This window comes from Schistocerca gregaria, chromosome 4 (genome assembly GCF_023897955.1).
Source record: "Schistocerca gregaria isolate iqSchGreg1 chromosome 4, iqSchGreg1.2, whole genome shotgun sequence".
Lineage (NCBI taxonomy): Eukaryota > Metazoa > Arthropoda > Insecta > Orthoptera > Acrididae > Schistocerca > Schistocerca gregaria.
In genome coordinates this window covers 677,304,108-677,448,286 of record NC_064923.1, presented here as the reverse complement: position 1 = coordinate 677,448,286, position 144,179 = coordinate 677,304,108, and the positions used below count along the sequence as shown (strand labels likewise).

General features: G+C 41.7%; 1 protein-coding gene and 2 non-coding genes across 3 annotated transcripts; 2 read left to right on the top strand and 1 right to left on the bottom strand.

Annotated features, from left to right (window-relative positions):
• Positions 1 to 42,077: 42,077 nt before the first annotated feature.
• On the top strand, positions 42,078 to 121,200 carry LOC126267867 (odorant receptor 2a-like). Its single transcript, XM_049973176.1, has 9 exons — positions 42,078 to 42,104; positions 50,293 to 50,371; positions 66,243 to 66,547; positions 76,521 to 76,754; positions 93,306 to 93,571; positions 100,368 to 100,470; positions 106,913 to 107,014; positions 111,463 to 111,618; positions 121,102 to 121,200. The coding sequence occupies exons 1-9, from the start codon at positions 42,078 to 42,080 to the stop codon at positions 121,156 to 121,158; spliced, it is 1,329 nt and encodes a 442-aa protein (XP_049829133.1). The 3' UTR covers positions 121,159 to 121,200.
• On the bottom strand, positions 115,214 to 115,288 carry Trnas-cga (transfer RNA serine (anticodon CGA)). Its single transcript has one exon. It is a non-coding gene; the product is annotated as a tRNA-Ser (tRNA).
• Trnas-cga (transfer RNA serine (anticodon CGA)) lies at positions 115,807 to 115,881 on the top strand. The gene has a single exon. It is a non-coding gene; the product is annotated as a tRNA-Ser (tRNA).
• Positions 121,201 to 144,179: the final 22,979 nt, after the last annotated feature.

The following is a 144,179-nucleotide window of genomic DNA, read 5'->3' as shown; positions in this document are numbered from 1 at the left end:
TGACATATCTTCGTATAAAACTATCGAGGTTACCTGCACAGGTTGCACAGAAAAACAGTATCACTAGCAAATCGTCACCCCTTAAACAACTCTAAACATTGTATTCTAGTTCAGCATTACTGAAAATACGTTCTGCTGTTGACGTGTGATTTTTTATGTCCTTCGAACATTTTCATAAGCTTATAAAATGTGATACCTCAGCTGCCCTTTGTATTCAAACACTGATCAGCCTACGAAATAGAAATATCGTTATACATATAACTGCTACTCAACACATAGAATAAATCACGAAATTAGAAATGTGCACTAATATGGAACTTAATTAATTACCAACTGAGTACTTGATGTTGAACTGCGTCATACAGTATAGCTGCACATCAAATAGTGTGTTATTACTCATGTGACAATCAAATTGAAAAAAAACAAACAAGAATTGATACATGTACAGCAAACAACGTATACTCAAGTTTAGGCATATAAACTATCATGATACGAAAAATTAGATAACACTTAATTTTTGTGTGGGCAATATGGGATTGGCAAAGAATCTGGTACTTCAAGTTAAAAAGAAATTAATGCAAAGAAATACAAATTTCTGGTCAGTCAGCTGAAAAGCAACACTTGAAAACACGTACATAATTCATACACTGACTCTCTACACAACATTCATAGCAATACAGAGACTCACTGACAGGAGGACATACTAGCTGATTTGGACTTTTCGGCTAGTCTTGAGAACGCCAGGCGAACGCGGCAGGCATACACGGAAGCACGGCAGATGGCGGCACAAGATGGAGATTACTGCAGGCACAGGGTGCCGGCCACCGACGGCGCGATGTAAGGGCAGGCTAGGGAAAGAAGAGGGAACAAATGCGCGGCTCCAACACACCGTCGATTCTCGGTGGTGGCAGCGAAGGGTGGGGTGCGCTGGACACCGACCCCAGGCACTTCTCCACGGCCGGTCACACACCGGCCGTGTAAACAAATAGCATGGCTGAGTAACTGTACGCCAAGCAAGAAATCGAAGCACTGCACTGCATGTAACACTTCTCCTCCTGTAGTCATCTACTAGTAAGTGATGCAACTGGAAAAAAAATACTAAGGAGAAAGAAATTCCATTGTTCACAATAATGGCAATCTACATTGCTGCTGCATAACCTCTAATAAACAGTGCAAACCACACGAAATTACTATATAGATCACTGTTCCTATGTATTTGACATCTTTTATTTGAAAATGCCTTTTAGGCTTCTCGTGGCAGTACAGAATGCACATTGCATCACTTTACTCACTGGTCCCTCTACATTCTTCACCTCTTGCTCTGCCTAATATTTTCGCCTCTGTAAGAATTCAACTGACATTGTAATTCTGTCAGAGACCGCAAAGTACTTCGAAGAGCTGTTGAACGGAATGGATAGTGTCTTGAAAGGAGGATATAAGATGAACATAAACAAAAGCAAAACGAGAATAATGGAATGTAGTCGAATTAAGTGGGGTGATGTTGAGGGTATTAGATTAGGAAATGAGACACTTAAAGTAGTTAAGGAGTTTTGCTATTTGGGGAGCAAAATAACTGATGATGGTCGAAGTAGAGAGGATATAAAATATAGACTGGCAATGGCACGGAAAGTGTTTCTGAAGAAGAGAAATTTGTTAACATCGAGTATAGATTTAAGTGTCAGGAAGACATTTCTGAAAGTATTTATATGGAGTGTAGCCATGTATGGAAGTGAAACATGGACGATAAATAGTTTGGACAAGAAGAGAATAGAAGCTTTCGAAATGTGGTGCTACAGAAGAATGCTGAAGATTAGATGGGTAGATCACATAACTAATGAGGAAGTATTGAATAGGATTGGGGAGAACAGAAGTTTGTGGCACAACTTGACCAGAAGAAGGGATCGGTTGGTAGGACACGTTCTGAGGCATCAAGGGATCACCAATTTAGTATTGGAGGGCAGCGTGGAGGGTAAAAATCGTAGAGGGAGACCAAGAGATGGATACACTACGCAGATTCAGAAGGATGTAGGTTGCAGTGGGTATTGGGAGATGAAGAGGCTTGCACAGGATAGAGTAGCATGGAGAGCTGCATCAAACCAGTCTCAGGACTGAAGACCACAACAGCAACAACAACAATGAATTCAACCGAGGATCCCTCTTTTCGGCTCTGCTTGTCCTGCTTATGCCACTCTGTGTATTCCTTTATCATTCCACCTTTTCCTTTATTTCTGTCCATGCATTGGCAAGCCGTAATCACCTCGCACATTTTCAGGGTGGTAATTAAGGTGAGCTGGAATGCTCTATCTCGATAATGTTAAATTTTGTGACTTGGCTTCCCTGTATTTCAGGAACTACTTCCCTCTAGTTCTTCCTGCTTTTATGTCAATGGCGTTGAGTTTTTACTTGCACTTAATTCCACTGTTAGTTCCAAGCTGGCAGATTATTTCTTAGTCTCGTCCTCAAAACCGAACTCTTTGAGTCCTGCAATATCGCATTCTCCCTCTGTGTCCAGCTGGTTTCGTATATATATATATATATATATATATATATATATATATATATATATATATATATATATATATATATATATATTGGCTGGTATATGATAGTCATATATGAGATTCACAGTGTAGGGTAGTGTTGGCGATTTGTTTGTGCGTTAGTGTGCGAGCTTGTCGGTTTCCTTGCTGTAGCTGGCATATTCAGTCAATGTTTCTGATTTGCAGGGGCTTGCCGATATTGTCGTTTTTGAGTGTATATTAATTCGGCATAGGTGGTTATGCCCTAAGTATTAGTGCCTTTGACCGCTTATGCTTCCACCTATGTTTATAGCAGTTGACCCTATCAGCCTTCTAGTTTAATTTCTCCATTCCTGCCGACCACACCGAGTAAAGTGGCACAATGGTTATCATTGATTTAGATTTTCCGTGATTTCACTAAATCGCTTCAGGCAAATGCCAGGATGGTTCCTTTGAAAGGACACGGCCGACGTCCTTTCCCGTCCTTCCCTAATTTGATGGGACCCATGACTTCGCTGTTTGGTTCCCTCCCCCAAATCGACCAACCAACCAATTAACCTACCTACCAATCATTCGGGTGTCTGACAAAGACTACCAGGAGTGAGTGCTGTAACTAAATTTCCTATGTTTTAATTCTTAACAAGGCCTGCAGCTTCACTGATCTAGATCTGAATCTAATCACTCCCAAGATACAACATTCATTCAAAGGGAATGTTATTACCTTTGTATGCTCACAAATTCCTTTAGAGAAACACGCCAACATTGCACTTAATTGAGGATGGTCATCTAGGATTACAATTAGAGGTAATCTGGTACCCACTGCAAGTACAGCAGACTGTACTTCAGATTCAGATTTATTTGTACAGTTGTTGTCATTGGCATACAATGCTTCAGACATATCTGAACAGTGATCATAACGTTATAAATTGACTATTGAATCAATTATACCCTCAGTCCGGAACCGCGAGACTGCTACGGTCGCAGGTTCGAATCCTGCCACGGGCATGGATGTGTGTGATGTCTTTAGGTTAGTTAGGTTTTAAATAGTTCTAGGGGACTGATGACCACAGATGTTAAGTTCCATAGTGCTCAGAGCCATTTGAACAATTTTTTGTTATTTAATTTTGTGTGAAGGACGTTAGTTTACAACCCTATATGAATGGCCTGGCAGTGCTAGATCCAGTCACATATAGTTTTCCGATCTGACTGTAGATTCAGGACACAATTCTATTGTTGTTGTACCCTGATTCCAGTCATTTGATCATTGTAGATTCTTATTTCGGTTGCTATTTAAATGACCTTGATAACTGGACAATCAATGACCGTTACGTTTATTTCACTATGGGCGATTGTCTGAACTAGGAGGACAGTTATTTCTTGCCGGTTTGAAACAGTGTTGACGGATTGCAGCACATGGCGTGGGCTACTACAGCATGAGCGTGACTGCATGTTGGAAGAACGCTGTTCACAAAAGTGGCGATTGTCAGATCTATTATGGCATTATGGGTTAGTGTTGTGCAATATGACACTATAACTAGAATTATTATCGTGTTGTGGGTGTGTAATCGCTGTGCTATGAGCATCCTCATGAATTATGTTTCAGTGATAGTTAAAAAGCTATCTGCGTTATCTATGGGAACATTAAGAAGTTTTTCTCTGACATGTATGGGAAGTAAAGCATTGGATATTTTTCTTACATCTCTGTCAGATGTTGCCTCATCACAGTTTTTCGCTTTATTTAAATGTTTTTCGAAATACTTCCTAAGACCACCAGTTTTCTCGCTCTATGTCTCAGGATTGAGAACTTCTTTACATAGCGTTTCTGGGACGTCTCACGACCAGAGTTTGGCCAGAAAAGATCATTTGATTTCATAGAAAGTATGGTATTGTTCCACAACATCTGTGCCCAATGCTGCTGCTCCTCCTATATATATCTGCTGACAAAACGGATGCACTCTCGTTCATCCCAGGGTGATGGCAGTATGCCACAAAAAATCCTCCTGAAAACAAGCGATTTGATTTTTTATCAGATCTAAGTAAGCAAATTTGCCTACCATGCAAAATGTTCTCCTCCAATAACGAATTTACTCGTACAGGTTGCTTACCGAGTCTGTACATTACATTATAGGTGGATAGGTGGCGACAGAAACGTTTTGTCTGTTTGCTCGATCAAACTTGTGGTACTACTGCCCAGTTCAGGCCACTGTTCACACTGCACGCAACAGTCGATAATGAATCAAGTGGCTGTAATTCGTCATTGATTTTATGCACATACTGCTTAAGTGAAGTAATTTCTTGCATTACCGACATGTGCCAGTTTTTTTATTTATTTCTTTATAGATTTTTGGACATCTGAGAACTTATGCTCTACATACCCAGTTAAATGTTCCTGTTCTTGCTTTAAATAGTGGATTTTGTTGTTCGACATTTCACCAATACACCTGTCGGTGTCTTCTTGCAAGAACTGCACATTTCTGTTAAATGCACTGTATGCTTCTGTTTGTTGAGCGATGAACTGTTGCTGTTCATCTGCTGATTTTTTAAATTCTTTTAGGCAGATCCTTGTGGGACGCTATCTGTGCATTTAACATTTCCTCTGAAACAATTTTTGTTTCAGACGGAACTGCTTTAATATGCAGAAGTGTGGAATACAGTTTGGTATGACTGGTGGAAACGTTCTCTTGAGCAGAATGCACTTTTGTCTGACTGTTAGAAATTATTTCTTGATTTTTAGCAATGACAGCATTCGACTCAGCAACTTGTTGAACCATTGTGTTAGTTTCATTTCGAGATTTTTTGAATTCCATGACAAAGTCCATCATAATGAGCGTTATATTCTGCAGTGTTTGTGAACTCAAACGACTTAGCAACTGTAGCAATCTGAGAAGAATCTGAAGCAGTCTTCTCTTTGTATTATAATAATAATTATTAAAAATGATATAGAATTAAAATGGAAAAAATTAAAGGATAGTTCAAGTTCATCATTAGCAAATGTGTTGTAAATAATAGATTTCAGCTATCGGTCTTCCTTTTTAAATTTTATTGGCAGATCTGTGAACTGTGGATGAAGCCCGACCAACAGGCAATACATGCATTGATCAAAAATGATAGTGCATTGAGAATATCTAGTTTCTAGCTGAAATCTAGATCTGCCCATTAAAATTTAAAAAAGTTTAAAAAGAACGACTGACAGCTGAAATCTATTATCTACAAGTCAATATAACAGTCGCTGCGTGTAACAGCCTTCTGAATGGAAGGGAACGTGATTAGCAAATGTTCTGCGGGTACTAAATTGTGCTATTCTTCATCCAGTTCACCTTGTGTCGCTTCCTTTGTGTGTGTGTGTGTCCATCACTATACATATTTTAATTATATTTATTTTCTTCTGAAATCTCTTCTACTTTTGTTAATCTTACAAAATAGGACTCCAAGGACACCAGTACCTCTCAAGATGAAGCAAATCTTCCCAACTTGGCTTGATTTCACTTTAGTAAAAATACTTAATACTGTTGTTATGTCTTCTCTTATTCAGGATCACATATATCACAAAACACTTGTAGCACGTCATACTTCGTGTAATACATTTTAACCATACTTCTACATACGAGAGAGTGGAACAAAATTATGTACAAAGAAAAGTGAATGCTGTTTTTTGTTCATTTGTCTGCGCCTTACCGCTCGTTCACAATTAATGTCTTGGACGACACTTACGGCCTGTCTTTGCTTCCGTCATTATCGCTTCCTCATTTTTTTAAAATAAATTTTAACTTTACCATATCCGGGGGAGAGGGTCTTTCGCCATATACCTACACATCTTCCAGTATTTTGTACTGCTCAGTTTCACTATAAGAATGTTGATCACTATGAGGACTGTTTGCACTTTCATCAGCCAGCTGATTATTTTCAACTTCAGCAAGCTGTATGTCTGCTTCTCCAGCATGTCTCTCTGCATGAGGTAGTGTGTTAAAATACATTTTTGAAGCAATAATACTTTAACCCACACACTCAATGAGGTCTCACATAACAATTGAAGAACTTTTTGTAACAGAATGTTCATGGGTTTGAAGTAAATAACAGTCTATAACAGTGAGAGCAGAGGTTATGCAAGATAGAATCGATCAATTAATGCTACCCGCTACGTCAGTAAAGAAAGCAATAATGATGCTAGTAATAATTTAAAGATTGTCTTCTGTAAGCCCAAAGATAGGATACTGAATAAAATAGCATTTTTATTCTTTACTGCAAAGCACACTGAAACCGATGCAAGCATCTGCGTAAGTCGGCAGTCGTGTTTTATTTTCGTAAAACTGTTTAATCTCTGTGTGACTTCCGATTTCCCTGTGGTCTTTATCATCTACAACCCAGTTTTTTTAGGGTACCACTTATTATCCATGACACGAATAAAAGACAATAAATACGATAAAACAATATCTGGAAATATATAAGAATGATGTCTTACAACAAGAAAATCATCATCTATGTCCCGGTAGCCACTGCAGTTTCTGAATTCACTACATACTGAATTTATAGATACTTTTATGTAGTTTAATATTTAGCTGTGTGCAGGAATCGGCATGGACCTCGTATCATGAATGCAAGTCAAGTGTAGCCTTTTTAAATTGAAGGAACATAGAAAATAAACGATATAAGACTGTTTAGTTAAGCATGTTCAGCAAAGGCTGTAAAAAAAGATTCAGGTGCTGAACTTTACCTTTTCAATTTCATCGAAAAATTTGCTCTCCCTTAAAGAACATATCAATCTACATGCAGCAGCCGGTAATCATGACCGATTCTACAATGCAATATAATAAAAATATTATTTTACACATGATATGTTGAAGGAAGACCGCACAAGCGCAGCAAGGCTATATCACAGCTAAAATAGGAGAGAGAGATTAGATGAACTCATAGTGTTCTGAAGAAGAGGAAAAAGATACAGTACGTATCTCTTTACCTGCAGCTTATCAATTATTGCCTTTGGCCATTACTAGATATTAACTTTTACATCAATGGTCGAGGCGAAGGGGTTACTACAGTACCTCATCATTTTGCACAATGACACTGAGGGAAGGTTTCTAGGTTATGCTGAGAACATAGCCACAGTCACGGCTCATCAGTTGCTCCTTGAATCACATTTATGTGGCTTGTTTGCGATACAATTCCAATATTCGGATGTTTATGCCAAAATCCCGGTGAGGTCGCATTTCAAGCATGCATGTCGACTTGTCTGGCTGTAGTAACTGATTGTGCCACTTGGTGTTCATGACAGCAATCTTCGGATGTATGGACTGTTTTATTTGTGACTGTATCTTAATGGTCCTTAACATTGATATAGATTTAGTCGAATTTCGAAGATTGTCCAAACCTGATGTTTGCTAAGAATCCGTCCAGTTTCCCCCAATGAAGCGCCAATGATGGCACGCAGGCTTTAGCCACTTCATTTTCAAAAATGGTTGAAATGGCTCTGAGCACTATGCGACTCAACTGCTGTGGTCATCAGTCCCCTAGAACTTAGAACTACTAACCTAAAGACATCACACACACCCATGCCCGAGGCAGGATTCGAACCTGCTACCGTAGCAGTCGCACGGTTCCGGACTGCGCGCCTAGAACCGCGAGACCACCGTGGCCGGCCACTTCATTTTCACCATTTTCTCTACCTCTCTTTGGTTATAGGGTTTGTCGGCTCTGCCGTTTCTGGAAAAAATTAATTTCGAAGCCCCGTTTCCACATGGTCTTTCTCGTGTCAAATGTTCTGCGTCTGTGTACATTTCATGCGTGTCAGTGTCTTTAGCAATGTGTACAAGTCATGCGTATCAGTGTCTTTAGCAACGTGCAGGTGTGTATCTTCTTACAATAAACTGTGTTACTTCATGTGCCATCTGCTTTCCTCTGCGCTAGGTAGTGAGAGCTACCCATGTGCAGATGTGCGTCTTCTTACGATAAACTGTATTGCCTAACGTGCCATCTGCTCTTCTCTTCATCAGAGTTTCTATAAAATGTGATCGCTGTGTTAGCCTCTGCCTCTATCAAAGAATTGCTGTTAGGACGTCTGGAGTATGTATGTATGTTTCTGTGTGTTGAGTGTCGTATGTTGTGTGTGTGTGTGTGTGTGTGTGTGTGTGTGTGTGTGGTGGGGGGGGGGGGGGGAACGCTCTTTACATTGTACACGTACCGTCAACCAATACACCAGGAGGAACTAAGAATCACATCAGTATATTTGGTAAAGTTTTACTCAATAAAGCTAACTATAACTATCGTCTACCACAGATTATATACAGGATGTCGCAGTAGTAATGCTCTATATTCAGGGATATTACAGAAACGATTATTCGAGCAAAAAAAAGTCTAGTAAACATGGTCTCCAACATGCATACCTTAAGAGCTATGAGCAATTCTTCATTTCGACACCGAAAAACAAATTTATTCTACTGCAGTCTCTTTGCTTTCCATAAATACGACTGACAGTTCATGACATGTCCCTGAATATTGACCATTACTCCGAGGTCACCCCGTAAATGAACAGTTAGGTGAAAGATTTAAGCCAAAATCATAAACTATAGATTCACAGAAAACTCTACAACCAGAAAGAGTGAAAAAAATAAAAAAGAACACTCCACATCTGAGTTCAAGGAAAATAATTGAGGCGTTATGTGAAACATGAACATGATGAAAACTGACTCTCAATAACAGCTGAACAAGTAAGATCGGTACTGAAAATGAAAGAGTGCTGGAAACTTCTAATTTCATCAGGTGAATGTTTCTTATAGTGACTTACCTTGATTAGAATTACAATAATAAATGTTTACAACTGATGAGGATATAGTTTAAACATTCTTCTATGAAAGGCAGCTGAGTATTACTACGAACAACAGGTGTAAGGGGTGTCTAAGGTAATGGGAGAGCACAGATACATATCGGTGGCATTCAATCTAATGCAGATTATTGCAGCGCGTTGTTTTGCTGAGTGCTTTAGAGTCAAACCTCAAAAGGTGTTATGGTTTGAGTGCCTTGTGTCATGTGCCTCACCGAAAGAGGATCTGGACTAGCCACTGAGTTTCTTAAGTGTTGTCACAGTTCATCCCACTTGTTTACTACATCATTATGCCAATGCTACACAGTCTGGAGATCGATCACTACGTCGCTTTGTCTGACTTCGCAACGATGGGAAGATGCAAAACACACGTAACATTCAAACATGTGTACATCATACTGTCGAAAATTGTTGAAGAAGCTCACAGGAATCTGTATTAAAAGCAAGCAGATGCTGTGGAAAAAATTGTCCTCATGATAAAAAACATCAAAATTTCCTTTATGTAACAATAAATACATTGTTATGATTCTAACAGATGTTGGGCCCCAAACCTGACGACGGCGCCTATTGAGCTGTGTCCCTGGGGAAAATGTACTTCCAAACGTGCATTTTTAATTTTATTAACTTGTGTATTAATTCATTAAGCTGGGTACAAGACCACTGTCTCCTTTCCTACTAAAACATGCTACAGTGCGCATACAGTCCTAAATGAGATGTTAGGATTTTAATATCAGATATTAAGAAATGAAGTATCAGTGCTTACAAGTACAAGTACTGAACTTTTGCAGATAAGAGTAATCTACATGACAAGACGTTTCTGATGAGTTACTGAGGAAAATAGACATCGACCAGCTGTTTATAGATCAGAATTCTTCCACGACGTTTTGCTGGGTAACATTAAATTCGTGTTATTTTGATTAAATTATTCTTTTTACAGCGGGGCAAATATAAAGAAAAATAAAGAATTATTTCTGGTAAATTGCTGCCGTAGGTAACGGCGAGGCTCAGGGAAGCAGTCTTGGATCAACAGTGGTTGCTGAAAATGTAGTATGATCTAAATACAACGGCCATTGATGCCAGCAGAAACAGGCGAAATGAAATGTGTGTATAACCAGTGGCGGCCGGTTATCATGTGCTAATGTGGTACTACAGCATAGTGTAAATATTGCACTAAAATTACTACCTTTTCTCTAGGAATTTGAGTCAGAAATTTCTCTAAAATAACGTCATTTCTCTTAAAATGCAAGCCGGAAATCGCACTAAAATTACATTTGTGTTCGAATTTATAATGATTTATAAATGAAATGGACGAAAGCGTATTTTGTAGCACTCCATGATGACTAGAAACCCGTGTCGAGTGTTGAAATGATGGTCAGTCGCAGTACATTCTGCTCAAAGAAAAGACGCAGGTATCTCTTTTCGACTGCACGTGCTCTGATGTGACATCATTCCTTCTGGCACCGTGAGTACTACGTTGTTCACAGCACCAGGTCAGTATTTTTCATTGAAATTGTGTGTACATTTTGTTCCTGCAGAAAGTTTGAGGGATTTTAGAGGAACAGTTGTTGCAATGGCGCATTGGCTGCATGGTAATGCTCTTCTTTGGCTTGTGTCCAGTTCCTACTGCTACCAACATTTTTATACATTAATTTTATGACTCACTAATATTTAAATATGTTTAAACAGTCAATTTATACACATCATTGATATATTAAATTTAGTTATGATTATATTCTTTTGATTCAAAAGGCTATAGGACTCCACATTGTAGTACTCTGGAAAAATTTTGCACAACGAAGCAATGTATACAGCATCGTTGGCTAGGAGACCCCTCCTGGGTTGTTCGGCCACCTGGTGCAAGCCTTTTAATTTCATGCCGCTGCGATGACTTACACAGTGATGATGATGAAATAATGATCAGGAGAACAGACACACAGAGCCCAAGCAGAGAAATCCAAGATAATGATCAGAACAAGAGACACACCCAGCCCAAGCATAGAAATCCGAGACCCAGCTGGGAATCGAACCTGGGGCCCTGTGATCGAGAATGAGCACTGCTAACCACATGCTGCTGATGCGAGAGATAGGTGATTGGTTACAGGCAAACAGCGGATGTTGTAGTCTTGATGTAATGTAGTGTTGATAACATTCGCTGAACATAGTATATAATGGCAAGTGACTGCTTACTGCAAAATTTAACTTTGCAAGTAACATCCTGTCAGAAGAATTAATGGTACTAGAAACTTCTACACATGCTTATGTGTACTGATATTCTAGCTGGTGTCAAAAACATTCGCACTATTTGTATATCGATAAACAACTGAGAGATATGTTCTTCTTCTAAACCTTCTTCACTTGAAAGCATCCTGTCTTTAGAAAAGTAGAGTTAGAAGTGAAACTGCGTGTTGTCGTTTAAGTTAATAAACAAATATGTAAATTATATATTTTTAAATACAATAAATGAAGAGTGCAGCCAGACCGATTCAGTTGCAATGAAGATACAAGGTAAATTGCCCTAAATGTCAAGCCTTTCCATATGTTGTAAGCCCTACACACTGATGGAAAGTGTAAAGTTCAGGTAAGTGTTTGTGGGCAACTGTCATACAGTTTAGAGATGTGTTGTCGTTAGCTGACTATAAGAAACGTATGTATTACGGAGATCCATGATCCCCTGTGACCTTTCACAAGAACGTAAAGTAAATCCAACAGAATTACATGACATACTTGTTGATTATTAAGATATGTAAAATTATATTATTTCAAGTTTCAAAAAACATATTACAGACAGTCTGAAGGCTTTGCTATGCGTTTCCTCTTAGTCATATTATCTGAAATTAAAATATGGATCATGTGAGCAGTGTTTATGGTTTGGTACCATACGAAAAATAAATAAAATACTACTATGTTTGAACTTGTAAGATAATAAAACTCTGTTAAGAATGTAGCTGGGAGACTCTGGTATAAATTTCTTGGATGTTAATCTAGGCACCAACAAAAAAGAACGCCGTTTAGCATTTCAAAGAAAAGCATTAGCTGCTGATAACTGTAATCCCTGGTAGCTCCCAGCAGCCATAAGCTCTTCATTTCATGGTGCGTCATCACATGCTTCCTAATCCGAGTCTTCCTATCAAAGCAAATTACAAACTGTCAAAGTTAACACTTTCCATTATGGCTGTAGATCTTAGCCAATTGATAATATTATACAAAAAAGAAAATGTGTAAAATTACCACTAGTTATAAAACCTGATGGACTATCTATATGTTGACGAAATCTCTGACAGCCTTGCAAAAAGGTAAGTCTTTGCAAACGTAGACCAGCATTTTACAAATAGGAGAGCATAGCTGAACTATTATTCAGTAGTAAAGAAAAACTGAAACTTCTGGCGCAGAAGTTCGTGTATAAAATCACATTTTCATACTGTGGAAAAGTATGTATTGGTCAGTCAGCAGAGCTGCAGGAACTATGTTATCAGAACGTGAGAGGCTTGAGAGTAGGGAAGATAAAACCGAAACCGCCGATTGAACGTGTGACAGGTTCGTAATAGCAATTAAGAGTGTACGAACCACGGAGAATCGTACTGTTTATCGTAAAGCAGTTGGGAAGAAAATGCTTTCTAACTACATATTCTTCTAGCTATAACCTTAATACAACGGAGTTCGTTTAAATAAATGAATTTACAGTGGCCAAAAACGCCAGTTTTCTTCTGAGAGGCGCAAGTTACGGCTGACGTAGTGCCTATAAAAGCGAAATTTGCTACCGTGGAGGGTGAGACGGCTAGCCTATGACCGTAGCTGCGGGAGTTACCTTCCGGGCCTCGTTACTGTTCGCTTCTCAAGCGCAGAATACTGTCACTAACTTACTCGAATATGGATTTTACATTGTCCATTACTCTTAATGTTATTACTGAAATTAAACCACAGTAAATAACAAACTTTTGACCGGTGTGATCTAACGAATTTTCGTGTGCAAGACTATCTCTTATTTTGGGCTTCCGTCCAAACCGCAATGTGGATGAAGGGACCCGATTTTCAGTTATTGATGGGACACACAAATTTCACGCTCAGTATGGCCTATCTGGCATCAGTTCTATCCACACCGCCTAAGCACACAACATTAGACATGAAACCGTACCTTGGATTAGACCCACTAAAAGAAAGACTATTTCTAAAAACTTGTATTTGTTAGTCAGCTCTGAAGGAACGATCTTGAATCTTTCTTTCAGTTAATATGATGTTTGACTGTACCTTAAATGCCTTTAATTACTTTTAACTGAAGGGAATTTACTCTGAAACAGTATTGTAGCAAACTGAGAACTTCTTTGTCCAACTATTGGCAGCCTTCTTTACATAGTAAAATATACGAAAAGTACACACTTTTTAAGTAAAGCAAATTTAGGTTTGAAATAGCAAAACTTCATCAAATTTGACTTTAAGTGACTTTAACAATGTGGCCATAGATTGTTAGTAACACTATTGTTTTTTACACTTTTATACAAGAATGACAAGAAAACATGTAAATGGTGATGACTCTCAGAAATGATATTAACGAGAACTTATTGTGTTTCAGACCAAAACTCTGACTGTAACACCGCACAAACCCTCTGAGATGGAAATGTTAATTAAATGTGTCTTGCCTTGAGCAGCTTTTCGGTGATTGAACAGCTCTTCGTGCAGAATAATTTCGATTGGCTCTTCACGTCTCCAGTGACCGAATTAATATATGAAAGCCACGCAATATGAGGTAGCCATCTTTACTTGATGGCGCGCATGCTGGATTCTATCATATGAAACAGTCGGATACTCTTGCTTGCCGAACTTAAAATTCTGGAGATGACTTTAGGACATAAATGCCGCTGCCGCACGAATATTAGTTGCACTCTTTGCACATTATTAGCACTGTTCGAGTCGTACATCGGCTGACATGACGCAGCATGACGTACACACTGGGAAGACTCCACCTTAACTAAACTGTTTCCGTATCTTTTCTGCCTCGTCGCAGCTCTCGCCAAGGTCATCCAAACAACAGGGCATGTAAAACCCAAAGTGGATTGCCTATTTGTTTACTTTATGTTTGTTTAAGTGAATTACAATTTAAATAAACCTGAGGTTGTTACAGTCAGTAGATCTATAACATCATATTACCATAAAAGTTTTAGTCCATTAACTATTAACTCTTTCATAATTTCTATGTCTATGTTCAAAGAACGAATTAAAAATACATATTATTCACATTCCACTTACACTGAATCTTTAGTACAATATATCGACACTTCCATATTCTAATACAAATATAGCACAGTTAAAAAAAGAACATTAAAATATTTATTTAACTGTAGCATCACATATGCTTTTTTTACAGAGCATATTTTAAAACGCATAATTACCTTCATAAAGTAGATTTTGACGTTTTACAAACAGTTAATAAAATCAGAAAGATGACACTACAGGAAATATTTGAAAATCAATAAACGTGCCTGTAACCTGGAAGTCAAGGAAGGCAGGATTCAGTTACGATTGTGGGCAGGGGCGTAATGAGTTTCTATTGGTTCCCTTTTGTAAATTGCACACAATTATTTTAAAACGGTAATTCCAGACTCAGCAATAAATATCACATGTTATTAATGAAGGAATAAACAACTATGTAGTTAATACTGCTTTCAGTGTGTTACAATTTATCAAATGAGCATAAAATACAGACACAGCAAATAATGTTTTAAAAACAAGCCAATATAATACCAGTTAGAATTTTAAGGCAAGTAACCACAGTCAAGAACGGAATTTATAAAACATTTTATCAAACCAACTGTAAAATAGCAATGCAATATCAAAGGTTGATCTAAAAAGACAAGCAAATCATCACCAAACGGATGAGACAAAATGATGATAAACTTGGTAGCACAACTTGCTGTAACGCCAAGAATGGCAATTACATAAAAAAATTAAAAAGCCTATAGTAAAACAGCAAACAAAACAGCAAAGGTTAATTTAAAAGGACAAGCAAATGATCACCAAACAGGCGAGACAAAATGATGGTAAAGTTGGTATCACAGTCATTTAAACCTACTGTAATGCCAAGAATGGCAATTATATCAAAATATTTAGAAACATACAATAAAACAGCAAATACAATAATAAAACAGAAGGGCCACTCACAGTTGGTGCACCAGGTCCTCTGAGTAGGTACAGCAAATAACACTTTCACGAGCGATGAGATAGGCAGCCAAGAGTTGCATTCACTTCACAAGATGGTAGCTCAGACTATTGGCAGTCTAATGAATGACTAATGATAATCTTGCTGAGGCTACCTGACCAAATGCAAAGGTGTAAAAATACGCCAAAGCCATAACTGGCGGTCTGTTCCCCACCTGCACAATACTGTGCTTAGAGCGCCTGGGACGAGAAAGGAATCACTACCATCAGAGTAGAAGAATCGCCAACCAACCTCCTACAATGAAGAAAGCTGTCAAAACTACACGCCTCACCGGACAGCAGCGGCAAGGCAAGGAAACATACAATTCTACAATCAGTAACCCCCAGGGCAGGTAACTGGGGCATTGGCGGCTACGAGGCAGGAAAAATACCGCTGGTTGCATTTAACAAATAGTAACAAACTGAAAGCAATAAATATTAATTAGAAGTACAAGAAAACTAATCAGATCCGCCTTCCCCAAGCGCTCTACTTGCTGCTCTTCGCCTCGGCAGCACTACGAGCAGCAACACAAACCCAAATCACTGGGGAATCGCAAGATCTTACAATGGTAGAGGTTTCTCTACTTGAATCCAAAAGCACTCAACTTAAAACTTCTAGGATCCGGTTTACGACGAGGTCTTGCATCCTCGTGACAACAGGCCTTCAATCCTGCAGTCCATGCGCGCCACCAGTGGTCCTGGCGTGTCCCCGCACTTAATGGACCTCACACCTCCTGTGTACCCAACCGAACTCCACACTGACACGACCCAGAAGAACAACGACGTCGCCCCAAAGACAGGGCACCGTTGCTACATATCGGTAACCGCCACGGCTGTCACTAGGGGACAGGCAACGCTTGTGAAACCAAGTGGCGCCATTCAACACAAGAAGAAGACAAACGACTGCAGCCATGTCAACTAAACGAAATGGTCTGGCGTCTAACAGAGGACGGAAACCTACAACCTTCACCAGTGGGAGCTGTAGCATGGCTCAGTGCCTCCCATTCATCATTACTAATGTCACTTTCACTATCAACATCGTCACACATGCTGTCAGCTCCAATACTAGGCACTTCTACAACATCTTTACAATGATCATCAGAATTGTTGACAAGTACACCAGTACAAGTATCATCACTTAATGCTTAACAGTGATAGATTCTTCTTCCATTAATTTATCTAGTCCAAACTCATCAGAATTATTATCAGAACTAACGTTTTCTTCGCAAACTTCTTTGCCTCACTGATTATATAGACTTGAAATAGTATCTTACTCTAATGGAACTTCTTCAACATTCTTACAGACATTACTTATATATTTAACACTTTCATTCATACATTTCCAGAATTTACTGTCAAACTGTAATTTGCTAATCTGATATGCTCTTCTTACATTAGTTCTTTCATTGCAACTCCAATATCTTCGATAATTCTGTCTTCTGTAATTATTTTAGATATCTCTAGGCCGGTGGTGTTAAGCCAAATTTAGGTACTTATTTCTCACCCCAAACTGACAGGCTCCCAACGAGGTACCTGTCAGTTTAAACTGTCTAATCCTGATGGTGATTATCCAATTGTCTGTTATTATTCTCCCTAGGTCTCTCCCTGTTGTCATATCTCCTGTTTCCATTCCCATTTCTATGGTTTATCCATCTATTATTACTTCTATTGTAACCACTATTATTATTCTGGTTTCCATTGTCACTCTTGCTTTGATTAATGCTATGATTCCACTCCTTAGATAGTTGATTGCCAAATCTGCCATTACGTAACCTCTAATTGTTCTCAAAGGCTGTATCCAACTTAGCTACATACCTCAAGAACTGATCTACGGAGTCGTCTGGTCCATAAAACAACTCCCACTGCACTCTTTTCGGCAATCTCCTTTTTAAGGCATCTATTTGTATTAGTTTGTCAAAAGGTTTGTCTAAGTCTACTAATTTCCTCTAGTGGTTTCCACAAAAACACTTCAAGCTAGCATGACCTTCCCTATACATTCGACCATTCAAAAACTCACTCTTAATCTTAGCTTGCTCAGATTCTGACCAAAACTTATTTAAGAACTAGCTTTCAAATTCGTCATACGACATGGTACAATTAACATTTTGATTGGCCCATGAGATTGCTTCTCCATTCAAAAATCTCTTAACAGATTTAATTTTAAGTTCGCCGCTTTACCTCCGAGGATGTCTCCCGCAGTCGGAGACGAAACGTCAGGAGAGAGTTTTATACTTCGACCACGCCCTATCAGCCCGGAAGTTTTAAGTGAAGAAGAATTTTAACACTGTCTGTCATGTCATTACTAAAATTACCTGGAACGTGGTGTAAAAAATCAACAGGCTGTAGTTTACCATCTCCTGGCAAGCATTTTAAAGGTATGACACCCCATACACAACTAAATTGCTAACAAAAGTTAACCCTCTTGTAGTTACACAAATTTCCTACTTAAATCTGCAACATTATTTTTACACAAATCTATTCCTTCATTACACTTCAGTTCTATACTACTTATTTGATTAGTAATGTCTGTAAGTTTTGACTCAGAGTTCCTTTTCTAAGATTCTACTTTTTCTTCTAAGATTCTCCTAGTCTGGACACTCTCTACTTTAAGTTTAGAATTTTCTGCTTCTACATGTTCATCTAATTTTTCGAATTTCCCCTCATTTTTGGATAACTCTTGTGTGAAGTTCGTTTCTAATATCTCTAACCTTCCTTCTACTGCTCCTACACGAGTACTGAGTTCAACCTGCCCTGTCTCAAGAGTAATTTTTAGTACTGCCAAACGCTCCTGAATTTCCGTTACCTGATTAGTATATTCACTTCATTGCCAGTTCAAGTGTTGGCTATGTTGACCAATATCCTGCCTAATCCGTTCCACACCGGTCCATCGCTTCTTTTATATGTTGCATTAATAACATTAAGAAATCGTCTCTGCCTACTCTTCCCTGTGCAATTGGAGTTCTTGTGCTGACTTTTCACTGGAATCCTCCCCACTAAACCTTCGATCTACACTTTGATTGGGCGATAGTTCACTGATACTTGTTCCTAGGTCTGAAGTGCTTTCCATTTTTATCTTGTCGTTATTGGCCATTATAAGTTACAAAATACAAAAACTTCCCACTAAATGTTTGTCACTGTCACAAACTATTTAATTAAAAAGATAAACTATTACTCAACTGAAGGTTGACGGTGCTATCTGAGAATTTGGTCCTTTTTATCCATACCAACTCTTTCCATGCTGAAACATCCATTCGTTCTGTGCGTCCATAACACAAAAGTTTTGGAGACAATTTAAGCTTGGCATCCGTCTTACGTTCACCTGAAATAGTCACTTATTATACATATTTCTACATTTCAAACATCGATCCCAGCTCAACCCCACCAAATGCAACGATTCATGTTGAATGTTACTTAAGTTTCTTCTGCCTAGTTCATTGATGAATGAATGGGAAATTATCAAGCTTCACAAAATTTATTCACATTAATTTACATCCGAACTGCACACTAGTCATGTTAACAAAACACGGACATACTTTACTGATCTCTTTGACTTCCAAAAGTAACTTTAAAATTGACTGACAAAACAACAGCTCAACAACCAACTCACAGCCTCGCTGAATTGTTTTATATAGCATTTTAACAATAACTTTCAAAATAAAACATTATTAATTTTTTACAATTGAAATTCACAAATGATAAAGAAACTGATATTACAGCCGAATAAGGTATAAAATACAATATTCAATGACAATCTATTATAGTAATATCTTTAATTTTCCATAAGAAAATCATTCTGAACTTTAATTACAATAATGTCTCTAATATTATTTTAGTTATGTAATTAATTAAAGTTTGTAAAGTTTGGATTCGGCTACTAACATGTAATGGTAGTACAGAGCTCGTGCTTTAGCCAATTACATACATAGAATGTACAACTAAGACCACAAATTCTGGAAGTTGGAAAACTGTGAGTGTAAACAATTGGAGAGTTAATTATAAATGTAATTAGAAAGAATATTAATTACACAGGAAGACGTAAAAATAAATAACAAATGAAAATACATCGCTTGGTAATAACGTTTAAGCTGTTTCTCAAGATAGCGGGTTCTTTTTTTACTGGATTTTTCTTAGATTACTATTTTGTTAGTTAGAAGCATTGATTTAGCACATTAACATCTCCGCAGTCTCTACTTATTTATTTCTAATGACTCATTACTTTAATTTCTTGATTAGTTACTTAATATAGTGTATGTACATAATTTTATCAATGACAACAATCCACCTATAATTACAACACACTTACACCTAGGCCATTTCACATATCTTCGCAGTGAATATCAAGTTTTTTTATCAAATAGGACAGAATATAGACACACATACGAGGCCTTAGGAAGCACTGAATTATCTGATAACTATTCGGATGCATATAAAAAAGGTCCTGGTAGAGACTGTACCGTTATATCCTCCGTCACGTTATCGTACTTCCAGTACCATTTCATTACGGCCTTGCATTGCTCAAACGACAATGTAACTTCACTCATTGCTGCACTGTCATCTGCTGGCAAACGCTCGCCAATATCTGTTGAGAAAAGAATCCACTACGCTACAACGCAAAATTGTAACGATATGTCACTTTGTTCCAGATATTAACTGTCAGAGTGTCTATATTTTCTTCGCACCTCTGTACATAGAAAATGTGTTTTTTCGTGTCTCATTAAACAATGAGGTCTCTTCACCTGTAGATAATTTTTTTGTATGAAAACTCCTAAAGCTCTTCAAATAAAACAGACATGATCATTCTACATATTTATTCTCCAAATCTACATATACACTCCTGGAAATTGAAATAAGAACACCGTGAATTCATTGTCCCAGGAAGGGGAAACTTTATTGACACATTCCTGGGGTCAGATACATCACACGATCACACTGACAGAACCACAGGCACATAGACACAGGCAACAGAGCATGCACAATGTCAGCACTAGTACAGTTTATATCTACCTTTCGCAGCAATGCAGGCTGTTATTCTCCCATGGAGACAATCGTAGAGATGCTGGATGTAGTCCTGTGGAACGACTTGCCATGCCATTTCCACCTGGCGCCCCAGTTGGACCAGCGTTCATGCTGGACGTGCAGACCACGTGAGACGACGCTTCATCCAGTCCCAAAAAAGCTCAATGGGGGACAGATGCGGAGATCTTGCTGGTCAGGGTAGTTGACTTACACCTTCTAGAGCACGTTGGGTGTCACAGGATACATGCGGACGTGCATTGTCCTGTTGGAACAGCAAGTTCCCTTGCCGGTCTAGGAATGGTAGAACGATGGGTTCAATGACGGTTTGGATGTACCGTGCACTATTCAGTGTCCCCTCGACGATCACCAGAGGTGTACGGCCAGTGTAGGAGATCGCTCCCCACACCATGATGCCGGGTGTTGGCCCTGTGTGCCTCAGTCGTATGCAGTCCTGATTGTGGCACTCACGTGCACGGCGGCAAACACGCATACGACCATCATTGGCATCAAGGCAGAAGCGACTCTCATCGCTGAAGACGACACATCTCCATCCGTCCCTCCATTCATGCCTGTCGTGACACCACTGGAGGCGGGCTGCACGATGTTGGGGCGTGAGCGGAAGACGGCCTAACGGTGTGCGGGACCGTAGCTCATCTTCATGGAGACGGTTGCGAATGGTCCTCGCCGATACCCCAGGAGCAACAGTGTCCCTAATTTGCTGGGAAGTGGCGGTGCGGTCCCCTACGGCACTGCGTAGGATCCTATGGTCTTGGCGTGCATCCGTGCGTCGCTGTGGTCCGGTCCCAGGTCGACGGGCACGTGCACCTTCCGCCGACCACTGGCAACAACATCGATGTACTGTGGAGACCTCACGCCCCATGTGTTGAGCAATTCGGCGGTACGCCCACCCGGCCTCCCGCATGCCCACTATACGCCCTCGCTCAAAGTCCGTCAACTGCACATACAGTTCACGTCCACGCTGTCGTGGCATGCTACCAGTGTTAAAGACTGCGATGGAGCTCCGTATGCCACGGCAAACTGGCTGACACTGACAGCGGCGGTGCACAAATGCTGCGCAGCTAGCGCCATTCGACGGCCAACACCATGGTTCCTGGTGTGTCCGCTGTGCCGTGCGTGTGATCATTGCTTGTACAGCCCTCTCGCAGTGTCCGGAGCAAGTATGGTGGGTCTGACACACCGGTGTCAATGTGTTCTTTTTTCCATTTCCAGGAGTGTATATTTATTTACTTCTCAAAATAGTCACCCTGGCAACGAACACATTTATCCTGAGAAAACAGTTTATTGATGCCATCCATGTAAAATTTTAGACTTTGTAGTCGGAGCCACTGCTTACGTCGCTTCATCACTTTCAAATGAAACCCTGGCTGTTCTTTTCATTTTGGAAACAAATGAAAATCAGATATTGTCAATTCGTACTTGTATAAAGGATGAACGATGACAGTGGGCCAATGGCATCAGACTGTTGCAGTTGTCGCAGCGCTCGCGTGAGGTATGGCATTGTTATGCTAAAGGAAAGGTTGCTGCGGATGTGCATGAACTCTTCGAATTCAAAACTCGATTATAGCAACCTGTTTCTCGCGACACAGTTACATTACATACCGCCACACAGCAATGTTAAGCCCTCTAGCGACAGAGGTTTGTAAATATGTAGACATATGAATAATAATGCAGAATATTAACAACGTCTGTTTTATTTAAAAAGCGTAAAGAATTTTCACATAAAAAATTGAAGCATATCTCGTTTATCGCTCTGTATGTGAAACTTGTTTCAGGCGATAAGTTAAGGGATTCTTTTACATCAAGCAGTGTTTGTTGGTATTGTTAAATATTCTAAATGGAATTCAGGTTATAAATATTTGTTGACAGCTCTCGATACTTATAATGAATACACATGGGGTGATGCAAAAGTGCTTTAATATGTAGGCATAAGTACAGAGTAAGTCAGCTAATACAAAATATATCTAGAATGACAAAATATATAGGGGTACTGTTTTCGCTAAGTTGCAATAGACGATGTGACGTATTTTCTGACGAATGCAAGGAACCTTTAAATGTTTATAGCTGCCGAATTATGACACCAACTTGCTTTTTTATTCTGTTGCTGAAACTATATACTATCTTTTGTCACAATGGAAAGAGTCTTCGTACAGCACATCAACGAAGTAACACGTATGGAACATTATGAAACGTTTAAAGATAACCTTGATGCAAATCAGTGTCGCACTGTCAAGAACAGAGCTCTCAGAACCGTCTGCCCTACTGTACCAAATGCCAGCAAACAGGTGTCTCAGGTTTGTGTCATGTGTTTTTTATTCTGACTGCCATATAAGTTTCCCAAAATACTGACGTGTCATTAAAGCGATTCCGGACAGGTGATAACGGAGGTTGAGTTCCATCTGCAGTGTTCATAGGTCAGGCCCGTGTTATAGAGGTATGTCTTCGGAAGTCGTCGGTGTTTCCTTGTAGACTTGTTGCTTTAATTTTCCCACCAGATAAACTCAAGGATGGTAAGTCTGGTGCGTATGCAAGCCATTTGTGTTCGGCTAACGACCGCTCCAAATTTTCTATTTCGGTGGTCTGTTATTATGTGTAGCAGGAAGGACAAAACATTCATACTGATTGTACCTCATGAGTTGAGTTATGTTCCTGTGAATGTCTACCTATAAAGGTAGCAGCAAACCGACAAAGAACTATAGATACTAGATATAGAATCCATTCAAGAAAAAAGAGAACGAAGACGCAGTTTTTGAAAAGTCTGCAGCTCACAGTCCAATGTCGTTATTCTGTTCTCTTAGCTAGAATGGATTTTCAGCTGACATTAGGACATATCGCGAATGTTAATTTACCTGTGGTTTAAAAATGACTTTTTCACGAAAAACAAAATCTTCCACAGAGACTCTGCATCACTTTGCAGGTTTCGTAGACACCACTCGGAGAACTGTAGACAATTTTGAAAGACATTCTTATGAAGCAGTCAATGGAGCAAAATGTGGTAAGGACGAAATGTGTTGAATATCACTATACGCAGAACACTGCTTTGGCTGAGTCCACTAGCATATTCAAGATACCTTGTAGTGACAAATTGCGTGTTACTGCGATCTAAACGTTAGATGAATTTCTTTCATCAGTTGTTGTTTCCCTATGAAATTAGTGATTGTAATAAAAAAGTATTACTTGTTTTGACAACAGGCTAAGTGAAACAGGGGAACCTTAAGGTGTCTCTATAATGATAGTTGGCGGTTTTATTTGTAATATATGCCATAGAAAGCCTATTTCCTATGTACGTGGGTAGCGTAGTGTCGTTGGATTCCAAAACCTATATTGTTGTCGAGTAGACAGTATGCACTGGAGGGCACTTTTTTGTCGAGTGTTGCACCGATTAAATTTCTTAACTTTCACCGGGCTAGTGTGGTGGCTTCATTTCGGAAGCAGTTCTTGCAGCCTGGAACGTGTCGAGTACGGTAAATATCTGACTATGCGTCACGTGTACTGGCATTGCAAGAAGCGGATCTTTGGAAAACATTTTCAGTTTTAGATTTTCCAGGTATGTACCTTGTGTCTTTCCTTTCAGAACATTGTCGATTTAACCAGTTCATAATATACACTACAGGCCATTAAAATTGCTACACCAAGAAGAAATGCAGATGATTGACGGGTATTTATTGGACAAAATATTATACTAGAACTGGCATGTGATTACATTTTCACGCAATTGGGTGCGTAGATCCTGAGAAATCAATACCCAGAACAACCATCTCTGGCCGTAATAACGGCCTTGATACGCCTGGGCATTGAGTCAAACAGAGCTTGGATGGCGTGTACAGGTACAGCTGCCCATGCAACTTCAACACGATACCACAATTCATCAAGAGTAGTGACTGGCGTATTGTGACGAGCCAGTTGCTCGGCCACCATTGACCAGACGTTTTCAATTGGTGAGAGATCTGGAGAATATGCTGGCCAGGGCAGCAGTCGAACATTTTCTGTATCTAAAAAGGCTCGTACAGGACCTGCAACATGCTGTAGTGCATTATCCTGCTGAAATGTAGGGTTTCGCAGTGATCGAATGAAGGGTAGAGCCACGGATTGTAACACATCTGAAATGTAACGTCCACTGTTAAAAGTGTCGTCAATGCGAACAAGACGTGACCGAGACGTGTAACCAATGGCACTCCATATCATCAAGCCGGGTGATACGCCAGTATGGAGATGAAGAATACGCGCTTCCAATGTGCGCTCACTGTGATGTCGCTAAATGCGAATGCGCCCATCATGATGATGTAAACAGAACCTGGATTCATCCGAAAAAATGACGTCTTGCCATTCGCGCACCCAGGATCGTCGATGAGTACACCATGCAGGCGTTCCTGTCTGTGATGGAGCGTCAAGGGTAACCGCAGCCATGGTCTCCGAGCTGATACTCCTTGCTGCTGCAAACGTCGTCGAACTGTTCGTGCAGATGGTTGTTGTCTTGCAAACGTCCCCATCTGTTGACTCAGGGTTCGAGGCTCGGCCGTTGGGATCCAGCACTGCGTTCCGTATTACCCTCGTGAACCATCGATTCCACATTCTGCTATCAGTCATTGGATCTCGACAACGCGAGCAGCAATGTCGCGATACGATAAACCGCAATCGCAATAGGCTACAATGCGACCTTTATCAAAGTCGGAAACGTGAATGTACGCATTTATCCTTCTTACACGAGGTATCACAACAACGTTTGTGTATGAGAAATCGGTTGGAAACTTTCCTCATGTCAGCTCGTTGTAGGTGTCGCCACCGGCACCAAGCTTGAGTGAGTGCTCTGAAAAGCTAATCATTTGCATATCACAGCGTCTTCTTCCTGTCGGTTAAATGTCGCGTCTGCAGCAGGTCAACTTCGTGGTGTAGTAATTTTAATGCCCAGTAGTGTAGATGAACACTGGAAAGGAACACGTCGTTCTTTAAAGTCCACACAGGATTCGGTGGCTGATGCGCAGTGAGCCATCCAAATCGCTGGACGAGTTCATTCGTTCGTGCAGAAGAGGAGATCGACATTGTTCACCAGCTTTCGGCACGTCGGCGACGTCATATCGAGGCACATGCCCTGTAGTCTTTCTCAAACAATTTTACGGAAACTATTCTGTAAAAAAAATCATTTTTGCGTTACTTACAGCTTTGAATGTCAGCTTCACGACCTGCCCATCGCTTCGTTAGTGGTCATCGTTATTGTGATATTTTCATTTAAGTAAGACACTGGCTGAAATTAGAGAAAGTTTGCTATGAAAGGTAGGGTTCACTATGCTTTGCGTTTGATGCATATTACATAATATATTGCTGCATACGAAGTATGTCTAACATATTGAATTTTGCATAGACTTGTGTTGAGGCTTTGCCAGGAGGCATTTCCACCAATCTCAGGGGAAATTGTTCTGATGTGATCACGTGCCAACGATAAATCCAGAATGAAATATCCATAACATTCATCATATTTCATAAACTATTTAAGATATTGAAATGAGATTGTAGCAGCTTCATTATGTACCGTGTTATTCCACTAACGACAGACATTTTCTGTGAAAGAGAATAATTTTTAAGGGCCATCGACTGCTGGTGAAACGAGAAATACTGGGGATCTGGGGCAACGTAAGTGAAGCCATTAAGTGTTTGTTTTTGATCCGAAGAAGTGCTTTTTCACAAGTTATTGACTTAACCTTTACTCAGTTCCTCATTTAATAAACCATGGATTGATAATTCTCTAGCTATCACGCCTGAACAACATGTTAGTGAGGTGAAATTGTGTAAACTGTACTGTGTTTTAGCAACAGAAGCAAATTTTAATATGGCAACAAGAAAAATGTGTTTCACTGAACATTCGCCACTCAATATGTTTTTCCGAAAGTTTTTACGAGTAATTGGTTAACAAGCGAAGTGAAAATAAATCGCTGCTTTTGTTACATTTTTATCGGAATTCTTTTTAGATACAGCGAAAGCAGAGAAGGCACTAGATCTTTTCGAATGGTCACCTTGTATGTGTTAGTGTGGAGCGACTCCACTCTTATTTGCAAAAAATGTGACCAAAGGTTCAACTTACAGTGGCACTCCCCTCCAGTGCTCATCATTTCCACTACAGCGGCTGTCTGCAACCCCCACCACTACTCCTCTCACCATTTGTACTGTCGAATGCACATTTGCTAGCCATATTATTCTGCACGCATTCTACCCCCCCCCCTCCCCCTTCTTTTTTTTTTTAATTACTGAACCTAAGAGGAAGTTTTTCTACAGTGTTCCAAAATTATAATAGTTCTTAAGAACAATAATGAGCAATGTGTACATGTTCAAATTCTCTAAGTCTGGTAATTAATACATCACTAAACCATAACAGTTTTAAAGTTATTCATTACCGAGCCTTCATATCTCACTTGCCTACACAAGACGTTTTAAAACAAGATTATCTGGGCATACATTACATCTCACATGGTCCGATTACTAATCTGTGATTTACTGGTGCTTGGCTTGCTGCAACTGCACTCAGCCACATTTATGTACACTCCTGGAAATGGAAAAAAGAACACATTGACACCGGTGTGTCAGACCCACCATACTTGCTCCGGACACTGCGAGAGGGCTGTACAACCAATGATCACACGCACGGCACAGCGGACACACCAGGAACCGCGGTGTTGGCCGTCGAATGGCGCTAGCTGCGCAGCATTTGTGCACCGCCGCCGTCAGTGACAGCCAGTTTGCCGTGGCATACGGAGCTCCATCGCAGTCTTTAACACTGGTAGCATGCCGCGACAGCATGGACGTGAACCGTATGTGCAGTTGACGGACTTTGAGCGAGGGCGTATAGTGGGCATGCGGGAGGCCGGGTGGACGTACCGCCGAATTGCTCAACACGTGGGGCGTGAGGTCTCCACAGTACATCGATGTTGTCGCCAGTGGTCGGCGGAAGGTGCACGTGCCCGTCGACCTGAGACCGGACCGCAGCAACGCACAGATGCACGCCAAGACCGTAGGATCCTACGCAGTGCCGTAGGGGACCGCACCGCCACTTCCCAGCAAATTAGGGACATTGTTGCTCCTGGGGTATCGGCGAGGACCATTCGCAACCGTCTCCATGAAGCTGGGCTACGGTCCCGCTACCGTCATCGAACCCATCGTTCTACCATTCCTAGACTGGCAAGGGAACTTGCTGTTCCAACAGGACAATGCACGTCCGCATGTATCCCGTGCCACCCAACGTGCTCTAGAAGGTGTAAGTCAACTACCCTGGCCAGCAAGATCTCCGGATCTGTCCCCCATTGAGCATGTTTGGGACTGGATGAAGCGTCATCTCACGCGGTCTGCACGTCCAGCACGAACGCTGGTCCAACTGAGGCGCCAGGTGGAAACAACTTCAATAAAGTGCTACATCGCTACAAAACTCACTTGCAAAACCAATTCATGGTCTACTACAACTATCGTTTATGTCGCTGGTACAGTCAGCACTTTATTGAAACTGTCTGTTATACACTAAAGACCCTAAGAAACAGGTACATCTGCCTAATATTGTGAAGGGTTCCCGCGAGCACGCAGAAGTGTCGCAACACGACGTGGCATGAACTCGACTAATGTCTGGAGTAGTGCAGGAGGGAACTGACACCATTAATCCTGCAGGGCTGTCCATAAATCTGTAAGAGTACGAGGAGGTGGAGATCCCTAATTTACAGCACGTTTCAAGGCATCCCAGATATGTCTCAATTGAGACAAAATTCATCAACCGACCACGGCATAACAGCCCGGATAATTACACTCCTGGAAACTGAAATAAGAACACCGTGAATTCATTGCCCCAGGAAGGGGAAACTTTATTGACACACATCTAGATCTACATCCATAATCCGCAAGCCACCTGACGGTGTGTGGCGGAGGGTACCCAGAGTACCTCTATCGCTTCTCCCTTCTATTCCAGTCTCGTATTGTACGTGGAAAGAAGGATTGTCGGTATGCTTCTGTGTGGGCTCTAATCTCTCTGATTTTATCCTCATGGTCTCTTCGCGAGATATACGTAGGAGGGAGCAATATACTGCTTGACTCCTCGGTGAAGGTATGTTCTCGAAACTTTAACAAAAGCCCGTACCGAGCTACTGAGCGTCTCTCCTGCAGAGTCTTCCACTGGAGTTTATCTATCATCTCCGTAACGCTTTCGCAATTACTAAATGATCCTGTAACGAAGCGCGCTGCTCTCCGTTGGATCTTCTCTATCTCTTCTATCAACCCTACCTGGGGCGGATCCCACACTGCTGAGCAGTATTCAAGCATTGGGCGAACAAGCGTACTGTAACCTACTTCCTTTGTTGTCGGATTGCATTTCCTTAGGATTCTTCCAATGAATCTCAGTCTGGCATCTGCTTTACCGACGATCAGCTTTATATGATCATTCCATTTTAAATCACTCCTAATGAGTACTCCCAGATAATTTATGGAATTAACTGCTTCCTGTTGCTGACCTGCTATTTTGTAGCTAAATGATAAGGGACCTATCTTTCTATGTATTCGCATCACATTACACTTGTCTACATTGAGATTCAATTGCCATTCCGTTCACCATGCGTCAATTCGCTGCAGATCCTCCTGCATTTCAGTACAATTTTCCATTGTTGCAACCTCTCGATACACCACAGCACCATCTGTCCTATGACACTCCCCTGCGGCACACCTGAAATCACTCTTACTTCGGAAGACTTCTCTCCATTGAGAATGATATGCTGCGTTCTGTTATCTAGGAACTCCTCAATCCAATCACACAATTGATCTGATAGTCCGTATGCTCTTACTTTGTTCATTAAACGACTGTGGGGAACTGTGTCAAACGCCTTGCGGAAGTCAAGAAACACGGCATCTACCTGTGAACCCGTGTCTAATGCTCTCTGAGTCTCGTGGACGAATAGCGCGAGCTGGGTTTCACACGACCGTCTTTTTCGAAACCCATGCTGATTCCTACACAGTAGATTTCTAGTCTCCAGAAAAGACATTATACTCGAACATGATACGTGTTCCAAAATTCTACAACTGATCGACGTTAGAGATCTAGGTCTATAGTTCTGCACATCTGTTCGACGTCCCTTCTTGAAAACGGGGATGACCTGTGCCCTTTTCCAATCCTTTGGAACACTTCGTTCTTCTAGAGACCTACGGTACACCGCTACAAGAAGGGGGGCAAGTTCGCTCGCGTACTCTGTGTAAAATCGAACTAGTATTCCATCAGGACCAGCGGCCTTTCCTCTTTTGAGCGATTTTAATTGTTTCTCTATCCCTCTGTCGTTTATTTCGATATCTACCATTTTGTCAACTGTGCGACAATCTAGAGAAGGAAGCACAGTGCAGTCTTCCTCTGTGAAACAGCTTTGGAAGAAGACATTTAGTAATTCGGCCTTTAGTCTGTCATCCTCTGTTTCAGTACCATTTTGGTCACAGAGTGTCTGCACATTTTGTTTTGATCCACCTACCGCTTTGACATAGGACCAAAATTTCTTAGGATTTTCTGCCAAGTCAGTACATAGAACTTTACTTTCGAATTCATTGAAAGCCTCTCGCATAGCCCTCCTCACACTACATTTCGCTTCGCGTAATTTTTGGCTATGTTTATGTTTGCTGTGAAGTTCCCTTTGCTTCCGCAGCAGTTTTCTAACTCGGTTGTTGTACCACGGTGGCTCTTTCCCATCTCTTACGATCTTGCTTGGCACATACTCATCTAACGCATATTGTACCATGGTTTTGAACTTTGTCCACTGATCCTCAACACTGTCTGTACTTGAGACAAAACTTTTGTGTTGAGCCACCAAGTACTCTGAAATCTGCTTTTTGTCACTTTTGATAAACAAAAAAATCTTCCTACCTTTTTTAATATTTCTATTTACGGCTGAAATCATCGATGCAGTAACCACTTTATGATCGCTGATTCCCTGTTCTGCATTAACTGATTCAAATAGTTCGGGTCTGTTTGTCACCAGAAGGTCTAATATGTTATCGCCACGAGTCGGTTTTCTGTTTAACTGCTCAAGGTAGTTTTCAGATAAAGCACTTAAAAATATTTAACTGGATTCTTTGTCCCTGCCACCCGTTATGAACGTTTGAGTCTCCCAGTCTATTTGCGGCAAATTAAAATCTCCATCCAGAACTATAACATGGTGGGGAAATCTACTCGAAATATTTTCCAAATTATTCTTCAGGTGCTGAGCCACAACAGCTGCTGAGCCCGGGGGCCTATAGAGACATCCAATTACCATGTCTGAGCCTGCTTTAACCGTGACCTTCTCCCAAATCATTTCACAATTCGAATCTCCGTCAATTTCCTTCGATACTATTGCACTTCTTATCGCTATAAACACGCCTTCCCCTTCACTGTCCAGCCTATCTCTGCGGTATACATTCCAATCCGAGTTTAGGATTTCAGATACATCACATGATCACACTGACAGAACCACAGGCACATAGACACAGGCAACAGAGCATGCACAATGTCGGCACTAGTACAGTGTCTATCCACCTTTCGCAGCAATGCAGGCTGCTATTCTCCCATGGAGACGATCGTAGAGATGCTGGATGTAGTCCTGTGGAACGGCTTGCCATGCCATTTCCTCCTGGCGCCTCATTTGGACCAGCGTTCGTGCTGGACGTGCAGACCGCGTGAGACGACGCTTCATCCAGTCCAAAACATGCTCAATGGGGGACAGATCCGGAGATCTTGCTGGCCAGGGTAGTTGACTTACACCTTCTAGAGCACGTTGGGTGGCACGGGATACATGCGGACGTGCATTGTCCTGTTGGAACAGCAAGTTCCCTTGCCGGTCTAGGAATGGTAGAACGATGGGTTCGATGACGGTTTGGATGTACCGTGCACTATTCAGTGTCCCCTCGACGATCACCAGAGGTGTACGGCCAGTGTAGGAGATCGCTCCCCACACCATGATGCCGGGTGTTGTCCCTGTGTACCTCGGTCGTATGCAGTCCTGATTGTGGCGTTCACCTGCACGGCGCCAAACACTCATACGACCATCATTGGCACCAAGGCAGAAGCGACTCTCATCGCTGAAGACGACATGTCGCCATTCGTCCCTCCATTCACGCCTGTCGCGACACCACTGGAGGCGGGCTGCACGATGTTGGGGCGTGAGCGGAAGACGGCCTAATGGTGTGCGGGACCGTAGCCCAGCTTCATGGAGACGGTTGCGAATGGTCCTCGCCGATACTTCAGGAGCAACAGTGTCCCTACTTTGCTGGGAAGTGGTGGTGCGGTCCCCTACGGCACTGCGTAGGATCCTACGGTCTTGGCGTGCATCTGTGCGTCGCTGCGGTCCGGTCCCAGGTCGACGGGAACGTGCACCTTCCGCCGACCACTGGCGACAACATCGATGTACTGTGGAGACTTCACGCCCCACGTGTTGTGCAATTCGGCGGTACGTCCACCAGTCCTACCGCATGCCCACTATACGCCCTCGCTCAAAGTCCGTCAACTGCACATACGGTTCACGTCCACGCTGTCGCGGCATGCTACCAGTGTTAAAGACTGCGATGGAGCTCCGTATGCCACGGCAAACTGGCTGACACTGACGGCGGCGGTACACAAATGCTGCGCATCTAACGCCATTCGACGGCCAACAGCGTGGTTCCTGGTGTGTCCGCTGTGTCGTGCGTGTGATCATTGCTTGTACAGCCCTCTCGCAGTGTCCGGAGCAAGTATGGTGGGTCTGACACACCGGTGTCAATGTGTTCTTTTTTCATTTCCAGGAGTGTATATTTTCAGTTCTTGAACATATCGACCAGCCAGTTGTTTTTCTGTCTACAGTCGTGTCCATGCAGCCATGTGTCACAAGCATTCCACGGCGAGCAGCTGTATGCGGTCACACTCAGGCTGCTGCTCCATTACTGTTAGCGCAGTGTCAAGATACACAAACGCCTCCTCACCTGGCGACTGTCTCGCATCTAGCTCAGTGGGAACGTTATACTCCCGCTCATCAGTTTCATCTATCACATTCTGAATGATAACGTGGCCACTGAGAATTTGAGATCTTGTCTCCGAAAAATCACAAACAAGCCACTTTCCTGTATTCTTCTCCACTGCAGCTGGAATGCCGAGGAATTTTCAGAAGGCTATTTCTTACGTCCTCAAGTAATATTCTGTCCTCCACCGCTTCTCTTTCTTCCTCTTCCCAATCAAGCTTCACCTCTTCATCTTCTGCACATGATCCTTGGTTGAATTCCGTTTCATTTGATTGCCAGGTCTTTTCAATAACGTAATCTTCACTAAATTCCATGTTCCCGCCACCATGTGAGTGTGGTCTTTTAAATTAAATTTTTGCCACAACGCCTTCGTCATTTCAGTCTTTATCAAAATCTTCCTCAACAGTAGTGTTCTGTAATGCAGCTTTACAGTTCCGATAACGGATCAATCCATTGACTGCAGCAACTCGTTAGGTATAGTGGCAGGAAGAGTGTTTCGAAACGTCCCTCTTCTCCATCAAGAACGATTTCTCTTGCATGGTGGATTGCATTGTCAAAATTTAACTTCACCTTACCGCCTTCTCTCCTTATGGCCTGTTGGTACTTTTCTACTGTACGTGGGAAAATTGAACTGCACCGTTCGCAAGACAAAATATCTTCCAGGGCATTGGTTAATTCTTGTAAACGATGTTATGTTTTTAACATTTTTGAAAGCCTGCGAATCTGCGGTTTACCTGTCAACAGAAATGGTAAGCTGTGTCTTCCCGTAGAGTTAGCAGAGTTCAGAGGGGTAACACGATCTTTACTAACCGTATGGCCGGGACGACTACTTTCCATCTTAGAAGCTAAACGTATTTAAGGAAAAGCCTTCCAAATCACGAGTCTCTCATCTGCGTTGTATAAAAATTCAGATTCGTAAGATTCTGCTTCAAATTTGTATTTTTCAATGAATTTCTCGACTGCTAGTTTTTCACCACTGAAGTACAGCTCATGAATTCTGTGCCTCGCCGTGAAATTCCGTAGCCAGTCAATGTTTGCTTTAAAATGAAGACAAACTGTCGGTTTGCTTTTTAGTTAACAAGCGACTGCTAGAGGGTTTCCCAATGCTTGCTACTTTCCTCGCCGAACTCCCATCTTCATTCTCAAGGACAGACACGAAGTTTAAAATGGAGGACTTGTTGTTTTTATATCTGAAATTTTTGATGTTCCTACCCTTAACGTCTCAGCTAACTGCTTAAAAGCTCACGGCTTTGTCTAATTGTTTAAGGGCTTTTTATTCTGCCTGCCAACACAGTACATGAATTACATGAGGTAACCCGACTACCACAAATCATTATGACTAACAGGAGCAAAACAATTCGAACTTCAAACCCATGTCAGGGGGTAGAGGATGCAAATAGTTTAGCCAAATGAGGAACTGCATTCTGCTTACAGTATTATGAAACATAAAAATCATATGGTATTAGAAAGTATCCAGTGACCTTACAGTATTACATAGTAACAACAAACGAAACATCTGGTGAGAAATATAACACAAGGAAACATAAAACCGAAACAACAGACAAAACAATTCCAGCATCAAGTCTATATCAGAAGTTTGAGGATATACATAGCATAACCAATTGAGACACCAAGACTAAATCATTTCCTCTGCTATCGTACAAAAACTGTAATTATTCATTTTATTACAGCATTTTTTACCCTACTATCGATCACTAACCAATTTTATTTAACTAATTTATCAGTAATCTGAACCTGACACGTGCCGAAAGCACCTTGTATTATCCGACAGCATCAATATGAAAAATTTAACAGTGGATTTAACTTTCAGAAAATATGTACATATGTGTGATCATAAAAAGTATAGTGTACGTATGAGGAGAGGTGATAGGACGGAAACAGCATGGACAGCTAAGTCCTATGCTAATGACTCAGCAGAAATTTGTCATGGGCTTGTATGAGATTTCCTGAAGGCAAGAGCCCACAGATGTTACCGGTGTTACACAATAGAACCCTAGCCAGTGGAATGGGAAGCGGTGGGGAAGCATGAGCAGATAACGGAAAGGTAGATAATGCTGGTTATCAAGGTTGGGGAAGGTATATTAATGTCAGCAGAAGAGCATCAATGTCAGAGAGAGCAGGTTATAATATGCCCTACCTCAGTGATCCAGCCCAACTTGGGAGCCTACAGCTGCAACCCTATTTTCAAAGGACCAGAGTGCATAATGTATATTTTCTTGTGTGACTCAAGGCGATTATTGTACATTGCTGTGAACAAGAGATCCTAGGGGCACAGAACAAACAGAGCTACACCGAGGTGGATTGTTGATTAGTGGTACAACCTGTGTCATTATGGGTTCAACTTTTCAACTCTCATATACAGTTACTGAAGTCAGCACTATAAGTTGCTCTAGCCAGACAGACCATTGGAAGTACTTCCAGCCCAGATCCTGAGCTAGCTCGACAGTGCCCTGTGACCTGATCGTATCCACTACCTGTACAAATAGATGTATAAGAGGGATGAATTTCTGCAGAATAGTCATTCCAACACTTGCAAGAGCACTGAGACAACCAGAACCATAAAGTCATAACCACGAGTGTCACAATATCCGACTCCTTGGTTGCTCTGACTCTGATTTGTGCAGGCTTCAGCCACATTAGACAGAAAATTGTCAACCTATGTGAACCTTCATTACATGAACTGTTAGTTCATTGGATTGCCCATAACAAATAATGTGTAGTTAAGTGGAAGTTTGGTATTCATGCTGTTTGATAACTGTGAGGAATTTCTTGAGTTAATATTGTAAGTACCTTGTTTGTACGTTGGGAGCGCTATAGACTGTGTTAATATCGCTGACAGCACTCTGCACCCTTGGAAAGAGATTCTGTGGTTGGACAGGCTAGCAGTTAACGGGTGGCTAGGGAAGTGTATGGACGTAATATTCTTAGTGGAGGCCCGATGTTGGTAGGACATGCATTGTAAAGTGAGTTGAAATGATGTGTTTATAAGAAAATATGTAAGGAAATGTATGAGGATAGGTGTTTGGGTAGTAGAATTATTGCCAAATATATAGTATTTGGAACTGTATGTCACACGAATAAGGTGAAATTTTCGAAATACATTGTTTGCTCTTCAACAAAATCTTTGTTTTTGCTAACCATATGCCTCCTAGTAGTTAGGCTCTATAATAGTTCGGATCTTTTTATTTAGCTGCCTGTTGTTGCTACTTGCTGTAATCGCTGTAGTTCGTGTTATGAAGATTTTCTGTGAAGTAAGTGACTTATTACAAATAATAGGGTTTCCACTATAGGGATTCGTGAGTTTAGGCAATTAACAGAGTTGGAGGTATCCTCGGAGTCTTTCGTGATGGCATACATGAATAAAACGTTCTCGGTTTTCAAGCCGCATAAATTCGAATAAAATCCTCGAGCTTTAGATGATCATCTCCGCCATTGTCGTCAGGAGTTCACTGACTGTCAGGGCTGCTAAGGTTTCTCACTTATACAGGCATGATGACATCATCAGCGTTGGACATCGAAAGAAAGAAAAGACAAATGTGCGACGCGGTAGCGGCAGTTTCACACGTGGCGCCTGCCCCTGGCGCCACCTGACGTCACCGGTGCCGCCACGGGGAATAGCTCCGCTAACTGCCCGGGTCGACTTAGGCGCGTGCGCGCGCCACAGTGGATCTATCTGATTGGCTGCTGATGATGGCATCACGCCTAGATAAGCGAGAAACCGTAGCAGCCCCGACATTCAGTGAACTCCTGACGACGATGGCGAAGATCGTCATCGGAAGCTCGAGGATTTTATTCGAATTTTTGCGGCTTGAAAACCGAGAACGTTTTATTCAGAGTTGGAGGTAGTTCCATATTTCTTTACTTTAATTTGTTTTGGATTTGAATTATTGTTAGGATTTCTCACAATTTAGGGATATTCTTTTCTGTTAAATATTGGAATTCATGTTGTCAATGTATATCAGTCAGATTGCGTTGGGCTTGTATATTGTGGGTAATAAATGAATAGGTTAAGTTTGAGTAGTCTTTGACAGGGAAAATTCTGTAGGCCATCGTTTAAAAAAAAATTGAAGAGGTAGTTTCAATATATATATAGTTACGTAGTCATTAGAGAATGAGTTAAGAGTACGGAATCCGGAAATATCACATTGCTCGTTAATAAGTTGTAATTCGATAGTGTATTGTAAAATGGACAGAAAAAAGTGGCACAATCACGTAAAAATGCCATTTGCATTAAGGATACAGCTAATGAAGTTCGTAGATTAAGTTGTGTACTGTAAAGGAAAAACTAAATGTACTACATATAACTGTGAGTTTGTAGGATGTATGTCGAACCTTTGTGGAACTAGCATGAGCTGAGATATGAAGGCTGCCTCTACCAAAGACGGGAAGTGTGTAGTGCTGCCACTGGTTTTTAGCCTGAATAAATAAAATAAAGACGTTGCCACAGCTAATGCAAAGGGCCAGGGAAGCAATTCAGACCAGAGCCAACCAAATGCAGTTACATCAGGGGTTACATGCTGATATGACAAGTACTGTCTCCGAGGTGTCAAGATGTTTAGCGCTTGCTGCAGCCAAACAGAGGCACCAGAAGTGTAATAGCATTAACGCAGCAGAGAGGAAAAGCATTGTTTCACACCTGAGTCTTGGTTATATTATGGCTTATGAGATAGAAACCAATGCTTTAGCGAAACAAAAACCGAACAAAATCTTATAAATAGAGGTCACTTCTCGTCAGACAGACCTGTCAGCCACAAGCACCAAGGGTGGCCATATGGCAGGCTATGAATCTATATGGATCAACAACTCACCATATACGGATTCCGCTGCTGCTATTATCGGCTCTGTTGTACACTTGAGACAAATGCTGTGGACCTAGGGTACTCCTACTGGTGGGCCACCTGTGGACCTACTTCCACTGTTGGTGGCCTCCTATCATTGTGGTCTCCATTATGGGCCTGGGCTGTGTAGCCACTCAGCTGCCATCATCTGTGCATGCAAACTCCTTTGTGCCTGCTTCTGCTCATGAACGCAGAAACTGCTACCGCTATGAGTCATCTCAACTCTGGATGTGTGATGTAATTCTGCACGGCTCTGCATGCCATTAGCCTATATTGTGGGTTGGCGCTCTCTGCTGTGGTTAGCGCCCTTGCGATGTCGCTGCCGTCATTACTCCACTGCCAGATCTAGACAGCATTGTTATAACACCAGACATTGTGTATGTGCACAGTGTAAAGGTTTTAGGTTCCCTGATTCACTGTGTCAATCCAGTTCTCTGTAATAAGCTGTAATTCGCTAGTAAGATTATGATGCTACAGTCGTGATGTATTCTAACACTAATTCACTAATAAGGTTATGAAGCTACACTATTCTGGCTGTCATACAATCTCTTTACGGCAGATAGTGGCTTCGCATCTTAATACAGTCGTTCAAGCCTTGCAATAAATATGCAATCACGTGTTTTACTAAGGATACAAAAAAATAAAACAATAGCCAAGCTAGCATAGGCAAAACTAAGGAAAATAAAGAAATTTACAAAGCAGCATGCCAAGCAAACTTTCAGTAAGCAATCTCCAGTTTCTGATCGAAACAAACTACATAAATGAGGAATGTTGAAAGGTACACAACTTTAGTATGAGGATATACAGAGAAACTACAGGTGTTTTATTTAGTGAATATAAAGAAAAGTAATATTAATACAGTTTTGGGTGTATTAATAAATAATTAAAATCAACTGAAGGAATACACTGCTAAAATTCTCGAGGTTCCTTTAAAGCAGTAGTCGTCAAACCAAGGCCCTCGGGATGCATGCGGCCAAATACGAGTATTCGCTCAACCAACCTTTCTCGGCCGTATTTTATAACAATATGCTTCTAGTAACTAACATACGAATCCAAAACTGTCAAAGAATGTTAAGATCTTCTTAAGAGAGTGTAGTTCTCCCGCTCAGTAACAAGAAAAATACTTACCGTGAGAATATTATTTTGAGGTGAGCTTAGTTTAAATGAAGTTGGTGAATTCAGCCGTGAGCTAAGTAAAGTTGGCCGCCATTCTCACGGCAGAGGGGTAAGAAGCACGGCACTGCGGCGTTGGAGGGCATGTTTTGCACCTGCTCTGACATAAACTTCGACATCGGACTAATATGGATTCGTGAATGCACACTACAGAGACGGTCAGCTTAAAATGTGCTGCGTACTTTTGACAAGGAACATGAAATTTAGGCTGCAGTAGCGCAACGCAGTGAGCGGACGGAATATGAATTTCAAAACATTTAGTAAACATTTTCGAACTTCTCTCAAGTACAATAACTGTTGTTAATTAGCCTATCATCTCCTTACGGAAACAACACAACACTTAATCGTGTGATTACCATGGGGTCGCAAAGGGTGGCAACAGTCTGAAGCGGGGAACAGTCGACACGAAGTGTTCCAAGTGGTGCTGACTTTTAACGTTTAGTACTTGGAAACTACAGGCCAACTTATCACACACTTACTATAGCTTTTTTATTCGGTACTCATTACATACCAATTTATGCAGGTTACCAATTCATAATAACATCTGTACATGAAAACTACTGGCAAATTAGAACTGTGCTCCGGACCGAGACTCCAACTCGGGGCATCTGCCTTTCGTGAGAAAATTCTCTACCGACTGAGCTATCCTAAGCACGGCTCGCGAACTCCTCTCAGTCCTTTACTTCCACCAGTACCTCAGATCCTGCCTTTCAATCTTCCACGAACTCTCATATCAGTGCATACTCTGCTGCAGAATGAAAACTTCATTCTGGAAACAACGTAAGAGATGAAGTACTCGTGGAAGTAAAGCTGAGAAGGCGGGTCGTGATTGGTGTTTTGGATACTTCAGTCACTAGAGAACTTTTCCGTGGAAGGCAAAGATCCCGAGTTCAAGTCTCAGTCCAGCAGAGAGATTTAATCTGTCAGAACGTTCCACACCAGGGCTCACTCCCCTGCAGAGTGAAAAATTAATTGTGACACCATCGGCACATATACGACCCCTGGTGCCGCTTCACAAGATCAATTTTAGAATACTGCTGCGCGGTGTGGGATCATTACCAGGTAGCGCTGACGGAGTACATCGAAAGAGTTCAAAGAAAGGCAGCACGTTTTGTATTATCGCGAAATATGGGAGAGAATGCCACAGAAATGATACAGAATTTGGGCTGGAAGTCATTAAAAGAAAGGCGTTCTTAGTTGCGACGGAATCTTCTCACGAAATTCCAATCACCAACTTTCTCCTCCGAATGCGAAAATATTTTGTTGACACCGACCTACATAGGGCGGAAGGATCACCACGATAAAATAAGGGAAATCAGAGCTCGTACGGAACTGCTTGAACAAGTTGATAAATTTACTTATCTGGGCAGTAATATTACCAGGGATGGAAGGAGCAAGGCAGAAGAGAGAAGAAGAATTGCTCAAGTAAAGGCTGCTTTTAACAAGAAGAAAAACATCTTAACATCTAAGAGCATCAGCCTTGAAAACAGGAAAAGATTTTTGAAATCATATGTCTGGAGTGTGGCATACTATTGGTGTGGAACATGGCCTCTCGGGACAGAGGAAGACCAGAAGCTAAATTCTTTTGAAATGTGGTGCTATAGACGCCTGCTCAAAATAAAAGTGTATCGACAGGGTTACAAACGATGTGGTTCTGGAAAGAGCAAGTGAGAAGAGAAGCTTTTGGAGTTTCATTGTTAAAAGAAGAGTGCAATTTACAGGCAATCTATTAAGACATAAAGGACTCCTGAACACAAAGATAGAGGGATATGTCGAGGGAAAAAGACCAAGAGGAAGGCCATGGCTGAGGTACATGGACCAAATCGTGAAAGATGTGGGATGTAACACCTATAAAGAAGTAAAGAGAAAAGCTGAAAGACGCGCAGAATGGAGACAAGCTGTCATTGTATCCAGGTAGATGTTGATGTAGATGAATACTGTCTCTTCAGCAAAAGCGTTTGATGTCTACTGGATTATACGCTTTCATATTCAATTTGGTGATAGTCTTGTTTGGTCCTGAAAGAAATATTATTATTTACAGTTCTATTGAAAACACCCCACATTTAGATATGCAATAGTCTCAGTAATGCTTATTACTTATACCAACGAGTGTCATAATTTGACTACAGGTTATTATTTTTTCCCTAAACAACGGAACACTTTTTATATAACGTAGGTTCTTCCAGGCAAGTAAAATCCTTATGGAAATGGGGTATCGTATCGTTGTTCTTTAGCCACTATTCTGTTTTTTCTGGAATTACCTTACCGCCTGAGCTACAAGACGACAAGTATTTATAAACTTTTAGAATCAGGAAGTAAAAATCGATAGGATGGATAGAAATAAGACGTATTACAATTTTGTAAGAGATATTATTTTCCTTTGCTAAAATTGTTAAAACATAATCGTTGTTTTTACACAATGTGATCAACCAAGAAATGACTATAACAGTTTGCGAATAACTGATTTTGTAAGTTTTACATTCAGTCAGTATTGCATCAGGCCTCCTGTAGGAACGATACATTTGAGACTACCATCTGTAGATTCACACTGTATTGAATTTCTTCTTCTAGAACCAAATTTAACGGACCTGGAATTTGTGGACGTATGTCCATTTACACACATATCCAATTCCTCCTTCACACAAAATTTCGGATCAACCACTGAACAACTTAGTCATACAGCTATGGCACCATAAACTCAGTCTGCCTACAGCAATTCGTATGACATCATGCAGCTTTAAATGTACAGTCAATGCCAAGATCAAGATGATAACTGCAATGTGATGTGATTAGTGTTGATTTGGAGAATACGCAACGTTTTAGCGCTTCACACAATAACAACTGCACCACCAAAGCGATCGCGTTCGGCAGTGGCACTGGGCACCTTACGTGTTCCGATCTCTTGCCATAACATGGTTGGCATAATGTTGATGGGCAGACTGACGCCAAATCTTTGAACAAGGTACACTCACTGGTCAACGTCATTGTGACATCGTACTCTTTCCTCATGTGCCTTCTTTCTGGAGTGCATTCTGTCCTGACTTCATTCTTATGGATGTGATTTGAGACCACATCAAACTGTGATGGACTAGCTCTTGGAACGGATATCCGGAGGATAGACTCGCCTGCCCTTACCCCCCGACTTACATCCCATAGAGCACTTGGGTGATTCGTTGCAGGACACCCACATGCGGCAACGACCATGCAGCAGTCGCCAAGCGAGCAAGCACATCGGGGCAAGTACACCGAAAAGCATGCACTGCTGTTCATGGTGATCGCACACCCTAGAAAAACCATGTTCCTACTTTTGTGAGGTCCAAGTTTCATCCAGTTATGTAGCTTGGCAGAGACATATCCTGCGAAAGTTACTTTCGTCCTTAAGTTTTGTATATCACTGTGACTTTATAAATTTCATATAAACGAGAAATATTGTAAGCAATATTTTATTCATAAGAATGAAAACCAACAGCAACAAACATCACGGATTGTGTTATGTGTCACACATTATCCAATAGCATCATGTGTCTCGCCTTCCACCAAAATCTGGTAAGAAATTTCATAGCGCATAAAAAAGTTCATTAAAATAAACACTGCTACACGCGGCGTCGTCACACATCGCCACCAGCGCCACGCATGATGCCTTTTACAAAATAAGTTCTATTTCAAAATGTGATAAGTTATGGAGAGCTGACAGGCAGTGAACATTAATCTACCCTATTCATAAAAAGGGAGGTCAAAGGACGCTAATAATTACAGTGTTATATCATTAGCACGTGTTCCATACAAGTTCCTCTCTTGAGCACTCCAAAATAAAAATAAAAATCATTATGATAAACAAACTGGTGAGTACCAGGCCAGCTTCAGCAACGGGAGTTCTTGCCCAGAGTAAATTTTCAACGTGAAGAACATCATACGGTAGAAGGCGACAGGTAGGTACTACTTTGCTGTTGTGTTTGTTGATCCTGAAGAAGCGTATTACTCACTTGAACGTGCAGGGAGTTTTTATGGCTTGACCTAAGTGTTTGTCCTTTTTTGAGTCTGGCCTTTGGCCTATGATTTTAGACTGAGGTTTTTAGTGCGTTTATGGTAGCATGAAAACCCACAGCAACAAACATCACGGGTGGGTGTGGTCTAGTGGTAGCGTCTTTGATTCATAATCAAAACGTCTTCGGTCTCTGGTTCGATCACAGCCACTGCCTAAATTTTGATAAATAAGCACCATTGGCGGCCGGAGACTTCCGGCATAAGAAGTCAGCCTCATTCTGCCAACGGCCTTGTCAAAGAGGGCGGAGGAGCGGATAGAGGTTCAGGGCACTCTCTTGTCCTAGGGGTGGGATATTGCCCCTAAAGGCGGAAGAATCAGCAATGATCAACGACATGAGGATGCAGAAGGCAATGGAAACCACTGCATTAAAGACACGTAACGTGTATCCACAGGACATGTGGCCTGTAGTTGAAAAAGTGTCATGATGATCTCTCCATTAGCAAAAGATTCCGGAATAGTCCCCCATTCGGATCTCCGGGAGGGGACTGCCAAGGGGGAGGTTACCATGAGAAAAAGATTGAATAATCAACGAAAGGATAATGTTCTACGAGTCGGAGCGTGGAATGTCAGAAGCTTGAACGTGGTAGGGAAACTAGAAAATCTGAAAAGGGAAATGCAAAGGCTCAATCTAGATATAGTAGGGGCCAGTGAAGTGAAGTGGAAAGAAGACAAGGATTTCTGGTCTGATGAGTATCGGGTAATATCAACAGCAGCAGAAAATGGTATAACAGGTGTAGGATTCGTTATGAATAGGAAGGTAGGGCAGATGGTGTGTTACTATGAACAGTTCAGTGACCGGGTTGTTCTAATCACAATCGACAGCAGACCAACACCGACAACGATAGTTCAGGTGTACATGCCGACGCCGCAAGCTGACGATGAACAGACAGAGAAAGTGTATGAGGATATTGAAAGGGTAATGCAGTATGTAAAGGGGGACGAAAATCTAATAGTCATGGGCGACTGGAATGCAGTTGTATGGGAAGGAGTAGAAGTAAAGGTTACAGGAGAATATGGGCTTGTGACAAGGAATGAAAGAGGAGAAAGACTAATTGAGTTCTGTAACAAGTTTCAGCTAATAATAGCGAATACCTTATTCAAGAATCACAAGAGGAGGAGGTATACTTGGAAAAGGGGAATATTTCAATTAGATTACATCATGGTCAGACAGAGATTCCGAAATCAGATACTGGATTGTAAGGCGTACCCAGGAGATCACAATATAGTAGTGATGAAGAGTAGGCTGAAGTTCAAGACATTAGTCAGGAAGAATCAATACGCTAAGAAGTGGGATACGCAAGCTCTAAGGAATGACGAGATAGGTTTGAAGTTCTCTAACGCTATAGATACAGCAATAAGGAATAGCGCAGTAGGCAACACAGTTGAAGAGGAATGGACGTCTCTAAAAAGGGCCATCACAGAAGTGGGGAAGGAAAACATAGGTACAAAGAAGGTAGCTGCGAAGAAACCATGGGTAACAGAAGAAATACTTCAGTTGATTGATGAAAGGAGGAAGTACAAACATGTTCCGGGAAAATCAGGAATACAGAAATACAAGTCGCTGAGGAATGAAATAAATAGGAAGTGCAGGAAAAATGTTAAGACATCGAAAAAGATATGATTGTCGGAAGGACAGACTCAGCATACAGGAAAGTCAAAACAACCTTTGGTGACATTAAAAGCAACGGTGGTAACATTAAGAGTGCAACGGGAATTCCACTGTTACATGCAGAGGAGACAGCAGATAGATGGAAAGAATACATTGAAAGCCTCTATGAGGGTGAAGATTTGTCTGATGTGATAGAAGAAGAAACAGGAGGCGATTTAGAAGAGATAGGGGATCCAGTATTAGAATCGGAATTTAAAAGAGCTTTGGAGGACTTACGGTCAAATAAGGGAGAAGGGATAGATAACATTCCATCAGAATTTCTAAAATCATTAGGGGAAGTAGCAACAAAACGACTATTCACGTTGGTGTGTAGAATATATGAGTCTGGCGACATACCATCTGACTTTCGGAAAAGCATCATCCACACAATTCCGAAGACGGCAAGAGCTGACAAGTGCGAGAATTATCGCACAGTCAGCTTAACAGCTCATGCATCGAAGCTGCTTACAAGAATAATATATACAGAAGAATGGAAAAGAAAATTGAGAATGCGCTAGGTGACAATCAGTTTGGCTTTAGGAAAAGTAAAGACACGAGAGAGGCAATTCTGACGTTACGGCTAATAATGGAAGCAAAGCTAAAGAAAAATCAAGACACGTTCATAGGATTTGTCGACCTGGAAAAAGCGTTCGACAATATAAAATGGTGCAAGCTGTTCAAGATTCTGAAAAAAAAGTAGGGGTAAGCTATAGGGAGAGACGGGTCATATACAATATGTACAACAACTAAGAGGGAATAATAAGAGTGGACGATCAAGAACGAAGTGCTCGTATTAAGTAGGGAGTGAGACAAGTCTGTAGCCTTTCGCCCCTACTCTTCAATCTGTACATCGAGGAAGCAATGATGGAAATAAAAGAAAGGTTCAGGAGTGGAATTAAAATACAAGGTGAAAGGACATCAATGATACGATTCGCTGATGACATTGCTATCCTGAGTGAAAGTGAAGAAGAATTAAATGATCTGCTGAACAGAACGAACAGTCTAATGAGTACACAGTATGGTTTGAGAGTAAATCGGAGAAAGACGAAGGTAATGAGAAGTAGTAGAAATGAGAACAGCGAGAAACTTAACATCAGGACTGATGGTCACGAAGTCAATGAAGTTAAGGAATTCTGCTACCTAGGCAGTAAAATAACCAATGACGGACGGAGCAAGGAGGACATCAAAAGCAGACTCGCTATGGCCAAAAAGGCATTTCTGGCCAAGAGAAGTCTACTAATATCAAATACTGGCCTTAATTTGAGGAAGAAATTTCTGAGGGTGTACGTCTGGAGTACAGCATTGTATGGTAGTGAAACATGGACTGTGGGAATACCGGAACAGAAGAGAATCGAAGCATTTGAGATGTGGTGCTATAGACGAATGTTGAAAATTAGGTGGACTGATAAGGTAAGGAATGAGGAGGTTCTACGCAGAATCGGAGAGGAAAGGAATATGTGGAAAACACTGATAAGTAGAGGGGACAGGATGATAGGACATCTGCTAGGACATGAGGGAATGACTTCCATGGTACTAGAGGGAGCTGTAGAGGGCAAAAACTGTAGAGGAAAACAGAGATTGGAATACGTCAAGCAAATAATTGAGGACGTAGGTTGCAAGTGCTACTCTGAGATGAAGAGGTTAGCACAGGAAAGGAATTCGTGGCGGGCCGCATCAAACCAGTCAGTAGACTGATGACCAAAAAAAAAAAAAAAAAAAAAAAAAAAAAAAATGGTAGTTGGCTTTTCCTCTTTTGTTTCTGTGATCGGCCAACCACTATCACACTCGGTGTGATTTCAATTCCTTTTGTCTGGTCTCTGTCTGTGTCCTTCTTGTCCTGTGTCATCCCTTGTCATCCTCGTCGTTTGTTTTTATTCTTTGTGGGTGTTTAAAGTTCGTGAAAAAGGGGACCGATGGCGGTTGTAGTCTGGTCCCTTCAATCTCACAAACCAACCAACCAACCAACCAACGCAGTTGATGGTGAGCTATTATCGGACGTTGTGGGATAATTCTGGAGTGGAATGTGCATCCAGAAATATGACAGAACAGGCTCTCAGCTGGCGCCATGCACATTGATGGACTTCCTACACTCAATTTCAATTGCGTCTCGAAAAAGGTCAGTCGAGAATGGAACATAAAACTGAGCCAAGAAGAAAAGAATGAAGAATGGTTCAGTCTAGGTTCCAAACAGGAAGGAGTGTATGTTGACTGCTTGACTTTGCGGACGACATAGTCATTTTTGTCAACAGTACTAATACAGGAACCATAAAGATTCAGCAATTGACAGAAAAAGTCTAGGTCGTCTTTGAGAAGAAAAAATACGTGACAAACATCAGCGATGGACAAGAATGGAGACGGTAAACTAACAGGAGATTAATTGTGAGAAAAAGTTTAGATACCTACCAGAAAATTGGCTTATAATCTCAGACGCTCCAAATGGGAGCGCGGTTAGATAGTATTATGATGGAATTTGAAATGAAAATAAATATTGTTCAATTAAAAGGTTCTGGTCCTGATAAGATTTTGAATTAATTACGCAAAATTAAATTGAATTTATTTCAAAATATATTTTTCATAAATTAAAAAAAATATATCTTGCGAAATAAGACGTCTTTGAGCATTGGAATCAAGGCAATACGGTACAATTGGAAAACTAGAAGGACTGTATGCTATGGAGACTATATATGTCAGTCAAAAGAACAGAGGACATTAACGAAGAGTTTAGCTAACAGATGAATTAACAGACTTCATTCATATACGACCATCTGCAGCTTCCTGTTGATGCTTTCTGGGTAGTGACTCATTGCAGTAACTTGGATTTCACTCTCTCTGACACTATGTTGCCCTCATACATATACAACGTAATTCCTACTTGTTGGTTTCAACTAATGTCAGTAAATTCGATTGAATAAAAAGTGATATTGGAATATGACCGACTGGAGGAAAAGCAATGCAAAACAAAACCAAGGTCCGGAAACAAATGCCAATATGCAGGGCAACCCTTAGCACTTATGAAGAAAGAAAGGGGTGACGATGGAGGGGAGGATCTCATCACTTAAGAGAAAAGTTATTCATTAAACAATAGGGAACAGTAATAAAAAATACTTGAAGTCTGATAACAATCTCACGGGCCCTTCTTTAATTACATATTTCCGACATGTGTGATCATGGTGACATTCATGTTCTATAGTGGTATAAACTATACATAGAGCTAAATTTTAAACTGGCTAAACAGGTTTGCGTTTTTGTTTTGAATGTTTTATAATACTGGGAACTGTTATATAATTTCTTAATTTCAAATATCATGCTATTTTTAGGTAACTTCTACATTGTGACTTTTTTACAAGGTGAAATAGAGAAATAAATAAAATAAAATAAAGTATGTATATATTGACACTCTTATCACTGCTGACAGCAGTTTACATCTTTGAAGCTCAACATTGATAACTGTTTTAGTATTTGACACATCTGTTTCGGAAGCCAGTGTGACAACTGCATGCCAGGGGAAAAAGGCTAACTACACATTTGAATGTTCACTATACAGCACATGTTTGCTGTCAGAGAGTATAATGTTTTTGCAAATTGCTCTTGCTCTGCTCTAAAGACTATGTAATAGACGTTTTTGATCATATAATGGCCTGAAGATGCTGTTTACCGAATCCGGTTGCCTGTAGGCAAATTAAATTGCGATTATAGACTAAAACATATATTTTTAAGCTTTTTTAATTAATTGTGCATCGTAATTACATCTTAATAATACCTTTGTTTGATTGTTAACTTTCATCATAAACATCGAGATTAGAGAAGAATTGTAGTGTCCACAGTTACAACGCTAGAGGAGGGATATACCTAAATTACTAATGGTCGTAAATGCATATTCTAAGAACCATACTAGAAAAACCAGTAAAGGAGTATCCATGTGCTCTAAAAAGGTACAAACATTTGAACTTAAATTACAATAATCGCTCTATGAAAAGTAAATACTACCTAGAAATATAGCAATAGTTGACTTTTCCGTTCGTTTTTGGTGGACTATTTTCTACATTGTGAATGAAAATACACACGAGACTTGTGTAACGGTCTACAATATTTAGTGAAAGAGATATATTGACATGCAGTAAACTAAAGCATTCTGTATGGTCAAACAACATATTAATTAGCGAAACAATACCAAATCAATTTCTCTCACTCACTGTTGTTACAGTTGCCAATTACAACTACGGAACTTTAGAAAAACCCATTTGGTAATAATTTCATAAATTGATGTGACCTGATATTACTGACAGCTTCAATTTACTATGGTTATATGTCACTCATTCAGTCCTTGCAATACACGCATTTGCTGTGTACTGGAAAAAATGTTTGAACTGTGTTTGTAGTAGTAAGCAGACTGCTGCATCCCCAGCGTTTATTATTACTGTACTTCCCTCTCCGAGACTCGCAGTTTCAATATCGCAAGCTCTGACAAGTTACAATAATGGGATGGTGAAAAATGGCAAAGTTTCTCTTTTTATTTTGTTTATCGTCTCGGCTGTTGGCGACGGCGAGTTATGTCCAAATTTATAAACTTGCTCAAACAAGCAATTTTTGGTAGTACCTAACTGAATTGGTCCAGGCCACCGAGTTTGTAGAAACTTTATAGATTAGAACATGTGTGGACTAATATAAAACATTTTTTTCAGCCGAAAACGATACCTACAGCCCAACTAAAAATTAAATTAAAGCAAATTCATGCAGAATCTGTATCAGTATGCAGCTTTCTTTATCATTTGGTAAATATTCTTAAACGTGATCGTTTGGGAATTTCCGAGCGACTGATTAAGATTATTTATGAGAAATTACAATAAAATTTCACATCTTGAATGACGCTCAGCGTATGAAAAGGAGCGTACGTTACACTCAGATTTGATGCTATACTATTTCGACAAAAAGCAATTCAGAATCGCGTTTGGAAAATGAATCTTCAGTTGAAGGCATTCTGGCGCCAATTTGTTACTTCAGACGAGTTGTGGATACATTTTAACCTCTGAATAAAATAAGTACATTGTGAATCTATTTGAAAGTTTAAAGGTAGCCATTCAGATAACTAAATTTAGCTACAGTCTTCCTGCTTAACAGAAATTCGACTTTTAAGTTGACCAGGATCATCTGTAAATTTTTTTGTTCATGTTGTTCAGGGAGTGAACGTTTATGAGACTTCTCATATCAGACAGTGTAGTGGTAAAACAACGCCCTCCTAAGAAAAATATTTTTATGAAGAACCCTTTGCGAGCCACGTGAACCACACTCAGGTTGAAACGCCAATTAAAAATTAACTTCATTATCAGCTTTTTGCATAGCTATGTTTAGACACTACACACTAGAGAAAGCGAAATCATGAGGAATGAAAAGCACTGTGAAGAAATAAAGTAAGGATTTGCTTGTGAGTCATGGGCGTGTTTACTTCTCAGTGAAGGGGATTAACAATTTGTAATGTTTGAAACTACGCTAGAGAAAAAAGTAGTGTTACGGATTACTTTAATTTTTAATCTTAAAATTATGTAGTCACACACGTGCTTGACTAGAGTAATGGTTTTTCAAGCTTAGTACATTCTTCTGTAGTAAATCAATTAATGCCCATTTTAAAAGTGTTAAGCAACGACAACACTATGTCGTTTTCGTGCTTTGTGAAAGTACCAGTCGCCAAGTAACTTCTGAATTCATTCTGTTTCAATCAGGTAGTACATCTCGAAGGGTCAGGACGCAGAGTTTCTAATTACTCAAGATCAAAATTAAAAATGCACAATCTCTCTTCCCGCTCTTTCAGGTGGTAAGCTTTTCCAGCAAAAGGAATAGGAAGTAACAACTTGAGCTGACCTGCAAGAAAATTTCTTCTTCGGTCAGGCAAAAATCTGGAACAGATTTCGTGTGCACTAGGGTTAATTTTTCATTATAGCTGAGTACGGAACACAAGAAGCCAAAAGCGCGTTAATACTGATGTATCGGCTAGAGGTCACGACAGCAAACGGAATAATAAATAGTCCGGCTTCTGGGAATTTTAGGAGCATTTCCTAAGAAGTTGTCATTGCTACAAGGGAGCGCGAACGGTGAACTTCATCATGTCGAAGCTCCCAGGAGCAGGTAAAATTTTAGGCTTTAGGCAATCTCAAAATTTTAAAAGAAATTTTCATTTCACAGCTCCAGCTGTGACGGGGCATTGTATCAGCAGTTAAATATCTTAAATTAATGCCTGTATAAGTTTGTGTTAGTGGAGAGCTAATCTATGTAAACCGAATGGGATGACAGTGTTAGTACTGTAGATTATATATATTCATGATAATGTATGTAATTATTTGTTACATTTGTGCGCATCAGAAGAGAAAAAAGAAACCGTAGCTGCAGTAGCCTTTCATACAATAAATTAACGGAATGTTGTGAGACGGGACGGAAAAAAATGTCTGTATTTGTAATTTTTAAGAGCAGCTTATTTTCGTTCGTACAGATATTTAATACGAGTCATTAAGTTTCCTGGGAAGAGATCAATCATTTCTTTACAATAATCTACCTGTATTAGTGTACTGTATTTTCAGCTTGATCCATGTAGCGCTTTCAGAATCATTCTTAATCAGGACGAGGAACTGGACGCACAGAATATGGTTTTTCGAGCTCGTCGTTTCTTGCTCATACTTGGTATTGTAAACCAGGAATTATCACAATAGCTACAAGTATATTAATAATAACGGTAATAATAACAGTTTTTGAAATTTGCAGGATAACCAGCACAGCTAGAAAAGAAATAAGTAAAACTCACTGAAAACATTTTCTATCATAAGTTATCATTACGTAAGCAATCATGTAAAAGGATACTCTGATAATGGTAAAGGTAATAAAGATAACATTAAAATAAAAGATAATACGAGTAGTAAAGAGCTTCAGTACATTCGGCATTTGCACATGATGAACCACAGTATAAGAAATTTTGTTTAGCGCCGGCCGCGGTGGTCTCGCGGTTCTAGGCGCTCAGTCCGGAACCGCGCGACTGCTACGGTCGCATGTTCGAATCCTGCCTCAGGCATGGATGTGTGTGACGTCCTTAGGTTGGTTAGGTTTAAGTAGTTCTAAGTTCTAGGGGACTGATGACCACAGATGTTATGTCCCATAATGCTCAGAGCCATCTGAACCATTTTTTTTTTTTGTTTACCAAGAAATACTTACGAAAGCAAGGCACGTGGACATAGTCAGAGGGGAATGGGTGACAGATAAATTTATTGAATGGATTTATTTTGTGATAAGACGTGGATCATTCAGCGTCTTTTCTAGATGAGAAGTTTGTTGTTTCTCTGAGATTTGAAATGTCCTAGAACCATATTAATTGTACAGTAAGAGAATCATAACTTGCGTTAGGCTCTTGAAGAAGATAGTGAAGCAAAACAGTCTATACTGTTTCCTACACATATCCAAGGTGAAGAAGAGGAGTTTTTGTATCTTCAGCAGGTAGATCCCTAGAGACTGAATGTTTTCGTAGCTAGACGAGAATAAGAAATAGCTGGAAATGGGTAGACAATAATAAGAGACCACAGAAAATTGTGGATGTGGGTGGAGGAGCGTACGTTTCAATCCCGCCTCGTTCGAGAGTGACTTGAGTTTCTTAATCAATGTCCTACTTCGATTATCGTAATGCAGGTGCTTGTCGGTAGGACGTCGCCCACTGATCGAAAAGACCAAAAGTGCATTAAAGTGTGAAAGGGGGAATGAGTTGCCAATTTTTAGTTACGTATCTGGTTATTTCTAAGGAAAACATTTACATACGACCATAGAAATCTTAATATGTTCCATAGTTTGAGACTTAGTCAATGAATATTTATTGTAGATTCCTTATTTAGATAACTAACATTTATTTATGATAGCACAAGAATAATTTTCTGTATCACTGAAATGAATACGTATATCTATGGTCGGAAAGTACATATTCATATTATTAACTCCAGAGTGCATCAAACGAAATATCTCTAAGTGAGAAAATAAGTTTAGAAAATATTCGATAGAGACATCTCAGTAGCGATACATCGGCACTCAAAGCTATATATATGAAACGGAAAAAAATGCAAGAATTGATAAAAATCTGTTGGACATTTTCGACAGTACAAGTAAAAATTCGCTTTGACTCATATTGTTCGAAATATGACGCGACATGGCTTGGAAACTACTGTCGTCTTCATCAAACAACAGCTGCTATAAGAGTAGAAAACAATAATCAGTAAAATTATTTTGTTACGAAGCTGGACTATTATTCTGTAATACATTTGACTAATATTCTTCAAACCTGAAGCTGGGCAAGCTAAAGTTATGCAAATACCCCTTCTTTCAGGAGTGCTAGTTCTGCGAGTTTCGCAGGAGAGCTTTTGTTAAGTTTGGAAGGTAGGAGACGAGGTACTGGCAGAATTAAAGCTGTGAGGACGAGGCGTGAGTCGTGCCTGGGGAGCTCAGTTGGTAGATCACTTGGCCGCGAAAGCCAAAGGTCCCGAGTTCCAAGCTCGGTCCGGCACACAGTTTTAATCTGCCAGGAAGTTTCAGCACCTGTTGATAATGCACTGCCTGTGGCAGAGTGGTTACACAACAATAACATCCCTGCACAGCGTCCTGACCTGAAGGTTTTCACCTTTGGGATGTTTTGGAACGCCGACTTTATGCCAGGCCTCACCGACCGACAGCGATACCTCTCCTCAGTGCAGCACTCAGTGAAGAATGGGGTGCTATTCCCCAAGAAAACTTCCAGCACATGACTGAACGTATGCCTGAGAGAGTGGAAGCTGTCATCAAGGGTAAGGGTGAGCCAACAAAACACTGAATTCCAACATTACCGATGGAAGGCGCCACGAACTTGTAAGTCTTTCTCAGCCAGGTGTCCGGATACTTTTGATCACATAGTGTATCTGAGAATAGCGGCCGGCCGTGGTGTCCGAGCGGTTCTAGACACTTCAGTCTGGAACCGCGCGACTGCTACAGTCGCAGGTTCGAATCCTGTCTCGGGCATGGATGTGTGTGATGTCCTTTGGTTAGTTAGGTTTAAGTAGTTCTTAGTTCTAGCGGACTGATGACCTCAGATGTTAAGTCCCATAGTGCTCAGAGCCATTTGAATTTGAGAATAGCAGCGTATAGGTGTATGAAGTGAAAAGACCGCTTACGCTAACTTGTCGCTGAGGAAAATTATAAGCTACAGTTCATTGCTAAGGACTGGGTAATTACAGTTTACCTACAGAAGGGACTGTATGCAAATTACTTGTACAGCAAATCCCTGAATATTGCTGAAGTGTATGAAACCATATCAGGTCTTCTGACAAGGGACATCTAGCGCATACAAAATATACTTCTTCTAATGAAGGTTTGTTTGACTAGTGAGACAATGTAACAGAAATGTTCAAAAATTTTACCTAGAGATACTGTTTGGAAAACTTCAATAACGTTTCAAGGCAGGAGCAACCTCATACATGGCTGTTAAGCAAAGATCATGCAAATTAATGAAGGCTCTCACCGACTCACACAGGAGCAAACCATCTGTGAATGAAGCGTGATTGAGTCCTATTGTAAGAAAAAATAAAAAATAATTCCTGCTTCACACAACACAACGATTCACAGAATACAGATGTAGATGTAAATGTAATGGTGCCAGAGTATCAAATTAGCCTCCATGGCGTACCTCGTACCTGCGAATGATACTTTGAAACGTCCCCTTAGAAAAATTATACAAGACTGTGTTTAAACTAACACACAATATTTTTAGCGCAACGCAATATGACTTCCAAAAGTCCCTACGAAAGAATGGCCCTGACTAACATTAACCTATACGTTTCACAAATCACTTACCTCACAAAAATCTTCGTTACTCAAGCTACTGCAATACAGCGAGCGCCACTACTGCCAGCTAAATAAAAGATTCAAACTACTGAAGGCACTAACTACTGATAGGCACAGTTAGCAAATGAAAGATTTTAATAGAGAACAAACAATGTATTTACCTTAATAGTCATAATATATATGGTAGTTCATGACATCCAGTCTTACAAATTACAAAACTCCGCCATCTCTCTCCCCACGTCCACCACTGCTGGCGGCTCACTTCCAACTGCGCAACGCTACGCGTTGTTAGCATCTAGCTGCCGCTACCCAACACTACAATGGCAGACAACAATGCAAACCAGCCACAGACTGCACACGGCACAGCCAGTGATTTTCATACAGAGCGCTACGTGGCGGCGGCGTTATCAATAAAAAAACCTAAACAGCCTACTTACAACGAAACCTAAGATATTATCAGTGGACTAACATTACTCCCTTCCTCCCTCTTCTTCGCTTCTGAACTTAGTTCCTGTTTTTTAACCTTGGCAAGAAATAACATTATTAAACGGTACAATAAAGTCTTCGTGATTACCTTGCCGCCTAAGATCGCAGTGTGAGCGACATGCTTCGGAAACGCTACCCCCTCTCTGTTTACACATCCTGGCGAAGTGCCGATGTATCTTTTCTATTGGTATTTCTGTTCTGTACGGAGGGGCTGGCTGGCAGTGGGTGAAATCGATCAGTCAAAGGTTTTACATATTTAATAGAAGTTGTAAAATAGACAACGAGGAGGTGGAAATAAATGATGATTCCTGGAATACACGTAGGTGGACAATTTTTATCAGTTTTGAAAACTTTTTAGATGATTTTATATTATAGTTAAAACATAATTGCTGATGATAATAATGCTACTATGGTACGATGGTGATGCTCGTTGGGCAGAGAGAGGGTAGCGTTTCCGAAGCATGTCGCTCACCCTGCGATCTTATGCGGCAAGGTAATCACGAAGACTTTATTGTACTGTTTAATAATGACGATGGCCATGGTGAAGGTGGAATAGTGCTACAACTATAGGGGCTTGTAGAACCACAAGTAGCGACTAACAGTCACTCTGGGGAGGGGGGGGGGGGAGAGAATTGGGGGAGGGAGATAGGTAAAAGAATTGTGTGAAGTGGGTTGTGGAAGTTGGTTGAAGTTCAGTTGGGAGAGGATGAATAAGTCATGAAGATGCATGGAATGTGGGATATGGTTATGGTGATGCGGCAAACTGGAGTGCAGATTAGCGATCGGATTTTTGGCGCGGGCCTAACTTTTGCATCAATCTATTGGATCCGATTCTACTCCAAGAAGAGAAGAAGGTGTAGGATGCGAAGTGGGGAAGGTAGAAGGTTGCGAAGGCGGAGTGAATGTCTTTCCAGGATTTCAAGGGATTTGTAGCCTTTAGGAGAGGCGCAGCCAGGCAGTGTTGGCGTAGGCTAGGGCGGATGGAGGATTTATAGGTCATAATAGTAGAAGAATGTAGACCCCAGGTGCAGCCAGTTAGTAATTTTAGTCAGTTTCCCGCTTTATGTTGGATTTTGTGAATAAAACTGTCTAGATCGCTTACTGTGTTTCTTTATTTAACACGCCATTTCGGCTGTTGCCGTCATCAGGTGAAAAGTAAGAATTTCCGAAACGATGTTTAGCGTCAGCACCAAAAACTGATGAGATATGAGGATGTCAACAGTTTTGCAAGTTCTAAGATTTTGATCGGATGATGGCAGTAGCCAAACTGGCATAATAAACAAAAAAATATATTACGCTATCTAGACATCTTTGTTTACAAAATATTCACAATGATAGCGGTCTCATATGGCAGATTTATTCCTTCTTAGTCACTATTTAAGGGAGGGGGGGGGGGGGGAGGAAGGTGTGCATTCCGTGTTAATATTCTGTCGTGGGCCAGTGCTAAAGGCTTAACTGTTGACTGCTTGTAAATGGACGACAACCAATGCATCTTTTTTTCTTTAATGTTATTTTAATTCCTCTCAATTTAGGCGAACTGTCAGTGAATAAAAACCGCTCTTCAGTCGAAGTTACATATATTTAAAATATGGTTAAAAGTATGTAAGAAATATGACAACAGCGGATGATTTCTGTAAAAAACAGATTGGTGGACGATATTTACAATTTTTACCTACAGACAGATGACAATAAACAAAGTTTTGTAAAAACACGTAGAGGGAAGATAGTGATGGTTTTTAAAACTTGTTTGACGCTTTCTTTTTATATTACAGTTAAATGGAGTCAATAAAGTTTTGTAAAAAACACTTAGAGGGAAGATAGTAATGGTTTTTAAAACTTGTGTGACGATTTCTTTTTATATTACAGTTAAATGGAGTCACTGATGAATGTGAATGATCTCATGCTGCAATAGTGATGCTGGTAATGAAAATAATTGTCATGATGAATATGGTAATGGTGCCCTATAGAACCACAGGTAGCGACTGAAAGTTAGCATGGTAGAGGATGGGGGAAAGATCAAAATGGAGGGATTGTGTGAGGCAGAGCGTTGTGGAGCCGGTTGGAAGGAGAGGTGTATGTAGGGACGGATTTCATTGTTGGGGAGAGGGAGCTGGTTGAAATTCTGGCGGTAGAGGACGAGTAGGGCATAATGTTGGAATATGTTGTTGTTGTTGTCTTCAGTCCTGAGACTGGTTTGATGCAGCTCTCCATGCTACTCTATCCTGTGCAAGCTGCTTCATCTCCCAGTACCTACTGCAACCTACATCCTTCTGAATCTGTTTAGTGTACTCATCTCTCGGTCTCCCTCTACGATTTTTACCCTCCACGCTGCCCTCCAATGCTAAATTTGTGATCCCTTGATGTCTCAAAACATGTCCTACCAACCGATCCCTTCTTCTAGTCAAGTTGTGCCACAAACTTCTCTTCTCCCCAATCCTATTCAATACCTCCTCATTAGTTACGTGATCTATCCACCTTATCTTCAGTATTCTTCTGTAGCACCACATTTCGAAAGCTTCTATTCTCTTCTTGTCCAAACTAGTTATCGTCCATGTTTCACTTCCATACATGGCTACACTCCAAACAAATACTTTCAGAAACGACTTCCTAATACATAAATCTATATTCGATGTTAACAAATTTCTCTTCTTCAGAAACGCTTTCCTTGCCATTGCCAGTCTACATTTTATATCCTCTCTACTTCGACCATCATCAGTTATTTTACTTCCTAAATAGCAAAACTCCTTTACTACTTTAAGTGTCTCATTTCCTAATCTAATTCCCTCAGCATCACCCGATTTAATTTGACTACATTCCATTATCCTCGTTTTGCTTTTGTTAATGTTCATCTTATATCCTCCTTTCAAGACACTGTCCATTCCGTTCAACTGCTCTTCCAAGTCCTTTGCCGTCTCTGACAGAATTACAATGTCATCGGCGAACCTCAAAGTTTTTACTTCGTCTCCATGAATTTTAATACCTACTCCAAATTTTTCTTTTGTTTCCTTTACTGCTTGCTCAATATACAGATTGAATAACATCGGGGAGAGGCTACAACCCTGTCTCACTCCTTTCCCAACCACTGCTTCCCTTTCATGCCCCTCGACTCTTATGACTGCCATCTGGTTTCTGTACAAATTATAAATAGCCTTTCGCTCCCTGTATTTTACCCCTGCCACCTTTAGAATTTGAAAAAGAGTATTCCAGTCAACATTGTCAAAAGCTTTCTCTAAGTCTACAAATGCTAGAAACGTAGGTTTGCCTTTTCTTAATCTTTCTTCTAAGATAAGTCGTAAGGTCAGTATTGCCTCACGTGTTCCAACATTTCGACGGAATCCAAACTGATCCTCCCCGAGGTCTGCATCTACCAGTTTTTCCATTCGTCTGTAAAGAATTCGCGTTAGTATTTTGCAGCCGTGGCTTATTAAACTGATAGTTCGGTAATTTTCACATCTGTCAGCACCTGCTTTCTTTAGGATTGGAATTATTATATTCTTCTTGAAGTCTGAGGGTATTTCGCCTGTCTCATACATCTTGCTCACCAGCTGATAGAGTTTTGTCATGACTGGCTCTCCCAAGGCCGTCAGTAGTTCTAATTGAATGTTGTCTACTCCGGGGGCCTTGTTTCGACTCAGGTCTTTCAGTGCTCTGTCAAACTCTTCACGCAGTATCGTATCTCCCATTTCGTCTTCATCTACATCCTCTTCTATTTCCATAATATTGTCCTCAAGTACATCGCCCTTGTATAAACCTTCTATATACTCCTTCCACCTTTCTGCCTTCCCTTCTTTGCTTAGAACTGGGCTGCCATCTGAGCTCTTGATATTCATACACGTGGTTCTCTTCTCTCCAAAGGTCTCTTTAATTTTCCTGTAGGCTGTATCTATCTTACCCCTAGTGAGATAAGCCTCTACATCCTTACATTTGTCCTCTAGCCATCCCTGCTTAGCCATTTTGCACTTCCTGTTGATCTCATTTTTGAGACGTCTGTATTCCTTTTTGCCTGCTTCATTTACTGCATTTTTATATTTTCTCCTTTCATCAATTAAATTCAATATTTCTTCTGTTACCCAAGGATTTCTAGCAGCCCTCGTCTTTGTACCTACTTTATCCTCTGCTGCCTTCACTACTACATCCCTCAGAGCTACCCATTCTTCTTCTACTGTATTTCTTTCCCCTATTCCTGTCAATTGTTCCCTTATGCTCTCTCTGAAACTCTGTACAACCTCTGGTTCTTTCAGTTTATCCAGGTCCCATCTCCTTAATTTCCCACATTTTTGCAGTTTCTTCAGTTTTAATCTACAGGTCATAACCAATAGATTGTGGTCAGAGTCCACATCTGCCCCTGGAAATGTCTTACAACTTAAAACCTGGTTCCTAAATCTCTGTCTTACCATTATATAATCTATCTGATACCTTTTAGTATCTCCAGGGTTCTTCCACGTATACAACCTTCTTTCATGATTCTGAATATATGAAGGTGGAATATGAATCTAGCAACGCAGCAGGATACTTGGAATGGTGATTAGTGGGTAGGAAGATGAGGGAAGTGGAAGACTTGGTGCATATGCAAGTTCGGAAGGGTAGACAGATGAGGAAGGCGAGGCGGAGTGTCAGTCTTGCAGGTGGAGAGGCGGACGTCTGGACCACGGATACGGCGAGTGGTATCATCAGAGAGGGTGGCTTCGCTTTTCTGTGGATCTACTTGAACTTTCCACGTGTTACACCACTCGACCGAGAGGTTCAGGTTCAGCAGAAGAAGGTGGCAAACACTAATGACCAGTAATGTCGGATCATCGCCAGCGACACAACGACCTGACATTACATGTCTTATTTTGTTTTTACTCTATGTGCCAATGTCCCTTATGGCTATATATTTTATTTGCTTATTTTGTTAAGACAGATCAATCTGAAGATGATCACAGTGACTGAAACCGATAATTGAATAAACAAACATTCGCCATCAGAAAATGTTGTAATAATTACAAAAATTTATACTTTCATTGTCTATTTCAGAAGGCGACTGTGAGAAATATTTCTATATTCTAGTCTCTGAATTAGACAAATCCTTCAACAGTGATTAGGTGTTGGAGAAGTCGGGCGTGGTGGTCTAATGGTAAACTACACTCCCGCAAACCGAGATTGATCGGATCCTGGTAAGACCACTTAAATTGTCACTCCCCCTTTAATCCGGCCTCCACCACTCAACGATGTGGGGAGTCACCAGGAGCAACGCTTGGGTCAGATTCCATGTTAATCCGTAGGTACCCCTTCTCCTGGAGGATAACTGCTGTGGGTTAAAGAGACACAACTAGCCGAAGTGGCATCCAATAGATTGACTCGTATTCGGCCGATGAGCCATACTGAGATGATATTGCATACAGTATTGCATGACCACTCCACCAGGTTCGGGAAGATGATTCGGAAACTATTATTCCATCATAACACTGCTATCATGGTTTAATGAGTTGAATCTCACAAGCGTAACCGAAAGTTCAACAACATTTAAAAATAAAATTCTGCGCCGCATTAAAACCCCGGTGGGAACAGCGACTCACACCTGATAGCTAACTGTCTGAAATGGAAGAGAATAAATAAATAATAAAAAAAAAAACAATCACGTGGCATACTAAAAAATTCGGACAGAATGAGATGAAGCTGAAATTGTCTCTCACTTCGATACACGTTATTTTTAACTCAACCGTTAATTAGTGGGCAGTGTGACTTTTCTAAAATCAGCTTAAAACTGATGACATTTTTGAAAGAGATCTTTATAGAAGCTATGTTGGACATTGCTGTAATGTGTGTTTAACAAACACTGACATTCTGTAGGTTATCAGAGAAATAAAAGTATTTAACTAATTTGATCTTCAACGTCATATTAGAGTATGTACATAGTTTACTGCATAAATCAATGTGGAAAACCTCATGGATGTGTAAAACGCCATAAGGAAAGTATTTAAAATTAATATCGTTAAACTTAACGTAGCTTTCACAGAGCGTAGGTGACGTGATCCGCAAGCATGTGGTAATAGTCAGTCAGAAAAGTATTTCATTTAGCAATTGAATCACTAGTGTCCAAATAAACTGGTATAAATGTATATAAATGGATAATTCGTAAATGGTTGTACCTAGGGTTTGTCAATAGAAAGGGAATTACAGCACCCTCTCTCACTGATTATATGATATTGTTTGAGATGTAGTGAAGACAAATGCAGCACTGGTGTTATTAATAATGATCATCATCATAATCATTACGTACATTTTCGGGTTAGAAATGTTGGCCTGTTCCGGAACCAAGCAATTTAAAGCTGATCGCATTATCTTCTTCGTGATCTTCCTGTTCTTCTTCTACCACTGAGACTGAACTCACAGGTTTTCCTTGGTATCATGCTTCGATCTGCGCGTAACAGATTATCATAGCTTTCCTTTCCGTGTCGTTGTATGTTTCAAACTATTCCTAGAACATGGAGCTCTTCTCTTATCTCACTATTCTTCTAACAATTTTCTAAATTATATTCTACGAAAGATCATAGAAGTCTCTTTGCTACCGCTTCGATTCTCTGGAAATGTTTCTTCGTAAATGTCCCACATTTCGGAGCCAAAGGGCAGTAAAGATACAGTCATGTTGTTGAGAAACTGAAGTTCTCTCTCTACTCTGGTTTTACTCAGGAGCTATAGAGACAAAATTGCGTTTATTCTTCTTTTTCTTGTTTAAATGAAATTTCTTTCTTTTTAGAACAGATATAATATTCTGACTGTAGACTAACAAGAAAAGAAACGGTATCAGTTAAACTTCGGAGGAACAGAGAGAGTGAGAGGATCATCTTTGTAAAATTAATATTCGTCTTTTGTGTAACATAATTCAGCTGTTAGTTTCCTCTTCATCTTCCTCCACCTGGCCGTGTACGGCTAAGACGTGTATGTTTATGAAAGTAAGTTTCAGCAATAGTATCCACTAGATTTATTTCCCACATTGTGTAATACTTTATTATTTCAGGCTAATAACATCCGTTTTAGATGTTATTAACAGGTTTTGTAACGAAATGCGGGTGGCCATTACAATACGAGCGGTAATAACGGGCCTGAACGAAGTGCGCTTAGTCGGCAATACGGCCGCCTCACTCAGATTGCTACGAATTACAGCACTTATTCAGGACGTGCTAGCTATTTCATATATGAAGTCCGGTTTGCTAACCCGAATAGTACTGGCGCACTGAAGATACTGTGCGGTGACACCGCCTCGAAAATAAGAAAGTAAGACAGTTATTCTCGAAATATACCATACTTCATGCGAATTGAAGATGTTCAGTTCAGGTCAGTTTAACTCTCCAGTAGAGTTAAAGAGCATTCTGTTAATCGTACCTAACACGTGTATTTTTTTTGGGATCATTAACTTAAGCACAAATGATATCACAGCCCAGGTAGCTGAATACATGTATTTGTTCCAAAATGTTACTCTTTACATCTACATCCACATTTACATCTAAATCTACATGGATACTCTGCAAATAACACTTAAGTGCCTGGCAGAGGGTTCAACGAACCACCTTTACAATAATTCCATATTATTCCACTCTCGAACAGCGCGCAGAAGAATCGATAACCTATATCTTTCTGTGCGAGTGCTGATTTCCCTATTTTATTGCGATGGTAGTTTCGCTCTAGGTAGATCGGCGTCAACAAAATATTTTCGCGTTCAGAGGAAAAAGTTTGTGATTGAAATTTCGAGAGAAACGTCTTTGTTTTAATGATATCCACCCCAAATCCTGTATCATGTCCGTGACACCCTCTCTCTTATTTCTCGATAATACAAAACGTGCTGCTCTTACTGTAACTTTCTTGATGTACTCCGCTAGTCCTGTCTGCTAATGATCCCACATCGTGCAGCAATACTCCAAAAGAGGTCGGACAAACGTAGGGTACACAGTCTCTTTAACAGATATTTTGCATCTTCTAAGTGTCGCAGTCTTTGGTTTCGTCTTCACAACAACATTTACAATGTGTTTTCTCGAGTATAAGTTTTACCCTATTAACATATCAGCTCCAAAATGCTATTTTCCACAAAAGGGCATAACTCTCATTTTCTTGTGATATGGGTAGATAATATTCTTTTGCCATTAAATGTGATGACCACACCGCCTGTTGAAGGCTGTCTTCAGTGTCCGCGATTATAACCTGGTCCTCTGCAAAAAGGACTAAGTTAATAATCGTACATCTTGGTTAGTATGAATCTTCGACTTTCGTTTGCGATTTAGTGGAAATGTGATTTACATAAACGTTAAATAATATGGGCAGTGAAGGACAACCTTGTCAGATTTCTTGTACGACTCATCTAACGGTAGGGCCGACCATTATTTTGATAGTATCAGCATAAAAACTCTGAACTGATTTTGTTAAATGCCAAGTAATATGTAGGTAAATTAGTTTCGTAAGAAATTCATTATTGATGTGGAAGGAACTGATTACCAATAAATACTCCAAATCTGTTTTGGACGGTTATTCCGTTATATCTTCAGTTTTTATGCTCATTCATAAGTAACTCAAAATTTTTCTCGGCGAGGCGACTGACCCTTTGAGTACCACAGGAAGTGCCTTAAGTGTTTGTTAATACCTATTGTTGCTTATGTTGACTCTTTGGAGTGATCTGGTAATTGGTGACAGGGACCAACACTATGTGATCAAAATTATCCGGACACCACGAAAAACATACGTTTTTCATATCAGCTGCATTATGCTGCCACCTACTGCCAGGTACTCCGTATCAGCGGCCTCAGTGGTCATTAGACATCGTGAGAGAGCAGAATGGGGCGCTACGCGAGATTTCCACACTCCTAAACATCCCTAGGCCCACTGTTTCCGATGTGATAGAGAAGTGGAAACGTGAAGGGACACGTACAGAACAAAAGTGTACAGGCCGACCTCGTCTGTTGACTGGTAGAGACCATCACACAGGAATTCCAAACTGCATCAGGATCCACTGCGAGTACTCCAACAGTTAGGCGGGAGTTGAGAAAACTTGGATTTGACGGTAGAGCGGCTGCTCATAAGCCACGCATAACGCCGGTAAATGCTAAACGACGCCTCGCTTGGTGTAATGAGCGACGATTCAGCAGAGCAGTGGAAAAACGTTGTGTGGAGTGACGAATCACGGTACACAATTTAGTGATCCGATGACAGAGTGTGAGTATGGCGATTGCCTGCTGAACATCATCTACCAGCGTGTGTAACGCCAACAGTAAAATTCGGAGGCGGTGGTGTTATCGTGTGGTCGTGTTTTTCATGGAGAGGGCTTGCACCCCTTGTTGTATTGCTCCACAGTATCACAGCACAGGCCTACATTGATGTCATAAGCACATTTTTCCTTCCCACTGTTGTTAAAGAACAATTCGAGGATGGCTATTGCATCTTTCAACTCGATCGAGCACCTGTTCATAATTCACGGCCTGTTGTGGAATGGCTACACGTCAATAACATCCCTGTAATGGACTGGCCTGCACAGCGTCCTAACCTGAATCCTGTAGCACACTTTCGCGATGTTTTGGAACACCGACTTCGTTACAGGCCATACCGACCGACATTGATACATCTCCTCAATGGAGGCCTCCGTGAAGAATGGACTGCCAGCCCCCAACAAACCTTCCAGCACCTGATTGAACGTATGACTGCGAGAGTGGAAGCTGTGATCAAGGCTAAGGGTGAGCCAACATCAACTGAATTCCAGCATTACCGATGGGGGGGGGGGGGGGGGACCACGAACTTGTAAGTAATTTTCAGCCGGATGTTGTGATCCTTTTGATCACATAGTGTATGATTCTGTACAAAATTATTTTGAGTGGTTTCCGCAGGTCGTTCCTGAATACACACCAAGTAGTATTTGCACTAATCTGTTTTAAATGGAAAAAAAAACTTCAGACTGCTTTGAGGAGTTATTTAAAAACCTGATACTGCGTGATGTTGGAGTACTCAAAGTAGATCAGTGTTTTCTATTTTTTATGTTACTTATGCAAGATCTAGTTCTCACCGTAAATAAAAAATGTATATAAGTGCTGCAGCAGTTTTGTACTATTCTTCTTTCAACGGAATTTATTATCAAGAAATTATGGGACGTTAAAGTTAGAGAAAGTCGCTGTTGGGACTCTATTACGAGTTCTAGTCAGCAAACAGCGCAGATTTTTAAGCTTTACGGACGCTGCCATGCGTTTAAAATGTCTGGTAATATCCACAAAAATTTCAGTAAGAACACTTTATGAACTATATGTATCTTTTTTACAGTGCTGGTATTATGTAGGAAAAATAATTGAAACGTTAGTGTTGAATAGCAATAAATATATATATAAAAGCAAGGTACCAAAACGTGGAAGCTTGAGAGATACCACACGCAGCTAAGCCCGCATTGCAGCGTGTACTCCAGTAATGAGTCGTGACGTCAGGAGTGGCTTGATAAGTCGAATCCGGGTAAGGATTTGTATATTTTTTGCGTTACTTGATTGGTGTAAATTATAGACTGGATATCTCTGAATAGTCCTTAATAATCAACGACAAATATACCTAGAAACAGTAGCCTCAGAGAAAAACAATGATTGTGCTGGTTACATGTAGATTAAACAGTTTAACATATAACTGATATTCACAGCTTTGTTAACGATTTCCACTATTTGATCGTATGGGCTTTTTCGCTATTGTGTGCAGTGTGCGTTTCTTAAATCCGGACAAATGGAACTCTTTTTAAAAACAAACTTATAAAAGTAAAATACAAATAAAATTGAAAATCCTTGTGTGTATACGTAGTGGCATTTTTCGAAAGTAACATTACTCGATGTAACCCCCTTCAGCCATAGTGACCGTCTCCAATCTTGTACTGAAGCAACCGCTAGCACTCTTTAAAACAGCGCTGTCCATATTCGCGAATGCTGCTTCGATGGCGGTGAGTAGAGATACGACATTAAGATGATTCAGTTCCGGGATATTCGGGGGCCAGAACACCTTTGACCAGAATATGTCAACATTATCCGAGAGCGAGTTTTGAACTAAATAGCTCTTATGAGCCGGTGCACCGCACTGTTGAAACACATATTGTCTCCCCGAGTTACCATCCACGGTTTCACGAAATTCGTCAAAACTTGCAGATAAACTTCTGTTGTGACAATTTGTCCATTTTCAAAGAAATGTGGCGGCATGATATCGCCCTCAGTGGACACAAGAACTAGGACGTGAACCCCAGACTTCTCCGAAGCATTATACTTGGTCACAATATCGTAAACAGTCGATCTCGGGTACTCGAAGAATCGAACTAATTCAGTGGGCGAACGCCCAGCACGAAGACATTCGATAATCGTTGCTCTTCGGTGGTACTCCGCACTTTCCCTTAACATCTCGGCCATTTTTGAGGTCCTGACCGTTTCCTGGATGCCTAGGCTTTGAAGAACGCCAGTGCGACCTCCGGCGGAACTACGATATGGCGGGAAATTCAAATTGAAATTCGTCCTTATTTAAGCACCGCACCCTGCATTTAGTGATCAGTCACAAAATTTAATAGCAGTGACTTTTTGTACGTGAGGGGAACTAAAATTATCTTCAAATTTTTGGGTGTAATCAATCCTTTCAGTAAAAACAATATTACTAGCTGGGAAGTAGTTTATCTCTAAAACATGTTTGTGTTCCTCCGCAGGACGGCCCCGGACAGAGCTGCGGCTGCAGCAGAAGGCGCTCCGCGTGGCCGGCGTGTGGGCACCGACTGGAGGGAAGGCGTCGCTGGCGTACGGCGCCTACTCTGGCTTCGTGGTGCTCTCGGTGGTGGTGTTCCTGGCCAGCCAGCTGTCCGCCATGCTGCACTTCTGGGGAGACATCCTCAGTGTCACCACCAACGCCTGCGTCACCTTCACCTACGCCATGTCCACCTTCAAGTTTATTGTCCTGCTCAAGATGCGCCCATTAACCAACAAACTCATCGAGGAGCTTGACCGCTGCATGGAGGTAAGTACTATGCACTGCCATCTGTGTAGCGTTGTCTACAAGTTCATAAGACTACAGTGTCCGAATATGTGAATTTTGTACGATATTTTAAAGATGTCGTGCACGTCTTTTGTCTTGAAAGATGATTGGAGAGCTAATCGAAAAAGCAGTCCATGTGCATGGGATTACCACACAAGCTATTTCCAACATGTTAACCATTTATACGAAGACAGTAACTTGTTCTCGAAAGAACAGTTACTGTTGATAACCGTGCAGCTTTTCCCTAGAATAAATGATGACTAACTGAAAACCCCAGCTGCCGACAGGTGTTGTTGATATACCTCGATATGGGCAAATGTCTATAAGGTACAATACATATGTAGAATTGTGGACAGTTGGGAATGTGAGTCTCACGGGAAGCGTGCAAGGGATAAGTTCCTTCAGTCGCGCTATTCATCTGTCTCCGTGGCTCAGATGGACAGCCGGCACGGTAGCTCAGCGTGTTAGGTCAGAGAGTTGGTTGGCCTCTGTAATAAAAAACTGAGTGGAAGGATCAACAAGAAACGAACTTGACCGGATGTCATGTGAGGTCCGCAACGACCAAACACATCGATCAACAACGAACAAAATGAAAAAAAATGAAAAAAAAAAGATGGATAGAGCGTCTGCCTAGTAAGCAGGAGATCCCCAGTTCGAGTCCCGGTCGGGGCACACATTTTCAGGTGTCCACTTCGAGGCATATCAACAACACCTGTCGGCCGCTGAGGTTTCCAGTTAGTCATCATTTATGTTAACCATTTCTCGTGAGTAGTACTTCAAGGAACCGATGCTGCTTGTTAGATTGTATTAGATTACTTTAATTATTTATTCCATAGACCCATAAAAGAGGGAATCCTCCTGGGTGTGGAACATGTCAGTTAAACACATTACAAAAATGTAATTAGAAAAACTTGAGCTTAATTAATTTTAATGATCCTCAGTCAATAAACAGTTAAATTATATACATGAATTAAATTTAAACTTTTAATATTTACAGGTTTAATACTTACATCTGCTTTCATTAAATCCATCATTCAGACATTTGCTAGCTTCTTGGCTATTACAACCAAGTATTGTCAAAAATTAAAGTAAATTATTCATTTAAGTGATCCTCAGTTGAGAACAGTCAGATTATGTACAACATTTAAAATTAAACTTCCACTATTTACAGACTTAAGACTTACATCTGCTTTCCATACATCCATCATACACACAGTAGGTAGTTACTTGGCTGTTACAACCAAGTATTGTCAAAAATTAAAGTATAATAAACTGTCATTAAAATGGTCTACTGCACTTGTTAAGAAACTCATGGGTGGAATAGGAGGAATTGGCCACCAAAAATTTTTTTAAATTATGTTTAAATTGTGCCTTGTCTGAAACTAAACTCTTAATGGTTGCTGGTAACTTATTGAAAATATGCGTTGCTGAATACTGGACTCTTTTCTGGGCAAAAGTAAGTGATTTTAAATCTTTATGTATATCGTTCTTATTCCTAGTATTGATACTGTGTACTAAGCAGTTAGTTGGAAAAAGAGATGTATTATTTACAACAAACTTCATTAAGGAATAAATATACTGAGAAGCTGTGGTTAATATGCCCAATTCTTTGAATAGGTTTCTACATGATGTTCTTGTATTTACAGTACTCATTACTCTTATTATACGCTTCTGTACTCTAAAACTTTTTTCTCTGTTTGTGGAGTTATCCCAAAATATGATACCATATGACGCGATGGAGTGAAAATAAGCAAAATATGCCAGTTTTTTTATATTTATCTCTCCTGTGTCTGACATCATTCGCACTGCAAACACAGACTTGAACTTCTCTACTTCCATCGTAGACGAGATGCTAGTTATTCGGAGGTTTCAGGAAGTCACACAGGCGTTCCCCACGAAGACTCCACTCAACTAAGGTATCATCCACTTCCCAGTAATAGACTGCAAGCTTTCACGGTACTGAGTCCAAAGCGTGCTTTCTGAACCGTTAGATGAGGAAGTTGGCAGTAACCCGACGAAGAAGTCCTGCCATTGGTACTCCTTTTCATTGGTCGCAGGAACAGAAAGCCTGTGCACAAAAAACGTTACTGTGCGAGGAAAATAATCTGACTCTCCTTAACAATCAGAACAAGAATGAAAACGATTAGAGTTTTATGCTTTTTCAAATTGAGAAGGTTTTCGACAGTGCAGTGTAGAACAAGATGTCTGAAACCATGAGAGGAATGAAGGGAAAGCACTATACTCGGCACCTGGATCTTCCGTTACTTTCTCAACACGAAAACCAAGCACACGTGGTCCAACGAGGTAGAAAAACTGTAGGAAATGATAACATTGGAGGATATTCATAAGGACATTTCGCTCAAGAACAAACTGCAAGAGCACTTTGATTCCCAAGAAAAGCCAATCGCAAAACGTGGACTGTAGCGACGAAGAAGCAGCACAGGTATGAAAACCACGAATGTTGGGCTAAAAGCCTAGGTCCAAGGGAAAGGAAAAGTGGAATTGAAAAAATATAGTCTGGAGATGGCCTGTATCAAAAGAAGAAGGCAAATTGTGCTAACTGAAATGGAAAGTCAACAGACAGTAGTTCTGCCTGAGGGTGCTAAACACAAATGACCATTAGGTTTGTTACTTAACTTACACAAATATCAAGCGATGTACGAAGTGAAAGAAAATACCTAACAAAGAGTACATGTGCAGAGGAACGGCTGTCAGTGACAAGGTTTGCAGTTGATACAACCATTTCGGCTGATAGGAAGATCTGCATGAAAGACGTCAGATACTTCACTAGATCCTGTCGAGATGAGATAAAAAACAGACTTTCAGGACGGAATCTACGAATATTTCGGACCTTAAGTATCTCTCACATAGGGATTGTCTAAATAAAATGACAAACAGAGATCTTTCTGAATTGAACCCCTATTCCAAGAAACGACTGTTAAACGAATGACTTCGGGCAAGTGTGTCCCTGGGTTTGTAAACATTTCAGTAGACCACGTCATTACAGCAGTTATCAGTGGATGCGTCTACATAATATTGTAAATACAGTAGGTGATCATTTCATAAGTTACGACGACAGTGAAACAGTGAAAGAGACTGGTCAATTAACATGTATTGAGAAGTCGAAACATCATGGCCTCTGCCCACCGCGACGTTGGATACCACCTTGTGGCGTTGGGGGCACGTGACCCAATAACAAAAGTATGTAAGCGGAGTAGATACGGATGGGGCATCACCCTAGAGAAGATATAGACTAGAAATGGGGAAAGCCATTGACATAAGCGACTTTGACAAAGGGAAGATTGTTATTACGCAGAGCCTGTCAATGAGTATCTCAAAAACGGTGAGGCTGGTCGAATTTTCACGTGCTACTGTCGTGAGCACCTATGGGAAGAGGTAGAAGGACAATGAAACTCCACTAGTCGCTAAGTGGCTGGACGTTCACGACTCTCCACAGAACGTGAGGTTCGGAGGCTTGTCTGCTCTGTAAAGTGTGGCTTCTCTGGCGAAAGAGAACAATTATGGTGCACCGCAAGTGTTACGGAGCACACCGTTCATCATACATTGATGAACATGGAGCTCCGCTGCAGGCTATTCCTACGTATTCACATGTTGACCCAACGACATCGTCAGTTATGATTTCAACGGGCACAGGACCATCAGGATTCAACTCTCGGACAATGGAAACTCGTCGGCTCTTTGGGTGAATCACATGTTTGCTACACTAGATCGGTGGCCGCTCCATAAACCCCGTCATCGCCGGAAACGTGCAGCTCACCACGGACACAGGCTGGTGGGAGCGTTATTTTACTATGAGAGGCATTTTCCTGCCCTTACATGGGACCAGTGGTAGTAACTGAAGCTGCGAACCACATGCATCACTTGATGCTTGATGTCTTCCGCGACGCCGATGTCTCCTTTCAGCAGCGTAATTGTTCGTACCTCGGAGGCAGAACGGTACTACAGTGATTTGAGGAGCATTATAGTGAGTTCACGCTGCCTCGGCAACAAATACGCCTCATATAAAGTCTATGATACCCAACTGGATCGCTACAGGCGTCATCACCTCGTACACAATTCAACGGTCTTCTGCTTACCCGAATTACATGTCATACCTCCACAAACAGTGGTTGGGAAGGGAGTGAGACAGGGTTGTAGCCTATCCCCTATGTTATTCAATCTGTGTATTGAGCAAGCAGTAAAGGAAACAAAAGAAAAATTCGGAGTAGGAATTAAAGTCCATGGAGAAGAAATAAAAACTTTGAGGTTCGCCGATGACATTGTAATTCTGTCAGAAACAGCAAAGGACCTGGAAGAGCTGCTGAACGGAATGGAGGTTGTAAGATGAACATCAACAAAAGCAAAACGAGGATAATGGAATTTAGTCGAATTAAATCGGGTGATGCTGAGGGAATTAGATTAGGAAATGAGACAATTAAAGTAGTAAATGAGTTTTGCTATTTGGGGAGCAAAATAACCGACGATAGTCGAAGTAGAAAGGATATAAAATTTAGACTGGCAATGGAAAGGAAAGCGTTTCTGAAGAAGAGAAATTTGTTAACATCGAGTACAGATTTAAGTGTCAGGAAGTCGTTTCTGAAAGTATTTGTATGGAGTGTAGCCATGTATGGAAGTGAAACATGGACGATAAATAGTTTAGACAAGAATAGAACAGAAGCTTTCGAAATGTGGTGCTACAGAAGAATGCTGAAGATTAGATGGGTAGATCACATAATTAATGAGGAGGTACTGAATAGGATTGGGGAGAAGAGAAGTTTGTGGCACAACTTGACTAGAAGAAGGCATCGGATGGTAGGACATGTTCTGAGGTATCAAGGGATCACCAATTTAGTACTGGAGGGCAGCGTGGAGGGTAAAAATCATAGAGGGAGACCAACAGATGAATATACTAAACAGATTAAGAAAGATGTTTGTTGCAGTAAGTACTGGTAGATGAAGAAGCTTGCACAGGATAGAGTATCATGGAGAGCTGCATAAAACCAGGACTGAAGACCATAACAACAACAGCAACCTCCACTAACCTAACAACAAACTGTCGGATCCCTGATACGCAGAATCGGCGATGTAATTCGTTCCAGAGACGTAGGAACAAATTATTAAGCCAGTGATCATAATATTTTGGCTAATTAGTGAATTCATCGCCAGTGGTGGTACAGTTTGGTCTTTAAGTCGTATTTGAGTGGACCTATGGCACGCAGACAAGCAGTAGAATCTCTCGCCTTGTGTGGTTGCGCATTACCTTGTTGAAAGGTAAGCCCAGGATGGCTTGTCATGAATGGCAAAAAAACGGGGAGCAGCATGGCAGCACGCTCAGAGACCGTGAATAGTTACAATTAAAGGAGAAACAGCCCTCGGTCACTAATTTTTAACGAATTAACCGGGTTTTAACCCTGCTTGGAGTGTCTTCCTCAGAATTTAAATCAAAGAATGGTCTATAATATCGTCACAGAATTATCATACGTTTTTAGTCATAGTTCTGTGACCATGTTATAGACTATTCTTTGATTTAAATTCTGAGAAAGACACTCCTAGTAGTTTTGAAACCCGGTTAATTCATTAAAAATTAGTCACCGAGTGCTGTTTTTCTGTTAATTGTGGGGAGTAGAATATCATCGATGTACTGCTGTGCCGTAAGGATACCGCTGATGACAGCCCAAGCGGTCGTGCTATGTAAATAAATGGCACATCAGATCATCACTAATGATTCCCGGGCCAGGAGGTGGGGGACAGTCGGTTTGGTATCCCACCGCTGTCGGGGGCGTCTCCAGCCATGTCTTCGCTTGTTATTGGGGCTGAGTTCGTAGCGAGAAACAAGCACTGAAGAGAATTCAACTCCAGCGAATGAGATTCAAGGTCGATGACACCCAGGACAGAAGCAGTATATCAACGTGAATGTCGCCCGGCGCACGGCCCAACTGCGAGGAGTTATGGGCTGAGGCGACATATCATTTCATAGCAGGACCGCTTTGGTTGTCATCTGCTGCACCATTACAACACAGCGGTACGTCGACGATATTCTACGCCCCGTTTTGTCGACCTTCTTGGCAAGAAACTCTGGGTATATACTTCAATAGCATGAAGTCCGCCTGGACACGGCGAGAGTTTCTATTGCTTGTCTACATGCTTGCCAAACCCTATCCTGGTGGGCAAGGTCACCGGATTTCCCCTCAAACAGAGAACTTTTGGAGCAATATGGGCAGGGCCCTCCGATCAGCTCCAGCTTTTGACGATCTAAAACACCAGTTGGGCAAAGTCTGGCAAGTTATCCCTCAGGAGTGCATCCGACAATTCTGTCAGTGTCAAGCCGAATAACTGCCAGGAGGTGGAATAACTGCCAGAGGTTATTGACTTGGTCAATTTGTGAAGCTCCTTCTCTTGAATAAATCATTCAGTTTATCATAAATTGCAGTCACTTGTTTCTGTACAGGTATATCACATGTCCAGATTTCTGTAAAATTCGGATTAATCCTTCGTGTTGCGTCTTTTTTTTATCTTGGAGTGTACTTATGACATATTTCAGACTATGGATAAAATATATTGAGTAGCAGTATTCAGTAGCCTCAGGTACTTAAACAGGCCTTCGCAGGCCGTTGTTGTTTGCACACCACAAGTAATTCGCATTGTTATATTTGTCACTCATTGAGCTGTGCGTGGGTCGTGTTCGTGCCATATCTCATTTGACATCCTGTTTTTCTGTACTACCACCTCGTTTTGTTAATTTCAATTACTGGTGTCACACAGTTGCTGCCTTGCCTGCCCGTGAGCGGCAGCAGCGGCGCTTATCGATATAAGCCCTGGCGTATTATCTTTGCTTTACTTTCCGGTTGTCGTGTTTTTGAAGTTAGCCAGTGAGTTGGGAGGCGCTAACAATGCAGTTCGGACATGGCAGTGTTTGACATAGGACGCGGCAGAAGTTCAGTCGGGGCACGGCTGCAGTGAGGTCCGGGCAGCCATGACTCGCCCGACGGTCGCTGATACATACACTCCTGGAAATTGAAATAAGAACACACATGATCACACTGACAGAACCACAGGCACATAGACACAGGCAACAGAGCATGCACAATATCGGCACTAGTACAGTGTATATCCGCCTTTCGCAGCAATGCAGGCTGCTATTCTCCCATGGAGACGATCGTAGAGATGCTGGATGTAGTCCTGTGGAACGGCTTGCCATGCCATTTCCACCTGGCGCCTCAGTTGGACCAGCGTTCGTGCTGGACGTGCAGACCGCGTGAGACGACGCTTCATCCAGTCCCAAACATGCTCAATGGGGGACAGTTCCGGAGATCTTGCTGGCCAGGCTAGTTGACTTGCACCTTCTAGAGCACGTTGGGTGGCACGGGATACATGCGGACGTGCATTGTCCTGTTGGAACAGCAAGTTCCCTTGCCGGTCTAGGAATGGTAGAACGATGGGTTCGATGACGGTTTGGATGTACCGTGCACTATTCAGTGTCCCCTCGACGATCACCAGAGGTGTATGGCCAGTGTATGAGATCGCTCCCCACACCATGATGCCGAGTGTTGGCCCTGTATGCCTCGGTCGTATGCAGTCCTGATTGTGGCGCTCACCTGCACGGCGCCAAACACGCATACGACCATCATTGGCACCAAGGCAGAAGCGACTCTCCATTCGTCCCTCCATTCACGCCTGTCGCGACACCACTGGAGGCGGGCTGCACGATGTTGGGGCGTGAGCGGAAGACGGCCTAACGGTGTGCGGGACCGTAGCCCAGCTTCATGGAGACGGTTGCGAATGGTCCTCGCCGATACCCCAGGAGCAACAGTGTCCCTAATTTGCTGGGAAGTGGCGGTGCGGTCCCCTACGGCACTGCGTAGAATCCTACGGCCTTGGTGTGCATCCGTGCGTCGCTGCGGTCCGGTCCCAGCTCGACGGGCACGTGCACCTTCCGCCGACCACTGGCGACAACATCGATGTACTGTGGAGACCTCACGCCCCACGTGTTGAGCAATTCGGCGGGACGTCCACCCGGCCTCCCGCATGCCCACTATACGCCCTCGCTCAAAGTCCGTCAACTGCACATACGGTTCACGTCCACGCTGTCGCGGCATGCTACCAGTGTTAAAGACTGCGATGGAGCTCCGTATGCCACGGCAAACTGGCTGACACTGACGACGGCGGTGCACAAATGCTGCGCAGCTAGCGCCATTCGACGGCCAACACCGCGGTTCCTGGTGTGTTCGCTGTGCCGTGCGTGTGATCATTGCTTGTACAGCCCTCTCGCAGTGTCCGGAGCAAGTATGGTGGGTCTGACACACCGGTGTCAATGTGTTCTTTTTTCCATTTCCAGGAGTGTATGACGTGAGTGCGGACCACGTTGGTTGGTCGACGGTCGGTCATCTTGTCTGACGACGTGTATGTTGGCCGGCGATCGCTTATGGATTGCCTGCGTGTGCCAACTCGTGATTCGTCCTTGTTATTGCACAGTCGCTGCCGTTAGTATTGTCTAGTCCTTCGTGCAGGTATTCGTGAAACTGTGTGTAGCTTGTGATGTCGACTGCTCAGTTATTTTAGTGCTGTATCCGTGCTGATGGGGTGGCAGTCGGTCGGTTGGTGTGGATCAGCTAGGAAATCTCCACGTGGCGCAGTGGGCCGGGCCCGATGGTGGTCTCCACGCAGTGTCGGAGTGCGTGGGAGCTGTTCTGATTGCTACGAGATTCGTAACTCACCGACCCAGGACATCAAAGTTGAGTGGTGATTTAATTATCGAAGCCAGTCTGTTCACATTGTGCCGTTGGTTTTCGTGGTTGACTGTTGGAGTATTCCCGTGAGCAACGGCGAATGTCGAGTTGGCTCAAGTTTGGCCACCATCCGGTTGAGTTTAACTGTATTTTGGTTATTTCAAGTCCAAGTGTGCCAGTGGAATTTTCTGCCTTGTGGCCGTTAGCGTTCCGGTTACCTGCCATGGCAGCTGACGTAAAATTCGGGCAGTGTCCTTTCCTCACCGTGTTGTCGCTGTCCAACACGTGTGTGTAGTTTTGACAGCTTATGCATATTTGGTTGTGGGCGGCTACGCCTTTTACGTTTTGTCATTGGAGTTCCTTGCGTACTGGTCGGGTGGAAAGCAAGTCGTCTTGTCGGCGGGTCCGTTGACTGTCTCTAGGTTGGGTTGCCGGCGGATCGGATATAGTTGGGCCGACTACCTGTCTCGCGTAAGCGAACGTTAATATTTCAAGTGGAGACCGACCCCCAGAAACTTCTGGGCGCAGCTGGCTGTATTTCCTTTACTTATTGGTGTTTGATTGTGATTTTTTAATGGCTCAGAGCCGATGGTTTGAATTTGTATGCTTTTAGTTGGTTTTACATAATGGGCCTTCAGCCGTTTTAAAACTGAGAGTTCCTTACTTGTCAACTCTTGCACTGTTTGGACCTTCAGTCTCATTGAAAATATTTTTTTCGATAAAGCTTTGGGCCTTCTGTCTTTTGAAAATTTCTTATGGTTGTGTTTTTCAATGATGGGCTTTCAGCCGTCTTAAAATTAAAATTCCTTACTTGTTAAGTCTTAGATTGTTTGGGCCTTCAGCCTCATTTCAAATATTATTTAAGGATAAAACATTGCTCTTTCTGCCTTTTGAAAACTTATTGTAGGTATGTTTTAAATCATGGGCCTTCAGCCCTTTTAAAAATTAAAGAGGTTGTGCCCTTAAGCCATAAGATTGTGTGAGATATTTAGTCGATAGTTAAGCTCCGAAATTTGCGCTGTAATGTTGGGCAACTAAATAAAGTTATGTGTTCGAGTGTAACTGACAGCCGCTCATTTTTTAGCCCCTTTCCACAATTCCAACTACCTGTTCTGTCCTGCGGATTTAATCACACGTTTCACTTATATTTCTGAATTATCATTTGTTATTAAGATTTTTTGCTCAATTTATGAAAACCAGAGCGTTTAGTAAGCACAGTGTCTTTGCAGTGCTACGGACGGACTTACGCACATCAGAAGGCGTCCATATTCGGCACGTGCGCTCGCAGAAGTCGGCGCGTTTCCCAGATGCAGCTGTTTGTTGGGGTGTCCATATACGTGGTCTGGGAAGTGGTGCCTCTGCTGCGTGTTCAGAGCTGCTCCAGCACAGAGTGTCGCATCCAGAGCGGCTTCCCTGCTCTCGTCTGGTACCCGTTCTCCTTCACAGAGGCGCCACTCTACCAGGTACCTAAGGAGCAAGGTGTTCTTTCTGTTAATGCACGATACTGACACCAAGTCCCACTTCTGAAAGTCTCTCGAAACAGCTGAGGAGCATGACACCTGCATATGTGACTAATAGCAGTGATTTTAATGCCAGTGACTTGGCCATCCTATCCCTCCAAGCGTTTCTTTTTATGGTACTTCAGTTCCACAGTTTCGCGGTTTGGATTTTTTTGTATCGTTTCATAATGCAAGTTACGCACGCTTTTATTTTTTCACTCGCACACCACGTGTCCCTTCACTGTTTGCAATACCAGCAGCTAAAGGACTTTCTTCAAAACTAATCGTTAAATTGTATTAAGGATCTATTGTCCGAGGCTGTGTTTATGATTGCAGAATCTTATTTTAACGACCCTGCACACCTCTTACCCATTCGTAAATGTAATGTACTTTTATCATCTTTTATTACCTCTGGCTGATAGCGCCTGCAAAACTGCGTGACCTTGCTCGATCTTGAGTGGTTTTCGTAGAGTGTAACTATGGACTCGGAAAGAATAATAAAATTTACACTTTGAGAATATTGCTAAATGCGTGTGTGTCTGTTTGTATATTATTTAGGCTATCGTTCATATTTTAACCGGAAATCAAGTTTAACACTTTACATCACTCCTTACCTTTGATTATCCTTTCGATAGTTAATGCTTGCCACTAAAACACAGTGCCAGAGTTTACTACTGAGCCAAGAACAAATACCAACTCACCCTGAGAATTTTGCTTCTGAAGATAAATAATTCTACGTTCTAATACCGATCGTCAGTATTGAAGGGACAAATTTGGCAAATAATAGTGTTCATAAAATTTTAAATAATTAGTGAATTTATTTTTTGATTAAATGAGATTTTAGCTTTTAGTACTAAAATGAAGCTCACAGGATTTTAACGACGTTTTTAACAGTCACTTTCCGAAGCTTTCAAATGAAAGTGAAGTTAGATATCCTTTTCTGACTGATTTTGTTTTAGTCTTCGAAACTAAGCAAAAGAATTTAATCGATACTATTCCAGTGTGACCTACCAAAGATGCGTGTCTCTCTTTTCTTACGTAAGTGAACCCCACAAACATAGTGATAAATGCAATGACTTTTAAACTTAATAAATATCAATTTTAAGATAGGATTTAAGCAAAATAAATATAGGGTATGAGGTATAGGAAGGTGACACATTTTTGAATTAACTACTGTAGAATAAATCCAAAATCACACACTACAATTTCTGTTAACAAAATTCTGGCACTCCTGTTACGTTAATAATTACGAAATAAACTGTCATTAGCTTACCAAGTGAAAAGCAGTGTAGTTCAGAGAACGTTGTGTGAAATTGCTTCCATAGTTTCTTCACTTCTCATACTATTTAAACAGACCAAATACATCATATTGTCCGCCTTTTGGAATCATTCCCGAAGCAAGCTAGTGCAGTTGTCGCAGCACCATAATTTTGCTTGCATATATCTTGCATCAACGTCAACAATTTACATGGGACGACTTATTACTGCCGAAGTACTAATTATCATTTTCCTCTATAATACGCAGTTATTAGTACACAATATTAAATTCCTGAAGACCGCAATCTGGTTCCAGTACTCGTCGTTCGAAAGACAAGAGGTTCCAGAAACGAAAACGAGCAGGGGAAAAAGCTTGTCAGTTCACAGGCTAGTGGCTTCCAAGTTCCGTTGGCGGAGTACCGCTCTTTTGAATATGATGAAACATTTATTCCTCAGAAAGGGGCCATACTTCACTAATATGACACTATCAAATACATAAATGTGTAAAAATCAAATGAATTGTTCAACTGATAATCACAATATACCTTTACAATCATCTCACAACATTTCTCTCCCCAGATTAACATTGAAATAATCATTAATACGTTATACGAGATATTGAAAACCCAAGACAGAAATGCAAATATAGCTCGAGGAGAGAAATTAGTACCTTTTCATACCAAAATTGGAAAACGAGCAGGGGAAAAAGCTTGTCAGTTCACAGGCTAGTGGCTTCCAAGTTCCGTTGGCGGAGTACCGCTCTTTTGAATATGATGAAACATTTATTCCTCAGAAAGGGGCCATACTTCACTAATATGACACTATCAAATACATAAATGTGTAAAAATCAAATGAATTGTTCAACTGATAATCACAATATACCTTTACAATCATCTCACAACATTTCTCTCCCCAGATTAACATTGAAATAATCATTAATACGTTATACGAGATATTGAAAACCCAAGACAGAAATGCAAATATAGCTCGAGGAGAGAAATTAGTACCTTTTCATACCAAAATTGGAAGTGCTGGACACGTACCCCTTGCGTAATACGGCTTTCCACCGGATTGGTACATTTGGTAACGGCGTCAATCATTATAAATTGTGTTCCGTACGACATTGTGCGTTGTAATGTTGGATTATTCTCTTGATCATGGTCTAATAGTATGGCCACGTTACGTTCGCCTCTGCCCACAAATTCTCAGGAAAATCTCGCTAGAATATTTTTATTGGCAGTCGATGAAATATCATATTTATGTGAACAATATCAAAGAAGCATAGCCACATAAGCTAAATTCTATGTGTATCTATATTCCTTCACCAGCGTGAAAAAGATCACTCAGCAGCATGCCATTTTAATTTCCAAGAAGATGATAAATCTGGGTAAATTATAATACGTGCGTAAAATGTGACTTACAGTTCTCAGCTTATTGCTACGCACTGAATTTGTCCTAGAATGAGGCGTCGTCATTAGACCGCTTCACGTGTTTTTAGTTATTACGACTTTTCAGCAACTGCCTTCATCAAATAATTTCTTAGAACTTGTAAAATACAGCCCAGTGTCAGTTACAACAGAACCCATGCCTAACATGGACGTTGAATCATTATCGGCGTATTTCTGACACTAATAACATCGAGCAACGTATCTTACTTGGTCAGTCGATGCATTGCCGTCACTTTGTCAGGTTTTGTTTTGAAGTAGGGTACAGGCCTGTAAGCAGAGGCTAATGACACTTCAGTCATAAGTGCCAAACGGCGTAACGATTTGCTCGTTTTCTCTAAGGTTGCTCCTAAATCATCTTGCTTCAGTTGAAACGATACGGAACCGGCCAAAATGCGAGCACTGGGTCGAGGCGTATGCGGTAACTGCAGCCGGCCAGCCTCTTGTTGGTGTCGTGCGTCGCTGAACACAAAACTTGCGTCGTTCATTAAACATTCTGTATAATACATGGTGAGTATAATTAGTCAAACTTTCAAAACGCTGTAGAAACACCACCAGTGGTCAGAATGACGTCAAATTGCAACGGAATATTATCGGGGAAGAGGGAAAACAGGTGGCAGAAGAAAAAGTGTGAAAATTAATCAATAGATGGCGCTATATGTGTCAGAATAGTTAAATGAAATCACCTGTCTTGCCCACGACCCACTAAAGTTGGTATAAACACACCGGGTACACGGATTTTCCTCCTTTCGCGTTTGCGACGTTCGCCATGACTGTCTCGAAGCAGGACAGCTTGTAAAGCTGTATTACAAGAATGATGACTGTGCACACGTCGCTCTGCAGAAGTTCCGGACACTGAAGGGTTTGAAAAAAGTCGTTGGTCCTATGACTGCCGTAGGTTTGGAGAAAATGATTCGGAAATTCGAAAAGACTGGTTCTTTTGGTGTGTAGCCTGGTAGAGAGAAGAAACGAATTGATTCGACGTCAGTGGAAGCACTGGTTTACAGTGCAGGAGGAGACGAGTGGTAGAGTGCAAAGGTGAAGTGCACGGAGAACTGCCCGAACATTGGACATACCAGTGAGCAGGGTGTGTAAAATCCTACGAAACATCCTTCTTTGCTATCCATTCAAAATTAAACATGTGCACGAGTTGCTTCATGTTGACCTGCCAGCAAGAGAGACCTTTGCTTTAGAATTCTTGCTCGCATTGAAGTATACGATGATTGGCCGTGGAAGTTTTTGTGGACAGACGAAGCTCACTTCCATCTGACAGGATATGTCAATACACAGAATTGTCGAATATGGACAACGCAAAATCCACACACAAATCAACCAGTACCACTTCATCCTGAAAAGGTCACTTTGTGGTGCGGGTTTACGGCATCATTTATCATAGGGCAGTATTTTTTCGAAGAGGCAGGTGCTTCCGGTCCCATTACCGGTACCGTCACTGATAAGTGCTATGAGTGACTTTTTGGCAACCACGTCAGTACAGCTGTTCCCAGCGTGCATATGTGGATGGGATCATTTGTATGCAAGATGGAGCACCTCCGCACGTTGCACATACAGTTAAGAAGCTGCTGAAGCACGATTTCGGAAATGCTAGAACTATCAGCCGCCATTTCCCTACAGCCTGGGCGTCCCGATTACCTGATCTTAATCTGTGACTTCTGACTGTGGGGCTATCTGAAAGATGTTGTGTTCAGTGTTTCGGCTGCAAACTAGGCTGCATTGAAGGCACGCATTGCCCAAAACATTCTGAACGTGAGCCCTGAAACACTTCGATCAGTTGTGGAACATGCTGTTTCTTAGTTTCAACATGTTGCAAAAACGGTGGATAGCATGTTGAACTCGTTTTGCACAAATCACACGGAAATTAATAATCTGATTTGATTCTGATTGATGATTTTAATACGGTTTTTGTCCTTAGGAAGTTAAAAACAATTTTTCCATCCGATGTGCCGTGGTGGGTGGGCTTGCGTCACTAACAGTATCACACCAGTATGCCCATGCATACTGAGTAGCACAGTTTGTTTAACGTCAAACGTACACTTTAGGCATTGTTGTATGATTCATTTGTCATTTGTAGTCGACCACTATTAAATTATGACGCTTACAGCGCAATGTATTGCTACGTTTTGTAATTACTTTTCTTCTGCCATACGTTTTGCCCCTTCCCCGATAATATTCAGTTTCAATTTGACGTCATTCTGACCAGTGGTGGTATTTCTACAGCGGTTTGAAAGTGTAACTTTAATTGTAATCTCCCTGTATATACGCACATGGACATAGCACCTGACGAGTCTGTTACAGACAGGTGTGTAGTGAATAAGGTAGTTCGTTGCTAGTTAAGCGACTTTGAACGTGGCGTAAAAATCAGAGCAAGAGGCTTAGGTTACAGTATATCGGAGATTACTGCGCAAATCGGGTTTTCGGGAACAATAATGTGAGGATGGATCTGCAGTAACGGAAAGACAATGTTTTCACACGCGTTAACCACAACACAGCACGAACACACGTGTTTGAGAAACGAATGTCACGTCACCTCTGCAGTGTCATATAGGGCGATTGGCTATGAGTCAGATCTCAGGGACCGCTTTTCTACTAAGATTATAACGAGGCAGGTGCACCCTTAAGTCTCAGGAGTAGAGGATGGATTTGTGGACCTCGGGTAGCACTTAGACACAGAACCCAATGATTCGCATAGATCCACGAACGTAATCACTGCGACATCAAACAGTTATGCTGTGTAGGATGGTCCAACGATTCCCCATTTCAGTTGTGTCGAACTCCTGAACAATTTAGAATAATGCTTATACTCAGTATTAAGGATTCTGTGTGTCAACAAGGCTGTCTCGTAGCAGGTGGTGGCTTAGTAGTGCTCTGGGATTTCTTATGATCACCTTTAAGCATCATTGCCTGACTGCTTAACCGAATGATAGATGCGCAGTGTGTGGACATCCTTGCAGACAGTCTGCAAATATTTTTGGCGTTAGAGTACCCTGAAGGAGACGCCAAATTTCAACAGAACAACGCGACATTTCATAAATCTTTGTTCGCACGCAGTTGGCCTGATGAACACTTCAGTGAAGTTATGGACATAGTTTCTCCCCAGAGAAAACCCAAACACATTCTAGCATTTATAGTTCGCTGCCCATGCGCATATAATGAATGAACAACAAACTGCTCAACAAAAATTGCAGTTGTGACTGAAAGATATTTGGATATGTCTACAGAAAAATTCCAACACTGCCTTGTACAGACCTCTATATCGCAGTAACATTTTGAGACATTGACTATATACTGAGTAATTCGGCTGCCCCTACCGATAACTTTGATGCAACCTGTCACACCTTCAGAAATCATACAATGTTCATGTTCTCTCGCTGGCTACTCGCAAACTACGGACACAATGAATAGGACCTTTCTATAGGAGACAATGAACAGCACCCTTCTATAGGAAATGTAACTTAGTTACATTGTTTACTGGGGTAAGTTTTCGCTAGAGGCCACGGTTTTCAACTTATTTAAGGAAAACGCGTTTCAGTGTCACTTGTATATGTTTTTCTTGAAAAATTCGAAAACTGCTGCCTCTAGCGAAACCTTATCCCCGCACAAAATTTAAATTTCGTACAAAAATTTACTGTCCTTACTTTACGTAGGACTAATAGTTTGCACATAGTAAGTAAGAGAATACGAAAATCCTGTGTACGGTATTTGAAGGTGTTGCGGGATGTATAAAACCTATGAATAGCTGTAGCTGAAACACCTTGAATAAACGACGAACAAAAATTCTCATCCAATATTAAACAGCTGTGCTTCCCAAATAGTGGAAGGGCTAGAGTTTTGCTTTAAAATACTCGAGTTTGAGAGTTAGATTCCGAGTACAGGTGAAATTATTTTAATTTTTTGTTTTCTAATTTTTATCGATCTAATAATTCTCTAGCATGGACTGATTGTTAAATAAACCCATATCCTAAAACCACAAGTTTTAAGAGTTTAATATGCCAACAACAGTGAGACACGTCAGATAAATTCAATGATACGTACCCCCACATTGATTGGTAATGTGTGATAACGGCTCCTTACAACTATAGTGTGGGGAATCTCAGCCCACATGTAACTATTGCGACTAATCGGTATTCTGTCTCTGGTGAAAGAGGCTTTATCCGTGAAAAGTACATACGCAGGAAAATACAGCTCGACTGTAAGGTACTGAAAGAACCACTGGCTGGACATGATACAACATTTGGAGCCAGCAGGAGTCAAAGAATACACTTTCTGTGGATGATGCAGGTGTAGCAGCATTTCCCGTTATACTCGCCACATAGTACCCTGCGAAACTTTCATTTCATGTGCAACTGATCAGATGTTAATTGCAGGCGCCTCATCTACTCCAACAAGCACTGCATGTGATAAGTGGCTGGTCCATGTAGTTCGTCGTCCTTCTCATTCGCTGATTTGTGATACATATTGCCCTGTTTCACTTAATGGTTAGGACCGTCTTAGAACATGGTTTGAGCCGGATGTCTTCTACGCCGATATTTGGTCATGTACAACCGTTCCGCTGTTCTGCTATTTCCATGTGCTTGCCCATACACGACAATCATTTCTTCAACTTAAGTCAGTGAGTGAAATTCAATTTGATTAGGCCTGATACATGTTGGTACGCTGGCCGCAGTGGCCAAGCGGTTCTAGGCGTTTCAGTCCGCAACCGCGCGACTGCTACGGTCGCAGGCTCGAATCCTGCCTCTGGCGTAGATGTGATGTCGTTAGGTTTAAGTAGTTCTAAGTTCTAGGGGACTGATGCCCTCAGATGTTAAGTCCCATAGTGCTCAGAGCCATTGGAACCATTTTTTGATGTTAGTACCTGAACTTGTAAACAGACTACAGTCTACTACAGTTCAGACGTATTCCATGATTGGTCATGTCTGTTCACAGTACGGCATCTGCATTGGACTCATCAAGTTATTAACTCAACATGTACAACTAAGTGGTCATCCGTATTTTCTACCTTCTAGTCTTAGCAACAATGGTAGCTGTACAAGTATTCCACTGTTAGAGAGAAATATCAAACGATTTTCGCTTACAAATTTCGATTCGGTCGTTTCCAGACCAGGGTCCTTTACCTCGGACTGATACATTTACTCTTCTCTATCTCCTCTGAAAATTTATTCCACCATCACGGAATCGCCATGTACTGAGGCCTTCGGCATACTCGCGAAATCACTGTTACATATGATTTCTCCCCATTAAGGAGGACGTTTTAAGTTGTATCCGCAGGTTCTGTATCAAGTCCGAAAACTGTTCCAAAATACCCTAAACTACCACTCCCTTCACTAAGCGTACTGTGCTGGACCTTGTGTGGAACTGCGCTTCACGGGAACAAACAACCAGATTTGTCTACTTACAGCCCAGTAGAGACAGATCCGTCATAGATCAACGTTCTGAGGTGTGATGCCATGAGTCGTAGGTTTTGAAACATCGCCCTCATGAGTCGAAATTCGTCCATTTTATTAACGCTAGTATAGAAACGACTACAACAACTTATAGAAACGTTTCTTTCCATTTCATCTGCAGTTTTCCCTAGTTTAGAGCACAATTTTGGATACACTCATTGTCCTCACAGATTTACCGTTGGTAAGCAATAATCGCAAGACACCATAATAGAACTTCGAAGTTATAAACTGCACAGCTTCCATTGGTACCACTTTCTGTACGGTAGTAGGAAGTAAATATGGGGGTACATCTATGTTTGTTTCCGTGCACTCATTGTCGTTCTGGGAACATTAGGGCAGTACATGGAACAATAGTGGTTTTTATTCTTATTCTGTGATATTCTGTCAGTTAATGCAGGATCATAGCCATTGTAATAGAGAAATGTTTTATTATTATGTTTTAAATCTATTGATCTGGGGAAGTCACAGAAAACTTTTGCTTAATAGTGTAGCAAGGATCTGAAATACGTCATATTGTGTTGGGTGGGACGACATGATCAACTGTCAATGCTGACAATTGTTATCGTAGGTTTTCTAAATATAAATTGATGTTTAGAGTTTCCTTAGATCAAGGAACTTTATGCCCAAATCTTAACATAATATTTTTATGTAGTTTGTTGAGGTCTGATTCTTCGATTCAAATGTCTGTATCTTCGAAAATCACGAGTGTATCAACTACACAGTCTATGTAGTAGCTGATTTTATTTGTTCCATGTCGATTAGTTGAGACATTTCGTGCCGGAGATCAAGTGGAAAGAAGTGGGTTTAGATACTGCGGCAGTGAATACCGCAATAGGTATTTCATTTGAAGTGGAATGCAAATCTCTAAAAAGAGCACAGACGTCAGATGGCAAAAATAATTCCAAGAAAAGTAGCTACGAAGAGACTTTGCGTAACACTACAAATACTTCAGTTGATTGATGGAAGAACTTCAAAAACATTCAACAAAAACAGAAATGCAACGGTATGTCAGCTAGGAATGAAATAAATGGCGAAATTGGTGCTGGAAAGAAATCGAATAAACAGAGGGCATCAATAGGACTGATTGAGTGTACAGAAAAATAAAAAAAAAACTTCGACGAGACGAAAAGTATAGGCATCAACGTTAAGAGAGAAAGAGGAATTCCTATATTGGACGTAGAGGAGAGCGCGGATTGATGGAAGTAGCACACTGAACGCGTGTACGAGGGGTAGGAACAAACCATGTGATAGAAGTAGGCACTGGGGTCGAAGTGGAGGGTGTCTAGTATTAGTGACAGATTTTATCCCTCCAAGTACCGAATATTTTTTGTTACACTCAGTACCACTGGAGGCTCTTATGACCCCAATAGTCTAACTTTTATTAAGGATAAATTTTATAAGTGTTGAATACAGTCAATTTCCTTATATTTTTCCCTATTCTAAAATTTGGCGATAGTTGCATGAAAATAAACGAAAGTGTAATTATTTTTAAACATTTATTTCGGTAAAGGGAATTAACAACTCTGGTGAAACTACAAATATTTTTGATCAAATTTCGAAGTGACGATCATGAGGCATTGCATTTAAGGCAAAAAAAATTCCAGGTGATTTTCACGTAGAGGATCTTCACATTTAAACACTTATCAGTGCATTTTCTGACCACAGATCTTCCTCGTGTGTGGTGTTGATAAAAGTACTGCGCAATTAATATTGTCTAGCTTCTTACCAATGGGGTGCTTTTCTAGTTGTACGAGGAAAGCCAGTCTCTAGCAGTTAGTCACTTCTGCCCAGAATGACGTAAGATGCAGTGGTATTATAAACGCATTTAGTGGACTAATATCATTCACGTTGTAAAATAACATCATTTACCATCTTCTACTCATTCTCTTTGTAGCGTACATTCTAACTAGCTGTGTCCCTTCCTGACTTTCTTTTACTATAATCCAGTGTCATTATTGGCTTGTATTCTTTATGATCTTTTCCATCCTTCCTCGAATGCAATGTACTTAGCAAAGTTACAACTCTGTTCTTTTTTAGATGATACGAAACAATTGATGCATGCTCTTGAAACCAAAACATGGATGAATATTTGACTCAACATGTGTTCTGAGTGAAATTTCCAGGTACTCCTCCTTTGTTCTTTTCTAATTGTTTTTAAAAGTGTGTTATCGATTTTCAAAAGTACCCTCGCCAAATTAGGACTTGCGAAAAACATTTTCAACTGTTTTTTTTTTCTGTCGTTGTTTCCTATGCCTTTCACCTTGTAACGTTCCCTGGCAGCACACACAATATTAATAAAATGAAATGACATTTAATTGTACTATGTACGCCTCTATGAAGCAGTTCGTATGTACTGTAATTGTTTAACAAAAAATGTTATTTAATTTTGTGTAAAGGACGTTGGTTATTATTGCAATATTTTCTGTAATAATATTGTCGATGTATTTACGATTGTAATATTTCTATACTCATAATGTAATTACCAAATATGTTGATATCTGCGATGAAAAAATGTAAAATATAGCCACAGATGAAAATAATGTTGTAAGATTACAAAGAGATATTCAAAATCAGCAGTAGTATAAAAAGCGCTACATAATGTGTATTCTTTGTCGTCTTCCTCTAGAGCTGAGAGAGAGAGGATTCCGTGACGTAGCATTATATGAATGAGTAGACTTCGTTTTGTCTGTATCTATCTTTAGCCGCCATTAGAGGAGAAATTGTACAGGTGTGTAATTTAAATTATTGTTATGGTCTAAATACACTATAATTTGTCAAAATTGTGTATTACTAATGTAAATTAGCTTGCCCATGTCATCTATAATATTTCTTTAAGGAATTTTCAGCACTTAGCGATTATCGTTGGTGTTGCTGGGCTGTGCCGCGACCGAACAATTTGCAGCGGCGGCACATTTAATAAATTGTTCCGCTATAAAATTAACCAAATCCGTAAATCGGGAGCAGGTATAATTAGAAGTGAATTACGAAATATTTTTCTTTTACAGCGATCCTGAGGCTGACTGAATTTATTACTGGTTTTATATTTGTGCATTCATAGGCGGATAATTAACGTTGAAGTTGTTAATCTGTTGGTTCTTTCCATTTCGAAAGCAAATAACTTAAACGTATAGTGAAGTGTGTTTTGTCAATGATAATTAAACGTTCAGGTCGGCTTGGCAATATTTAACCATTTTATGCTAACAGAGACAGTCTTGTGTTCCATAGCTAACGCCGGGAAAGAACTCAGTAAATACTTAAAAACCCACTGCATCTAGAAAATGTGTGCCAAGGCCGAATTACGTAAAACAAAATTGATTTAAATAAGTTTCAAATAAATGTTATTAATCAGTTAGTTTGAATTTATCAGCATGAGAGGGTTGCTAAGGTTCACGTAATTTTAAATGTGCTTAATTCTGTCTAAAAGGATTTTAATTACCACACGAAAATAAGGGGTTCTACAACAAAGTTCATGCTGAAAGAGTAAATAACATAAATATTTAAAACCATTTCTTCCTCATTTTTTTAATCCATTCATTCATTGTTATATAATAAATATTCTTAATTTTTTTCTCGTTAAAACCTCTTGCTTGACCATCCTCACGTGATTCATTTTCTTGTCGACCAGTGTTTGACAACGCAACACATACAGCCCACAACTTCAACCCGCATTTTTCTAGTTTTGAAGGAATATGTTGCCATCCACCCCGAAATTTCGCAAGTTCTCCGTCGCCTATTATGTTGCTGCTAGAAACATAAAGCGTCTTGCAATGTCGACTCACATTTTACTTATTTGTCTGATGGGTACCAGCCTTTCAGCAGTACAGTTGCGACGTCTCGCAGTCATCAAATCCAATGCATATCTGAAATGGAGGTAGAGTGATTTGTAGCCATTGCACCACCAAATATGAGTGTACCATCTTTTTGTGTTTCACAGGTGTTTAATTGCTTCATTATGAATCTTGGACGCAGCTGCTAGCTTTAAGACGCCGACAAAGCATTTCAGTACAGTGCCAGCTATTAGTCTACATCTACTACTATAAACAAGAATTTCCTCTTTGTTAGTGCACTAGGGGGTAAGAAATGAAACACTAATTCCATGGTGTCCACATTTTTTACTGCGAATTTCGTTGGGCTTGGCTTTGCTCGCTTTATATTTTATCTTTCCTATCTTTCACAATTTTTGTCAACTCCTGTTTGTGCCACACTTATTCTTCGTTTTTCAATCTATAGGAAATGATAAAAAACATATATTGTGCCAGTAAAGATTACCTTATGTGTATAGTATCTTATAGCACAATACTAATTTACCTATCAAAGTCAGAAGGATGTGTCACTCCCTTTACAGGCTTGATGTTTGCACTGCCAAAATCTTCTTCCGAATTTCAGTCTGATTGAGGAATATTCTCTTCTCAGACGTCCATTTCACCATCACTACATTAGTCATCAGAATTTATATCGCTAATATCACTATTTGATTCTCCAAAGAGGATTATCTTGCTGTAATGCATCGAAGACTTTCTTTCCGGAAAGATGACACGTTCAAATAAACGCAGCAGACACAGAAGTAATCTCCACAAGCATGTAACGAATAACTTCGGCAAATGAAGTCCTGTCAACAATCGTACTTGCCAACACTATTTCTAGTAATGTAACAAAGCAAATACAGTAACAATTATAGATTGTAAAATAACATTAATGTATTTTAGAGCCCGAACAGAGAAGTGGGGTCGCATATGACCGCAGTAGTATCCAGTGGTGATTTTCTACAAAAGTAAATATATTCAGCAGCTATGTAATGCGGAGTGAAACTATTACTTGTAACAGGTAAAGCCCAAATTTTCATAATTTTGAGGTATGGAGTACAGGATTTAGTTTCGAGAAAATTACCTTATTGGGCAGGTAGAGACCCCATAGTATTTGAAGGGTTAAAAGATGTTTGAAGAACTTGTAATAATGTGGAATGCATAGACGAGCCTCCTTCGGACCTTCTAAAACCACTGAGTAAAGAGGCAATCAAACTATTATTACAGTTGTTCAGAGTCTGGAGATACCATCGGCCTTTCGCAATAATATCTTCTGCACAATTTTCAAATGGGAAGTGAAGATACGTTTAACAAAGATTGGACAATCAACATAATAGCAGATGCTTCTAAGTTGATGATAAGAATGATATGCAGAAGAATGAAATAAAAAGCTAAGGAATAGTTAGAGGACGATCATTTTAGCTTTAGGAAAGGGAAAGACACCAGAGAGACAGTTCTGCCGTTACACTAAATAACGGAACCAGCGAAACTTCAGGTTCCCTTCGCGATGCACTATCTTGTGGCTTGTGGAGTGTGTATGTAGATGTCGATGAAGGTGTATTGTTGAATCTATACATCAAAGGAAGAATGTCAGATATAGAAGAAAGATTCAGGGATGATTTATATTCAGAGTGAAAGGATATAAAAGTAAAGATTCTTGAATTTATTGCTATCTTGACTATGGAGTGACAGTTCACGGAAGAAAGATGAAAGTAATGAGCAGCAGTAGAAATGTGATCGGTGATGAACTTAACATCAGTATTGGAAACCTTGAAGTAAGAGATTTGAAGGATTTCTGCTATCTGGGGAGCAAAATGGTACGTGACGGACGAAGCAACAACGACACAAAAAGCCGACTAACATTGGCCAAGAAGGCATTCCTCGCCAAAAGAACTCTGCTGGTATCAGATATCAAGCATAATATTTTAGAAAGAAATTTTTGAGTCTGTAAGCTAGGTGATCGATATTGTATCACAGCAAATCATGGACTGTGGGAAAATCGTAAAAGAAGAGAATCGAAGTAATGCGGAAGATGTGCGCAGAATCGGCGACGAGAAGGAATGTGGTAAACACTGGCTAGAAGAAAGGATGGGATTATAAGATATGGGATTAGATGTCGTGATATAAGTTTTGTGGTACTTGATACGGCTTTGGAGGCTAAGAGCTATAAGCGAATACATTCAACAAATAACTGAGAAGATGGTGCAAACGTTACTTTGAGATGAAGAGGTTGACTAAGGAGAGGATTTCGTGGTGGACCACATCAGGCGAACCAAAAGACTGACGAATTTAAAAAATAGAAGACAATATAATAAGAAACCAGTTTTCAAGACTTAAAAAAATCCTGCCAAAAGGGCTTATGTGTATGATTCACTAGAAGTAGAAGTCTCTTTCGTCTGGAATCACGGAGTTGTGCGCTACTGAATGTAACAATCGGATATATTTGGTAACAGCTGAAATAAAGCTGATATGTAGCGAGAGAGAGAGAAAGAGAGAGAGAGAGAGAGAGAGAGAGAGAGAGAGAGAGAGAGGAAATTCGTTCTTAAAATGACGAAATATAAATGATACTTAGTTTGTGTAGATGTTCCATTAAAAAGTGAGATAATGATACAAATGATACTGTTTATTTCTAACAATCTTTTTTTTTAAATAATGGTGAAGTAATTCGCAGTGCATTACGAGTGCTACCTACAACTCCTTAGAAAAGAAAGCTAAAGATTCACATTGTTTCAAAACATGTTACCAATGTACCACTCCCATATCTAACAATACTTGCTTTACTCACTCTCCGCACCTCCATTTAAAATCAACCAACTTAAAATATGTATACTACAATTTGTAAATCAGGTGATTGCTGGATTTCTTACTTCTCAACTGGCAGAAATCGGAAGACTTCAGTTTTTCGATGCTTTATATCTGACCACTGTCAGCAATAATAAAAATAATAGTAATAATAGTGTTGGCCTTACAGCAATGTAGAAGGCGTTACACAGTTACTGTTGGTTTGTGATGTCAATTAGGCCGTTTATTTGTTGCGAAGTGAATAATGAAGCAATTTCTGGTGCATTGCGGGAACCACCTACAACTAGGAGAAAGCATTTTCATGAGAGAAGTATGCACTTGTGACACATCTTTCAATTTTACTTCCATAGATATGTGTTACAAAGTACAAAGCATGTGTGTAGCGCGTGGACCGTGTTGGTTGGTTGATTTGGGGAGTGGACCAAACAGCGGGATCGTCGGGGGATTAGAGAAGGAAGTCGACCGTGCCTTTTCAAAGGAACCAATCCGACAATTACCTGAAGCGGTTTGGGGAAATCCCGGGAACCTAAATCAGGACGGCCGGACACGGCTTTGAACTGTCGACCTCCTGAATGCGAGTACAGTGTGATCACCCGTGCGCCATTTAGCTCGGCGTGGACTGTGTGAGAAATATGTTGTTCATACATTGGTTTCAAGGGGTGTAACTTCCATCACATTGCGTCAGGCGCTGATGGTAGTATTCGGAAAAGAATTTACTTTCGTGACCGAAGCACATCTGAACCCTTTCGCTTTTACCCCTAAGAAAATTTCATTTTAGCCCTCAGGGGGTAATTACTTCCATGGTGGGAAACACTGTTGCAGCGAATATCGCAAGACCAGGTACAACAGTTTACGTCACGAATAGATTCTTGACTGGCCTATCCAGTCTCCTCATTCGTCACTCGAAGAGCATGTCTGGGTGCGATGGCAAGACGTACGTTTCCATACCATCCTGCAGCCATAAATCTTCATGAAATGGAAAAGCATGTGTTGCAGTCATGGCAACGAATTCGTCGTAATGACATTAGAAAACTGTATGCTTCCATGTCAAAACGAATAGATGAGTGTATTTGTGTCTATGGGGGTCACACATCATGTTGATCATGGCCGACAAGTCTGAATGGAATAAAAGTGTTATCGTTTAATACTTCTTACCGCAGTGGTAACACAGGTTCTGCCGGGCTTGGCTTAGGGCTCGGATGTGTGACCCTCCGGTCTGCCGCGATGTTGGCTAGCGGGCTGCACGCAGCTCTTGTGGGGCAAGTTGGGGAGCTACTTGGTTGAGAAGTTGCGGCTCCGGTGACGAAAACTTACAACGGCCGGGAGAGCGGTGTGCCGACCACAAGCCTCTCCATAACCGCATCTACAGGCCGAGGATGACATGGTGGTCGGTCTGTACCGTTACTGTCTTCCGAGACTTATCCGGACGTTGTCTAACTTAGTATATTATGTGATGAATATATCTACAAGTTTCATAAATATCCGAGTGATACTTCAGGGTAGGGCACTGTCCTGTCTCTAAGTGTATTAAACAACGTTCGCTTAGTTATACGGAACATATAAATATATGCGTCACCCATTTAATGTCCACTGTGCTTTTCCGTCGAGCAAGCTCGAATTCAAGTTAGATCTTTTGTTTCTAACCGCGTTAAACTTTTTTCTGCGTTGTCCTGAAAATACTAGTTTTTCAATTCAAACGCTAAATGCGAAGAAGCATTTACAGTACGTAGCGTGACACACTGTTCGCACGTGGTATTCGCTGTGGTGTCGACAGGCCTGTTCTACGGCTGTTTCATCTCCGTCTCGCTGGACGGCGCCTTCTGCTCACTTATGATCTACGTGGCTGGCCATCTGCGATTCCTCAACTTCATGGCAAGGAACATGTGCAGAGCCGAGAAGAATGGGAGCAGGAACAGGACTCCACATGGTCGCCATCTGACTTCCGCCACAGATCCCGACGAGGAAATGAGGGGTCGCCTTCGAGAATGCGTTCGCTATCACAATGATATTGAGAGGTTTGTTGGAAACTTCGCTCCATGCCTCCACAATTTTTAAGCTCAGTCAAAAACGTCGGTCGTAGATTTCCAAGTGTTCGTACGTACCTTGTAGAGGTAGCCTAACTGGTTGAAAATTTGCACATTCAGTACTAGATGAACAGTTTCTACGTAAATGGCACACCATAAGGGTTGACATTGCAACTTAAAACTGCGTTACTTGTATCTTCAGTGTCGCTAAAAAGCACACTTTTTTCTACTTTACAATCACTCATAAAATGTGAATATTTAAACTCTGTAGACTAAAGTTTCCATCGTCTAAGGGAATGCACAACAAATTCATTGCAGACCTGGTTACTTCAGAAAGGGTATCGTAGGGCCAATATTAACAATAATGAAAGAAAATTGTACTTTGTTGAAATTTAGAGTTTGTTTGACAGTTGTTCATTCCGAAATATTTTGACACATTGTCATTTCGCGTCGCATACTTACATTCCTATAACTAAATTAAACAAGCAGTTTAAATACGGCTGTTCAGAAACGCGTAAAGAACAAAAGAACCGTCAATACTCTCGTGCAAATTCCTCCAACTTTTTTTAAAAGTCATAGATCTCCAATCAGTCCCTTGTTCTGCAACCAAAGCGCTGTAATTTGCTACGTAGATCTGTCTACTGCAAAACCTCCATTTATACCACACGTGAAGACATTATTGCTGTTCTCCGATTTTTCACATGTCCTAAAAGCACACCATTTTCATCCCAACACAGCGTTTCTCTCATTTTTCATTTTATCATGTTGTCTGATTTATCTACCGGTTTTGTGAATCGTAATTTAGCTGCTACGTAGATCGTAAATTCGGATTCAGGTGGGTGTGAGAGAGCTATGGGACGTTATGGGGAAAAGGAATATCTTGCCGGTTGCGTAACTGTTGCGTGCACGTGTGGTTTTCCGTGTTTTGTGAACGAAGACTGGTGAAATGCACAGAAAACATAGTCTGAACAAGAATCAATTTCTTAAGATACGAATAGTTTGCAATACCAGTTGCTTTCGTAACAGTGGAAAGGAAGTCAGCAATGAATAAAGATGTAAAGTCCAGAAAACATGAATATCTGAACATAATTATATGAGTAAAATTCAAGAACGAATTGAAATGCAATACTTTCGTTCGCTAGTAAGTTATTAATTAATGTTTGCTTAGCTATGTACAACGCTTTTTTACGTGTTCTCGAAACGAGAGAAACGGATAATGGATATATTACAATATTTGCTAGACATGGAAGTCTATTGGTCTAGTGAATTATCATACATTGGTGCAGCTGACACTCCAGTAGCTTATCGCAACACCAGGTAGGAACGAAGGTTTCGCTCTAGATTCTTCTATAGAGCAGCTTCTTATTTATGCATGTTCCAGCATAATTATCTCCCCGAATGTAGGCCACGTGTCTTATTTATTTGAAATTGACCAAAGAAAATCCTCCTGAAATCACGGTGATTCTTTGAACACCAGGATCTGTAGCCTCAGAGACATAGCCCAACGTGCCCAATAGCCTCTCTCCGAAATACCGATTAGTGCGATTAGGGTGACGGAACTCTAATTACAGTTTGGTTTCCGTAGCATTAGTTTTCCATCATCTGTCAGTTACCGAATCATGTAAGTGCCGATGGAGTTCCTTCATCGAGGAATCGTCGACGTTTCTCCTATCTTTTTCAGAAAGACTCTATAGTTTATTAATGAAAAGCTGAACCAGTCGATTAATAAGAACTTTATTAGGTTCACACGACCGGTTTCAGTCTTCTCATTAGGCCATTATCAAGTGTATCTGGAACTGCCACTATTCAGGATGAGTCACGTAAGACGTAGTCTATAGCTCCTGGTCTAGTGGCTAGCGTTGCTACCTGTGGATCACGGGGTCCCGGGTTCGACTCGCGGTCGGGTTGGGGATTTTCTCTGCCCGGGGACAGGGTGTTTGAGTTGTCCTCATCATTTCATCATCATCATCATACTTGACAGCTGCCAGACTAGACTGTGTAAAAACACTTGGTCTGTGTAAAAATTGGGACTTTTGTACAGGCTCTGATGACCGCGCAGTTGAGCGCCCCACAAGCCAAACATTTTCACTTAAGACGTAACACCCATTTTATTTAGTGAAAGGTTACACATAGCGTAATGCGTTTTTCGGCAGAAGTTAGAGCGTCAATTTTTTTATTTGGTTAATATAGTTAGCGCTGGTATCGACGGAGATATTGAAGGAAGTACTTCTTTTAAAATGTAGCCATATATTTTTTATAACGGCGTTCGATAACTCGTTAGAAGACAATTAATGTCGACACTGAAACGTATCGTAAAAAAAACTGTAGAAATGTCCTAGAATATGAGAGGAATGCGGCCGGAAACGGCATTAGTGGTGCAAATACCGTCAAGCATAGTTCTCGTGCTACGCTGTGTCCGAAAGTTAACATAACTGCCTGTTTACTTTTCTACACTGCATGACGCTCATTTCTGCTTCAGTGTTCGCTGCGTGCACCAATGAGGACAATTTGGACATACAACTTTCATTCTGTGAATGTAAAAGAACTGCTGTAAAAAAAAAACGTATTGTGATATAGGGCTATCTATTCGTATCGCCAGTGTCCGACGCGCCAGGCAATTACACGAGCTATTTCGACGTTGGTGCTTGAACGTCAAAAGGAGAACAAGGAAGAAGACTGCAACTGACAGAGGACACGAATAAGCAGATTTGGCTACGACGCTAATGAATCCGCACAGTGGTACGAGGCATATTGCCAAGCAATGTGGAATCAGCCAGACGAGTGTCATTCGCATACTGCGACAACAGAATTTCAATTCCTATCATCCGTCTTTACCTTTAACGTTCGACGACCGTGATTTCGAACGTCGTAGCGAATTTTGTCGGTTTGCCATTCAGCAGCTGAGAGTCGACCCTACGTATTTCCAACGAGTACTCTTTACCGATGTAGCAACGTTTACTAACCACGCTAATGTAAATTCGCACAACGTGCACTGCCGTGCCCTACTGTTTTCGTCAGGTGCAACATCAACTGTCGTGGGGCGTAAACGTGTAGTGTGCCATCATTGGAAATTATATATATATATATATATATATATCTCAGGGGTTCTAAACGGACATATGTACGTACACATTCTGACGAATATTCTTCTAGAAGAGGTGCCACTGGATATTCGATAGCGTATGTCGCTGCCGCACGACATGTGTCCAGCTCACTCGTCAGATGTTGCAGCGCAAATACTGAATGAACTTTCCTGGATGTTGGATAGGATGAAATTTGAAACTTTTTGGCAGATTAAAACTATGTGCCCGACCGAGACTCGAACTCGGGACCTTTGCCTTTCGCGGGAAGTGCTCTACCATCTGAACTACCGAAGCACGACTCACGGCCGGCCCTCACAGCTTTACTTCTGCCAGTATCTCGTCTCCTACCTTCCAAACTTTACAGAAGCTCTCCTGCGAACCTGGCAGAAGTAAAGCTGTGAGAGCCGGGCGTGAGTAGTGCTTCGGTAGCTCAGATGGCGCCGGCACGGTAGCTCAGCGTGTTCGGTCAGAGGGTTAGCAGCCCTCTGTAATAAAAAAACTGAGTTAATGGATCAACAACGAACTTAAACGGGTGTCTTACGACGTCCGCCCCGAGCAGATGCAACGAACCAAAGTGAACAAAATGAGATTAAAAAAAAAAGGTGGTAGAGCACTTGACCGCGAAAGGCAAAGGTCCAGAGTTCGAGTCTCGGTAGGGCACACAGTTTTAATCTGCCAGGAAATTTCATATCAGCGCACACTCCGCTGCAGAGTGAAAATCTCATTCAGGATGAAACTTTGTTGTCAATTAGCCAGCGAAGCCCCCGATTTGATTCCTCCAGATTTATTTCTTTGGGGAGCACTCAAAGATGCAGTCTATGACGACGCTCCAACTACCCCAGGTGCTATATGTCGTCGAATCGCCAGTACATTCTCTACCACATCACCCACTGTAATTAATCTGTTCATCGTTCTTTCCAACGATGATTGAAAATGTGCCTTTCAGTCCGTGGTAAACAGCTTAAACACAAAAAATGGTTCAAATGGCTCTGAACACTATGGGACTTAACTTCTGAAGTCATCAGTCCCCTAGAACTTAGAACTACTTAAACCTAACTAACCTAAGGACATCACACACATCCATGCCCGAGGCAGGATTCGAACGTGCTACCGTAGCGGTTTCGCGGTTCCAGACTGTAGCGCCTAGAACCGCTCGGCCACCCCAACCGGCGCTTAAACACATGCTCAAATAAAAGGTGAAGTTGTTTTTTGGAAGGCAAAATTTGTTATATGATGTGGATGGTTACCAGACCATTGTTTGTAAATTGTTTATTTGATTTGGATGTGTACGAAATTGCGCTGCAGTATCAAGTAATTCTTCAGCGTGTACTGCACATAGCTGGTAACACAGAAGAATTTATTTTGTGGTGTACAGGTGATCACCAAAGTATTCTGAATAAGGTTTTTTTTTTGTATCCCGCCTGAAAGGCGGCGCCTGGGTCTGCTCCTGTAAACTGAAGGGTAGGCCGAATGTAGGAAGTGAGTAGGAGCAGGAAAAGGTGAAATGCTTCGGTACTAAGTTTAGCTTTACAGAACATTTAATAGAGAGTAGTAGTCAATGACATACTTTGCACTGAAAAGCACGTAGGTGCGAAGCTAGGTAGGCATCAACGCTAAAAGCCACTAGTAGTTGGACAAACTATCATTGAAGTAACTGAAGTGACAGTCTGTAATGACTAGCCCCCTATGAAGTAAAAAAAGGCGCTCGTAGAGCTGCACAGCGCCGGCTAGAGAGTGCTGTCGTCGATGTCGGTGTCGTAGTGCCGACCAAGCAGAGGGCACTTACGTTGTGGCATCATAACTATCGATACCACATGTTTAGTTCGACGAATGTACCCCACATAATTTAGAGCAATTTAGGTAGATACTGGTGTCCGACAGCATGTATTTTACCTCTAAGAAGCACACAGCGACGTACATGAAGAGACGGGTAAAGTCTTCCTTCTAATATTTATATCTTTTATACAGTAGTTGCTTTAAGACGACGTTATTTTTGCAGAATGAACAGTTTATTTCTCTGTTTCAGCTCACATAAATCTGGGAGTACAGACAAATATGAAATAGTTTTCTTAAGCCCTTTGTGATACGCTAGATTGTGGCCTATGTTGTATTTCCAAACACTACATTCGTAGGTGGACCACCATTTAGGCCGTAAGTTGCTCAAAGTGGAAATAAAGCTGAAGCGCAGGCCTACCGCAATGCTTTCACATTCTAGGACATTTCTCAAATATTTTACGACAGGTTTCAATGACAACACCAACAGACGCTGTATCACTTTGATTCTCTTCTCGATAGCTATCGAATGTAGTTATAAAAAGTATAGGGCCCGATTTGAAAATGGTACGTCTTTCACTATCCCCATTGATACCAGCGCTATAAACATTAACTAAACAAAAATATACGTGCCTCTTGAGGCGCTAACATTTCCCGAAAATCGCGTTTCGATGTGAGTAACCGTTCACGAAATAAAAAGGCTGTTACTTCTTACGTGTTACGTGACTCTCTCTGCATTATACGGATATAAAAATATATTATGGAGTAGAGGAGGAGACAATGATTATATATGCACAGTATCAATGCCAAAAGATATATGGCCCATCTTATGTTGTGGAGAAGCAACGTCAATGATAAAAAACAATAAAACTCAAGTGGGTTTAAAAAGTTTTGCCCTAATGACATCATAAAAATGATTGCCTTGTAATAAAATGAAGTATATCACGCTAAATTAAAACGATCACGATTTTAGAATGAGAAAAGTTGTTCTTTGATGTACTTGAAAATTTCAAACTGCATGCTTTTCAAATAAAATTCTAAAAGGAATTATGTGGATTGAATAAAAATCTAACGTGGCTGCAGTCATCTGTGTTGCACACACAACATCCTAATTTCACTAGACACTGTGGGCAGTTTTAGTCTTTCTAGGTCTAGAACCGGTCTAGATCCACCTCCTTTTGGAATCAGAATTTTTCCCGCTGCTACGATGCCTGTATTTTACTTAGGAGTGTGGGCAGAAATCGGTGCCGGAAGTTGCGTGAGCATAACTTCATTTAAATCTATTAAGGTCCTACTAGATCACATTAACAGAGCTGCTTGAAGTCCTTATCCTCTTATCTAACTGCATTTCCGGGACAGAACTCTGCCCACTCTCCTAAGGCACCGCGACAGTGAGAAATATTCCGTAAGGTTGTAACCATAGCCCCCTAGGCCCACAGCGTCTAGTAAAACCAGGACGTCATATGGGCAACAAAGACCAACTTTCAGGCGTGAAATATAGGAAGTGCAAGTTACGGCTAGTAAATGAAAACAAGTAAAGATCAAATTCTTCCTTGTAAATTTCTTTTAGGCAGAAAAAATACTTCCAGATTCTCTTTTCTCATAGCTAACAGCTTCTCCTTTGTTAATGATGCTCTGAGTCACCAAATAATGGAATGATCTTGTGAAAACAGTTACTTACTACTAGTAATTTGTGATTAAATGCATCAATTAGTGTCCAAAACGAAAGGTGAATTGAAAATTAGTAAGTTCACCTATATTACAGATCATACAATTTCGCAGAAATAATGATTTAGTTACAGTTTCGATGCTTCAAGTTTAATCAGTTATGCTTAATGTAACAATTAGCATACACTATAACCATTTTTGCTCTCACACGTAGACGCACAACTGCGCGTGCCTTCGTGATGCGAGCTATCGTTTGGTTGCAGGTTAATCCAGCGACTGAGTGCACTGGTGGGTCCCATCATGCTGGGTCAGTTCCTCGCTGACATGATCACCGTCAGCGTCAGCGCATTCGTCACCACTACTCTGGTAAGATCTGCTACCCACTCAGTGCGTGACAAAGTCCCAAAGTGAGAGTAAAGGGCGCAACAATATATTGCAAGCTCAGATGTGGACACGATTTCATCATTACGCTATCACATAAATTTGTGGTATTTCAACAGTCAGAAATTAGAAACAACAGGAGACGATACTAATGTTTATTTCACAACATATAATCTGCTGAGCAATTATATTATATTAAGTTCTCATGGTTCTTTTAAAAATATTTATTTTCTGATTATTTGAATGAAGTCTGAGCTGTGTAATGGATACGGAACTCGAAGTGTCCTGTTTCGTGTTGTAACTGTAAGTGATGTGCTTATTCTGTATTATTGTTAGCAAAACTTTACACGAATTGATTGGGCAATGCAACTCCCAGTTCCAATAAAGAAATACAGTCACTGCAAAATACATTCAGCCCCTTAGGCAATGAATCATCTGGCCCTGTTCAACTGATAACTTTGATCCCTGTGCACATAGCAAATAAATTAAATTGTCTTACCTCTAAAGCAGTGACGGAGTACCGCGGTATATTCTGCTCTCTCATAAAAAAGTAAATGCTAGCTACAGGCTAAGCAGTGTGCAGTGATGGCCATAATACTTGAAATGCACATGAAATTCATTTCGGTGATAAACAAGAACATTTAAGAAAATCTAAATTCTTTAAAAAATATATGACCGGGACTGGGAGGCAGTACTGCTTATGGTGATTACTAACACTCAGTTTTTTTAGGAAAATTTTACTGATAATTATGTTTGGCTTTTCATGAACATTTCACAATTGAAGTTACGTTACTCACAATTGATTCACAGACAATTAGATTTAACCAGCAAGGATTATCTAACTGCATTAATCCAACATAAATGCAAATTATCAAATTACACACAGCCCCGTAAAAAAAATCTTAAAAGCACTAAAATGAAATATTTAACTATCCTCCTTATCAAAATCGTTTACGTACATTCTGGGGTTACTCAACAATTATAAATTATCAGGAAACTCATTTATATTAACACTGGAAAAACAGAAATGGTAATTATTGAACACCTTTATCTTAGTTGCCTGAAGACTTCTGCTTCCATGTTCAACAATATTGACATACCTACATTAATCTAACTCTTTGTGGCTTCTCACAGCACACCACAGGAAATGTCTAGTCCATCGTCTTTCCATCACAGACAGCAACCTACAACTGAGCGCCCAGCGCTCTCTTGCTCCAACAAAGTATCTTTGGCTCTACGGTGCGCAGTCAGCGATCCGCACTATCGACAATATTCTTATCTTATTCTGGTACCACATACAAGTGTGCCCCAAAAACGCCTTTCACCCATCTTCCTCCCCAGTAGAGCTGTTTGTTCAGATGTTCAAATGTGTGTGAAATCTTACGGGCCTTAACTGCTAAGGTCATCAGTCGCTAAGCTTACACACCTCTTAACCTAAATTATCCTAAGGACAAACACACACACACCCATGCCCGAGGGAGGACTCGAACGTCCTCCGGGACCAGCCGCACAGTCCATGACTGCAGCTGTTTGTATTGAAACGGAATATGAAAATGAGAACTTGTAACAAAGTACCAGTGGACTATTAAGTATTAATATAGTTAGATGAATAACTAAACTTCACACAAAGAAATTCCATACTGGACGAATTCATTAGGTTAAGCTAGTTATACGTATCGCAGGAAGATAAATGTCTGATTACAATACTTCCACAATTTTTATTTATTTGACAACAGTTTTTCAACTTCTTAATTTATCACCTGGTTTTAATTACATTTCACAGACTCAGATAAAAGAACCTTGAAAGTGACAGACATGTCAGATAATACGAAGTATTTGTTATAATAATAATAATAATAATTATTATTATTATTATTTCGTTCTTGAGTGTGAAGACTGGCTTGATGGAGCTCTCCACGCTAGTCTATCTTACGCAAGCCTCTTCAACTCTGTGTAGCTACTGCAAACACATCCATTTGAATCTGTTTGCTGGATACCTAGGTCTCCCTCTAGCCGGCCGCAGTGGCCGAGCGGTTCTAGGCGCTTCAATCTGAAACCACGCGATCGCTACGGTCGCAGGTTCGAATCCTGCCTCGGTCATGGATGTGTGTGATGTCCTTAGGTTAGTTAGGTTTAAGTTGTTCTAAGTTCTAGGGGACTGATGACATCAGATGTTAAGTCGCATAGTGCTCAGAGCCATTTGAACAATTTTTTTGTCTCCCTCTTCAACTTTTATCCGTCGCATTTCCGTCCATTACCAAACTGGCGGTTCCTTGATGCCTCAGAATGTGTGTATCAACTCATCAAGTTGTGCCATAATTATGGCACAATTTTTGGTCAGTCCGCGTCAGTACCTGCTCATTAGTTATTGTACACAGGGTTCGCTACATTAAATTTACCTTCAATGCAAATTTCATTTCCAAAACAAAATTTGTTTTACTTTTGTAATTATCTAATTATGCCATGTGTGCGTAAAGGAAACTTAACGTTAAGTTAATGAAAAGATACGCATCGATACACTGGGGACAGGAAGGTTGCATTCTGGCGGCACTGGATGTCTATTTCACATGACGTTAACAATCTTAAACTTTGTACCTTCTGTATAACTGTATTTCCCATCGTTAGTTTGCAATGGTGTTCACACTCTGTTACCACTGCGTATAAAAAAAGCAAAAATTCGATTGATTGAAAGAAAAGAATGGATGGAAAGAATAGCTGTTTAGCACATTCTCTGTTAGCCTCTCCACGAATCCAATTACATTTCTTACCTATACATTGCTCTGTTATTTACATTTTGTTTGGTGTGGCAGTATGGTATTTATTATTTTCCGCGAATCAATGGTAAATCACAAACAACGATAACGCAAGAGCATAGGCCTCAAATATGTTGAAATCAAGACAAAAGTATGACTACATGCCACGACAGAAAGAACATCTGGAAACACAGTTCTCCACAAGGAATTCATTTTCGCGCTCAGAAGATCAAAGCAGTAACAAAGCATACATTGTAGGTGTGATACTACAGATTCTGCTTAAAAAATGGATGAGAATTAGCTTGCAAGTTTGACACGGCAACAGAATGCAGAGGAGGACTGAACAGTAACGTCTGTCCAGAGAGCATCCCAAATAAGCCCCACAGGTTTGAGACTGGAAGACCTAAGAAGTAAATTGTTTTCTGTACAAGATACTGGTTTACTAAATGAGCCATGTATGTTCGATATTTGTCATTTTATATTTACACTTAAGTACGTATTCTTACTATACTGCAATTACCGCACTGGTACAAGGTCCTACATGATCATCATACACCAACTGTACTGTCCAACGATACTTTCACTTAGGAAGAAGTAAAGGTTTGTGTGCCCACCTAAAGACACATCAATACATGTCAACACTATCATTCTCAAGGGCGTCTCTTTCAAGAATGGATGATAATGGACGATGATGAGGGATGCGGCTTTCCACCAAATGAAAACAGATCTTCTGTCTCTACGTTAAAGAACCATAACTCGTCTGCATTTTGATGACGTTTTTACGTTCAGAATGCAGTCGTTCTCTCTCAGACGAGCGGTTACGGTACGAAAATGACTGGCAATCTCGTACCACCTGCGCACGGTATTGCATTTATGCTGCCACAATCCTTCCACGATAGCAAATATCTTTCAGCGGTAGCGTATTTCTTGGCTATAGTTATCTGAACCTCCTGAGAACCATAACTGCTTACAAGTTGCTACAACGTCTTATGAATAACAGTAGTGCCTCCTGCACTGACGGAAAAAGGAACTGCTACACCAAGAAAGAAACACGCAACAATAACGAAAGTTGTTGGTCTGTTTCTGTATCTGAAAGATGATGTTTATTCAAAGTTCGCACCAGTTACATAAGAGTGGTGCTAGTAGTGCCACTGTGAGGATGCAAATGAGGTTTGCTTTAAATACACGCTGTAGCAGTCGTGAGCGGTATTTACGTTTGAGACTGGACGTAGCCAACTGATGTTAGTGAAGACTATCTTTAAGGCGGCAAAGACGCCATTATCAGTACGTCACTGAAAGCTAGACGTTGTTTCTGCGATATTGCAGAAAGATATGGCACGAATGTAGCCACTGTCCATGATTGTTGGCAGCCATTGTGACGAGAACTTACGGTCACAAGAAGACAGCGCTCCGGACGGCCAAGTGGCACTATCGAGAGGGAAGACCATCGTGTTCAGCGTACGGCTCTGGCGCATCGTACTGCAGCAGTAATTTGAGCTGCAGTTGGCACCGCAGTGACACAACGAACTACTACAAATCCATTACTTTAAGGACAAATCCGAGTCACACACCCTGCAGCGCGCATTCCATTGACCCCAAACCACTGCCATTTCCGACTTCAGTGGTGTCAAGCGAGAGATCAATGGAGGGAGACTGTTGAGTTTTCTGACGAAAGTTCGTTATGCCTCGGTGCCAATGATGGCCGTGTGTTGATTAGAAGTAGGCCAGTTGAGGATCTGCAACCAAGCTATGTGCTGGATACACTAGATCTACACCTGGAGTTATCGCCTGCGGTGCGATTTCATATGAGAGCAGATAGTGGCTATCCCACGCAGCCTGACTGCCAATTTGTACGTCCGTTTGGTGATACGACCCATTGTGCTGCCATTCATGAAGAGTATGCCAGAGACTGTTTCTCAACGGGATAACAATCGCCCACATACCGCTGTTGTAACCCAACATGCTCTGCCCAGTGTCGACATGTTGTTTTGGCCTGCTCGATGACCAGATCTGTCCGCAGTCGAGCACGTATATAGCTTCATAGGTCAAAAACTCCAGCGTCGTCCACAGTGTTAACCGTCCCTGTATAGAGCAAGTGCGTCAGGCATGAAACTCCATCCCACATGACGTCCGGCACCCGTACAACAGACGTTTGCGTGCTTGCATCAAACATTCTGACGGCTACATCTCTTATTAATGTACCAGCAAATCCCATTTGCAATGCCTCACCTCGCGCCTACATTAACCTGTGACCTTGCATTGTAATCACTTGAATACCTGCGCAAATGTATTCAAATGGCTCTGAGCACTATGGGACTCAACATCTGAGGTCGTCAGTACCCCAGAACTTAGAACTACTTAAACCTAACTAACATAAGGACATCACACACTTCCATGCCCGAGGCAGGATTCGAAGCTGCGACCGTAGTGGTCACGTGGTTCCGCACTGAAGCGTCTAGAACCGATCGTCGACACCGGCCGGCGGAAACGTATACCAGAAATTTAATTAATTTAATTATCTCTCGGTGTTGCGATTATTTTTCTCCGGCAGTATATCTGCTCATACAATGAAGGCTTTCACGACCGGATGTTTCAGCTGCTCAGAATTCTTCCGGGTTGTATGGCCGTGGTCCACCGAACTCTCTTATCCCTCACGTTTCGTCCAAAGCTACGTTGGACATCTACCTTGACAAGATTTATCTGTGCTATCACGTGAAATCCAGACCACGACCACTTCCCACGGTATTTAGGATGTTCTTCGACGTCCGACTCGTCAGTCGGTAAGACTCAGTACAACCAGGAGCACCTCCGAAGATGTCCAGCGTAGCTTTGGACCAAACGCCACGGACAGAAGAGTTCCATGGACCACGGCCATGCAACCCGGTAGAATTCTCGGCAATGTATCTGCTGCTGCTGCTCCTCCACAGTGTTCGTCCGGCAAATGACTTCTGGGAACCATTTGACCAATTGCGATACTCCAACAGATGTTTCTCACAATATGTTTCATGGTCACCAGGTGTTTAACAGTGTACCAGATTGGTTAATCAGTTGGTTAATCTAGAACAAGGGAAAGGTTTCAGTTTTGAGTCACCATGCTGCGATTTAAAAAAGCGTGGTAGAGGGAGTAGTTGTGGCATATGGTAGCTGTGACGGCATTCGTCGGTTAACAGCGGACACCTCACTAACAAAAACTGTCTGCGTAGCCCAAGGATCTAAGTTCGAGTTCCAGTCGTATGCGAAATTTCAGTTAGGAAGTTTCACAACAAGACAGACTTCACTGCAGTATGAAAAACCAGCCATAACACTAGACTACTGGAGCCAGTAATAGTATAAACCACCACAGATAAGAAGTGTATGTAGTTATTGAAAACTACATCGTTCAGTTGTCTTTGTTTTTTTGCAGTTTTACTGGGAATAAATTAGTGGATCTGTGACGGTTAAAAGTGCTATGGATACGCATCATATCAAATACTTATGAACATTGTCTATAACTAATTTAGGTGATCTCTTTTGATGAAGACGATATCTCGCCATAAAATCAGCAACCATGCTTTTTTTATTTCTGTAAGAGTTTTTCCTGCAGCGGCAACGATAGTAAATTACTGCAGCGTAAGCTGTGCTGCTGAGTATCGATACATGTAATAGTTTACAGACAACGACGAATTCCTTTGCAGAAGGCTGATTCAGGATGGCTTTTCAAGTACGGCTCCTACCTCTCTGGGATTGCGGAGCAGATGTTCCTCTACTGCTGGTTTGGAGATGAGATCCTAGCTGAGGTATGTAGCTAACAGTCCAGAATATTGTGAGAGTCATGCAGAAACCTTCGACTGTATTGGCGGAGGAAAACTTTCGCCTAGGGTGAGTGAGCTTATATCTATGTCACGTGTTACTCTGCACACAGCAGGTTTTGTGTTATATTTATGTGCAGCGTCGCACATCATTTACATTAGGAAGCAGAACCTAATCTGTTTCAACAGGATACTTAGTGCGATCTTATCTGCGGTTGCAGATTAGGATTCTGACAAAGTTCTAGACACTAATAGTTCACCGCGGTTATAGTGGCGAAGTATCATTCCCCGAACAAACGGAAATTGTATGCACTTTTTAAGCAGAGGCGAGAAAAATATGTTTCTAGACGACATCAAAAAACTGAGAGTATCACATTCACATTTAGTATAACCTACCAACAGATAAATTCCGTAACCTACCAATAATACAATGTGACTAACCGTCTACTAAAAAAATGTGACTCATATACACTCCTGGAAATGGAAAAAAGAACACATTGACACCGGTGTGTCAGACCCACCATACTTGCTCCGGACACTGCGAGAGGGCTGTACAAGCAATGATCACACGCACGGCACAGCGGACACACCAGGAACCGCGGTGTTGGCCGTCGAATGGCGCTAGCTGCGCAGCATTTGTGCACCGCCGCCGTCAATGTCAGCCAGTTTGCCGTGGCATACGGAGCTCCATCGCAGTCTTTAACACTGGTAGCATGCCGCGACAGCGTGGACGTGAACCGTATGTGCAGTTGACGGACTTTGAGCGAGGGCGTATAGTGTGCATGCGGGAGGCCGGGTGGACGTACCGCCGAATTGCTCGACACGTGGGGCGTGAGGTCTCCACAGTACATCGATGTTGTCGCCAGTGGTCGGCGGAAGGAGCACGTGCCCGTCGACCTGGGACCGGGCTGCAGCGACGCACGGATGCACGCCAAGACCGTAGGATCCTACGCAGTGCCGTAGGGGACCGCACCGCCACTTCCCAGCAAATTAGGGACACTGTTGCTCCTGGGGTATCGGCGAGGACCATTCGCAACCGTCTCCATGAAGCTGGGCTACGGTCCCGCACACCGTTAGGCCGTCTTCCGCTCACGCCCCAACATCGTGCAGCCCGCCTCCAGTGGTGTCGCGACAGGCATGAATGGAGGGACGAATGGAGACGTGTCGTCTTCAGCGATGAGAGTCACTTCTGCCGTGGTGCCAATGATGGTCGTATGCGTGTTTGGCGCCGTGCAGGTGAGCGCCACAATCAGGACTGCATACGACCGAGGCACACAGGGCCAACACCCGGCATCATGGTGTGGGGAGCGATCTCCTACACTGGCCGCACACCTCTGGTGATTGTCGAGGGGACACTGAATAGTGCACGGTACATCCAAACCGTCATCGAACCCATCGTTCTACTATTCCTAGACCGGCAAGGGAACTTGTTGTTTCAACAGGACAATGCACGTCCGCATGTATTCCGTGCCACCCAACGTGTTCTAGAAGGTGTAAGTCAACTACCCTGGCCAGCAAGATCTCCGGAACTGTCCCCCATTGAGCATGTTTGGGACTGGACGAAGCGTCGTCTCACGCGGTCTGCACGTCCAGCACGAACGCTGGTCCAACTGAGGCGCCAGGTGGAAATGGCATGGCAAGCCGTTCCACAGGACTACATCCAGCATCTCTACGATCGTCTCCATGGGAGAATAGCAGCCTGCATTGCTGCGAAAGGTGGATATACACTGTACTAGTGCCGACATTGTGCATGCTCTGTTGCCTGTGTCTATGTGCCTGTGGTTCTGTCAGTGTGATCATGTGATGTATCTGACCCCAGGAATGTGCCAATAAAGTTTCCCCTTCCTGGGACAATGAATTCACGGTGTTCTTATTTCAATTTCCAGGAGTGTATAATCCTTCAATAATTAACTAACTTTGAATCTAAACTGGTAAATTTGTGACTAACCTCCTAATAAAAAAATGTGACTCATATACAATCATTCAATAATTAACTAACTGTTAATCTAAACTGGTAAATTTGGACGTCAGCACTGCTGCGTCATGGCCCTAAAATATCATACTGAATAAATTGAAAAATCGTACCTCAATGAAGTCGCCGGATAACGCATATATATCTGCTCCTACACGAATTTTTTCTGGCACAGCCCAGTGCAATGCTGGCCGATAGATTTGTCATGTATAAAAAGAAACAACTGAGTTTTCTTTACGATAATCGGGATGACCATGGATTGGAGAAATTAGTAAATTATTTAAATTGAGATAAATGATAGTCAAAAGTTAATTTTTTTAAGAAAGATTAATATTAAGAGATTTAAAAAAAACATTTACATGGGACTTGATATAACAATAGTACATATGCTCGAGGCTGCTTTTACGTTATACTGCATCGCTCAGGCTCCGCCATCGCTCCCCACGACCGGCCCAGCCAACTCCATACACACGACGGCTAGCTACTGCTAACTCCTTCTGCGACACAGTTCCTACTGCAGTCAACACTACTCTCTGGTCTGAGATTCTTTTATAGCTTACATATCGCAGTCAGCGCGTAAGCAATCCATCGAAATTACATCTGCTCGGGTGCGCTAGCAATAAATTCCTTAGTCATGGACCTCTTACACGGTGTAAAGACAACTATTGTCAGTGAGTGTGACGAATGTAAATACTCTACCATTAGGATGGATTTGTCGTAGCTCTCCATAAAAACACATAGACAGCGAGAAACACTCTCTACAGTCATGAGAGATTCGTTGCGAGCCTCCATTTGTAACTTCCCAATGCAAAGCACATAGTGTCTTGAAGTGATTAGCAAATTCATACTCAAGATGTACTCTTCCCCTATACAGCCAGACAGTATCCTACCAAAGGGCAGTGCCCCATACAGGGAACAGCGCCAGCGCACCGACCAGGCCAGACACCTCCCTTTCATATAAATAAGGTTTACCAGCCAATGATCTTCTTCAGTGCGGATGCACTCACATTACTCAAACTTTTACGGGAATCGGTAGACTGCGAGTAATGACTATAGTGGGTAGGGGCTCTAAAAATGTAGTGCGTGGACAGTAAGCTGGAAATGTGGGTCTCACAGGGAGCGTGCCAGAGATAAGTCCTGCAATTGCACTATCCTCTGTGTCCTCGATAGTTCAGTCAGATAGAGCGTCTGTCATGTAAGCAGGAGATACCAGGTTCGAGTCCTTGTCGGGACACACATCTTCAACTGTACCCGTTGATATTTACCCAACGCCTGTAAGCAGCTAATGGTTTGGATTTCATTGTAATTTCACCTCCATATGAGTTCCCAAGCTACTGCGTGACACCGCTGCACACAGATCGTCACATGGCGCGTACGATCTCAATGGCTCTTATAGCCAGAACTCAACCAAATCTTACTGACGTCCCAAAGACGCTTACATTTGTAGATAACTAGGTACATACATGCATCTTGAATGGAATCTGTGATTTATTAATTTCAGCAGTGATAGTTGGGAGTATAATGGTTCAAATGGCTATGAGCACTATGGGACTCAACTGCTGTGGTCATTAGTCCCCTAGAACTTAGAACTACTTAAACCTAACTAACCTAAGGACATCACATACATCCATGCCCTAGGCAGGATTCGAACCTGCGACCGTAGCAGTCGCACGGTTCCGGACTGCGCGCCTAGAACCGCGAGACCACCGCGGCCGGCGGGAGTATAATGAACAACTTTCAAAGTGATAACGGAATCCTTATTGACTAATTAGCCACTTGAAACAATCTAAGGAGTGAGTTTCGAAACGAGAAAACTGATTCCACCAATCAACTCACAATGTTAATTATGTACCCCGTGGGTCCCGACGCATCTCAGTTTTTCAAATAAAAGCATGGTTCCACAACTGACTAACTTCATAAGCTATATGTTTCTCCAATTTCGGCTGATATCCCATTTTCAAACACCTGAAATTATCAGAATAAAACTATTGTTTAAATATTTATAAGGTTAGGTAAATATATGTAACTATAAGTTCCGCCAACACATAGGTTCGTGCAAATGCGTAGCTCTAAAGATAAAAATACCGATTTGGAGAGATGTTAAATAGCATTTGTCAATTTTTACTAAGGTAGTATTAAAGTTGATAATGACCACAAGCATTACTGTTCAGTGATAATTATCATTTAACATGAGTCAATTTTAGGTATTTCGACACTGTGCAATTTGCACAGGCTTTTGTGGAAAAGAGCTCGCTTCAGTTAGTGTGAGTGTATGTATTCATATAGTTTTTGTATAATATTGTAATTATTTAACTGTTCTGGCAATATGTCGAGTAATCCCAGCTGTTGAAATTGAACTAACACAGTGAAAGATTACAAATCATAATAGACGTGCAAACATGTTTTCATTTAGAAACATCACAAGATATTAATTGTCGTTTTATTTCGTCCATTGTGCTTTCAGAGCGAGCGCCTGCAGGTATCTGTGTACAGCTGCGACTGGACTGGAGGATCCCAGCGTTTCCTCAGGGAGCTGCGGATCTTCCAGTGCCGCACGCTGCGCCCCCTTCTGCTCACCGCCAGCAAGTTTTACACCATCACCAGGGAGACATTCCTACTGGTGAGCCACATAACGCATCTGTGGTTTAATGGATAACTCATACTTAAATGCATTTCAATGAGGTGGAATGCAGACCTGCTTAAGGTGATATACAAGTAAATGCGCAATCTGTGTAACTCACGTAGTCCACCCCAGTACAAATTCCAGATGCCGATAACGTGTGACCGTTAAAGAGGGAGGGTGGTCTTTCTGTGAGATAAAATACACTCCTGGAAATTGAAATAAGAACACCGTGAATTCATTGTCCCAGGAAGGGGAAACTTATTGGCACATTCCTGGGGTCAGATACATCACATGATCACACTGACAGAACCACAGGCACATAGACACAGGCAACAGAGCATGCACAATGTCGGCACTAGTACAGTGTATTTCCACCTTTCGCAGCAATGCAGGCTGCTATTCTCCCATGGAGACGATCGTACAGATGCTGGATGTAGTCCTGTGGAACGGCTTGCCGTGCCATTTCCACCTGGCGCCTCACTTGGACCAGCGTTCCTGCTGGACGTGCAGACAGCGTGAGACGACGCTTCATCCAGTCCCAAACATGCTCAATGGGGGACAGATCCGGAGATCTTGCCGGCCAGGGTAGTTGACTTACACCTTCTAGAGCACGTTGGGTGGCACGGGATACATGTGGACGTGCATTGTCCTGTTGGAACAGCAAGTTCCCTTGCCGGTCTAGGAATGGTTCGATGACGGTTTGGATGTACCATGCACTATTCAGAGTCCCCTCGACGATCACCAGAGGTGTACGGCCAGTGTAGGAGATCGCTCCCCACACCATAATGACGGGCGTTGGCCCTGTGTGCCTCGGTCATATGCAGTCCTGATTGTGGCGCTCACCTGCACGGCGCCAAACACGCATACGACCATCATCGGCACCAAGGCAGAAGCGACTCTCATCGCTGAAGACGACACGTCTCCATTCGTCCCTCCATTCACGCCTGTCGCGACACCACTGGAGGCGGGCTGCACGATGTTGGGGCGTGAGCGGAAGACGGCCTAACGGTGTGCGGGACCGTAGCCCAGCTTCATGGAGACGGTTGCGAATGGTCCTCGCCGGTACCTCAGGAGCAACAGTGTCCCTAATTTGCTGGGAAGTGGCGGTGCGGTCCCCTACGGCACTGCGTAGGATCCTACGGTCTTGGCGTGCATCCGTGCGTCGCTGCGGTCCGGTCTCAGGTCGACGGGCACGTGCACCTTCCGCTGACAGCTGGCAACAACATCGATGTACTGTGGAGACCTCACGCCCCACGTGTTGAGCAATTCGGCGGTACGTCCACCCGGCCTCCAGCATGCCCACTATACGCCCTCGCTCAAAGTCCGTCAACTGCACATACGGTTCACGTCCACGCTGTCGCGGCATGCTACCAGTGTTAAAGACTGCGATGGAGCTCCGTATGCCACGGCAAACTGTCTGACACTGACGGCGGCGGTGCACAAATGCTGCGCAGCTAGCGCCATTCGACGGCCAACACCGCGGTTCCTGGTGTTTCCGCTGTGCCGTGCGTGTGATCATTGCTTGTACAGCCCTCTCGCAGTGTCCGGAGCAAGTATGGTGGGTCTGACACACCGGTGTCAATGTGTTCTTTTTCCATTTCCAGGAGTGTATGTCGTGATGTCAAGTGCAGCAGTCAGCCACAGTAGTTCGGCCTGAGTTTAGCGCTGGTTACGGTAGGTGTTTCTGATAGAAGCTTCCAATATATTATGATCACCTCAGCTTTGTGTGAAGCTGGTGCTTTGTGAGAGACGAAAGTGTCGCAGAAATGCGAGTGCCGATTGTTACGATTCTAATGGTTAAAATATAGCTTTGCTGCAAATGCACGAAATCAGTTTCATACACTTTTCATGAATGTACGATTGTTCGAACAGCTAACTAGTTACTGCAATATAGAATACTTGAATGATGCAGTACCCACCAAAGCAGCTGCTCAAGGACAGTTCAGTGTATGGAATACATTTTGTTGAGTCCATTGGTCGACTTCTCATGTAGAGGTGCTAAATTTTCTTATAAAAACACTTCAAAGAGTTAGATTTCATTGTTACAGTGTTCAATAGAGATAATAAGCTATTGGTGTCCGATAATATTTTCCACTTAAAGTCAACAATTAAATCAGAGGGTAGATGAACATCTGAAACTTCACGACTGACGGTAACAATTTACATGGAATATTTCATTAAGGATATGAAAGCTTCCAACCGAATGTTACTTTGTACGATCAGCAGATCTGAGCCATGCAGCTCATTTTCATTTGCCGCGAAAGGAAGAACCTGCTTTCTGTGTCAGGATATGCTGAAATGCGCTACACAAGTTTTTAATTGCTTAATTAATTATGTGAAGATAATCGCATTCGGGGCCCTTATTATCAGCAAACTTAATTTATTTTCCTCTTAAATGCATTTCAACTCAATGTGTTTACCATAAAAAATCCTAGGCTTGTAAGAATCTTTCTCCATCTATCATGTACAGCTACTAGGTTTGGGTGGTATCCCACTGATTACATCCATTAAACCCCCTAAGCTACTGTTTACATACGTATATATGAGTGTTAAGGGGACAGAGGTGAAGAACGCTTGACCTTGTACGTCGAGATTCTCCTAAGCGGCGTTCTTTGGTGTACTGCAGATGACATAACAATTCGCTCTGTCGATTAGTGACTACATTAGAGACTTTATTAGTAGATGATTGGTTCCTCATTTGCCACAACAAACTTAGCAAGAGAATACTTTCATATACTGTACAATTTTACATCCTCTCATCTACACAACGTACTCTTAATTTTTTTATGTGTATCGAATGCATCCGTTTTTTATCGTTTATAGAGTTTTTGAAATGAAACGTGATTATTAAGAAATTATGGATTTTGAAATGAACCGGATTGCACGAAACAATACATTTTCCTGTTACGTTATTTGTCCAAAAGTTTCGGAATAACCACATCCTTTACTTTAAGGATTTCAAAGTTTTGAGATTACCTTGTTATTATAAACTGTCTGTATTTTTAGAATTCCTAGAAATTATTTTAGTTTTTCAGATAATTTTATAATCTCACCTACATTAAGTAGTTCTTCAAGTCCAGTTGTTTGCATTACAAGTAGAGCGCCAACAATGGGGCATATTTGTTAATATGACTGTCGACATCAGTTTAAAAATATTTACGTAATTTAGTCGCATCATCTACAAATTGTAAGAGTACTTACCTTCTCATGAAATATCGAATACACCGACTGACACAGTTTACGTCTATATAAAGTACTGTTCTACCTGCATAAAAGAGAAAGACGAATGTCATGTAAGTTTTTATATGAAAGTCGGTCTTTCTTTATCGAAATGTTGTTTTTAAATCATAGCCCAGCTGGATTTGAAATAACAGAGATCATCTGACATACTTAAAAAGATTAAACTGCTGTGTAGAAACTAGTTGCAGAATAAGATAACAATTAATATAAATATTTTGATGAGATATGAATGTTTTTCATATAATTTTGCGAATCCATGACGCACAAAGTCAAGACGAAGTTTATCACATTTAGGTCCCTCAGACGTAATTTAAATAACATTCATTGAAACTTCCTGGCAGATTAAAACTGTGTGCCCGACCGAGATTCGAACTCGGGACCTTTGCCTTTCGCGGGCAAGTGCTCTACCAACTGAGCTACCGAAGCACGACTCACGTCTGGTACTCACAGCTGTACTTCTGCCAGTATCCGTCTCCTACCTTCCAAACTTTACAGAAGCTCTTCTGCGAACCTTGCAGAACTAGCACTCCTGAAAGAAAGGATATTGCGGAGACATGGCCTAGCCACAGCCTGGGGGATGTTTCCAGAATGAGATTTTCACTCTGCAGCGGAGTGTGCGCTGATATGTAACTTCCTGGCAGATTAAAACTGTGTGCCCGACCGAGACTCGAACTTGCCCGCGAAAGGCAAAGGTCCCGAGTTCGAGTCTCGGTCGGGCACACAGTTTTAATCTGCCAGGAAGTTTCATATCAGTGCACACTCCGCTGCAGAGTGAAAATCTCATTCTGGAAACATCCCCCAGGCTGTGGCTAGGCCATGTCTCCGCAATATCCTTTCTTTCAGGAGTGCTACTTCTGCAAGGTTCGCAGAAGAGCTTCTTTAAAGTTTGGAAGGTAGGAGACGGATGCTGGCAGAAGTAAAGCTGTGAATACCGGACGTGAGTCGTGCTTCGGTAGCTCAGTTGGTAGAGCACTTGCCCGCGAAAGGCAAAGGTCCCGAGTTCGAGTCTCGGTCGGGCACACAGTTTTAATCTGCCAGGAAGTTTCATATCAGCGCACACTCCGCTGCAGAGTGAAAATCTCATTCTGGGAACATTCATTGAAATTCTCAGGGTATACGTATGGAACTACTGGAAACCACTCACAAACCCGTCTTAACTGATTATCAACCTGAGCGACGTTGCTTGTGCTCATCGCCTGAGTTGCCTGTGACTACAAAGAAAACTGTCACCCGTTGTTTAGTTTATAAATCTGTTTCACTAGTATACTCCTTGTAAATTTGAATCTAATATCAGAAATCAATCATTTTATTACGAACAGTATTAAGTTTAGGAAGTTTATGAATTTCTAATACGTCGATGCACTAATTGTCGAAAGGGAAATCTTAGCGTATTTTTTCCGTCATCAGTTCGATGAGTCGTTTACTTCTGTGTTCCAGCTTCTTATATTTAACTTTCAATATTAGTACGTATAGTTCACTCAACATTATGAAAAATCAGAATGAATGAGATGGCGCAGTGATGAGAAACTGGATTTGTTTTCAGGAGGATCAAGGTTAGTGTCTCCCTTCATCCATCCTGGTTTGATTTTTCTGTGATTCCCTTATATCGCCTTAGGCGAATTCTGTGCTGATTTTTTCAAAAGATCATTGCACCTTCCCTTCCCCACCCTTCCTCAATCCGAACTTGTCCTCCGTCACTGTTGAGCTTCTTGTCGGAGGGCCGTTAAAATCTAACCTTCCTTTTTATTATTTCGACCCTAGTTTTTTGTGCATTCAGTTTGTTGTCCGTCTTGCAAATATTTAGCTCTGCTGATGACTACAGCTTCTAGTTTACTATTCCTAATATCTTAGCCTATTGTGATGCACACATTGCGACCATACCACGGACTTTTGCTGACGCTGTGGTGGTGCCAAAATTAAAGTCAGTCGGTTAACCTTTCATGTAGAAATAAGCTCTAAGCCCCCACGCGCTAATGCACGAAAATATCACCCACAAACAACCCAACACAATGCAGCAGTGGTCCCCCGTAGGATATGGTTGGACGTAACAATGTTGTTGCGTTTTGTGACCAAGGTGACCGACTCACACCTACTGCAATGTACCCAAAATATTTTTTAAATAAATGCAGGCTGGAATTAGCTGAATTAGCTGAATTTAGCTAAGTTTTTTGTAACTGAATTTGATTGCCTTTCAGATTTACATGAAAAATTAAAAAATTAAAGAATGTAATTCATAGTTTATTCTTGGAGAGTCACAGTCCGATCGAGGGTTTTGTATATCAGTGAAGGCTATAACTTAATTCACGATAAATACCATGAGATTTCCTCAAAAATATCATTAAAGTCACACAGCACTAGTTCAAACTATAAGTCTCCTACTGACTTCCCACTAAAACAGCCTACAATTGATATTCCACTCGAGCTTGCCCTACGCGAAATCGACACATCATGAAATTCTCTAAGTCCACTTAGTAAGTTACTTACTTTCATGTTCCAAGGGATCATTTTGCACGACAGAACATCATGATGTGGAACGAGTCATTTTATATTCATATTGTAAATTAATTTTTGCATCTATTTAAACTGTACTTTGCAGACTGCACACTTAGAATAAATCCGCACACGCAAACAGAAAAGCAACTCGCTAGCTCCTAGGAACGACCCCGCATGAAATTCTCTAGGTTCAAAGTTCGGGACTTAGAATAATTCAACGCTTACGAACAGCGGCTGTGTTGCCACTCATCAAACACAACTTACAGAGATTGCCAAGAAGCCACATGTATATCGAACTCCTCGTTTAAAGGTGGCTGCCGCCCTTGTAAACCCTCGGTCTACAACCGCTGAAGTCAAATCAACAACTTAGCAAGACAATTGCTGAAATTCATAATTTACACATTTAACATACATATTATCCATCAGTATATCAGTTTACAAGGCAATTTTCCGAGATATTACATAGCAGTTCATTTTCTTTTACTTGTCATAGATTCTCTATAAATAACATTTCTCTGTGGCTGTTATCAGTTTTTCAGGTTTGTAAGAGTGAATATTAATAATTAATTTAGACCATACATTACAATAATTTTTTACTCATTTGTAGTTTATAGCACTGCCACTGTTTTAGTATTTTTATACTTATTTACCTAGGAAAACCGTTATTATTGCGCGAAATGCACATTTCGGCCTGTCATTTTAAAATGTGTGCAGTTTCAATGAGTCTTCTAAGACTGTCCGATATAACTCATACAACTCAACGAGAAGTATCCATAGACATGTTCTGTGCCATAACTGCATAATGTGTTTCCGAGATACACTACTGGAAATGGAAAAAAGAACACATTGACACCGGTGTGTCAGATCCACCATACTTGCTCCGGACACTGCGAGAGGGCTGTACAAGCAATGATCACACGCACGGCACAGCGGACACACCAGGAACCGCGGTGTTGGCCGTCGAATGGCGCTAGCTGCGCAGCATTTGTGCACCGCCGCCGTCAGTATCAGCCAGTTTGCCGTGGCATACGGAGCTCCATCGCAGTCTTTAACACTGATAGCATGCCGCGACAGCGTGGACGTGAACCGTATGTGCAGTTGACGGACTTTGAGCGAGGGCGTATAGTGGGCATGCGGGAGGCCGGGTGGACGTACCGCCGAATTGCTCAACACGTGGGGCGTGAGGTCTCCACAGTACATCGATGTTGTCGCCAGTGGTCGGCGGAAGGTGCACGTGCCCGTCGACCTGGGACCGGACCGCAGCGACGCACGGATACACGCCAAGACCGTAGGATCCTACGCAGTGCCGTAGGGGACCGCACCGCCACTTCCCAGCAAATTAGGGACACTGTTGCTCCTGAGGTACCGGCGAGGACCATTCGCAACCGTCTCCATGAAGCTGGGCTACGGTCCCGCACACCGTTAGGCCGTCTTCCGCTCACGCCCCAACATCGTGCAGCCCGCCTCCAGTGGTGTCGCGACAGGCGTGATTGGAGGGACGAATGGAGACGTGTCGTCTTCAGCGATGAGAGTCGCTTCTGCCTTGGTGCCAATGATGGTCTTATGCGTGTTTGGCGCCGTGCAGGTGAGCGCCACAATCAGGACTGCATACGACCGAGGCACACAGGGCCAACACCCGGCATCATGGTGTGGGGAGCGATCTCCTACACTGGCCGTACACATCTGGTGATCGTCGAGGGGACACTGAATAGTGCACGGTACATCCAAACCGTCATCGAACTCATATTTCTACCATTCCCAGACCGGCAAGGGAACTTGCTGTTCCAACAGGACAATGCACGTCCGCATGTATCCCGTGCCACCCAACGTGCTCTAGAAGGTGTAAGTCAACTACCCTGGCCAGCAAGATCTCCGGATCTGTCCCCCATTGAGCATGTTTGGGACTGGATGAAGCGTCGTCTCACGCGGTCTGCACGTCCAGCACGAACGCTGGTCCAACTGAGGCGCCAGCTGCAAATGGCATGGCAAGCCGTTCCACAGGACTACATCCAGCATCTCTACGATCGTCTCCATGGGAGAATAGCAGCCTGCATTGCTGCGAAAGGTGGATATACACTGTACTAGTGCCGACATTGTGCATGCTCTGTTGCCTGTGTCTATGTGCCTGTGGTTCTGTCAGTGTGATCATGTGATGTATCTGACCCCAGGAATGTGTCAATAAAGTTTCTCCTTCCTGGGACAATGAATTCACGGTGTTCTTATTTCAATTTCCAGGAGTGTATTTCCTTTTATAGTACAGAAACTACAAAATACTTAATTTGCAATAACTTCCAAATTAATGCAGGTATTGAGAGCATGTTCTCACCCCCATAATAATCTTTTTTTTCTTCCTAGGGTGAGCCTAGTAGCTCCTTAATGACACATATTAATCGATAGTTATTAATTTTGAATAAGTTTATTTTTCACATAGCTGCGCAATGCCTCCATGAGGTCACTATTGCCCCCCTTCAAATGCCCGGTTTTTTCCCGTAGTGCCCAGCGTTTCCCTCCTTGGGCTTTCAAGCCTCAAAGACTCCGCCATCTGTGGAGAGAAGTGTGAACTGGTACCACACATGCTCCTGTGAAACCGATCTTAGCTGTCAAAACACGCAGGTCTCGATCATAACCCCGTCTATGGCATTCGCGGTCGCGTGTTCACTCTGAAATCAGAGTCTCTCACCTCCCCCATGGGCTGTTTACTTGCAAAATCACATGGCATAAATCTATATTCTAAATGTCCTTTACATATTTCTGAAAGGTCTGCATCATTAGTGAAATACGTTATTGTTATCTGTCCTCCCTCTCACATACGAGATATTTTTTGCAACATGCTTGTTTCATCTTTATAGTCCTATAATGTATAACAGAATATACCACCACGTCAGGCACACATGTAGCTGTAAATGATGGAATAAAATTTGAATTACTTATTAAATACGATGACACTCATGTCACCGACACAGCTGCATTTGAAAAGGGCCTAAAGCCGAAACTGGCCAGTACTATAGTGTGACAAATGATGTAAAACGGTTTATCTGCTTAAAAATGCTTATGACAGCCTACTGTGGACAAAAAAAAAATGGTTTTAGCGCTCATAATTTATATTATTTTTCACTGAATCATTAATTGTTAACATATTTCACTTTTTAATTCTTTCAGCTAATTCTTTCCTTACAAGCTAGACTTCAAAGACTGTTGTTCTCAACGAGTCATAAAAAGCTGCTTTAGAACTCCAGACAATGTATACTTTGAAAGACTTGAAGGGAAAAGTTCGACTAGAGGAGCAGAAGTTTCTTATTGTCAATTTATTAGTCAGTTACTGTTAGATTCACCAGTTCAAATTATTGTATTTATATGGTGTCACTGATACCTTATTAACCATTGTGTGAACCAGTTGACGAAATCTGAAGATGGAACACCTAGAAGTCAGGCAATGGTTGTAACCTAAATAGCATAATATGCTGATCTAATTATTCATATTCACATTGTTCGTTTGTACTTGTGCGCTTGCTTGTGCGTTTATGCATATCTACGTGAAAATGTGCATGTGTAAGTGTGTTTCTGCATTTTTGTGTTAGTATTTGCATGAAAGTTTGTTTGTGCATGGGTGTTTTGTGTGTGTGTGTGTGTGTGTGTGTGTGTGTGTATCAAAGGATTTTTGTGGGGATAGTGGAGATAAATGTATCTCATGCTTGATATTTTTTCCTCACTGGACTTAATTAAAATAGATCTTCATCTCTGTTACAGTTGATAAATGCGTCATACTCCTACTTCGCACTGCTGAATCAGCTGAATTCAAATTAGTCAACGTCCTGGAGCATTCACCTAAGATAGAAGCAAAATTAATTCTAGTGCAAAGTTGACTCATTAGTGTATCTGTAATAGTAAATACATTTAAAACTTTACATGTGCTCTAGGATATTACTGTAGGTGTGTTCAAGAATATTACCCCTATTCCTCTTACCTGGCTCACTATCCTTACAAACAAATAACTTACGAAATTTTAAGATCTATTACAAAATAGGGTTACTTATACAAAACATGCATGTTGACTTTTCCAGGTCCTAGGTTTTTTTTGAGCAGATAGATGTTTACTCTGCTTTAAATTATGGAGAATTTAAACAATTGGTAAGTAGATACAGTATTTATAGAATCAATGTACTGAAAGAGACTCACTTGCTATAACAAAACAGAGAAATATATTCTCAGTTCGGGACTCGCGTTCACAGATTGAAGGATTTAAAAAAAATGTAAATCACACGTTTAACTCGAGAGAAAAAAAGGTGAATACGTCAATCTGTATCATCGTGTACTTTGTAGAATTGCCTCTGTTCATAATGGGCGCTGTGCTTAAAGCTGAGTACCAACAAGATGAATGTGCCTCGGTAAAAGAAAAAATTACTGGCAAGAGACTATTAGATGCTCCTCGTGCTGATGATACATCATCATTTAACACAGAAAGAACGGAGTATAGCGATACAGATACTATAGACAGCACCTCCGAAGAAAACATGCTAACTAACCCAAATACAAATAAGCTAAACCTATACTCTTATAATTAATACTAGAACATAAACCTTCACATAGCAGAAAACCGATGGAAAGTAAAACAGGTATAAATATGGTATATTAAGCTAACAAAATCTTCAGACTAGTATACAAAAACCAGGTTGATTACAATTTAAATGGACGAGTAACTCTTCGAGTCTACTGCTTTCTGCCTCATAAACCTACCAAAAATGTTGCTCAATAGCACTTACTGAATACGCACTTTATATATTTGGAGGATCTGCATACATGATGGTTTTAGTGGTTACTGTAAAGTGAATTATTTGTCATTACCACTACCAATTTTCTAGTTGAGATAGTACAACTAGTTACTTGTTACGAATAAATGTATTTATGTTTTACTGTAACGTTAGAAACGATTAACATTCATTAGCTTTTTAATATACATAGGTTTTGCCAAGCCATCCGCGCACCTTGGTGAACCATAGTGATCATACCATATTCTCACACGTATTACTCGATTTATTGAATGTGAAGGATGCGTTGCAGTAAAGGTAAATAAGTACAGTTCTCTGTTTTATCGTACGATCTCCTTATTAATATTACATGATTTGTAGAATGTGAAGGATGTGGTGCAGTAAAAGTAAATAAATGCAGTTCTCTGTTTGAGAAGTCACTTCACCATGAACCACTTCTTGTGAAAGCGCCAATCTCACTTCATTGACTAAATTCAGAATATAGCGTTCCGAATACAACACGTTATAACAGTGTTAACTAGATTTAGGGGACGGTAACGACAAGAAAGAAGGACAATAAATAATGGAAAGCTGCTTAACAAACTAGTAAACGTAGTGGCACAGGAAGAACATTGCAATTTACCGACGAAAAATAACTGTCGAGTTAACAACTATATATATAGTTATAAACATTACCGTCAATTAATACTTCATTAGGATGATACTGTACATTCTATAATCCACCATCAAAAACATATATTCTATGGATGAATACTGTAAAGCACAAAAGGAATAGAAGTTTTTAAACGGCCAGTGTTCTGCACACTTAATTATTAAGGAACGGAAGCAGACTAAGATAAACCCAATGTCGATTGTAATTGAAGAATGCGCAGGACCAAATTTATTTCAATTGAAACAACATGATCAGATCATAAAATTAGAAATCATCATTCATCACTTGAGTAAACAGTAATCATCCACCTTTCAATTGTGGCATTTTAGAAGATATGCAGAACTAATTACTCTCAGTTTCATAAATTTGTAAATGCCTTTTCTAAAGCACTTTCTTTGGAGTAATCTGAATGCAGTGTTTCGGTTGGTAACAGGGATGAACGCTGGAGAATTTGGAGGCCGTACATAGCAGCGCCATTTAGTAGAAGGGCTTTTATTGTTATTATCTGACGTAAGTGGTGACAAATTTATTATGCTCTGCAGCTAGAAAAGCTAATTTACATTGTATCTTTTAACCATAATAAATGCACTTGAATTTGAAACATACGATTTGCACCAAATAAGAGGATTACTTTCGCCACCTGTAGAAATGTAAATAAAATATTTTGTTGTTGTCTCTATTTGCGCAAAATTATCCGTCATGTATCACTAGACTCATTGTGGTTACATTTTACAGTATTTACTCCCCGTACATAAGATTAAAAAGAAACCAATAGTGCACCAATTACTTTAATTACTATGTCAAGGCACCTCTTTTGGGTGTCAGTAGTTAGTTTAAAACAATATAATTGGAAGATGCACTCTAACTGTGGAGCTTTAATGAATGGCATTACTTCTGAGCGATCAGTCTGTATAGCCACCTGCTATGTGACCTCCATGTTCTGCCTTGGAGTAAAAAGCACTCTATGAAGCTACAGTGGCCAAGTACGTTCAAATGGCCCAAGTTCCTCTTGGTAAAGGGCGTTGTTTTCATAGAGGCCCAAAGTATAAGCGAACCACGTTTGACTTCAATTCTAACATTAAAGTGTCTGATAATAGGAGACCTCTCCCTATTACTTTTAAAATTTGATGTGGTCATGTCTGTCCTTACTTAGCTTAAAGACACATAAGTTGGCCAAATACGCTTTTTTCTGGGAAGCCTTGTGATGGCTACTTTCGGTACCATCGAAACAAGAGTTCAGTCTGTGAAGCCTGGAAAATAAAATTTCAAATGGTTATTATAAGAAGAACAGCTCCACAAATGGAACAAAAACACAGCATGTGGAACAACATGCAAGGAACCTGCCACTAAAGATGTCCTTCAAAGAATAAAAGCGAAACGCATGTGGCACTAAAATTGTGTTTCATTCAGCTGTAATCAGATGTTTCAAAAGTAAACATTATCAACATACCATTACAAGCAACTGAGGGAGACAGGGCTGGGCTACAAAAGTTCGGCAACATCAATTTAAAATTTTTTATCGTCAGTCATATGGGATTATTTTTTGGGGTAATCAAGACAAGCTAAAGTTTTCCAGGCACAAAAACGTGCAATAAGAGTTGTATGTGGTGTGAACTCAAGAACATCCTGCAGAAGCCTGTTCAGGGAAATAGGGATACTAACTAATGCTTCCCAATATATTTATTCCTTAATGAAATTTGTCATTAAAATATATCACTTTTTCAAACCAACACCTAAATTCGTGGAATCAATACTAGAAACAAGAATAATTTTCATAGGAATTCAAAGTAACTTACTCCTGTACAAAAAGGTGTGCATTATTCAGGAACACACATTTCCAATTTTAAATTCGGTGCATTAATTCGATCTTAGTAATTGAGTGTTTGTAAAATGATTCTTTCATATAGTGTTCATTAATGTTAGAATGCCAGATTTTTCTTTTTATATCACCTATGCCTGACACAATTTGCATTGCAAACAGAGATTTGTTAAGACGATTCAGCAGTTCTGTTGTGTGCTCCTCCCAGTTGAATTTATTGTCAAGCTGTAACCCCAAAAATTTAACCCTGTCCAATTCTTCGATATTCTTGTCATCGTATGTTAGACATATACTCGTGGGACACCCCTTACAAGTTCTGAAGTGCATGCACTGTGTTTTTTTAAAGTTTAGTGACAAGAATTGGCTAGGAACCAGTGATTAACGTCCACAAATATTTCATTTGCCGATCTTTCTAAGACTACACTTGGTTTGCTATTTATTGCAATGTTTATATCATCGGCAAACAAAACGATCTTGACATCTAGTAATGTTACTGATGAAAGGTTATTGATATACACAAGAAAAAGTAAGGGCCCTAAGATGGAACCTTGTGGGACCCCACATGAAATTAGTTCCTAGTTGGATGATGCCAGATACCTTAATACATGTCTCTTTCCTAATAACACCCTTTGTTTCCTGCCAGAGACATAATATTTGAAACATTCTGCAGCATTTCCTGTTACACCATAATATTATAATTTACTTAAAAGGATATTGTGATGTACACAGTCAAATGCCTTTGACAGATCACAAAATATACCAGTTGCCTGCATTTTTTTCTAATGAATTAAGTACATTTTCACTGTAAGTGCAGATAGCCTTCTCAATATCACAACCCTTTAGAAATCCGAACTGCGAATTTGGCAGTATGTTATTTGCGATCAGATGGTTATAAAACCGATTGTTTATTAACTTTCCTAAAATTTTTAAGAATGCTGTCAGAAGTGAAATAGGATGGAAATTTGTTGCTTTTCTTTATCTCCCTTCTTAAACAGTGGCTTAACTTCAGCATATTTCAACCATTCAGGAAATATTCCACTGATAAACGACTGGTTACACAGACACCTTAATATGTTACTTACCTCATAATCAAATTCTTTAATTTACTTTGTTGATATTTCATCACACCCACTATATGTTTTTGATTTTAAAGGTTTTATGATGGACATTATTTCTGCTGGGGGAGTGAGAGTCAAATTTGTATAATGGAAGTCACTTGAAATGTCTGGTCTGCGGCATTCCACAGCAGCATCTACAGAACCTGACAACCCCATCTTTTAAGTGACAGTTATTACATGGTTGTTAAAAAGTTCTGTCACCAATGTATCATTTACTTTAATGCTGTGATGTTTAAAACTTTCCCGGCGTACTGATTGTTCCATAATAACACGGGAGAACTGCCGTAAGTCAGTAACGTCCTGCAACGATATTTCGGCACAAAGTCTTTTGGCCATCTTCAGGTGAGCACCGCTGTAGTAGTACTGGCGAGTACGTGCTGAACTCTGCTATTTAAAGCCCTATGAAAGTGGCATTGCGCATGCGCGACACAGTGTACGCATACACAACGACTCCGTGCGCTGCGCCTAGCGCCCTCCGCGGTACTTTAATGCTATTTATCCCTCTTCATGTCTGGTTCCAACGGTCTACTCTTTCACTGGAGCTGGCATGGCTCCACATCCCTGGTGGTACCTTCCAGAATTTTACTGGCTGCCTCGCTGTAAGTCACACAGCGGTCCGTGCTGCAAAAGATGGCTTTTGACAGGTGGTCACATTAATGTGAGTAGACAGTGTAAAATATTGTAAACAGTATTACGGGAAAAGGTGAAATCTACGTTTGACAATCATCGGGGTGAATGTCAAAGTGCATTCTAAAGAGGAAGTCCTTGTCCTGAGCAGATTTCGGCCTCAAAGAGCTCGTTCGTTACCGATTAATGAACTTTAAGCATATAGTTATAATATTTATAAATTTTAAAGAAGTGATAAACTCTGTGAAGAGGGAAAAGTTATTCTTTAATTTGCAGTTAAATCTACACTGCCATACCTAATTTTTAAACACAAAAATAAAAAATGTAAAATTTATGAGAGACGCATTTTGCCCTTTCAAAATAAGTGCAGTTTTATTGGTGTCAACTTATGCGATGGCTTAGTCTCCTTATCAACAACTGTTTCCTGGAAAAAAAATTGTTAGAATTTATAATGTAAAAGATAAAGAAAACGCAATGTTAGCTCTCATGCTGAGAGGAAGTAATAAAGGTGTTGCAGTACAGTGTCTAGTGTTTAGAGGTGAGTTTTTCATGTTTTATCAATTCCTGTGAAAATAAGCAATGCAAGAATATCTCTTGGAAGAGAGAAATACTAGATCAGGCTCATGAATATCTGCAGAGATTTTAGAATTGATGATTAATGTGAGAAGTGCTTAAAATTTTATAACAACCAAAGTTGGTCAACAAATAAGGTAAAGTAAATCAAATACACAAATTAAAAAAGAATGTTTTGCATCACCCCGGTTGCCAGAACTCCTGAAGACAAAACTTGACTGTGGATATTGTATCACAGATACAGACCATTTGACTGTTCAGAGATGTCATTAAACCTGCCCAAACCATGCACTAGCAACGCCTATTAGACGGAGGAGATCCGACAGCCGATCAGTTACACTCATTCCACCAGGAAGGAGATACATTGCTCGTGTTGTCTATAGTCCAACCATGCCTAGGCGGTCAATACCTCGCTTGGCTCGCGTCCGCATTGTTACTTTGTGCCAGGAAGAGCTCTCAACAAGGGAAGTGTTCAGGCGTCTCAGAGTGAGCCAAGGCGATGTTTTTCGGACATGGACGAGATACCAAGAGACATGCCTCGCTCAGGCCACCCAAGGCCTACTACTGCAGTAGAGGACCGCTACCTACGGATTATGGCTCGGAGGAACCCTGACAGCAACGCCACCATCTTGAATAATGCTTTTCCTGCAAACACAGGACGACATGTTGCGACTCCAAATGTGTGCAATAGGCTGCATGATGCGCAACTTCACTCCCGATGTCCATGGCGACATGGGGACGACCATCTTCGCAACCAAGACACTATGCGGTACAGATGGGCATAACAACATGCCGAACGAACCATTTGGGATTGGCATCACGTTCTCTTCACCAATGAGTGTCGCTTATGCCTTCAATCAGACAATCGTCGGAGACGTGTTTGGAGGCAACCAGATCAGGCTGAACGCCTTAGACACACTGTCCAGGGAGTGCTGCAAGGTGGAGGTTCCCTGATGTTTTGGAGTGACATTATTTGGGGCCAACATACGCCACTGGTCGTCATGGAAGGCGCCATAACGGCTGTACGATACGTGATTGCCATCCTCAGACCTATAGTGCAAACATATCGGCAGCATATTGGCGAGGCATTCGTCTACATGGACGACAATTCGCACCCCCATCGTTCAGATCTTGTGAATGACTTCCTTCAGCTCGACAACAGTGACCAGCATGTTCTCCAGGCATGACCCTTCTCGAAAATGCCTGGGATAGATTGAAAAATTGAAAAGTTCTGTTTATGGACAATGTGAACCACCAACCTCTCCAAGGGATCTACGCCGAATCGTCGTTGAGAAGTTGGACAATTTGGACCAACAGTGCCTTGATAAACTTGTGAGTAGTATGCAACGATGAATTCAGGCCTGCATCAACGCAAGAGGGCGTGCCTCTGATGGTCTCGTTGTGTGGTGGTACAATATGCAATGTGTGGTCTTCATGAGCAATAAAAAGGGCTGAAATGATGTTTATGTTGATCTCTATTCCAGTTTTCTGTACAGGTTCCGGAACTCTCAGAATCGAGGTAATGCAAAACTTTTTTTGAAGTGTGTATTTATCGAAAATAATCCTAGGAAAATGTGTAGTAAGATTTTCTATAGAGGAATGAATACGTAATATGGAAAGATATTAAGGTACAGCTAAGAAAACATACAAGAAAGTATGCGTATCTAGGAGTCTTAAAACAAAGCATTAAAACATATTAGAGACAATGGAACGCCAACATCCTTGCAAGTGTTTAGAACGTAAGCTTGGAAAGCATAAGGTTTTAGAATGATAAATTGTAAGTAAAATATTAGATTCTCTAAAAGTTCAGTATTTAGGCCATTAAGATGTAACAACTAAATTTATTACAACATGAGAAACATAGAAATAGTGAGGAGGTAGAGAGGGCTATTTTTGGAAATATGAGTATTCACTCAGTAGCTGCAACACACTAACCGAAAGCTTCTTCAACAACTACGAGGATTCAATAAACAAAGAGAGGCTTAAAAAGAAATCGGTATAAGAGGAGAACAAGTAGTTAGAAGAGCTATGTTTAACACAATATTATTAATGTTGAGGATCTTCACTTCGAGAAAGTCAAAGGAAACAAAAACAAAGTTACGTCCAGAGAGGGAAAAGATATTCGTAGATACACCGAAGGAATATTGGAAGAAAACTAAAGAAAAACGAAAGGCTATTGAAACGTGGCTCCTAGATAGCCCCAGCCCACAAATAAAGCGAAACAAGAGAACTTATACATTGAGTGAGTCTCTAGCAATATTTAGGAGAGGTGATGACTCGAGATATGTGGACTTGAAACGTGGAAAGCACATGTGATAACCCAACAAAAATTGGCATAGAGACAATCTGTTGAGCGTCACTGGCTACACTCCATGCATTAAACAAAGGCTCACACCATAATGTTACTTAGAAGACTGGACGTAAAGAAAAGGATATTCACCTACAGTAAGCACTAATCCTCGGAGTCAATTGGAAATCACATTTGTTTTGTGAAACGTGAATATGTGGTTGCCCAGACAACTACCGAATACGTTGTGTAGAGTGGTATCAGTAATCGAGATGAGTAATCAACCAAAGACTTTGTTTATATATTATTCGTAATGTCGGTGGTCAATTTCTTATGAATTAATTTTGAATACCTTATGGGAGTGAACAGTGATCAATGTGTTACAAATATTTTCTGTCAAAAACAGTCTTCATCACAATTTATTTATTAGGATGACCGGTTTCGACCACTACTGTGGTCGTCTGATGACCAGTGAGTAATAAATAAATTGTGATCAAGACTGTTTTTGATAATAAAAAAAATTATATCAAGTGATGGGGAGGACAGATAAACCTAATGCAGATCTCAAATATTGGTGTTGGCTGTGCTCTAGAGCTTTGGTAAACTTTACAAAGTAGATCATATGACACCATAAGGTGCTGTTATAAGTATTGTTCCATAAATGATCGATTTTTCTGTGAAGTTCCGTATCGTATTTTTCCTGTATGATGTGGGTGAGCTTATCAACGATATGTTTCAAACTACATCTTCCGTTTCGTTATGTTACTATTTGTGTATTGTATACCATATAAACCGTTCGATTATATTCCAATGTAACTTTTGCTGTTAATCCAAGGTGTGCAGAAATATGTCAGTGTTAATATAACAAAATATGTCAATACTATTATGGAAGAGATTCATATAACTGATGCACTGGATGATAATAAGTGTAACACAGTTAAAAAAGGAACTACACTTATTATTTTATTATTGACCACCGGTAGAAGTGACCCGCCAACTACAACTGTCAGTGCCCTTCTCGAACGGCGTGTGACCGGATAGAGGCATGGGGCATCCTCATGCCCCTGGGGTGGGAAACTGCCCCTAAAGGCGGAGGAACCACTAGATGATCAACGGCATATATAGCAGGCAGTAAAGAGGAAACTCTGTTTAAAATCAATTGACAGAGCAAAGTGGCGCTGTGGTTAGCACAATGGACGCGCATTCAGGAGGACGACGGCTCAAACTCGCGGCCGGCCACCCGGATCCAACTTTTCCGTGATTTCCCTAAAATGCTTCATACAAATGCCGGGATGGTTCATTTGAAAGGAGACGGCTGACACTGTTCCCTATCCTTCCCTAATACGATGGGACCAATGGCATCGCTGTTTGTTCCCCTCATGCAGATGTGAACGAACAAACCTTGCACTGTCAATCTGCTACTGATCGTCACGTTTCTTGTCAGCAAATGTATGGCGCTATATGTCGGTGCTTATAGACCCTTCAGCGAAACAGTATTGCTTCTCAAGATGCAAAACAAAATAATATAAATTACACGTCATCCATATATATCTCTTCAAGAGTAATGCAGATGAAAAAGAAGTTGAAGACTTCTATGCAAAGGTAGCATTGCAGTACTAAAACCAAGATGAATAACGGCCATACTGGGAGATTTCGGGGCGAAAGTCGGAGCCACTTCGATCGACAACCACTTTTGTGAGACTGTGGGAGAATATAGTATTTGAATACACCATGAGGAAGGCAGTCGATTGTTGCAGTTTCCATTATGAATACTATGTTTAAATATCAGCCCGCCCAGTTAGCCGTGCGGTCCAACGCACTGCTTTCAGGGAGGGAAGGCGTGCCGGTCCCCGGCACGAATATACCCGGCGATTTATAGTCTGATTTAAAGTAATGGTCACTTCACAGGCAACTGGCTGCAGGACTCCCGCCACCAATAAACCAATGGCAGCCGGCGCTGTCGGCTGTCACTGCGTTGCCACTTCGCTCTGCTGAGCTGACTAAGGCATTATACCAGCCATTCCTCAGCGAGCCGTTGTAGGCGTGCGGGTGAGAGATTTGAGTGACTTGTAGCTTGTGTTTACGATGTCTGATGAAAGCAGTCGCAAGAGAGGGAGGCCGAGGCTGCACACTCCTCGGAAACTTCCAAAAAGTGGCGGACATGGCGTCGTTAGACGCAGTCAGGCGCGCGAATACGTGTGTTCCTTGGTTGGTTGGTTTGTGGAGGTTAAAGGGACCAGACTGCTACGGTCATCGGTCCCTTTTTCCAAATACTAAAAACACCCACAGAGAATAAAAACGATCAACAGACGATAAGACAGAAGACACAGAACAAGAGAAACGTAGACAAAGACCAGACAAGGCGAACTAAAATCACACAGAGTGTGACGGTGGTTGGCCGACCATACAAACAAAAAGGGAAAAGCCAACCACCGAGAAACACATGAAAAAAATCAGACAAATTGTAGGCCATAGGCCAGAATCAACACAAAGACACACACTTACATTAAGCGATAAAATCCCCCTGCCCGAATAAAACGCAGAACTATGTCCGCTATGGAAGAGTCGTCAGATAAAAGCGCAGACAGCTTATCAGGCAGCGCAAAACCCTGCCTGAGGACAGTTAAAAGGCCGCACTCCAACAGAATATGTACCAACGTCAAGGACGCCCCACAACGACAAAGAGGGGGATCCTCACGACACAGTAAATAACTGTGCGTGGGTCGGGTGTGGCCAATGCGGAGCCGACAAAAAGGACGACTGATTCCCTGCGGTTGGCTTGCATGGATGACCGCCACACAGTAGTCGTCTCCTTGATACGGCGGGGTTTGTTTGGCACGGGCAGGTTGCGCCAATCAGTGTCCCATAAATGGAAAACTTTGCGGCGTAATAGTGCCCGCAAATCAGTCGCCGGGAGGCCAATCTCCAGAAATGGTGCACTAGTGGCCTCTTTCGCCAGGCGGTCAACAGTTTCATTTCCGGGTATCCCAACATGGCCCGGGGTCCAAACGAAGACCACAGATCTGCCGCAAAGGGGAAGAGTATGCAGGAACTCCTGGATAGCCATCACCAGACGAGAACGAGGGAAACACTGGTCGAGAGCTCGTAAACCACTCAGGGAATCGCTACAGATAACGAAAGACTCACCTGAGCAGGAGTCGATATACTCTAGGGCACGAAAGATAGCGACCAGCTCAGCAGTGTAAACACTGCAGCCAGCCGGCAACGAACGTTGTTCAGAATGGTCCCCTAGAGTTAGTGCATAACCGACACGACCAGCAACCATCGAACCGTCGGTATAGACAACGCCAGAGCCCTGATACGTGGCCAGGATGGAATAAAAGCGGGGTCGGAAGGCCACCGGAGGGACTGAGTCCTTCGGGCCCTGTGCTAAGTCGAGCCGAAGGCAAGGGCGAGGCACACACCATGGGGATATACGCAGAGGGGCCCGGAATGGAGGTGGTACAGGGAAACACCCAAACACGTAGAGAAGCTGTTTGACGCGTACGGCGATCGGACAACCTGACCGGGGCCGACGTTCTGGCAGACGGACGACTGACTGTTCTGGATTTCTCACAGCTTGACTGACCCTGTTCCGTTTCTCCTTGCAAGCATTATGATTTTCAGGGAAGGGGCACAGTTTGTACGTCCGATATGCAGCATCTTGTACAAACGAATATACTACGTAAATACATCAGTGCCATTTCAAACTCTCCACACTCTGAAACTGCAATACCACGACATGAAGCTCACTGAAATAGCTGCGACATTACAGGGTTCTTATTACCTGGAGTAGACATGTAACGGATCTCGAGACATTATTTTCTACGCAGAATCACGAAATACCACTATCGCACACGTGTTGTATATTTTACTCTCTTTAAATAAAATGCTGTTCCAGTTGAAATACTATAAGTTGTTGATTACTATGTAGCGGCTGCAATAGTGCCATATTATAAATGTTGCGTTTATGACAGGACCCACCCTAGAATTTTCGCAAATTGTGATTTCTCTCTTATGTTAGTAAATAAACAACTTTCTAAAGTGAGCAGATCTGCTAATTGCCATTATCACAAATGTGCCTGGCCGAGGAACGCTGCCCATGTAGTACTTAACAGCTGGCGCACACGTGCTTGAAGCTGGTATGTTTACACTATTACGTGAGTTTTACGTAAATACAAGTTGGAGGGGGACAAAGGAAAGAGATTATTGATGTCAGCTACATCGGGACATTACGCGAATTCAGCGGCGACGAGTGAAAAATGTGTACCGGTCGGGATTCGAACGCAGGATCTCCTGTTTATTAGGCAGCTGCCTTAAACTCTGCGCCCGGGGGATACAACATTCGCCGTAGCTGCGCGGACTATTCGGCCATCCTCCCGGTCTACTCACGCTCCCACCGAGCTTTACCTATCCGCAGTCCCTGTCAATTTCCCTCGTGCTCGCTACTCTGAGATTCCCGCCGAAGGTCGGACGTGCTGGTCGGTCGGCACTGAAGGAGAGGGATCCATTTCCTATCTAGGGGAATCAATTAATGAATGCCTGGAATCTGTTCTTTCGCACATGTCCGAAACAACAGACTCCACTCATTCATATAATTACGCGAGTTGCCTGGATTTGGCACGTCAGTGTGACAGCAATTGTTGCACTTCACAGCAGAGGTTGAGTGCTCATCACATACGTTTCTTCTGCAGTTACTGCAACGTTCTGCATTTTTCCTTTCTTAGGCACGTACGTGTAACACGCTGAAGTTTTTTCTTTTACTATTACGCTGGAGTGTTGAGATTCACAAGGACATGTCAAACAAGGCTATAACTATAACTACAAAAGCCAGTTCTTCATTGTATGGGAAGAGTTGTGTATGAATCACAACACATCAGTGCAATAATAAAAGAAAAAAAACTCCATCACGTTACATATGCGACACTAAAAAAGAGGAATTCAGAAAATTGTTTGTAGTAACTGCAGAAGAACCGTATATGTGAGCATTCAGCCTCTGCAGTGAAGTGTCCGCTGCTCGTGGTCTAGGCGGTAGTGTTGCTACCTGTGGATCACTGGGTGCTGGGTTCGAGTCCGGGCCGAGTTGGGGATGTTCTCTGCCCGGGGACTGGGTGTATGTGTTGATCTTATCATTTCATCATCATCATCATCATCCGTGACAATGGCTAGTTTGACTGTGAAAAAAATTGGACTGTAATGAAATTGGGACTTTGTGTGGGCGCTGATGACTGCGCAGTTGAGCGCCCCACAAACCTAACATCATCATCATCATCCTCTGCAGTGAAGTTCAACAATTGCTCTCTGTGAAATCACGACACAAAAACAGAAAGTTTTCAGCGAGTTGGAGAAAAAAAATCTGATGCCTAAATCTAATCTTTTTGACGTGATATGTCGGGCTTTTATTAAAAAAATATCATATATGGCGCAACTCCACTTTTTCTTTTGAATGAGTAAATGTGCATTGCCCTATCTAAAGAGCCCACCCCAACTTTCGTATAATTAAAGAACTTTATTAAGTCAGCCTTAGAAGCATTTGATGAATGCTGCATGGTAGAAAGTAGCGCAGCGCTTCCATCTTTTTCTGGAGAGTATGATAATAGAGTATGATCCCGAGTGAAACCATGTCCTGTATTACGTTCTTCTCTGTCTTTCCTTGGTGAATATTCTCTAGACAGAAATGTTGTATTTTGTTGAACTGTTCTTGCAAGTTCCAATCCACGTTGTAGTAGGAAATATTGCAGATTTATGGATGTGAACAAATTGTCCATTGTGATATTTTGGCAGCTACCAAAATGGTCTATAGGAACATGAGTGACATCATTGAAACGAACATGTTTATCTCTTTCCTTGCTTTCCTTTCAGAGATGTGCTAGCACTTTCAGTGGAAAGACACTTTTAGTCACACATCTAAAACATTTTTACTGCATACTTATCAGGTTTTGAACTCATCTACTGGCTAGACGCACATTGTCCATGGAATGGAACAATCTTTTCGTCGATGGTCAGATTTTCGTTTGGTAGATGATTGTTTCCCAAGATTATGATTTGTGTCTTCCCAGACGTCTCTAAATGCTGAAAATTTATCTTTCTCTCTTTCTTGTAGGTGTATCATCGAGCCGCAGAAAGCAGAAACAATAACAATTCATCAAATTTCTGACAACCCTATATGACTCTAAATATTAATGGACCGTACTTCTTACTTCACAGTACTCTTCCAATGGGCAAATTGCTGTTTAGATGACCGGCTCTTATCAAAAGGGTAACCAGATCTCTTATTTCTACACTATCAAGTTTTCTCTAACTCTCTTCAAAATTGTTTTTGACATTTCTTTTAGCCTCGTTGTTAACAAATTTATAATTTTCCATATACTATCTGAAGAGATCCTGACGGTCTTACAATAGCTTTCGAAGTTGGACGCTTGACTTTCGGCTTGACATTTTATTAAATGATGCTTCCTTATTTTTGTTTACTCAGGTGGAATTTTATTCCACACAGATCCACTTTTTTCTTCAAGATGTACGCCATCAGCACTTTCAGTATGGCTGGTATCATCTTTATCTTCTAGCTTCGAAATATCTGCTTGATCATGCGCATCACTTACTTCGCTGACAACACTTATACGATCGTCTTCATCTCACACTCGTCATTTAGTATGCAGTCCGAATCTTCAGCAATGAAATTCACTGAGATCTGTCTGATTCTTCCGTTACTACAAGAATTTCTTCATCTGTCAATTTTCTCTTACACCCAAATATCCAGATATCGGACCCTGGCATCGGTACCAAACATTGTGTGTCGATAGATTATCAACCAAAAAACCGATTTAGTTCGTGCCGTGTGCTGGTGTCCAGTGTAACATGCATAAACGGTGATTAAAAGTAATACCAGAACTACGGAGAACAGGAAAATCCTATCTGTGAGTTAATACTGCAAAAATCTCTCGTAGGTGGGTTGGTATAGCGTCGGTTTGTTATACTAAAGATCCCGAGCACGAAACCAATTGATGGCGACTTTTTTAACATTTCACGCATGAACTATTTGTAACTTGTAAGGGATTTTTTGGAATTTGAAGCAATGATCATTTGGCAATCTGCTTCCGCTTCGTTAGTTGAAAGCAGCAAACACATAGCATTTGTATAGATAACACCATACGTATCTATACAAATGTACACAAGAGGTTTGCTACTTTCAACTAACGGAGTGACAGACAGCCCAATCAACATGGCTAAAAGCTCCAAAAAGTCCTTTCACATGTCAAGAAAATTTTCTCCCAAATAACAGTTTCAGCGTAAAAAAAAAAAATTGAAAAAAGAAACGCTCTACCAACTCATAATGGAGATCTTCCAATTGACAGCTCATAGGTACGCTTTTCTTATTCACCATAGTTATGGTATGAGTTTTAATTACCGTTTACGCGTGTTTTACAGTACGACAGCACACAGCATGAACTAAATCAGAGTTTTGGTTGATACTCTTATCGACACACGACGTTTGGTACCGATATGACTGTCTGAAATCCGGCGGTTTGGGTGTCAGACACATTGTAAGGCTAGCAGCATATATATACAGGGTGTTAAAAAAAGGTACGGCCAAACCTTCAGGAAACATTCCTCACACACAAAGAAAGAAAATATGTTATGTGGACATGTGTCCGGAAACGCTTACTTTCCATGTTAGAGCTCATTTTATTACTTCTCTTCAAGTCACATTAATCATGGAATGGAAACACACGGCAACAGAACGTACCAGAGTGACTTCAAACACTTTGTTACAAGAAACGTTCAAAATGTCCTCCGTTATCGAGGATACATGCATCCACTCTCCGTCGCATGGAATCCCTGATGCGCTGATGTAGCCCTGGAGAATGGCGTATTGTATGACAGCCTTCCACAATACGAGCACGAAGAGTCTCTACATTTTATTCCGGGGTTTCGTAGACAAGAGCTCTTAAATGCCTCCATAAATGAAAGTCAAGATGATTGAGGTCAGGAGAGCGTGGAGGCCATGGAATTGGTCCGCCTCTACCAATCCAACCTTCACCGAATCTGTTGTTGTGAAGCGTACGAATACTTCGTCTGAAATGTGCAGGAGCTCCATCGTGCATGAGCCACATGATGTGTCGTACTTGTAAAGGCACATTTTCTAGCACCACAGGTAGAGTATCCCGTATGAAATAATGATAAAGTGCTCCATTGAGCGTAGGTGGAAGAAACTAAAATGAGCTCTAACATGGAAATTAAGCGTTTCCGGACACATGTCCACATAAAATCTTTTCTTTATTTGTGTGTGAGGAATGTTTCCTAAAAGTTTGGCTGTACTTTTTTGTAACACCCTGTATATGCAGTACCGAGTTGTATTACCTTTTCCCGTTCCTACCCACGCGCCGCCTCCCAGGCGGGATACAAAATTTTGGCGACGAGGATGGTATTTCATCTCTATCATTTCCTTTCTTTGCTCGTTACTGCTTTAGCTTTTTTTGTGATTTCACAGTGTACTGTGTGGGTGTATGAGTGTTTTCCCCAGTTGTTATAAAACTTTCATTGGTGTACACCATTGTTTCGCCACAGAACAGGTTTCGCTGTCCGATCTTGTATCTTTTCATGCTCAGAAAATGCCGCAGCTGCTTGCTGCCACAAATAGACTGGTCACACTACAAACTGCAGCTACTTGGCGCCTCCGACGCCACCGCCTGTACCGACGCCGTCGCCGACGGCGCCGCCGTTTCGTGCCTTCAATCCAGACGTTGAACGCTGGCCAGAATACATCGCCCAGCTCGAGGCACACTTCGCAGCTTACAACGTACCAGGTACACAGTGGCTTGCTTTTTTCATTGCCAACGCGAGTGTTGTGTTGTACTGTGTGCTCGTGAAATTGTTTCCCACCATCCGCCTAAAAACTAAAACCTACGGCGAAGTGATGGATGCTTTGAACTCCCACTTCCGTAAAAGCGTAAATGTGGTAGCTGCACGTTACAAATTCTTTTGTCTCTGGCATGGCCCTACTCAGTCTAATAAATCTTGGTTGCGGACCTTCAGGGACTAACTACTGATTGTGATTTTAATTGTTCGTGTGGACTCTCATATGCGGATATAATGATAGAGACGCTATTGCGCAGAATGTGGCAGATCACAGAATCCGCGAACAAATCCTCAAATTTAAAAACCCGTCTTTGCGGGAAGTAGTGGACTTGCTAGACAGACAAGATACATTAGACATGGTTACTTCCGCGTTCGACGTAACCCTGGGTGTGTGTACTGCTAGCGCGGCACAAAACGTGCCCTCCAAGCCAGCCACACAGCGCCGTTCGCGCGCACGTAAACATGGTTCAAACCAGGCAGCCTCTAAGAAACTGAAATCGTGTCCGAACTGCTTTCGTGCCCACCCACGGGACAGTTGCCCATCTCGCCAAGCACAGTGTCATTTTTGTAGTACGAGGTGCATTCAAGTTCTAAGGCCTCCGATTTTTTTGAAATCGATGAAACTGGCGTTACTGCTCGACGTATAAATTTTTCACAACTTTGACGCCATGATTCCATTGTAGCGGCGAAGGCTTCCTTAGGAGTCTGTTTTGATCACTGGAAAATCGCTGAGGCAATAGTGTCTGGTGAATGTGCGGCCATGGAGAGTGTCTTTCATTGTTGGAAAAAGCCAAAAGTGCGCCAAGCAAGAGTGATGCAAAGCAGCGGGAGCGTGCAGCGGCGGGTGCAATAGCTGCAGGAGCAACTGCTGAAGAATGGGTGCCGCGTAGCTGAGAGCAATAGGAAGCAAGGAATATCCAGAGGGCGCACTGGCGAGAGTGTGTGGCGCGCAACTTGCTCTTCTGCAACTTAAACGTACGCACGAAGTGTTCAACCTCGTCGTTCTGCTGGAAATGGAATGGGGCTGACGTCAGATGGCGTATCCCATTAGCAGCACTGAACGCTTCAAATTCTGAGGACACGAATTGGGGTCATTGTCCAGACAATAACTTCAGGAAAGCCCTCAATGCAAAAAAAAAAAAAAAAAAAAAAAAAAAAAATAGATGTCAAAACCTAATAGTGCTGGCAGAGGTAGCAGAGGACATAGGGACAACAAAAGGAATGTTGCTGTACGCATCAATAACTATCAACCAGCGTGTGTCCGAGAAAGGACGTGCAAAATCAATATGAACGTGCTGCCAAGGCGCAGTAGGAGGTGGCCACGCAAAGAAGCGCTGGCGGGGAGCAGATTGATGCTCCGCGCAAGAGCGACAGTTAGCAAGCAAATTCTCAATTTGTTTATCCATGCCGACCCAAGTGCAGTGACGACGCGCTAATTGCTTCGACCGCACTATACCCCAATGACCAGCGTTCAGCAGTCGGAGGATTTCCGGCTGCAACGAACGAGGTACAACCACACGAGACTGATCATTATCAGTTTGCAACAAGATAACACCGTGGTGTACACACAAGTTGTGACGTTGCGCAAAGTAACGTCGAAGGAGTGGATCTCGAATCTGCGTAGCAGATGGAGGCCATTGAGTACGAATATAGTGCAAAAGAATCTGCAAAGAAGGATCGGTGGCAATCGCAACAGCAATGTGACGAAAGTAAACCGGAAAACCATCAGCTAAACCCTTATCTTGCGAATCTATAAACATGCATGACAGTTCGGAAGAATCAAACACTTCGTCAGGACCGATTGGCAGACGAGACATTGCATGAGCATTGCCATGCTGGGTTGTAGGCCGAAACAAAATTTCTTAATTGTAGTTGGACAAAAACAAAGACCAACGTTGCAACTTTTGTGCAGTAGAGGCTGGAACTGGGTTTGATGGGTGGAACAACGACGTCAAAGGCTTATGGTAGGCTACCAAATAGAACTTGCGACCGTACAAAAAATCATGCAACTTAGTTACGCCATGTACAATAGCTAAAGCTTCTTTCTCGATTTTAGAATAGGTTTGCTGGGCAGAATTGAGCAACTTAGACGCAAAAGCGATAGGGCGATCGACAGAATTAATGCGATGTGAGAGAACCGCGTCGATGCCGTGAGAAGATGCATCGACAGTCAAAACAACTGGTTTGGAGGGATGTAAAGGAATCGAACAGCGATCAGTCAACAAAGCAGATTTGAGCCTGCGGAAAGCAACGTCACATTTTGAAGACCAAACAAAAGGAACGTTCTTGCGCCGAAGGCGATGTAAATGTGTTGCAATCTGCGCTGCATAGGGATAAACCGAATATAGTAAGTGATTTAGCAAAACACAGACTGAAGTTCTTTCAAGTTCCTGGGTGCTGGCAAGTCTCTAATTTCACTGAGATGTGACGGTGAGGGGTGGATACCCTGCCCGTTAATCACATGTCCTAAATATTGAATCTCAGTTTGAAAAAGATTACACTTGTTTGTTACACTTTATTCCTGCCTGCAAACGTACAGTCAATAAGGCACGCAAATTCTGCAGATGTTCGTCATAGGTGCGACCTGATACAACTATATCGTCCAGATAATTGGCAACCAGGGACAGTGGCACACAACTGCTGCAAATAAGACTGGAAAATTGCAGGAGCCGAAGCACAACTGAACGGAAGGCGGCGAAACTTTAAGAAGCCACGGTGGGTGTTGATCACAGAATAGCTCTGCGACTGTTCGTCGAGCGGAATCTGAAAGCAGGCGTCCCGCAAGTCAATCGTGGAAAAGAATTTTTCCGCACCAAGCTTATCACAAATGTCTTCAGGACGCGATAAGGGAAACATAGCTACCACTGTATGGGGATTTACTGTTGACTTAAAGTCAGCACAAATACGGAGACGACCGTTTGGTTTTTTCATACACACGATAGGCGAAGCCCATTGCGAAGTAGAAACAGGTTCAATGAAACCACTGTCTTGCAAATGCGCAAGTTCAACGGCTACGGCGTCGCGCAGTGCGTGCGGTATCGGGCGTGCGCGCCGGAAAACAGACATGGCGTTGTCTTTAACTACAACATGCGGTGCAAAGTTTGTGGCACAACCAAGTCCATCAGAAAAGAGTTCAGCAAAATCATCGCATAGTGCTGCCAAAGAGTTCAAAAGCGTCCGTGCCGAAAATGTTCGTAGCATCACTAGAGCGGAGCACATGGAAAGACACTGTATGCGTCGTTGCACCATACGTGGCTTGCAAACTACACACGCTGAGCACTGATATCTAATGTCCAGTAAATGCAGTCAGTGTGGAATGCGAACGACGAAGCGGGGGTGAACCAAGCAAGTCATACTTAGATTTGTTCAGTAAAGAAGCTGACGCACCATTGTCCAGCTGCATGCGATGAGAACGTCCACAAATATGTGGAAGCAGAAGGCTTTGAATAAATGACATTAACGTCCATAAGCTGATGTGAAATCTGATTATAGCGGTTACCGTTGCGGGAGACTTGTTGTCAATCAGAGTTTCCCTAACTGCACACAGCTTGCACATGTCCTGTCTTACGAGGTGCATTCAAGTTCGAGGCCTCCGATTTTTTTTCTCCGGACTGGAAAGAGATAGAAACGTGCATTGTTTTAAAATGAGGCCGAGTTCATTGTCAATACGTTCCAGAGATGGCAGCACCGTACGGCAGATGGAATCTTACCGCCAGGGGCGAGAATGAGAACTGTTTTAAATACTTAAAATGGCGACGTTTTCCTTACTTGAACAGCGTGCAATCATTCGCTTTCTGAATTTTCCTGGTGTGAAACCAATTGGAATTGATCGACAGTGGAAGGAGACATGTGGTGATGGAGTTATGGATGTGTCGAAAGTGTGTTCGTGGGTGCGACATTTTAATGAAGGCAGAACATCGTGTGACAACAAACCGAAACAACCTCGGGCTCGCACAAGTCGGTCTGACGACATGATCGAGAAAGTGGAGAGTATTGTTTTGGGGGATCGCCGAATGACTATTGAACAGATCGCCTCCAGAGTTGGCATTTCTGTTGGTTCTGTACACACAATCCTGCATGACGAGCTGAAAATGCGAAAAGTGTCATCCAGGAGGGTGCCACGAATGCTGACGGACGACCACACGCCTGTCCGTGTGGCATGTTGCCAAGCAATGACAGCGTGAATGGGACTTTCTTTTCGTCGATTGTGAGAATGGATGAGACGTGGATGCAATTTTTCAATCCAGAAACAAAGCGCCAGTCAGCTGAATGGAAGCATACAGATTCACCGCCACCAAAAAAATTTCGGGTAACCGCCAGTGCTGAAAAAATGATGGTGTCCATGTTCTGGGACAGCGAGGGCGTAATCCTTACCCATTGCGTTCCAAAGGGCACTACGGTAACAAGTGCATCCTACGAAAATGTTTTGAAGAATAAATTTCTTCCTGCACTGCAACAAAAACGTCCTAGAAGGGCTGCACGTGTGCTGTTTCACCAAGACAACGCACCCGCACATCGAGCTAACGTTACGCAACAGTTTCTTCGTGATCACAACTTTGAAGTGATTCCTCATGCTCCCTACTCACCTGACCTGGCTCCTAGTGACTTTTGGCTTTTTCCAACAATGAAAGGCACTCTCCATGGCCGCCCATTCACCAGACACTATTGCCTCAGCGATTTTCCAGTGATCAAAACAGACTCCTAAGGAAGCCTTCGCCGCTACAATGGAATCATGGCGTCAAAGTTGTGAAAAATTTATACGTCGAGCAGTAACGCCAGTTTCATCGATTTCAAAAAAATCGGAGGCCTTAGAACTTGAATGCACCTCGTACTACAAAAATGACACTGTGCTTGGCGAGATGGGCAACTGTCCCGTGGGTGGGCACGAAAGCAGTTCGGACACGATTTCAGTTTCTTAGAGGCTGCCTGATTTGAACCATGTTTACTTGCGCGCGGACGGCGCTGTGTGGCTGGCTTGGAGGGCACGTTTTGTGCCGCGCTAGCAGCACACACACCCAGGGTCACGTCGAACGCGGAAGTAACCATGTCTAATGTATCTTGTCTGTCTAGCAAGTCCACTACTTCCCGCAAAGACGGGTTTTTAAATTTGAGAATTTGTTCGCGGATGCGGTGATCTGCCACATTCTGCGCAATAGCGTCTCTATCATTATATCCGCATATGAGAGTCCACACGAACAATTAAAATCACAATCAGTAGTTAGTCCCTGAAGGTCCGCAACCAAGATTTATTAGACTGAGTAGGGCCGTGCCAGAGACAAAAGAATTTGTAGCGTGCAGCTACCACATTTACGCTTTCACGGAAGTGGGAGTTCAAAGCATCCATCACTTCGCCGTAGGTTTTAGTTTTTAGGCAGATGGTGGGAAACAACACAACACTCGCGTTGGCAATGAAAAAAGCAAGCCACTGTGTACCTGGTACGTTGTAAGCTGCGAAGTGTGCCTCGAGCTGGGCGATGTATTCTGGCCAGCGTTCAACGTCTGGATTGAAGGCACGAAATGGCGGCGCCGTCGGTATAGGCGGTGGCGTCGGTGGCGCCAAGTAGCTGCAGTTTGTAGTGTGACCAGTCTATTTGTGGCAGCAAGCAGCTGCGGGATTTTCTGAGCATGAAAAGGTACAAGATCGGACAGCGAAACCTGTTCCTGTGGCAAAATTTTGTATCCCGCCTGGGAGGCGGCGCGTGGGTAGGAACGGGAAAAGGTAATACAACTCGGTACTGCATATACAGGGTGTTACAAAAAAGTACAGCCAAACTTTTAGGAAACATTCCTCACACACAAATAAAGAAAAGATTTTATGTGGACATGTGTCCGGAAACGCTTAATTTCCATGTTAGAGCTCATTTTAGTTTCTTCCACCTACGCTCAATGGAGCACGTTATCATTATTTCATACGGGATACTCTACCTGTGGTGTTAGAAAATGTGCCTTTACATGTACGACACATCATGTGGCTCATGCACGATGGAGCTCCTGCACATTTCAGACGAAGTATTCGTACGCTTCACAACAACAGATTCGGTGAAGGTTGGATTGGTAAAGGCGGACCAATTCCATGGCCTCCACGCTCTCCTGACCTCAATCATCTTGACTTTCATTTATGGAG

What these genes read in the sequence shown, in the direction of transcription:
- LOC126267867 (XM_049973176.1), top strand. Translation starts at nt 42,078, where the DNA reads ATGTGTCTCGCCTTCCACCAAAATCTG. An exon ending in GTCGAAGCTCCCAGGAGCAG is followed by an intron (nt 50,372 to 66,242) that starts GTAAAATTTTAG and finishes GTTCCTCCGCAG; the next exon opens with GACGGCCCCGGACAGAGCTG. An exon ending in AGCTTGACCGCTGCATGGAG is followed by an intron (nt 66,548 to 76,520) that starts GTAAGTACTATG and finishes GTGTCTTTGCAG; the next exon opens with TGCTACGGACGGACTTACGC.